The 142,095-nt window shown below is 41.4% G+C and overlaps 12 protein-coding genes, 1 non-coding gene and 1 pseudogene across 17 annotated transcripts in view; 5 read left to right on the forward strand and 9 right to left on the reverse strand.

The window, feature by feature from the left end:
* Positions 1-4,689: 4,689 nt before the first annotated feature.
* On the reverse strand, positions 4,690-6,671 carry LOC121321533 (gamma-crystallin M2-like). Its single transcript, XM_041260522.1, has 3 exons — positions 6,590-6,671; positions 5,718-5,960; positions 4,690-5,030 (listed from the first exon to the last, which is right to left on the reverse strand). The coding sequence occupies exons 1-3, from the start codon at positions 6,596-6,598 to the stop codon at positions 4,755-4,757; spliced, it is 528 nt and encodes a 175-aa protein (XP_041116456.1). The 5' UTR covers positions 6,599-6,671; the 3' UTR covers positions 4,690-4,754.
* A 3,530-nt stretch (positions 6,672-10,201) lies between these two features.
* LOC121321553 (gamma-crystallin M2-like) lies at positions 10,202-11,781 on the reverse strand. The gene is made up of 3 exons (XM_041260556.1): positions 11,753-11,781; positions 11,403-11,645; positions 10,202-10,524 (listed from the first exon to the last, which is right to left on the reverse strand). The coding sequence occupies exons 1-3, from the start codon at positions 11,759-11,761 to the stop codon at positions 10,252-10,254; spliced, it is 525 nt and encodes a 174-aa protein (XP_041116490.1). The 5' UTR covers positions 11,762-11,781; the 3' UTR covers positions 10,202-10,251.
* A 2,303-nt stretch (positions 11,782-14,084) lies between these two features.
* Positions 14,085-15,444, reverse strand: LOC121322413 (gamma-crystallin M2-like). Of its 2 annotated transcripts, XM_041262345.1 has the most exons (3): positions 15,412-15,444; positions 14,850-15,092; positions 14,085-14,406 (listed from the first exon to the last, which is right to left on the reverse strand). In XM_041262345.1, the coding sequence occupies exons 1-3, from the start codon at positions 15,418-15,420 to the stop codon at positions 14,131-14,133; spliced, it is 528 nt and encodes a 175-aa protein (XP_041118279.1). In that variant the 5' UTR covers positions 15,421-15,444; the 3' UTR covers positions 14,085-14,130. The 2 variants fall into 2 exon arrangements, with proteins under 2 accessions (XP_041118279.1, XP_041118278.1); XM_041262344.1 differs by lacking the exon at positions 15,412-15,444 and having other exon boundaries at positions 14,850-15,110.
* Positions 15,445-18,383: 2,939 nt separating this feature from the next.
* LOC121322415 (gamma-crystallin M2-like) lies at positions 18,384-19,514 on the reverse strand. The gene is made up of 3 exons (XM_041262346.1): positions 19,399-19,514; positions 19,015-19,257; positions 18,384-18,806 (listed from the first exon to the last, which is right to left on the reverse strand). The coding sequence occupies exons 1-3, from the start codon at positions 19,405-19,407 to the stop codon at positions 18,531-18,533; spliced, it is 528 nt and encodes a 175-aa protein (XP_041118280.1). The 5' UTR covers positions 19,408-19,514; the 3' UTR covers positions 18,384-18,530.
* Positions 19,515-21,869: 2,355 nt separating this feature from the next.
* Positions 21,870-23,145, reverse strand: LOC121322416 (gamma-crystallin M2-like). Its single transcript, XM_041262347.1, has 3 exons — positions 23,130-23,145; positions 22,601-22,843; positions 21,870-22,142 (listed from the first exon to the last, which is right to left on the reverse strand). The coding sequence occupies exons 1-3, from the start codon at positions 23,136-23,138 to the stop codon at positions 21,870-21,872; spliced, it is 525 nt and encodes a 174-aa protein (XP_041118281.1). The 5' UTR covers positions 23,139-23,145.
* A 3,986-nt stretch (positions 23,146-27,131) lies between these two features.
* LOC121321967 lies at positions 27,132-27,947 on the reverse strand (annotated as a pseudogene).
* Positions 27,948-29,152: 1,205 nt separating this feature from the next.
* On the reverse strand, positions 29,153-36,296 carry LOC121321968 (gamma-crystallin M2-like). The gene is made up of 5 exons (XM_041261354.1): positions 35,839-36,296; positions 32,573-32,815; positions 31,872-32,017; positions 29,695-29,788; positions 29,153-29,191 (listed from the first exon to the last, which is right to left on the reverse strand). Exons 1-5 carry the CDS (start codon positions 35,845-35,847, stop codon positions 29,153-29,155), a joined length of 531 nt encoding a protein of 176 aa, XP_041117288.1. The 5' UTR covers positions 35,848-36,296.
* An 875-nt stretch (positions 36,297-37,171) lies between these two features.
* Positions 37,172-43,568, reverse strand: LOC121321487 (uncharacterized protein C2orf80-like). Its single transcript, XM_041260461.1, has 9 exons — positions 43,489-43,568; positions 40,293-40,375; positions 40,084-40,165; positions 39,236-39,315; positions 38,753-38,840; positions 38,496-38,573; positions 38,072-38,159; positions 37,702-37,787; positions 37,172-37,378 (listed from the first exon to the last, which is right to left on the reverse strand). The coding sequence occupies exons 2-9, from the start codon at positions 40,331-40,333 to the stop codon at positions 37,340-37,342; spliced, it is 582 nt and encodes a 193-aa protein (XP_041116395.1). The 5' UTR covers positions 40,334-40,375; positions 43,489-43,568; the 3' UTR covers positions 37,172-37,339.
* Positions 43,569-43,742: 174 nt separating this feature from the next.
* Positions 43,743-55,821, reverse strand: LOC121321486. Its single transcript, XM_041260460.1, has 9 exons — positions 55,632-55,821; positions 54,988-55,135; positions 54,333-54,508; positions 54,080-54,157; positions 53,323-53,402; positions 52,645-52,805; positions 49,825-51,951; positions 49,148-49,268; positions 43,743-44,141 (listed from the first exon to the last, which is right to left on the reverse strand). Exons 2-9 carry the CDS (start codon positions 55,124-55,126, stop codon positions 44,036-44,038), a joined length of 2,988 nt encoding a protein of 995 aa, XP_041116394.1. The 5' UTR covers positions 55,127-55,135; positions 55,632-55,821; the 3' UTR covers positions 43,743-44,035.
* A 1,311-nt stretch (positions 55,822-57,132) lies between these two features.
* On the forward strand, positions 57,133-57,214 carry trnas-cga. Its single transcript has one exon. It is a non-coding gene; the product is annotated as a tRNA-Ser (tRNA).
* Positions 57,215-57,624: 410 nt separating this feature from the next.
* LOC121321395 (orexin-like) lies at positions 57,625-60,532 on the forward strand. The gene is made up of 2 exons (XM_041260312.1): positions 57,625-58,051; positions 59,708-60,532. The coding sequence occupies exons 1-2, from the start codon at positions 58,004-58,006 to the stop codon at positions 60,128-60,130; spliced, it is 471 nt and encodes a 156-aa protein (XP_041116246.1). The 5' UTR covers positions 57,625-58,003; the 3' UTR covers positions 60,131-60,532.
* A 4,484-nt stretch (positions 60,533-65,016) lies between these two features.
* Positions 65,017-68,600, forward strand: maip1 (matrix AAA peptidase interacting protein 1). The gene is made up of 5 exons (XM_041262351.1): positions 65,017-65,370; positions 65,922-65,993; positions 66,084-66,210; positions 66,568-66,721; positions 67,213-68,600. The coding sequence occupies exons 1-5, from the start codon at positions 65,044-65,046 to the stop codon at positions 67,289-67,291; spliced, it is 759 nt and encodes a 252-aa protein (XP_041118285.1). The 5' UTR covers positions 65,017-65,043; the 3' UTR covers positions 67,292-68,600.
* A 1,004-nt stretch (positions 68,601-69,604) lies between these two features.
* LOC121322421 (GPI inositol-deacylase-like) lies at positions 69,605-107,279 on the forward strand. Its single transcript, XM_041262352.1, has 27 exons — positions 69,605-69,829; positions 73,559-73,712; positions 74,854-75,029; positions 75,395-75,566; positions 76,816-76,976; positions 77,186-77,238; positions 77,809-77,875; positions 78,909-79,014; positions 79,326-79,384; positions 79,856-79,939; positions 81,150-81,199; positions 82,056-82,107; positions 82,444-82,527; positions 82,788-82,863; positions 83,008-83,081; positions 89,312-89,363; positions 89,494-89,569; positions 90,423-90,528; positions 93,149-93,187; positions 100,303-100,396; positions 100,647-100,737; positions 102,262-102,462; positions 102,961-103,096; positions 103,582-103,632; positions 104,292-104,551; positions 104,975-105,079; positions 105,992-107,279. Exons 1-27 carry the CDS (start codon positions 69,698-69,700, stop codon positions 106,128-106,130), a joined length of 2,850 nt encoding a protein of 949 aa, XP_041118286.1. The 5' UTR covers positions 69,605-69,697; the 3' UTR covers positions 106,131-107,279.
* Positions 107,280-126,077: 18,798 nt separating this feature from the next.
* Positions 126,078-142,095, forward strand: part of LOC121322422 (E3 ubiquitin-protein ligase HECW2-like) — a 52,161-nt gene continuing 36,143 nt past the window's right edge. For all 4 annotated transcript variants that reach the window (XM_041262353.1, XM_041262355.1, XM_041262356.1 and 1 more), the window contains exon 1: positions 126,078-126,777. The gene's annotated coding sequence lies outside the window, so the exon portion shown is untranslated. The remainder of the gene's footprint in view (positions 126,778-142,095) is intronic.

A 142,095-nucleotide genomic window follows, 5' to 3' on the forward strand; every position in this document is an offset into this window, starting at 1 on the left:
AAAGAACAGACAGTTAGATAACCATTCTTATGATGTAGCTAAACAAGATCCTCTAGCTGACCTATGCAGTGCTATCTTTAAATGAAGGCTCTTTTCTGTAACCACGAGGACGAGAGTGTAGTATTTTTCCAGGAGTTGCCAATGGCTAGGGAGAAGAAGAGTAGTTTCCATGACAATGCTTATTTTTACACTGCTGTCACGACAACCACTCCAGCTAATCCTTTGTGTGCTGGAGACACCTCTTTAAAAATAATGCACACAGGAGCCTATATTAGGAGGGAGGCAGTGACAGGGTTATTAGCAGAGTGTACACAATCAATGCCAAGAACTGTCAGCTGGAAACATAGATTGTTTGAGGGCCTGGTTCCAATCTATGTGCTCCAGCAGAGAACATGTTGAAGGAATAACAAAAACAAACAGGAAACTGCCAATTAGGAAATAAACATAGTGTTACTGTACAGTAACTTTCTAGTGCACCTTGACAGTGAAGTTAAATACTGAAAAACCTAAATACTGCACTACTTGTACTGTGTTCTCAACGCTGCAGTAGTATATTATACTGTATATCACAAGTAGGAACTGTATGTCAGTGGTCCCGCTGGTGAAATGTGGGAAGCCTGTGATTCTGCTCAGAAGTCTGTGAGCTGTGCTGACCTCTAGTGTTATCTGTGAATATAACCCCATTGGAATGATTTTAGATTTTTTAAATTGAACACGAGAGCATACATATAAATTGAAAAATGAATAATAATTGAAGGGAATTGCTTACTGCAGATGGGGGTGGTTAGTGCATAAGCAAGGTTTCTCTGTGAGAACGAAGTGGTTTGGGAGCTTATACCATCCTGTGAGGCAGACTCAATACCCCAGCATGGGTAGCTCTTGCAGCAGGAGGAAGCTCATTACTGTAACAGCGGGCTTACTGAACTCGGTGCTGGCAGACGAATTGCTGAAGAGGGAAATGCAGGATGGGCTCTCTGTCTCTTCTGGAACTGATTCCAGGATATAACGATGACCTCTAGCATCCTTTGTTGCCTGGTTCTCTGGTTCTGTAACTCCTGCCTGAGATAGGCAGGATGTGTACTTGTACCTAAGGATCCTATGAAACACTCTGCCTTAATCAGTTCTGCACTGTCAATGTAACAGGGTGGAGGATGGGCTTAAACCAACGACCCGCGCACTGCAAGCGAACGTCTTAACCACAATGCAAAAGAGCCTGGCTAGTCTGCACTCATGGTTTTAGCTCTTTTATCCTCATCTCATCTCAGTGACAGGGGAACAGGAGAGAACCTGTAATGGCAGTGCGTCACACAGCACTGTTCCAGGGGAACAGGACAGAACCCGTAACGGCAGGGCGTCACACAGCACTGTTCCAGGGGAACAGGACAGAACCCGTAATGGCAGGACGTCACACAGCACTGTTCCAGGGGAACAGGACAGAACCCGTAACAGCAGGACGTCCCACAGCACTGTTCCAGGGGAACAGGACAGAACCCGTAACGGCAGTGTGTCACACAGTATATATGCAGTACCACAAGTGTGCTCCATAACAAGAAAAGCTGTCTATCCCTCACCTTTAAAATTCAGCCAATTGGAAGTGCATTTTCTCCTAATCCGGGGCACTGCCATTTCTGCTGCCGCACTGTCGTACCAAGGCCGTAAAACACTCAGCCATGGATATTTCACTTGTTGTTGTTCCTTATCCCCGCTGGCCCTGGGAATGAGAAAGCGCAGGCTCTACTGAGTTAAATATGGGAAAACTTAATGCACTCCCCAGCACAACCTTAAAAGGTGACCAAATCCTTCTGCAAAGTTTATTTTTGCATTCTTGCCTGGGATTAGCTTAATTCCTCTCAGCTGTGGAACCCTATCTGTGACCCGTGGGATAATAATAGAGCAGCAGGAGAGAGAGAGAGGGTGAGAGAGAGAGAGAGATTTTTAAATCCCTTTATTCTATAAATTAGAATACAATACAAAACTTATAATGCCACTTTAAAAAACATTTAAAAAAAAATACACTGGTGCAAAATAACATAACAGATAAAATGTATGTCAGTCCAGTTTCAAAAGTTTCAGTTCAATGGGATCTCAGTCTTTCAGAGAGTGTTTCTCATATGAACAGAGCAAGCTGTCCCTCCTCACTCACAGCACACACCCCCTCCTCAATACACCAACGTCCCTCAAAACTGTCCCTCCTCACTCACAGCACACACCCCCTCCTCAATGCACCAACATCTCTCAAAACTGTCCCTCCTCACTCACAGCACACACCCCCTCCTCAATGCACCAACATCTCTCAAAACTGTCCCTCCTCACTCACAGCACACACCCCCTCCTCAATGCACCAACATCTCTCAAAACTGTCCCTCCTCACTCACAGCACACACTCCCTCCTCAATGCACCAACATCTCTCAAAACTGTCCCTCCTCACTCACAGCACACACCCCCTCCTCAATGCACCAACATCTCTCAAAACTGTTCCTCCTCACTCACAGCACACACTCCCTCCTCAATGCACCAACATCTCTCAAAACTGTCCCTCCTCACTCACAGCACACACCCCCTCCTCAATGCACCAACATCTCTCAAAACTGTCCCTCCTCACTCACAGCACACACACCCTCCTCAATGCACCAACATCTCTCAAAACTGTCCCTCCTCACTCACAGCACACACCCCCTCCTCAATGCACCAACGTCCCTCAAAACTGTCCCTCCTCACTCACAGCACACACCCCCTCCTCAATGCACCAACATCTCTCAAAACTGTCCCTCCTCACTCACAGCACACACCCCCTCCTCAATGCACCAACATCTCTCAAAACTGTCCCTCCTCACTCACAGCACACACCCCCTCCTCAATGCACCAACGTCTCTCAAAACTGTCCCTCCTCACTCACAGCACACACCCCCTCCTCAATGCACCAACATCTCTCAAAACTGTCCCTCCTCACTCACAGCACACACACCCTCCTCAATGCACCAACATCTCTCAAAACTGTCCCTCCTCACTCACAGCACACACCCCCTCCTCAATGCACCAACATCTCTCAAAACTGTCCCTCCTCACTCACAGCACACACCCCCTCCTCAATGCACCAACGTCTCTCAAAACTGTCCCTCCTCACTCACAGCACACACCCCCTCCTCAATGCACCAACATCTCTCAAAACTGTCCCTCCTCACTCACAGCACACACCCCCTCCTCAATGCACCAACATCTCTCAAAACTGTCCCTCCTCACTCACAGCACACACCCCCTCCTCAATGCACCAACGTCTCTCAAAACTGTCCCTCCTCACTCACAGCACACACCCCCTCCTCAATGCACCAATGTCTCTCAAAACTGTCCCTCCTCACTCACAGCACACACCCCCTCCTCAATGCACCAACATCTCTCAAAACTGTCCCTCCTCACTCACAGCACACACCCCCTCCTCAATGCACCAACGTCCCTCAAAACTGTCCCTCCTCACTCACAGCACACACCCCCTCCTCAATGCACCAACATCTCTCAAAACTGTCCCTCCTCACTCACAGCACACACCCCCTCCTCAATGCACCAACATCTCTCAAAACTGTCCCTCCTCACTCACAGCACACACCCCCTCCTCAATGCACCAACATCCCTCAAAACTGTCCCTCCTCACTCACAGCACACCCCCCCTCCTCAATGCACCAACGTCTCTCAAAACTGTCCCTCCTCACTCACAGCACACACACCCTCCTCAATGCACCAACATCTCTCAAAACTGTCCCTCCTCACTCACAGCACACACCCCCTCCTCAATGCACCAACGTCTCTCAAAACTGTCCCTCCTCACTCACAGCACACACCCCCTCCTCAATGCACCAACATCTCTCAAAACTGTCCCTCCTCACTCACAGCACACACCCCCTCCTCAATGCACCAACGTCCCTCAAAACTGTCCCTCCTCACTCACAGCACACACCCCCTCCTCAATGCACCAACGTCTCTCAAAACTGTCCCTCCTCACTCACAGCACACACCCCCTCCTCAATGCACCAACGTCTCTCAAAACTGTCCCTCCTCACTCACAGCACACACACCCTCCTCAATGCACCAACGTCTCGCAAAGCTGCCCAGGTCATGCAGCATTTTGAAATCAACAAACTCCATCTTGATCTTTGAGACCATCAGGACCCTAAAAATACTGATAGGATTTATAAAACCAGTGGTTAAAATTGTATTTTTTCCTGGATTTTAAAGTTAACCAATGAGCATCTATACAGACTGTACAGCTAGCATATAGCTACTTGTCGCGTTGGCATTGGAGAACGAGCCAAGTTAATGGAAACAGGTCTCTGCCAGTGCACTGGGTAAACACTACGCAGCCACTGACGTCAAACATCTGCCTTTGATTTCCTTTCAGCTGCATTCCTGCACTGAATGATGGGGGCGAAGGAATCACAGCGTTGTATTTTATATTTTATTCACCTTATTGAAACTCCAAAACTGGAAACTGAAGCCCTTTATGGTCAAATACAGAAAGGAGCCAGCGTCATACGGGCTGCAATCCCACAGTACCTTCAGGAGACCACATACTGCAATTGCAGAGGGGAACAGATTTTTATAATCAAATTATCCCACTCGCCTTTCCACTGTTCATATTACAAACATGTGCAAGCAAAACATTTACAAAGGGGGAAGCAAGACCAATTCATCAGTGCTCAGAGATCGTTTTATTTGACTTTTAGTTACAGAGGGAACAAGGGAACGAGGATTTTGCAGTGATTTAGAAGTCAGTGATTCTCCTAAAAGAGCCAACAGTGGCACAACTTGCCCCCCAGTCGCTGAATCTCCTGTACTCTCCGGGCCTCATGAAGTACTGTCTTCCCATGTAGCTGGGGTGCTCGTACATGGTCCAGTAGCCATCCATCACGTTGCAGGAGTGAATGTCACGGTTGTGGAAGCGATCGTGGACAGACTCGCAGTCATCACTGAACTCCATCGACTGGCCTCCGAAGTCGGGTCTCTCATAGATCTTCATTCTGTAGGAGCCACTGCTGTCCTGTTGTTAATACAGGCAGCTTTAGATCAGTCACCAAAAGTTAACTCTTAAGTAGACTGGGGCCTAGACTGAATGGACCCTTTCCTGTGTGCTTTGTAATAATATAGCATGAATTTGAATCGCTATGCTGTGGATACTGCAGTAGTAACACATGAGTAAATGGTATTGTCTTTATGCATTGGCACCTTTTCCATGTAGTAAGGTGTTTTCATTTCAATCACCCTAACTCTAGCTCTCAGAGCCTTACACAAGCCGGTGTTAACCCTTTAGGTGCCACACCATTGCTTAGTTTTCAAACCAATCGTGTGCTCAGCGGTGTGCTGTGATAGGATTGTTACCTTCGAGGCTTAAGGCATTACATTTGCAATAATACAATCCTCTCGTGTCGAGCAGGACTTCAGATTTTTAAACAATGACTTACTAACTGCAACTGTAGGCAACAGTATGTTTACTGATAAACTTTAGTGTAACAGCATCTGACTGAATACATTCTGGTTTCCTTTCTATAAACTTGTTGGACGTGAACATTTTTTTTGTTTATTGTTATCTCAAGGCTACAACATCTAAAGCATACTATCAAGCGTGCCTGTATTTTGTTTTTTTGTATTTTGGCTTGATAGAAGATTAGGTTTGCAATGAAGAACTCATCATCACAAGGGTGTTTTCACAGATAAGAACAGAACTTACCTGTGGGATCGTGCGGCAGGACCTGATGGAGTCACTGTATCCCATCCAGCGCTGGTAGTCGGGGTACTCTCCCCTGGTCAGCACGTACTGGTACCCCGTGTAATTGGGGCGCTCGTACAGGACCCAGCAGCCGCTCTCCACACGGACGGAGTTACAGCGGCTGAAGTAGGAGTGCAGGTCAGGGCAGTCAGAGCTGCACTCATAGTGGCGGCCCTGGAAGCTCCGGTCCTCAAAGAATATAATCTAAAGTTGAAAGATATATTTTCTGTTCAAGTGGAATTCTCTCTCTCTCTCTCTCTCTCTCTCTCTCTCTCTCTCTCTCTCTCTCTCTCTCTCTCTCTTTCTCTCTCACTCTTTTTAGCTAATTTTGGTATCAATACAGGAGATGAGCAATGAAGTGAATATTGTGGCTGAAAACTCTTTCTGTTCTGGTAGTTATTGTTTAACTATTGACTATTTTTTTACATTTTACTAAAGGACCTTCCAATTTGTATTTTCTGTGTATGTTCCTACATGCCTTTGAAATGTCAATACAACTCATTTAAACTTAATTAGAAGAGATGAGTACACGGTTGGATGAACAGACCGGTTAGTAAATATATAGCCAGGCAGGTAGACAGACATTTGAACATCTAAATCGTCTTGCACTTTAAAAGAAATTTCTCAAATAGCAGCACAATTACATCAGCTAATACTTTAAGATGAAATGATTTAGCTGTACATCAGTATTTCTTTTTCACATGTGAGATAGATAGATAGATAGATAAATAGATAGATAGTTAGATAGATAGTGTTGATAAAACTGTCACATAAGTGGTGCATGCAGGAGAATCCATGATCGATCTTCCAAACCCCATCAAGTATCCCCTTACCTTGCCCATTCTGAGTAGTGTGCCAAAGAGGGATGGATCAGTGAACTGCTGTTAGGAATCTGGCCATGAGTCTGTTTATATAGGCCCTTTATCATCAAGTACTGTGTTATTTTAATGACCCTCGGGTGCAGAAAACCCCCTGCTATGCAAAGCTGCGAATGTGCTCAACTCTTACTGGCAAATCCCCCTGACTCATCAGCACAGGCTCTGGCTCTTTGTTGGGTGGTTTAGTCGGCCCTATTCACTGCACCCTGGCCTGGCGGGTTAGAGTTCACACTTGCCACAGCTCTGAATTAATGTTTAGAATCATCAAGTTGCTTACAAAGCAAGAGACAAAGGTCCGGTTTCAATTTCAAATCTCTTTATTGTGTTTGTTCCGTTAAGCTCCTGTCACACTTCATGTGTTTGCAGGTTTGTGAACCTCACAGATTTCATATTAAAAATAAATACAGTGGTGGTCAAAAGTATTGACATCCTCACTCTTTCCAGTGCAAAATTCATGTTGATATTCTCTGCACTTAAGAAATACATCCGTCTCTAAGCCTGCATCTGTAAATATTTTTCTTACATACAATTGTCTGTTGTTTTTGTTTTGACCCCTTGGAAAATGTTTAAAATCTAAAAAGTATATGATTTCAATTAAACTAACTGTATAATCCCAAATTCTATTAGCAAGAAAAAGCAGAGCCAGGATTAGCAACATTAGAGGAGACAAACAAGGTCGATCCTTTCTGGCAAACCTCTAAGACTTCTTCGAAGAATTTACTCCAAGGATGGATACAAAGAGATTGCATGACATAATATTCTTGGACTTGTGAAATAACTTGTAAAATCTGCATATGACACAAAGCTTGGTGGAGAATCCTACTTGTTTTCAGCCACCTAGGAAATCAACAATTGGTTCACTGGTCAAAGACACAAAATAAAGGATCAAATGGGTAGTACAGAACTGGAACAGGCCCACTATTAGTATGATAAGCCAGAGCTATGGATAAGCATGTTTTGTACTGAGATCTGATAATATTGAAGACTAATGATAGGTCTGCTATATGATAGAGCTCAAGTGAACCGATGTATTGTAGATGAGAGCAGAACGTACATTTCTCATCTGATGACAGAATCTACATACAGTACTGCTTGTAACATCTAATCTAGGTGAATACAATGGTCTCACACACACCTTCCTCTTTCTGCTTGTACTCTGTGTATTATAAACCCCTGATATTTATACCCCCCAAAAAGTGCTTATCTGTTTTGTAAAGACAGACCTGTGTAATGCATTCATCAAACTGTGGTGCCGAGGTATGAAATAATGAAGTAGACCTGCTGTGATTTTGACAGCTCTGATTTTTATCACTGTGCAGAGTTATTTTTAGTAAATGAAGATTCATTGAATAGCAAGTACAGTAAATGTAAACCTTCAGGAGCAAAATAAATCTGCCATGTCCATTTGCTTTGATAAATGATCTCTGCATTGTAAATACCTGGTATATATTGACAAAGGCTGATTGAGTGGACCAGGGATACTTTAACGACATGAACTTTTCCGCATGTAAAGCTGCAGGACAACTGTACTATATAATGATTTATTTACAAGAGGCACTGTATGCAGCACATTGATCTGTTGTGGTGCACATGTGCTGTTTGACGCATAGTGTCTTTATTGATATACGCAAAGAGGTAAGGAAGACAGAAATGGAAAACGTGTGAAAGTGCAGGTGATGTGGTAGCCATGGTCCCTGACCAAAACTGTGCATACCTTATTCTGAGAAGCTATGTAAGAGAAAAGAGGACTCTACTCTACTTGAGAATGAACTAGAGTTGTATTTGGGTATGTACTTCTGACTTTACAGAAGTAAAGATTATTGAACATAGCATCTGTTTTTTTATTTTTTTATTCACACTGTATATGAATATGAATTAAACAAATCATTGCACCCTGCCAAACCCCAATTCCAGGCTTGGTGCAGGTTGATTATATTGATTTTGAAATCAAAAGTTTTCATTCAATCTGTTTTTGTACTTCATTAATAAGTGTTTGCTGATACTGGTACTTGAGCTCCTAATTGCCTTTGAAAAGTATTTATTAATTGGTAGGTATTCAATAAATATGTTCTTCCCTCACCTTTACAAAAAAGGTCTTCAAAACCATAGGTTTATTTAACTTCCAATACCCAGATAAACATAAGAAAATTCACAAACGAGAGGAGGCCATAAGGCCCATTTCTGCTTGTCCGGTTCCGAGTAGCTGATTAATCTCAGAACATTGTCAAGATGGTCTTAAAGAATGCAAGGGATTCAGCCTCAACAACATGACTAGGTAACCCATTCCATGCCCTCACTACTCTCAGTGTGAAGAAGTGCCTGCTTCCCTGTGTCCTGTCTATCTCCACCTAATTCCCAGATGTTCATTATGCAGCCTCATCTAGCCTCCTTGGTGTTTGTACTTTTGGCTACATACATTGTGTTTGCCGTTCTGATTGCTTCCCTGCACTGTGTGGTTGCTGACAGCGATGAGGCTGTTACAACACCAAGGTCTTTCTCTTGGTCAGCCTGTTCCAGTTCTATACCCCCCACTGAATTTCATTTGATCTAAGCTGTTGGTGTAGATAAGGGGTCCAAGCATAGAGCCCTGCTGCACCCCACTGAGTACATGACCCCAGCTAGAGGCTTCCCTCTTACAAGTACGCTCTGCTTCCTAAGTTTTGACCAGTTCTGTATCCAAATGCATTGACTTCCTTGTATTCCCACAGATTGTATCTTTAGGATTAGTCCTTGATGTGACACATTGTCAATGGCTTTTTGTAAGTTCAAGTATATCATGCTATAGGGTATAACAGATAGATAAAAAGCTACAATTTAAGCAAGCGCTCAATATTGTTATTTATAAAAATACCTCGCTGTTACACTGATCAGTCACACTGCTCTGCTCTCACAGTGTTGCATGAAAGCTGTATTGCTTATTGTGGGATTTGATTCTGATGTAATTGACTTCTTTGAAGAAGTAGGGTTTATTGCTAGTTTCTCTGCTAATGTAATAGAGGATTCTTTGTAATCCAGACTAATCAGAGATATTGGTCTGTAACTTATAGCATACATAATGTGTGCTGCCTCATGGTGGCTCAAATAATACCTTATTTACACTATTTAAATACTACACAGTCATCACATGTTAAGAAGTGATCAGTAGTCATATGGTTTTCATGCATGTTGTAGTGGATAGGGTAAAAGTGAACTTTCACGTCCATGTTTCCTTGAATGATATGCAGATGTTATATACTTACCAACAAAAGTAACACTATTTCTATCCTGCCTTTTTTTAACAAAAGCCTATATATATGTGTGTATGCATGTACAGTATGTGTATTCTGTAGTTCCAAATAACTAGTGTGTCTTAACTTTGTATTAATCCAGCTGGGGTTTCCCCCCAAAGCTGACCAAATTATTAACTATACTACATACATTAAAAACATATAATGAACCAAGGTCTGAGAAACGTTATGAAGCTCTGACACGGTTAAGATAAATAAAATAGACATCATTTAGCCAACTATGGTACCATTATAAAACTATCACCATAAAACAGATAATTTAAGAGGACACAGAGGGGTGTTTGATTAATGTATTTGCCTTTATTAGAAAGGGATGTTTATTTTATAATTTTAAAACTCGGTGATGCGTCTGAAGGAGCCGATGATGGGGTGCAGGGCACCCCAGTCGGTGTAGCAACGGTACTCCCCCTTCTCCAGCAGGTACTGTTGACCCCTGTAGTTGGGATGCTCGAAGAAGACCCAGGCGCCCTCCAACACGTTGCAGGAGTGGACCTCTTTGCCCTGGAAATGCTCCTGCATTGAGGGCATGTCATCAGAGAATTCCATCATCTGGCCTTCCAAGTTGGGCCTATCATAGATCTTCAGTCTATATGAGCCACTGGTCTGTAATAAAGCACAAGCAATAAAAATGATTTTTTAAAAAAACATACACATGAATACAAGTAACCTCATTTAATTTGTGTTCTGTAGTTAATCAATAATAATAATAGGTCAAATGATCTGATTTTTTAAGGGTTAGATCTACCAAAGTGCACAGAAGTGACAGGATTACCTCAAAAACAACTATTACAGTTTATGATATCCAGATTGAAATTATATGTTGTAGAGTATTTTCAGTTTTTGTGAATGCCTGTTGAAATATATTTGTGTTGCGTAGCATACTAATGTTTTGGGTGATGGAAATGGGCTGATGCAGCAGTCTAATTCAAAGTTGTCACTTCAGACCTCATTAGCTGAGAGAGGTTGGGGTTAAAAGAAAAATTAAGCACTCAAGAAAGGGGCTCAGTAGAGTCGAGTTTCCTCCCTGAGTCAGAGCTCAGCCAATGCTTCAGCATGGGGCTAGGTGCAGTCCTTCAGATGAGAAATTAAACCATGGTCCTGCCTACGCTGTGGACATTACTCTTCCTTTTTTAAGCAGCAGGGGTGTTAACATCCATTACAGTGGAAAGCAATTCTTCCCCAGCTAAACTTCCACCTGGCTAATTCTCAGATAGGGCTTGGATCGTCCATTCCCTGTAAAGACCAACATCCCGGGAATTGATATGTGTCTTCTTACTTGATCTACCCTGCCCAAGTCATATAAAAAGAATGCTGAATTTATTCTTTCCTATTCTAGTTACTGTCTTTAACACCCTCACTGAGATGATGCTATGAAAGACCAGGAAGCAGGTGGAAATCAGACATGTAACATGCATGAGCAGTTCAGTTGTCAGTAACTGGTTTAACGATTGCATGTATGAGGAGTGACTTCTTCTACTTACATTTCTGATCATTCGACAGGACGTGATGCTCTCATTGAATCCCATCCAGCGCTGGTAGTCGGGGTACTCTCCCCTGGTCAGCACGTACTGGTAGCCCGTGTAATTGGGGCGCTCGTACAGGACCCAGCAGCCGCTCTCCACACGGACTGAGTTACAGCGGCTGAAGTAGGAGTGCAGGTCAGGGCAGTCAGAGCTGCACTCATAGCAGCGACCCTGGAAGTTCCTGTCCTCATAGAATATTATCTAAAAAAAATATAATGCTGTAAAGTGCTTTTGAGAACCCTACACAGATATGGAAAAACACTATAGTGTAGATCCAAATGCACAGTATGTTTACTAACACAGCTTACCTTTCCCATTGTAAAAGATTAGGCTTCCACTATACCAAACACTTCAATGAAGCATAGCTTGCAGTGTTTCATTTTATACTCAGACAAGACAATACAATTAAATACGTGTTTGTTTGGTTTTTTTTTTGTATAAATTAATAAGCCTTTCAAACAGCAATTGAAAAAGTTATCCAGGCTCATCACATTGTTCTAAAGCACTGATTCACCAGTCTCACAACAAAGAGGCTGCTAAACATGAGGGGAACGTGACCCTGATCTAGTGGCAATGGAAATGTTACAGTGAATACTAGCAGGATTACAGACTATTTAAAAGGAGGCTTGGTGGTCCAGTGGCTAAAGAAAGGGGCTTGTTAACAGGAGGTTCTTGGTTCAGCCACTGGCTCACTGTGTGTGACCCTGAGCAAGTCACTTAACCTGCTTGTGCTCAGTCTTTCAGATGAGACATAAAACAAGGTCCTCTGTAAGCTCTGCAGCAGTTGCAATGCACAGTTCACCCCCTAGTCTGTAAATCGCTTTGGATAAAAGCATCTGCTAAATGACTAATGAATAAATCCAATGTTAGATTGAAGAGGTAAGAAAGCACAATGGGAAAGAATACATACATAAAGTACATTAAAAGATGGCTGTAACCTAAAAAAAAAAAGGTCTGCATACTGTTGAAAACAATTAGCATGCGTTTCCAAACCTTTTGTGCAGCATTGTTCCTAATAAATGTGTCACATTTGGATAAATGTGTAAGTCCTTCAGGGGTTTTCTCTAATTTATGAATCCCAGTCAATCCAAATATTTCACCAAAAAAAGGCAGCATAGAAATATATGTGTGTGTGTGTGTGTGTGTGTGTGTGTGTATACTATATATATATATATATATATATATATATATATATATATATATATATATATATATATATATATACACATACACACATATATATATATATATATATATATTATATATAGCAAGTGCAGGTAAGCAGAGAAGACGTTAAGGGCTAGCTGCACGTTTTGATTTGTTCACCTGTGTGCTGTTTTTTTAAGTCATTGCTTTGAGGATGCACGTTGGTTTATGTGCATGTTGTTGAGTTGTGGGAGGAATCTGGAATCATCACTGCCAAAAATGCCGCAGCGTTGAACCAAGCAAGGAACTTGGCAGTCACCTCCTGATCAGTCTATTTGATTGCAGGTGTAATCGAATATTGGGTCCCCTGAATATTTGTTCACCCAGGAGAACGAATATTTTTTCCCAACTACATGCATGTGTAAATGTCCTGTTTGTATGTACATGTTTGCAGGCTGTATGTATTAATGTAGGTGAAACTGGACCTGTCAGAGTGGACTGGATGGTACAAGTTTAGGGTGAGGGTTTGGGAAAATGTTCTTAAAATTAAGGTTTTAGTTGAAAATGCATGAATATATATAGACTTATATGCAGAGAAAGATCACTTTGTTACAAGGGGTACAGATATTCAGAAGGAGAACCAATATTCCTGAATGGCATTTAAAGTCTTTTTTTGTAATGAATCAATTAACCACTGATATATTTTGTAGTTTTCCCATACTTTCCCCATGGTTTATATTGTACGTTTACCATAGTTCACCATTTGTCATGCTATTTAATATGCTTTACCATACCTCTCTGGGCTTTACAGTGCTTACCTATGCATTGCCATTCTTTCAATCTGCTTTATGACAGTTTTCTTTGCTTTTGAAGTCTTCGAATAAGACTAACTAGGGTGCTTTGTTAAGGTACCTTGAAAGTAAAGCTGAGACGGCCCAAGTGATTTACGTTGTGGGAACGTAGTCCAGACATTTAAATCAGATGCGCCAGTCTCACTGGAATTTCGAGTCCTGTGTCAAGCTACTTAATATTGCATTTTATGACTGTAGATTATCTCTAAATAATCAGATTTTTGTATTTCTCTGTTGCTAGAGTAGCCTAAATTTAACAATGTTTTTCCAAAAACGGCATCAAAATACTTGAGTGAGGACATGTAAAAAATTATCAAACTAACAGCAAAATGCTCTTCAAACTTATTGTAGATTGCGACATGGATGAACAAGACAAGTTTATTTTATTAGAATAAAAAAAGATCTTAAATATTCATGTATAAACCTTTTTAGGCGAACCACAAGATTTTCATGACAATCCAATTTATGCCTGGGTATGTAACCTCAAATAACTGCTGAGGTTCTACTGATGCAGTGCGAGCCTCATATAAAGCTACAGTAAATGGTACTGGATGTGTAGCCTTCAATGTGCTGCATGCATGTCTGCTTATGATGCTTGTGGTGTTTATGACAGAGAGAATAAAAAGGCAGAACAAGCTTGGCTGCTTAAATCCCTTTATTGCATGTGATGCATTGGGACGGGCGTCAGTCTAGAACTCTGTGATCCTGCGGAGGGATCCGACAGTGGGGGAGGTTGCCCCCCAGTCGTTGTGGCGGCGGTATTCCCCTCGCTCCAGGAAGTACTGACGCCCCTTGTAGTTGGGCTGCTCATAGAACACCCAGGCGCCGTCCACCACAATGCAGGAGCTGATCTCCCGGAACTGGAAGTTATCAAAGACAGAGGGACAGTCCTCGGAAAGCTCCTTGCTCTGGCCTTCAAACTCTGGTCTCTCATATACCCTGATTTTGTAGGTGTTCCCATAAACCTAGAGGATGGAAATCAACGTAATATTAGAGTACTGCAAATGTGTATAAAATTACAATTATAATTCAAACAGAACCAATCCTAGTTTAGGATTCAAATGTTGTGCTCTCTGTTCTGTACTAGTTATTACATTGTCACAGTTTACCACTAGTAGCATAAAGGTTTATATTACGTTTGGTGTACATATATATATATATATATATATATATATATATATATATATATAAATCTCGAAAAACTACTCACTTCTAAATTTTGTAACCTCCTAATATTACATGCCATCACAAATGATGGTCTTAGTTCTGCAGTGCATTGCTTCATGCTCTTCAAAAACTGAAATATCCATAATTGATAAGACAAAACCAAATTATTTATTTACAACTAAATTACATTACATACTACATTTGGAACAGCAGATCATATCTTGCAACCCATGTGGCTTACATTTCTGATAATTCGACAGGACTTGATGCTCTCATTGAACCCCATCCAGCGCTGGTAGTCGGGGTACTCTCCCCTGGTCAGCACGTACTGGTACCCCGTGTAATTGGGGCGCTCGTACAGGACCCAGCAGCCGCTCTCCACACGGATGGAGTTACAGCGGCTGAAGAAGGAGTGCAGGTCAGGGCAGTCAGAGCTGCACTCATAGCAGCGGCCCTGGAAGCTCCTGTCCTCGTAGAAAATGATCTGTGAGCAAGAAACCATTGGAAAATAGTGAGAACCACAAACAGATGAGATGCACATTATTAATAATAATAATAATAATAATAATAATAATAATAATAATAATAATAATAATAATAAGAAGAAGAAGAAGAAGAAGAAGAAGAAGAAGAAGAAGAAGAAGAAGAAGAAGAAGAAGAAGAAGAATATTCCATAATTAATGTTTCATTTTCTTTGCCCAAATCTAAAAACTAATTTTATTTCATAATAGCAAAAAGACTATAGCTGCTGATAGCAAAATATCTCTGTAAATATCTCTCTGTATCAGAATGCTTTATCTTACCTTTCCCATTTCTGATTATTGTTCACAACCCACACCAACGCTGGACTGCATAAATTTATACCAATGACCAGAATGTGCAGAGTAGAGCAAGCTATTGTTATCTAAATTACCCTGATTTGCATATCAGCAGAATGTTTTATTTCCCTTTGATCCGGTTTGATGACACCAAATTAAAGAATTGCTAGAAGTCTGATATCACTGTTAGAAAGGAAACTGAGCAAACTGATCATGCCATGCAGTCTTTCTCACACTCTGGCTTTAGAGTATAAAGTATCTATATTTGACATTAATATTGTGTCTATATATGTGAAGTATTAATAGCACTGAACATTGTTTTGCTGTGTTAAGCTTTATAACTAATTAAACTGCATGCCCTATATGTAACATAAACTTTTCTGAATGTTTTAATATTATTTATATTAAAGTTAATACCTAAACAAATTTGACTACCAGTATTTGAAGTACAGCAATCCATCGCATATCAGCCCATTGCATATCCACCCATCATATGCCCTAACCTTTTATCCGCCATGATCAACCTCTTCAGCAACGTAGTTTATTATTGAACAGAGAAGATTAGTTCAGAGATTGTTGATCCTACCAAAGCATGTACCCCATGAGCTGCCATTGCTGGTAGTGTCATGTGAGCTGTTCAGTGTGTTGATATTTAAATAAATCCTGTTCGCCTGCGGGGTGTATCAACTTCACCCTCCGTCTCGATCACCTGCCTGTCACTCAGCAGCAAATGCATGCCCCCACACGGCAGACGGCTACGCTGCCTCCAACAATACTGCAGTAAGTAAAATCTCATCACATGTCTTATGTACAGTAAATTAATGTAAATGACAGAATAGTATGTCTATTGCCTTTCCATACCATAGGCTTTTTTTTTTTTTTTCAAATACATATTAAAATACTCTAATAACACTTTCCAAGGAAGCAAACATGGCTTTTTATTCATTTTAAAATGGCCGTACTTGTATTTCACTAAATTTGAACATGAAGGTGGTAACAGCAGGCTAAAAGACAGATCAATCCATCAGCATTAGATGTTGCCCAACAGTTTTGACAATAAATATAGAAAAACCCTGTTGAAATTAGCCTCAAAAAATCACTGCAGTGCTTTTAATGCGCTCCTCGAACTGGTGGTACCGGCTTTGTGACTTGAAATAACTGTCTATGAGAAAAAATGTGAAGGTAACGAATGTTGATAGTGTTCAGTGATATTTGTGAATATGAAAAAAAACTACACCCTAACTTTAACCTTTTATCATGTTGTGTAAGCCTACTAGGATTCACATACCGTATAGGTTAGGGACAAAGGAAGAGGTGATGCTTAGGAAACGGTGCAGCAGAGAAGCACAGCAGAAAGGGTGGTGGAGCAACTCATGTGAGCAGTCACCTTGAACATGGGTCATCGTCCTAGAGGATTCCAGCACAGCCAGAGATTAACAGGCACCTGGAAGTGCAGGTACCTGATTCAGATTGATTCCTACACTCCCTATAGCTTTCTATTCTTTTAATACAATGTGCAATTAGGATTTTGTTTTGCCATTTGGTAATATGAGAATAATAGGCCTGCCTGATCAGCAACCCTGTCTTGAACCATATAAAAGAATTCTCATGCACTGGTATACAAAGGGTATGTTTAATGTGGGGGGCACTTGGCAACCATTCCAGCTATAGCCAGCAACATTCATTGTTGCTTATCTCAATGAGAAAACTGGGACAACAGTTATTGCTTGTATTGTTGTAAATAGATGCAATATAAACAATGTCAATCCAGCAGAGTTATAGCACACTATAAATTCTCAGGTTCTAATATGGGACGTTTTTAGGATACACAATGTATAAAAAGATTAAAAGTCTTAACTCTACTGTGGTCCGTCTCTTCTGTTATTGCTACAACACTCGAAAATGTTTAGCGCTGCTTTTAAATTTAAGACGGGTACAGAAAAATCCAGCTCATTCCATTATTGCAATTAATTGTATTTTTCTACTTTGTTTTAATGACACTGATGAACATTTGTATTTAAATGCAAATGCATGATATGATATCCTCTATTCACGGGTGTCATTCACACACGCTGCTACCAGCTGAACGGTACAGGTGGAAACTGATCAGTGCACATTTTATTATGTGTCCAAAACTGCAAATTGAACTCTTAGCAGGACAGAAATGATTCAGTTGCAGATAAAAGCCAGGTGGTAGAAAAGAAAGCAAGGGATTCATATAATTACTGTGTCCTTTAAAAGCCATTAATTCCAATGTTATTTTGCATAGTTACAATGTACTTAACATGTCAATCATTGTGCATGATATATGTAAGTATACGATTGTATCATGAAAGGGTTAGGGTTAGGGTTATGTTTAGAGTTTGGATTGGGAGTTAGGATTAGGTTTAGAGTTAGGGTTAGGGCTAGGGCTATATCATGCAAAAAAAAAATTGCACATTAAGTACATTGTAACTATGCATAACAACATTGCAGTTGTGTGTAATTATCATATTTAGTGAGCTCTGCAGGTCTGCCATGGCGTGGGGGTTGACACCGAGCGGGGGAAAGGGCTGGCTGTTCAGCATTGTGGAATGCTCCCACTCAGCCTATGTCCAAGTAAGGTTAGGGTGGCTCATTTACTTTGAGCGCTAATAAAGCACTGAGATGCCTAAAACAGGACTAATGCTTCTAGTGTGTTTTATTTTGACAGAGCATGCTGTAATACAGTAACAGATAATGTAGCACCAACATAAGGAGACTGTTATTGAATACCTACAGCTATGAAATGTGTGTGTGTGTGTGTGTGTGTGTGTGTGTGTGTGTGTGTGTGTGTGTGTGTGTGTGTGTGTGTGTGTATATATATATATATATATATATATATATATATATATATATATATATATATAAATTTTGATCAGCATCTTTATACTAAACAAATCTAAGTTTATAAATTAATCAATCAAATAACCATGGAGCACTGTATCATCTGTTTATTTTTTAATTCAAGCTTTCTCATATTAGTCATACCACTTAATAACAGGAAAGAAACAGTTTTGGAGGAAAATTAAATTAATCTTTATTTTAGTTCACTCTTGTCACATTTTGTAAATAAAATTCCAAATTTAGTTGAAGTCAGTGATGCGTCTGAAGGACCCAATCCTGGAGCTCATGCCTCCCCAGTCGCTGTATCTCCTGTACTCTCCGGGCCTCATGAAGTACTGTCTTCCTCTGTAGTTGGGCTGCTCGTACATGATCCAGTAGCCATCCATCACGTTGCAGGAGTGAATGTCGTTGTAACGGAAACGATCGTAGACAGAGGAACAGTCATCCACAAACTCCATCATCTGGCCTCCAAATTCAGGTCTCTCATAAACCCTCATCCTGTAGGATCCTTGGTACTGTTTAAAAAGAATAATTAAAGAACTGATTGAAAACAGAGCAGTCGACACCTCCCAGGAGTCCAGACCAGAAGTATCACAGATGCACCTTGTGAAGACATTCTGCCTCTAGTCAAACATTCAAATGCTACATTTCTGACTCCTGCGTTGTGTTCCCAAGCATAGGAACTCCCCAGCACACTGGTCCTTTAAAAAGAATTAAACTTACTTGTGGGATCATGCGGCAAGACCTGACACAGTCATTGAACCCCATCCAGCGCTGGTAGTCGGGGTACTCTCCCCTTCTTATGAAGTACTGGTACCCCGTGTAATTGGGGCGCTCGTACATCATCCAGCAGCCGCTCTCCACACGGACGGAGTTACAGCGGCTGAAGTAGGAGTGCAGGTCAGCACAGTCGCTGCTGCACTCATAGTGGCGGCCCTGGAAGTTCCGGTCCTCGTAGAAAATTATCTAAAATAAACAAATTAATGGAATGCTATCAGAAAACAGGTTCAATTAAAAATAATGTTTTATATATAATATTATATATTTTAATATTTGTAATAAATATGCAGATGCACATAAGATGCACAATATTGTAGTGAGCCTTACCTTCCCCATTGTACTGGATACTGTGGTCACTCTGTACCACAGATAGCGATAGTTTCCCCTTTATACCCTGGACAGAAACTCAAGCATTGTTGTGTAAATCAATCACATTTACACATCAGCTTTTTAAAGAGAATGCGCTGCTGCCAAACAACAAAAGATCTGTGTGTTCCTTGTCAGCAAAGCATGCACCCTTTCTGTCACTGGCACAAAGGGTAGGAACAATGTCTCTGGGTTAGTGTTTGAGGAATTCCGTACAGTGTGTGTGTCATCAGTTCACATGATGCCATTCTGGAAAGGTACAGCTGCTTTCAAATTGTTTTGATGGGGTATATTTCACCAGTAGCTAGTTTTGTAATTTTATTAGGGTATTTTGCAGAAGTATTTGCCTAATTAAAGACAGCACTCTCCAGCTTTGATATTTGTGTGAAATCACATATCTTATGCACAATTCAATTCATGAAAAATGCACATCATTATCTTCAGATTCAAGCAAGGAACATGTTTCATGATTTCCCTGTGTTTTTTATTTTAATTTTATTATATTCAAATTGCATGTTTGTGTATTATAATTTTGTTAACACTTTACATTAAATGTCTAACAACTCTATATTTACACTGCAGTTAGACTTAACGACGTGTTTAATTAGAAAATGAAACATGCTGCCAGTTGCTAGCACTTTTTTAAATTACACTGTATTTACCCATGCTGCTGTCTATTTACAATATTGTTACAATACATGCATGCAACTACAGTGTATTACAGTATATTCAGAGACATCTAATGTAAAGTGTGACTTAATAGACTACCTCACTTAAGTGATTATCGTTTAAGTGTATAGCCCACCTCTAAGTGTATTAAATTCTTAACACAGACCATTACCGATGCTGCATCACTAAATTGACCCTGTTTAAGTGTAATATTGTAAGTTAACTGAGCATGTGTGATGTGCCTTGTGAACTGAGGTAAACAGGCAAGGGTCCAGTGTCAGGAAGGTGAATGCTTTCAATATATCCAGCACTAAAATGGTTGCAATAAAGGAAACTGAAAAACTTTTCGTTAAGAGACTGCAAAGGACTATGAAGTGCTAGGCGCGTTGATAGTGGTCAATATTGGTCAATTATTGGCAGGTAATTGGTCCATTATTGGTAGTTAATGACCACTTTGTCAGTTTTAGACAGAAAAGACAGAAGGTATTCTGCTATGACTGCTACTTTTATAAAGAAGAAAATCAGGCAGAATGTAACCAACAAACAACAATCTACCTTTCACAATTAGGACATCACATTAATGTAACACAAAACAATCTCTATGTTTTGTTTTAGACAGGTGGTTGGCTGGTGCTGAAATCAGGGTTGGGTTCAAGTTATCATATAACTCCATGTACGCAATGGCAGTTCAGGACAGATCAGGCTTTTCAACTCAAGTGTAGTTCTTCTATGAAAGCTACCTGAGACAGGTAAAATGAGTTGAAAAGTCTGAACTATCCTAAACTGCCCTAGTGTATAATTGCATCTAAGTGCATTTAAGAAATATACATTGCATTAACATTTGCATTTGAATCAGTTTGCAAAGTATTTGCATTTGATAAAATGTATTTCATCGATTTCAAACACCTTTGACAAATGCATTTGAATAATCTATCAAATGCATTTAGCAAATATTACTGTTTAATCAATTCCAAGTTAAATTAATGGTACTGCTGTTAGGGATCCATTGTTCAACTAATGGCAGGGCTAAGGGATGTTTGAAGTCATTTCAGAACACAACTAATTACAACCTGAGCGTGATTAAAGGTGTTTGTTATAATAGGGGGCAGTTTGAATTGATAGAGAAAAGTTTCTATGTTTTGATGAAGTGTTCCTTTTTCAATTATTGGTGAGGAGTTTCAATATATATTTTGACAACTGCATTTGAATAATCATTTGTGAAGTCTCAGTTGAATTTGCATTTGTATTTAAATGCAATGGAGCTGCACTCATTTGTAATTGCATTTGCAATTGTAAGAGTTAAGGTATTTGCAATTGCATTTGAATGTAATTGTATTAAACGAAATCACCCCATTACTGGCAGTAAATGGCTTCCTCTCAGACACTCAGAGACAAGCTTCTATTCCTTATGTCTATAACCCATCATACCCTCTCATGAGATACATATATTCATATATGTTCCACATTTCAATCAAACAAACACTTTATTTATTCAGAGGAATCAATTGAGAACAGATTCTCATTTACAATGACGACCTGAAAATATAACCTCTGTTGTGGAGGGATAAATGCTTTGTTGTTATGAAGTTCCAACCCACAATGCATTGTACCTCAGTATTCACCTTCTCATCAACAGGTAAAGGATAATGGATCTCTTTTTGTATAGGGCTTACTAATCAAATTATAAATGGAAAACGAGACTGTTTTAGCAAGGAAAGCTCATTTTTATTTCAGAAACAAACTAATTTACATATTTCAAATGATCAGTAGTCAGTGATGCGTCTGAAGGACCCAATCCTGGAGCTCATGCCTCCCCAGTCGCTGTATCTCCTGTACTCTCCGGGCCTCATGAAGTACTGTCTTCCTCTGTAGTTGGGCTGCTCGTACATGATCCAGTAGCCGTCCATCACGTTGCAGGAGTGAATGTCGTTGTAACGGAAACGATCGTAGACAGAGGGACAGTCATCCATGAACTCCATCATCTGGCCTTCGAATTCAGGTCTCTCATAAACCCTCATCCTGTAGGATCCTTGGCGCTATGAACGGTTACACAAACATAAATGCAGGTAGTAGAACTAATAATGGTATGAGTCCTTTTTTAATATAATGCGCAAAACAGCCTCAGGGTTTTCTTTCAATAATTTGTGACACTGTGAAATTGCAAAGTGTTTGTAAATCACTTGCTCTTCCATTTCTAATATGCAATATTTGGAGAAAGAAGTACATTATTTTAGAATTTTTTTAAAAGAAAATGTGAATTTCTGGTGTAGGTATTTATAGATTCTTTAAATGCTGTAAAAATTCCAAGGAATTTACTTGTGTGATCAATACAATCAGGGATTGAAATAGATTTTGTCATAATTGAAAGCAAGACGTTCCATCTCATTGGAATTATCCTCTAAAATTTCTAAACTTACTAATAGTAAGCCCTGATAAACACAAGCCCACTAGTTCTACAAACACAGTTTTAACCTTTTTACTCAAGTGAACTTACATGAGGGATCATGCGGCAGGACCTGACGGAGTCATTGAACCCCATCCAGCGCTGGTAGTCGGGATACTCTCCCCTTCTCATGAAGTACTGGTACCCCGTGTAATTGGGGCGCTCGTACATCATCCAGCAGCCGCTTTCCACACGGACGGAGTTACAGCGGCTGAAGTAGGAGTGCAGGTCAGCACAGTCACTGCTGCACTCATAGTGGCGGCCCTGGAAGTTCCTGTCCTCGTAAAAGATGATCTATGAAACAAACATGTTAACATTTTACTTACAATCTGCAGCTTCACAATTAATTTCTGAAAAACCAGGTGCCAATGCTGTGCCGTCCTGTTTTCTTTATCAACACTGATGTCAAGATGCTCACTAAAATCCTTGCACATCGCATTGAATCTCTGGATTAAGATTCATTTCAGGATAGGCAGTCGTTTTTTAACCTCTGATGTCTAATTACATCACCCCTTCCTTAACGTTGTGAATCAGCATTTGTATACACACCTGTAAAATCTAATAGAAAGACAGAAGTTACCTTTCCCATACTGCCGTTTCAGTGCACAGGATGCTATATGAAAAGCAGTGAGCTGGCTTCTTTTATACCCTACATGCTAAAATATGCAGTTTCCAGATGTATTATGTCAGCAGTACTATATTGTTGCTGTCCTGAAATGTTTCCCTTTTTTTAGCCTTTACTTTGTAAAACCACATTGTATATGTCAAAAGGTAACACAATCGTAAATCCCTAAATTGCTTGTTGAACGTTTTTAGCCAGCTCCTTTTGAATTCTAAGATGAAAATGTTGGCCATGGAAACCACTGGAAAAGCTGACCTATGCTGTTTGACAGTGGAGTGGAGGCTATTTTACTGATGACAGAGAGCACTATGTTTACACTATAAAACTCAAAGCACCTCCACTGTTTTTCTTTTGTTTTTATTATCAGATATGCATAAATGAGGTACTGTATCATTTTAATACTGTCAATTAGACATATAAATGATAATATAATAAAGGAATACATAGCAATACATAAGAATTGGTCCCATGACCAATCGTGTTGAAAGTTAACGCAAAATGCTTCATACAGCTGCAGAATTATGCGGTTTGAATTTGGTACTGGTGCGAATTAGTTAGTGAAGAAAAAGTGAGAGGCAAAGTCAGGAGCAACTGACATTCCCTTTAGGAAAACTGAAAAAAAAACTGTAGTGCTAGCAATTGTCTTTGCTGTGATCTTGAAGGAAAGGTTATAGTTTATCGCCATAGAACCACTGCAGTATTTAGGTAAATGTTGCTTATGGAACTGCAGTATTTCATTATATTTATAAACATAAATGATTTATCTTATACATCCCACCATCCTTTTTGTATTTGGGAACTGTGTTGCAGAACTTCATTAACTGTAGTGCTGCTCTGAGAAATCTATTCCCCTGAATGAGTGGAAATGATCCCAATGCCATTTATTAACCATGTTAAGCCATGTTCAGGTTAGTCTGGTTTGAACCCACACCAGTGTATATTATTAGTAGAAGATAAGCAATCTTCATCACTGGGAGAGCTTCCAGGTCTGGTTATTTATAGTGAAGTGGCGATGCACGTGCACTTTTGGGAGATCAGCTGGAGAGGATCAGGTTTGTGGCCGAAAATAATGGCCACAGATGGATAGGGTAAATCTGATTTTCTCGTTAACATGAGGTAAAACATAAGAAATCCACACCCATTTTCAATTGAAAACGTCCACTGCTCCCAATCCAGACAGCCTTGGGAGCATATGTGGAAGGTGTCCTCCACAGATTTCTATAATCCCACGTCTCAGCCAGTTTTCAGCCATGGTGATCTGCAATAGCTCAGTTGGACGGTTTCATTATGTAGCTCCGGGGTAATTATTTTCTTTTTTCTTTGATTAGTAAGTAGTGTGATGAGTTAGCTCAAATATTATTCACTACTAACGATATGCCACCCCGTCAATGGACATCTGAAAAACAATTTGGACAAGAGCAGTAAAATAAAACACATTATTAAACATCCAGGCATGAAACATTTACAAATCATATTGCATGAGCTTAACACTGTGCTTTAAACAGTTTCACTCAAACAAGATGTCACCTGACAATCATGCATTTCCAGGTGAGATTCTCTCGTGTACCTGTTCTCTGTGCTCTGAAACCACATTTTCCCAAGCTGTCTGCAAAAACAGCACGAGAACTGTAAGCATGGCTAATTTGCATGTGGACCTCAGTTAGAAACTCTCTAGCCAGTTAATGGGTGTGCCTCTGTGGAGCACTTGGCTTAAAAGAGGGTTGCTGGCATGCCCTTTATTCAAGAATTTCTACTGAAAAATATACATTGGCTGAAATCCTGTATTTTAAAAAAAAAATGTATTGCATGCTATGGCTCCCCTGAAAGCATCTCACAGTCCACCAGGTGTCCCTGGCCCCCAGTTTGGGAATCCCTGGACATACAGCTCTGTGTGCAGATAATGGAGCTAAACTAAACTAAGGTAAAACCTTTAGCTTCCAGGATTTCAGTCCCAATGTAACTATACAGTGAAGGTGTCAGTGTAGTTTCCTGGAGTGGGATTTCAGTTAGAATTTGAACAGTGCTCAGCTGCATAATATTTTGTGCCTCTTTTGTAGTACTTTTTTGCATTATGCTCTGTATTGTGTAACTCAGCATGTTAACCAACCTCATCATCAGTGCTATTGATGGGCCACGCTAGTCCTTCCACTCTCAGTCATATTATATTCTAGCAATCTTATTCCAAACTTCTCATTTCATGTACAGCAGGTCTTTTATTATATGTTATATAAGCTTTTCAATTTTAACATTTTGGTACAATCCCTAATAAAAATGAAAGTGATACCTTAGGTAAAAAAAAATGTAAAACTGCAATGCCTTGCATAACTTAATATTGCTAATTGAATACATTCTTTTTTTTAACTTTCTCTATAATCCGATTGAAGAACTACCTTTTGCTGTTTACTGCTGTTATACCTGGTATTTCATTCAAAGCGCTTTTCTTTTCTTTTGTAAATATTCTTCTTTCGTTTTGATTTCGTTCTGAACGGTCCTATTCAGAGGAAGTGGTAAACCAGTAGATGGCACCATTGGGTTGTGCACATCGATTTACTGCACTATTATGTTGCAAGCTAAATAAGCATTTTCTTCTCTATACAGAAAATGACAACCTATACAAAATATAATTTATATAATGAAATGAATACTGATTCACATGAAGCTCAGGGACAGCAAGTACAATTGGAAAACGTTGAACATCTGATTATCTGCAAATTAGATCAAATGAGACATAGAGTAGGGGTCTCCAACCCTGGTCCTGCAGAGTCCCAAATCCTCAGGTTTCATAGGTGGCTATGTCATCAATGGCTAAAGATCTGGGACACCTGTTAATCTTGACTAACAAAGCGTAATTGGTGCAATGAAGTAAGTGAGAGCTCAATTGCAATGAAAACCAGAAGACCCAGTAGGTCTCCAGGACCAGGGTTGGAGGCCCCTGACATAGAGCATGGAATTCAAATTGAATTAGGGTTGAAGACTGGGTTGGTGGCAAATATGTTGGTGAGATGCAAAGACAGTACCTTTTATATCTTGAGTCTTTCTTGGTTTGTGGTTGAGGGCTGGGAGTTGTTAAACCTTAGAAAACACGACTCAGAACTTTGTATTCTTTATTTATAGCATGACGAGTTGTCAGTAGGTTCTAAACCATAAAGCACCTGTGTTAAAGCCAGCTAGGACTCTACTCACGGGAACAGCTTTCAAACAGTTCTAACTTTACTTCCCTTTTTGTCTTATTTCGATACAGCTTATAAGTCACCTTAGAAATGAAGAAGACATGTTCTTTTTAGCAGGGAAAGCTCATTTGGCCTGGCTGCTGGGAACATGTGAGGCATCCACACCCAGAGCCCCCAGGGGAATAGAAACAACAGTACAGGAAAAGGGGAGAAACGGAACTGAAACTGTGCTAAAACAAGAATGATACACCACCCAGAGATATGGGAACTCGAGGTATGGGATCAATCTATTATGAGGTGTCCACTCACATTTAATATACTCTAGGGACAGCTCGACTGAACTCTATGACGCATATGCATAGTTAATCAGAGATGGCAAAGCCTGTATCTGACAAGGGCAGAATTAGCTGCACACCTTCCTAAGGGTCATTGCACATGAATTACAGATCTTTTTACATGTCGACCCATTTTGTTTGCACCTTGGTGGAGGTGGATGTTCTTTTGGTACCTTGAGGTTCCAGGTTTGCAATGAATGGGTGTTAAATCTTAAACCATTTAGAACTGTGTTTAAAATTCCCAGAAGTGTTCCTTATTTAGAGCAAAAAGGTTTGTTATTACGTTCTAAACCAAAAAGCATCGTTCTTTAAAGCCAGCTAGTGCTCCACATGGGAACAGCTTTGAAACAAACAATTCTACACTTGCTTGTCCCAAACTCTTCTGACCTATTTGTATAGGGCTCCACAAATTATATAATAAAAGAGACAAGTGTTTTAGAAAGGAAAGCTTATTTTTTATTTTCAGTAACAGATAAGACTATATCACATATTTCAAATGATCAGTAGTCAGTGATGCGTCTGAAGGACCCAATCCTGGAGCTCATGCCTCCCCAGTCGCTGTATCTCCTGTACTCTCCGGGCCTCATGAAGTACTGTCTTCCTCTGTAGTTGGGCTGCTCATACATGATCCAGTAGCCGTCCATCACGTTGCAGGAGTGAATGTCGTTGTAACGGAAACGATCGTAGACAGAGGAACAGTCATCCATGAACTCCATCATCTGGCCTCCGAATTCAGGTCTCTCATAAACCCTCATTCTGTAAGATCCCCTGTGCTGTTAAAAAATACAGACGACAACTTCACTAACACAGTTATTGTCAGTAATAACTACTGTGCCCCATCTACTGTATTGAGTTACTGTTAAACATGGTTCTCAAAATACATTCTGTTGGCAACACCTGATGATGCTACTGAAGACACCATTCTAAATAAAATATACCTGAGGGATCGTGCGGCAGGACCTGACAGAGCCATTGAACCCCATCCAGCGCTGGTAGTCGGGGTACTCTCCCCTTCTAACGAAGTACTGGTACCCCGTGTAATTGGGGCGCTCGTACATCATCCAGCAGCCGCTCTCCACACGGACGGAGTTACAGTGGCTGAAGTAGGTCAGCACAGTCGCTGCTGCACTCATAGTGGCGGCCCTGGAAGTTCCTGTCCTCGTAAAAGATGATCTGCAGGAATAAGAAAGCAATGTTTATTATCTGTGCTGTGCATTTATAGTCCGGACTGAAATATTCAAAAAGCTCTCTGAAACCCTCACCTTTGCCATGTTGGTTTCAGTGCTGAGATTCACTCTGACAAGCATGGTGCTGCTGGTGCTTTTTATACTCTAAAGCAAAGCTGACTTTGTTGTTATTCAGATGACTCAACCTGATGAATTGGCACCACATGGTTTGCTGTACAGTGTCACATAATAATGCACAACTGTAGTGTTACAATATAAGCATACCTTTTGTTGTGCTTAAAAAAAGAATGTTCTCTGGGTAGCACTGAAATAGTATAGTTAAAAAGGATTCCATAGCATTGCATTCATTTCAAGAGGGGGGTACTTGTTAATCACATAAAATACCAGACATAGCATAAGCCTTATTAGCCAACGCATGGTTACCAGCTAAATGCTGTTAATTAAAAAAAAACAAAAAAAACATGGGAAGAAGCAATCCATTCAAAACTGTCAAAAAATACCATCAAGACACTTTCAAAATACTTCTAAATCCCAAATGGTTTCTTCATTTAAGCCTGATATCTGCAGTAGTTCTGAGTAGTTGTTGTTCAAATATTGAGTTTTATTGAGCAAGCTGATGGAAGTTGCACTTGTCAATCTAAAAATCCTAAGCAATTAGTTTCTGATGAATGATGAATGTGCTGATTACTAATGCCTATGCATTTCATTTAGAACAGATTTTATCATCTAATGCAGACTATCTTTTGTTTGTTTTCAATAAGGCCCTTGTGTTTTACAGCACAAACTTCTTTTGAAATAGAATCAGCTTAACAAAGGATTACCTTTATCTAGAAAGACTGGAAATGTGAACAGTCAATGTGCTTTATTGTAAAACTCTATAATAGGCCTGCACTTAACCCTAAAATAACACAGGACTGAATCTTATTACCTTTGTTGTCATAGTTTTATTTCAGTGTATTATTGAGTGCATTTAACATTTAAATATGTATTATAAATAAAGCTGTATTTCTTTTGACGGTTATCACAGATTTCAAGATTTCTGTGAAATTTACCCATTGCAGTGTAATGTGTACCACATGCAAATTCCCATTTCTGAAAGAATACTGTAAATATACATATTTTTTTTATCATTTAACAATAAATATAGCAAATGTTTGCCTTATTGACACATCCTGTTACTCTGCATTTAGGAACCTGGCAGTCCATTTAGTTTGCTCTGGTAAATGACTGAACACACTGCATAGAGCTGCACGATTTCTTAAAAATGTCTTCAACAAAAAAGACAGCAGCTACACTAAAGATCGGAAATGTTCCTGCCGAAGATCGCTCTGTCCAGCACAAGAAGAGGACATTTCACGTGTCTGTTGTTATTTTTACATTTATTCATGTTTTTATTTTGTTTAATAATTCACTGATGGTGAAATATTCTACAATTTATCAATTGCTGTTTTTCAGGTAAGCATTTACATATTTAGGAACATTTGTGGTATAATAACTAGAGAGAATGATAAATGTCTAATCGTGAAGTATCTTGAAATACCGATATTTCTGTGAAATGCCATGAAATAAGCCTTTTCTTTCTGTGAAAAAGTCCTAATTATAAATAATTTGAAGCAATTTCTCAACCCCAAATAAAATTAAGTGTAAAACTACTGCAAAACTATATTGGTTATTAAAGTTTTATTTACTCTGACCGTAAATCAGGGTGAAGTCATTTCTTTTTGTAAAGGAATTGTTGACAAAAAAAAAAAAATCTGTTTTTTCAATACTCTTTAATTACAATATATGCATCAGATTTTAATAACTCTGTTACACGTCTGACAGAACCAACAGTTGCACTAGTGGCACACCAGTCCTGATATCGTCTGTACTCTCCAGACCTCGTAAGGTACTGCTTCCCTCTGTAGTTGGAATACTCATAGAAGACCCAGGAGCCGTTCATCACGTTGCAGGAATAGATATACCGGTGGTGGAAGCGTCATCCATGAACTCCATCGTATGGCCACTGAAGTCTGGTTTCTCGTAAATGTTCATTCTGTAAGATCCCCTATACTGTTTTAAAAAATAAACTACTTTAATGACATGGACGGCATTTCTCAGGTTTGCATTGACACGTAACGCTCCATAGCAGATTTCCACATTCCTCATTAACTGCCGTATTGAATTAGGTTTTCACTAATTTATGTACGAACTATAATTTTAAAAAATCATTGGAATTGGAGTCTGGAATATCAAAATACTTTACAAATCAGCATAGCATAGAAACATAGTGAACACATTTTCAATATTCAGTTATGAACAAGTGAAATATTTATGGCAATGGTATTTGAATGCCCACTGCAATGGCTGTTCTTGGAAGGTGGACTAACACAGTCCACTATAAATATTAGTATTAGTATTAGTATCAGGTCCGTTGCAGACGCAGTATCCAGTGTGGTTGCAGAGTTCTGTGGGCCTGACCTCCGGGCTGTGGGATCCTGTCAAACACAGGAGGAGCTTGTTTCCATTCCCATGTCAATCAGATTCAGCACAGGCAATCTGGATGAGGAGATCACATACCCAATAATAGGGATCCAGGCTAGAATGCAGCAACCCAGAGGATTATAGGAATATTTCCATAAAGACAGAAATCTGATTCTACTGGCTTCTAAATACTTGTTTGGGATCTTTAAATCATAGTAACAGCTAAAAGAGTACCTTGCTTTTTCATTTGTTGGAAAGTCTTAATGTTTGTTGATTTCTGCGTTTCAGATTGTTGGGTTTTGAATATATTTCAAGTTTAGGTTTTTAAATAAGAAATGTCTTATTGAAACATATACACACTCTAACCATTGAACAAATGTGGGATCTACTCAAATAAGCACCCAAAATGGCCAGTCTGACATCAGCCACATCTGTTAAAGTCAATCATGCGATCATATATATATATAATTACTGTCATTTTTGTTCAAAATTTTTTTTACAACAAAAAAGTAAAAATTATGTTTTTTTTCTTTTTTTTTTTTTTTTACTGTAAAGGGGGAGGGCTATGATCACAGCCTGAGAGAGCTCTTAAATACATGAAAGAAGGCCATGTTATAAGCCACGTTGTTGGGGCTGCTATCCATGGAAGAATGGTAGCTTAGAGGGCTAGAAGTTAGTCCTTTGGTAAAATTAGGAAATGAGGGATCTCAGAGCAGGGCTGTCTGGTGGCAGAAGAGGATACTGCAGTCCGGTTATTGACCCTTTAAGCTTCAAGGAATAATCGAAGTTCCTGACCACACAAAGGGTTTTTTTTACAAGGATTACACTGTGTTGCTTTTCTTTTAGGAAGCAGGAGCCAGTGGATGTAATGAGTGGCGATAGTCATAAAGAGGTTGGTCAGCTAAATGTTCCTAATTCCTAAATGTACAAGATGAGGGAAATGCATGACATGAACTAGATTGTGTAAGCTTAGCTTGCCTCTAGTTGTTGGCAGCTGAACTGCTGTTCTGACTCTCCCTCCAGTTATGCTAATTGTGTTTAAGCTTCCAGGGACAATATCCTGAGCGAAGTCACTCTTTGTGAATCTCTTGACTCCCCCTTGTGGTGCAGCAGGTCAACTGGAGCCCCTGGGCAAAATTGTGGTGCGATCCCATCCCTTTCAGAGCATCAATGACACCTCAATGCCTGCAAGGACTACATTGACTTAAACTGTTACGTTTTTGTATATTGGTTGGCTCTGCTGATTGAAAACTTTCAATGGCGAGCAAAACTGTTTATTACACTATCAGAAAAAATAAGAATACATGACATAGGATAGATTAGATATGTCTATATGTCACAGCCTCCCACTGTTCACATAAGTGAATATAGCAACAACATGGCGTGTCTTTTGAAATTTCTCATAGACGGAACAGGAGACAGTTAGAGTTTATTCACTTTATTAAGAATTTTAATACAATTAAATCACATGTTAATAAAAGTCGACAATACGTCTGAAGGACCCAATCCTGGAGCTTATCTCCTGTACTCTCCGGGCCTCATGAAGTCCAGTAGCCGTCCATCACATTGCAGGAGTGAATATCTTGATAGCGGAAACGATCGTAGACAGACTCGCAGTCATCCATGAACTCCATCGACTGGCCTCCAAAGTTTTCTCTCTCGTATATCTTCATCCTGTAGGATCCTCGGTACTGAAAACAAAGAAAACTGGTTAGCTTTTGAACTATCGGTCACCTTGTCAGTTACAGGTGCAGACGTGCATTTATAGAAAACATGCCTGTTACTGCTGATATAATGAACACTGAACGTGTCTCGAGTCCAAAAACAGAAGGCACTGGATTGCACACTGCAGTTTGTGTTTGATTAACCCACATATTTATGTTCGATTGATCAGCACAGTTTTTTTCCCCTGCCAGTAATATGTAAAACCAAGTGTTGACTCACTCCAGCCACATTTTTCTCAGCCTTTTTTCAAGCAGAAACTATGTAGCACTATCAGAATTGCTCAGTATTGGTCCATAACATTGTCTTGTACAATGCTTTGAGATGCTTTTTGTATGAAAGGCGCTACAGTATATAAATACAATTTGATTTGATTAAATGTTATACTCTATAAATACATCATTGTCAAAGGCACCATACTTTTTTTTTGTTCAGTATAGCATATGTATACACAAATATACACACCCACACACTTACAAAGCTCCACATCTATAGCATGAGCCTATTAATTGTTGAATACATACTTGAGGGATCATGTGGCAGGACCTGACTGAGTCATTGAACCCCATCCAGCGCTGGTAGTTGGGATACTCTCCCCTTCTCATGAAGTACTGGTACCCCGTGTAATTGGGGCGCTCGTACAGGACCCAGCAGCCGCTCTCCACACGGACGGAGTTACAGCGGCTGAAGTAGGAGTGCAGGTCAGCACAGTCACTGCTGCACTCGTAGTGGCGGCCCTGGAAGTTCCTGTCCTCGTAGAAAATTATCTAAAATGAAATTAACCTTTTAAAGGGTATATAAGGACCTTTTTATTTTATTGTGTTACATGTTCCAATGTGTTGCTACAACTGTTTACATAAGGTTTGTGTATTGTTTTTCTTTTTTCTTTTTTTTACATTTTGGCCACTTTTTTAACTTTTAAATTGCATTTCCTGCCTCAAGATGGCTTCACATGTACCCGCCTGGACCTCTCAGAACTACATTACCCATCATCCTCCTGCTCACATATGTAACTGAGATGGATTTACCAGTGAGATGGAGGATGGTAGGAAACGTAGTTCTGAGAGGTCCATGCAGGTACATGTAAAGCCATCTTGAGGCAGGGAATGCAATTACATTCTTTTAAAAAGTGGCCAAAATGTAAAAAAATAAATAAAAATGTAACACATGGGAACATGTAAGACAATAAAACAAAAACTACTGGTATTTTGTTTCCATGCATTCAATAAAATAGCAAAAGCCAGCAGTGTTCAAAGGGTTTTTGAAGAACCAGCACATTGTATTATTGGAACTAAAGAAACTTTAGGAGTGGAACAAATAAGCTGTGATAGAAAACTCTCAGATGCACAATGCACCCAACACTCAGTGAAATCCTTTCTGATCATGTGCAACACTGTGGCAAGCAAGTTGGAAAAATCTGGAAACAATTGCCATGGAAACCCTAAATATATGGCAGACTGATAAAACTTAATGTCAGGTATTAGGTTTAATCAGTGTATTGACAGTATTCTGGATAAAACTAAAATAAATGACTAATGACATTTAAAATCTTAACAAAGCTTGCTCTCCTTTATAAAAATATCATACAGTATTTTTGCATTTTTCCACTGCTTTTCACATGAGCTTTTACTGTGCTGTATTACACTTATTTTTACTTATGTTTTTACTGTGGGAAACCTTTCTGCTGGCCTGGAGGATGCATTAGTGCAGAGGAAAAGTGCAACAATACTGTACTAAACTTTTAGAAAGGAGATCAAGCATTATTAAGATTTTAAATGTCATTAGTCATTTATTTTTGTCAAACAATTACTTAAAAACTGTTATGAATGTAGAAATAATCTTGAATACTACTAACTAGGGTTGTGTTAGAACCTGTCTAATTAAAATCCAGCCTTCCTGGTGATACGGATTCAAACGAGTCGACGCTTTGCATTCCAATTTAAATATTCTTTATTAGAAAGCCATGCCAAAAATCCATTTGGATTTATTAAAACAAGTTTAAAATTCTGTGATTCTCCTGAAAGAGCTAGTGGTGGCATAGCTTGCCCCCCAGTCGCTGAATCTCCTGTACTCTCCGGGCCTCATGAAGTACTGTCTTCCCTTGTAGCTGGGTCATACATTGTCCAGTAGCCATCCATCACGTTGCAGGAGTGAATGTCACGGTTACAAAAGCACTCTTGAACAGACTCACAGGTATCGTTTAATTCCTTCACCTGGCCTTTGGCTCATTCGTAAATCCTCATTCGATAGGGCTCGTTGCTGGTCTAAATAAATACTAGGAAGTACAGAGCACCATTAGAATGATTTGTCAAAAATCTAGATTGATCTGTGCAAGCAGTATCTAGCAAGGCAGCATAGATTTCAACATCATAATCACACACAGTGATACTAGCTTTACCCCAAGGACAATCATACATGCACTCCCAGTGACACTAGCCTTACCATAAACTCAATCACACACAGTTACACGACCTTTACCACAAACACCCAACAATCTCATGGATTTGATTGAACATCCCGTTTAACCACTGATTAAAGTTACTGTGCATTTGCCCATTCAAAAAGCTTTAAAAGTGGCTAGATTCGTGCTTTGCTTAAAATTGAAGTAACAATGAAATATATGATTATGTAGGAAAATATGCGACAGGATGTGATGCTCTCATTGAACCCCATCCAGCACTGGTAGTCGGGGTACTCTCCCCTTCTCATGAAGTACTGGTACCGTGTGTAATTGGGGCGCTCGTACATCATCCAGCAGCCGCTCTCCACACGGATGGAGTTACAGTGGCTGAAGTAGGAGTGCAGGTCAGCACAGTCGCTGCTGCACTCATAATGGCGGCCCTGGAAGTTCCTGTCCTCATAAAATATGATCTGCAGTCATAAGAAAATGTAAAGAACATTTTGGTTTTTTAAGAGAGCTGGGGAAAAAACTTGAATAAAGCAACTCAGATATTTAATATTATTACATTACAGTCTAGTAACTTTTAATACATTATGTATCCTGTTTTTAACTTTAAGTTAACTTTTTAGAGTTTAGAAATCAAAGTTTGCAATCTTGATGTTTTTCTTTCAGTTAAGCTGCTTTTATATTGTTGGAATGTTCAAGACGTCAAAAGTCAATGACGTTTCCAGGGCAAGACGTCACAATCAGCAATAGTACAAGTGCAGTTGCAACAAATGGGTTCTAATGAAGACATAACTTATACAGATAAGTAAAAAGATACACTTATTCATGGCCTGGAACCGATTCTGGCATACAAAAACCAGTGTTAGCAGATAGATATTGTGCTAAATAAACAAACTTGTGTCAACTGTTTCAGACTGTTTATAGTGTAAAGCAAGTTTATGGGATTTACTCGTAGTGAGCAATATTAGTATTCTGTGACGATGCTGGACAAATTTGACAAAAAACACATTTTTAAAGGCATCCAAAAAAACTAATTCTACTAGTTATGTTTTCTTCTCTGCCCCAGCGGATTCAGCTTGCACATACACAAGGCTTTTTGCTGCTGCTGTCCAATCAATGCAAACATATACGCTGTTTTGGGTATTTTGTAGGAAGCATGAACACAAAATAACGTTTTAATGTAAGTTTACATCTCAGCTAAGAAACTTTAAGCAAAACAGATTCTAGGTCTGTCCCTTAAACTGTATATCTGCACAGAACAGCAGCTTGAGCACAAATGACTGAAGGGTCGACAAACTGAATATAATATAACCAAACAAAAATGTAGAAACTAGCAGCAATCAAACTAATAATTTGAGAAAGAGTTTTGTGCCCCAACCTGACTTTGCCCATTTTTCCTGAGTCGATAGGGTTCGGTTCTCAGTACGATACCCATTGCCTCAGCCTAGGGTTTTTTTTATATACCTCAATTAATATGCATTGGATCAAAGTGTTTTATTATTTTAATGACCGGAATTGTGACATCAGCAATGCTGCCAACATTCTGAGTCTTCCTATACAGACAAAGCTCTGACTCAGCATTGGAAAGAGTCTCCCTGACTCAGCATTGGAAAGAGTCTCCCTGACTCAGCATTGGAAAGAGTCTTCCTGACTCAGCATTGGAAAGAGTCTCCCTGACTCAGCATTGGAAAGAGTCTCCCTGACTCAGCATTGGAAAGAGTCTCCCTGACTCAGCATTGGAAAGAGTCTCCCTGACTCAGCATTGGAAAGAGTCTCCCTGACTCAGCATTGGAAAGAGTCTCCCTGACTCAGCATTGGAAAGAGTCTCCCTGACTCAGCATTGGAAAGAGTCTCCCTGACTCAACATTGGAAAGAGTCTCCCTGACTCAGCATTGGAAAGAGTCTTCCTGACTCAGCATTGGAGCAAAAACCCTAATTAAATGAAAATAAATAATAAAAACTTGTTTATGCTTGTAAAGTTTAACTGTGTCTACACCTTGAATAAGACCAAAGTGTTTTATTATTTTAATGACCGGAATTGTGACATCAGCAATGCTGCCAACATTCTTCTCCCTGACTCAGCATTGGAAAGAGTCTCCCTGACTCAGCATTGGAAAGAGTCTTCCTGACTCAGCATTGGAAAGAGTCTGCCTGACTCAGCATTGGAAAGAGTCTGCCTGACTCAGCATTGGAAAGAGTCTCCCTGACTCAGCATTGGAAAGAGTCTCCCTGACTCAGCATTGGAAAGAGTCTCCCTGACTCAGCATTGGAAAGAGTCTCCCTGACTCAGCATTGGAAAGAGTCTCCCTGACTCAGCATTGGAAAGAGTCTGCCTGACTCAGCATTGGAAAGAGTCTTCCTGACTCAGCATTGGAAAGAGTCTCCCTGACTCAGCATTGGAAAGAGTCTCCCTGACTCAGCATTGGAAAGAGTCTTCCTGACTCAGCATTGGAAAGAGTCTCCCTGACTCAGCATTGGAAAGAGTCTTCCTGACTCAGCATTGGAAAGAGTCTTCCTGACTCAGCATTGGAGCAAAAACCCAAATTAAATGAAAATAAATAATAAAAACTTGTTTATGCTTGTAAAGTTTAACTGTGTCTACACCTTGAATAAGACCCTTTTTTTTTACTTTGGAAAACCACGAACATGCAAGAATCAAGGTCAGTCTACTTGGAATCATCAATCACAAGCCATTTATTTGATCTCACATCCAAATGTCTTTTCGAAATTGCAACAAGTTGAATAGTTCCCAGTAACATGCTTAAAAACAAATAACAACCAACTATTAACATGTAATATAATTTTTAATTTAGTGTAACGGTAAAGCAAGCCAAACTATTTACAAAGGTCAGCATAACACAAATTAAATAAGCCCAGGTAATCTTCAGGGTAGTTCATAGTGGTAATCGCATTCTTCAGCATTCTGCGGAAAAGGTAAAAGGACAGTGTGCTGTAGCATGTAACTGTGGCAATATCCAATTAGAACATATGGCTGCTGAAAGTTGCAATGTCTGCTTAGGTTAGGGTATTGATGTTCAGGCATAAGGTCTATAACTTCTATAACCTGAACAGCCCTGTATTTCAAAATCTGGGTAATGTGGAATATTTTATAGAAAATAAGCATAGTTGCCTCAAAAACACATCCCATTTTTGAAGTACACATTGTTGCCTATACTACCTCATTGCAAAATGTCATAAGCTGTTGTCTAGTATTTACTGCAAAAAAAAAAATTGCATCTTACTTACAGTGGGTGCAGCTGTATTATCTGCAGCATTATCAGCAGTACTTTCACACTTGTTTTTTGCTAATTTCCAGGAATTCAGCTTCATACCTTAAAACAATAATAATTGCACATTGTATCTCAGTAAAATGATATTCAGCTCTACACTGAGACGTTTACAAAGCTGTACTCGGGTTGGTGGGGTCCTGGGCAATGTTGCTGTACCATCCTTGTCCTGGCTATTCCAAAGAAATACAAAAGAGCAACCTGATCTCATCCTTTGACAGTTTTAATTATATGCAGTCATTTATGATGTTTTAACATTCACTGCTCAGTTGTGCAGTTAAACAATGTCCTAAATACTACAAACAGATTTTAATAGATAGGGGACTTACTGTGCTTCCTGGCAAGTTCCACAGCCTTGATGGCAGTGAGCATTGCAAATGGGTGGCAGGAAAGGGTGAAAGGGTGCACTATTGGACTCTGTGAAAAAAACAACAGCAATACCACATTTTATAAATACAGAGAATGCAATAAAGACTTTTTAGCTTTAGTCAGATGATAGTTAGCAGATAACATTTAGCAGAAGAGTACAGGGGAGAGGCAAACGCTGCAGAAAAATGTTTGACAATGGCCGCCATTTGTGGAATGTGATTCCTGCTACAGAAATCCTTCACAGATTATTCAACCAAACGTCACAATCCTTCCAGTATTCTGTTTAGGGTATGGGCAACCCTTACATTGCAGGCCAACACAACACCCAAATGTTTTAGTTAACCCCCAGAATTCCAGGTACACAGGAATTGCTCTGTGATGTACCTTAGCATGCTGCCCAGAGTGTGCTGTTGAGGGTTTATACTTGTAGAGGGAAATGACCTCGTCCACAGGCAAGGTATTCTGAAAAAGAACAAATCATAGGTGCTCAAACAATTCTGATTCAGTACAATTACAATACTACTTATAATACATGGACGGGCATTTGCAGTAACCTGAAGGCCAGTTGTTTCTCCTTGTAATTCAAGTTGCCCGATTTTTATCAGGCCCCTCAGAATACAACACAACATATTGTGGCTCACCATGAGAATCCCAGCAAAGGAGGAGAGGATCATCGCCTCTCGCTCCATCCTATTGGGGTGTCTGCACTCCCTGGAGCTGCTCACTTGTCTGGAAAACATCAAGAAAGAATGCACTGCTTTCCTTAACTTGCATGATTGTCAACATAGAATAGTCTGTACATCACGAATTACAGGAGAAAAAAGTCACATCTCGTTATGTTCTGTGTTAATAAAGTGATTTTGCAATTTTTTTAAAAACTACATAAAAACAACAGAATTTATCACTTTGTATCATCACATTTAAACATTAGCTGAGAAAGATAGAATAATGTATCATGTTTGTAAACTTGATTTCATTAGTTTTACCACAGAAGTCATATCAGAGTTATTAGAAGCAAGCTTCAAACATAAAATTACTTCAATAGACCATAATTGGCATGACTGTTAAAAAGAAATACAACGCTTCTCATGCACGTGCAACTGTGTGAAACTGGGTGTACTTACATTTCATTGTCAGTAAACTCCTTTTCTTCAGCTTTGTTCAACCAAAGTAAAGCAACATTGATGGCCAAGTCATAATGTGCCTAAAGATGCAAACATACCAGTTACAATATACAAATCACATGCTTAAACTTTGTCCACAGAACAGTAGAACATATTAATATTAATATTAACAATGAAGTGCTTATTTACTGATTGATTTGTTTGTTGATTATGTATAGTTTCTAATTTCAGAAGGCAGGAAGTTATATACATACATATGCAAATATGACCATGCCATTGCCAGGAATATCATGGCAACCAACCCCCACATTCTTTTATAATTATTTATTACGTATAACCAAATGCTTTTTTATATACAGTACAGATATATTAAATCTGGTATAAACACAATTCATGTACACAAATGTTCTGCGATACAAAATACTCTTGTATCTGCCGATGTAGTTGTAAAACACATCCAACTGTAATAAATAAAATGATGAATAGTGAATAAAGTGTATATTTATTATGAAGACGATAACATTGTATCCGTTATGACAAGTCCATATGCAGTCCATTCTGAATGTGGATTTCTCAAAGCTGATATTTCCAATATTGTGAATACTGCCACATCTGTGTCACCCTTCAACCAACCTGTGTTCTGAGAGGCATCCATCACAATATCAAGGCAGCACTGAGTGCACTGAAAGACCGCGCTCCCAAACCAAGCAAGTACAAAGCAACTGTCTTTAACTGATTTATTATATCGTATTTTTTTAGGCAATGCATCTGAAGCTTCTTCTGCTGTCTTTGATATCCACTGCAAGGATTTTTTTTTCTTTAGATGGGAAATATCAAACTGTGTTTACCAAGTCATCAAGTAAAGTTGAATCCTTTTTACCCTTCGGATCAAATCTGTTTTCTCTGAGTCTGACACCAATGTATTCCCCCCTGTGTACAGAAAACAGTGGTTGAACATTGAGACATGCAGCAATAAAGGTGAATCGAAGCAATCGATGCAAAGGTGAATCGAAGCAAACAAAGCAACAACCATAACAAAATGAAATTAAAAACTCACAATAAATGTTCAATCTCTTTCCTCAAGCGTCTTTTTTCCATAATTAACAAGATGAAGGTTTTCTATCTTAGCTCCACAAAAACCTAAAACACAACATTTAGTTACTGGAGAAAATTGAATTATGCAAATTGTCTTAGAGGACTCTCGGCTGGTTTCAGATCCCAATTAGCACTATTCTAAGACTATGTTAAGGTAACATTTGATAGTACAAGATGTGTTGGGTTCAGGGTCTATGAAACCAGATCATCATTCATAGCTTCTTGTAGTTTTACCTGTATGCAGTAAAACTACAAGAAACTATATAAAGTCAAGAACATTTGAGTTTCTTCAGAATTGACAACATATTTTGTATGAGGATCTATTTTCTATTATTTTCAGCTTGTCCCATTGTTTTTTTCTTTTTTAAATATTTTTTTAGAAAACATTCCTGCCAGGAGGTGCTGCTTTCACATTACAGCTCTTTATTTAAAAACAGAAAAAAAAAAAACTAAAAAACTAAAACAAAACAAACAAAAAAATGAAAACACCTAGGCATGCACAAAAGTAGAAGTTGTGGCAGAGATCCATGGCTCTCCAGGGCCATTGTAAGAGCCTGGCTTGTTGAACAATAACCTGTTGATCCCTTACAGAAACTGAACCCAATAGGTGAGTGTTGAGTTACTGTTGTAACAATTACATGCACAGGGAGCTCTCCTGGCTTGCATAGTATGAGGCTACATAAAACAACTAGGCTTCCACCATGCAGTGTGTTCAGCTTAGCATCCACAACACCAAATCTTAGGGTAGAGAGACAACTAGAGAAATGTGCTGTCCTCAGGGGTCAGTAATATAATCTGTTCAGGGTTGTTTTTTTGTTTGTTTGTTTTGTTTTGTTTTATCTGCCATAATGCTGAACTGGTAATACACTATCAGTATCTTTGAACTTTTCAATACCTGTTACAGCATTCTGTCCTGGATAACATTTAATGGGACACTTACTTACCCAATGTGAAATAGTCTGCATCAGACCCGTTTATACCATCTCTGAAATAAATTGTACATCCTACCGTGCATCTATTTACATTTATTATGAATATTTGTAACTTTAATGTCAAATACTGAAAATGTATGCATTAATCTAGTATTTGAAATAAATACACTTTTACTTTTGTCATGCTGTAGCATTGGCTACATTGACGCATCAGTAATTTGTTGTCTGCTGCTCTTAATTGTGTATCAGAATACCTGGCCAGGTTAAAGTATTTCGCTATTGAATTGCTGAAAAGCAATTGTGTCCTAATTGATAATGTGGGCTTTTTAGATTCATAAGATAAGATTAGGTGAAGCTGTATCAGTGTAGTATCAATACATCGTTCTGTTTGTTTAATGGGTCATCTCTGTGCAGGTTTCTCTCTGTTTATCAGAGCGATCCTTTCCTTAACTGAGGGGGAAAGTTTGCTGGTCAGCTAAGAAGAGACAGAGAAATCCTACTTGTTTGGGTTGTTAGAAAGAGAACTGTTATTCTAATCTACCATTTGTCCAGTCTGAAAGTACCCAGTTATCTAAAAACCTGATTAAATTAAATTCACATAATACAAGTATTATTTTTACACTGAGGGCAGCGTCAGCGTCTAAGCTAATTATTTTCACAAAATCTCCCTTTAGTCTTCATTTTCTGAGTGGCGCTCCAAGCGCGACAGAACCGAGGAAGAGCTGGGAGAAGGATACTGCTGTTTTTGCTGCTGGACTGACTGTGCTGTTTCCGACTGTTTGGGATTTTTACAATCATTCATTTATTTAGTTGCTTATTTATTTTACTGTATCGGGGTTAAACGAACACCTCGTACAGGAGCCTCATTTTGCTTTTGTGTTTTTTGGTGTTTCACCTGTTCTGGCGCCGGTTTGCTGGTATCAAAACGGACCTCGGTCGACAGTTCGGACACTGGCGAGTTATTTGTTTTTGTTTTATTTTCTGGACATCTTTTTTTCTTTAAGGAGGACGTTTTCCTTCATAGTACGTGATTTGTTGAACTTTTGAATCGCTACAATATCATGTCAAAGTTATTCCTAGGATAAATCTTTAATCCGTAACATTGGGTGATTTAAACACGTCTTGGCAATTTACTTTGGTCTGTGCTGTAATGTACGAAGTTATCCATTAAGTTTTTATCTAAGCAAATACTGTTCGGTATAAAATGTTTCTTAATCAATGCTTGATACTGTATTTGTAATTGGTATGGCTTGTCTCCTCTCCTCTATGTAAACATTCCTCCCTTGCCCAGTATTTTTCTTGCTTCTGTCGCGCAATCCTACTGCTTTTGAGATTTCTATGTTTTTCAGAATAGATTGTTTCTATCTCTGTTTACTAGATACTGGTTACTCGACGTTGCCAGGGTTGTGCTTGTTATAATACGTCATGGAGCAAATAGCGTTACAATGTAAACAAGATTTTCTTTAGGTTTTTTTTTTTTTTTTCTTTACAAATCAGAATACAAAGATTTTACACACAATAAACCATCTACAGAAACAAGACAAATAAACACACACGCATCTGTAACATGTTAAAAGGGCTCATCCGGGGAATTTCATGAATGAAGTATCGGCTCCAAACTGACCCTAACGGACTAAAGGTGCTTTTCTAAAGTTGAAACAAATATGATCGAATTGCCTGCGACCTTGAATTGAAATGATGCGCTACTTTCTGCTTTCAATGCTCTTTAAGCCTGCTATCTGTTATTAGCTGTTGTCTAAATTGCTATTTCAGGCTTTTCAATCCATTTTATTTGTGTGATTCTGTATGAGGCACGCACCCACGAGGTTTAGAATCCACATCCTTGGCCTGTTTTTAATGTACTTGCGTTGGGTTTTCACACTGTTTTGTATTTAATGTAATACGCAATGTGTTTAATGTATTATGCGTTGTTCCTCACTATTTTGTAAAGCGCTCTGTGATGGTGGTCCAATATGAAAGGCGCTATATAAAAAAGATTGATTGATTGATTTTAAAATGATCATAAGCAGTGTGTTTGCATGGTTGCTTATTTTGGTGAATGTTTATGTAACCTGTGTGGAAGAAGTCAGGCTACAAGACTCAAAACGACCAGAATATGCACTTAAAAACATGCATGGTAGGATATTGGAAAAGCTGTCAACAAAACCTTTGCAAATTAAATTAAAGCAGCAGCATAAGAAAACCATATAGATGCCAAGAACATACCTGCTTGCAGTTTGGGAAAAGACAAGAGATCTGATCTGCTCTGCACCTGGACACAGTCAAGCTTGGTATACATGTCTTTACAGAACACACTCAGGAGGCGTTCCTTGAGACCACAGTGGTGCTCTGTTGCTAAGAAACCCTTTGGCTTATCTAGGGAAGCATGACAGACTCCAATTTCTCAAGTAAACAGGCAGCAATGAAATATTTATTACTAGCAATACCTACTTTATTTATTGATGTTTAACAGGGAAAAATAAACAAAAAAAAAATTAAAATAGATATTTTCAAACAGCCTTATTTCCGCATAACGGCAAAAAACGGGACAAATAAGCGATACCGAAATATTTACTAAACAAGGAATGTTAACAGTCAAAGTCCCACCATATATGTATTTTCAGTAAAACTCAGAGTGGACCAGCATGTAGTACACTCTGCACATACAGGTACGGTTCCCTTCAACATCAGTAAAAATAAAACCAACTTAGTTATATACAACATTGTATTTGATCAAATAGAAAATATATAATTTAAAAAACACAAAAAGGGATTACACAGGCCCATCTGATTCCAGTTTAATTTGCATCTCATTTTGTTTTTTGTCCTCCTTGTACACAGAGGGCTGCAGTTTCTCTTGATCTTCACGTCGTAACTTGCTGTACGGGGGGGAAAAGAAATGTTAAAAACCCTGAAATCAAAATACTATTGCATAAATCTGCAACACTGGCAACTGGAGTAATGCTGAAGATTGTTAGCTTAATGCCAGCTGTTAAACAGTAATTAGCAGGGTTCAGAAACATACTGTTGCATGTCCTCACATGTTGCTACAACATATCACTATAACATACCTGTCACTTCTTTTCATTGTGAACATCCGGACCACTTTATACAACCTTATAGTCTTTTCAAAATGTCTGCTTTAGTGCACTGATAATGCCCACATTGTTAAACAGGTAATACAGCAATAAAGATCCATGATGTGCTACGGCACAGAAACGCCAGAGCATTTTGTGTTTTTTTTTCCAAAATCACTCTTTCTGCATCGATTTCGAGGATAGATCTCTGTGCTATATTTGTTTTAAATGTCGCTCTTTCTGCAGTGATTTACAGAGCAAATCTCTACACTATATTTGTTTTAAATGTCGCTCTTCCTGCAGCGATTTAGAGGACAGATCTCTATGCTATATTTGTTTTAAATGTCGCTCTTCCTGCAGCAATTTAGAGGACAGATCTCTATGCTATATTTGTTTTAAATGTCGCTCTTCCTGCAGCGATTTAGAGGACAGATCTCTATGCTATATTTGTTTTAAATGTCGCTCTTCCTGCAGCGATTTAGAGGACAGATCTCTATGCTATATTTGTTTTAAATGTCGCTCTTCCTGCAGCGATTTAGAGGACAGATCTCTATGCTATATTTGTTTTAAATGTCGCTCTTCCTGCAGCGATTTAGAGGACAGATCTCTATGCTATATTTGTTTTAAATGTCGCTCTTCCTGCAGTGATATATATTTTTCAGAACCTGCTACGTACTGTTTAAGCTACATCTGCAGTGCATGCCACACCTACCCCAGTATAGAGCAGTCAGGATGGCTAGTCCCAGCAGTGCTTCCTTTGGGAAAGGTGGGTAAAGCAGGCATGCCCCGACAGGATGTTTGTTATTCATCCGTAGGTAGGGTTGTGTGTTGGGGATGCATGTGTGCAGTTCTCTATATATGGACCAATCAGGTATTTTTACCACTCCAGAGAATATCAATCTTGCTAAAACATTTAATACATTTTGGTAAAAGGTTCACTTTTGTAATTTATTTTGAGTACAGCTGTGCACAAAAAAAATATTACTAATTTAACTGCAACACTGTTGCAGCATCTCACACCAATTTATAAACAGTGTAAAAATAATAATAATTTTTTTAAGCAACTAGCAGTTTTCACCACATAGTGTTAAAGCAACAATGTTAAGACTATTTCGATTTTTGCTTAAATGTCACAATCAAACAGTTACCTCAGGAGTGGCCAGAAGTTGTCTGATGAACTTTATCAGCGTGATATATTGCTATTAGGTTCTTTATGTGTTTTACTTAAGGTGGTTCAATTGGATTTAACTAGGGCTGCAATGAAGATTACACTTTGATCTTCGAAGGTTCAGAATTCATTACCAAAGGAAGGTTCGAACCGTCGATGGAACTCATTTTCTGAGGACGTCACCTTAGCTACTTGTTTATATTTGATTGAAAATCCTATTTTACAGGTAAGCCATATAAATGTAATAAAACATTTACATGTAGTTTAAAAATGTTATATAGAACAGTAATCATGTTTTTGTTGTTTACGTACAGTAATTGATGCTGCTTACAAGTAAGCTTGCGCTGCAGCAGCCTTAGGCAAAACAACGCTTTACTTAACAGTCAAAGTCACATTTTACTAGGACTACTAACAACAACAGGAACTTATGCTTGTCAAGTGACCCCAGAGATTGGTTGTGCCTCCATGATACGTCAACAGTCGCTTGTACAGTTTGCATTCAACTTATTTAACAAAAAAATCCCAAACGGCAGCGGGGTTTAGCGACATGTCTTTCAATACAGCTACAACGCTTTGCTGTCGCAAATCAAGATATTAAAGGTCTGCCTCGGATAACACGAGCTGGAAGGGGGAGGAGTGGGCGGTGCTCCGCTTTAGTGCATTTACTGTACTGGTATCACAGGGTATACAGGTGCGCCACTGCTAACGGACTCCAAGGGGCAATGGAAACGAAGTTTGTAGTAAACAATTCAAAATGCTTCTGTAACTGTAAACAGAAATACAAACAATACAAGAAAGCTTAACTAACAAAGAACAGGAGTTTATTATTTGTACAAAACACGCCAATGTGGGCCGTACAATTTTATGAATTCATATTTTCGCTAAATGTAATTAAAATTGTATACGTTTCAACTGTACAATGGCTGTACTGACAAAAACAGAAGAATTAAAGTAAACAGCAACTGTTTTTCCTGCCTGGAGTCACAAATGCCACTGTGACTCATTTACGGTCCTGGATGTACCTTATTTGTGCAAAATATCTACCTGTGGAACAGGAAAACAGAATGTAATAAAACGCTGCTGTACGTATTAAACGGTGCTGTACGTATTAAACGGTGCTGTACGTATTAAACTGTACGTATTAAACGCTGCTGTACGTATTAAACGCTGCTGTACGTATTAAACGCTGCTGTACGTAGTAAACTGTACGTATTAAACGCTGCTGTACGTATTAAACGCTGCTGTACGTATTAAACGCTGCTGTACGTAGTAAACGCTGCTGTACGTATTAAACTGTACGTATTAAACGCTGCTGTACGTATTAAACGCTGCTGTACGTATTAAACGCTGCTGTACGTATTAAACGCTGCTGTACGTAGTAAACTGTACGTAGTAAACGCTGCTGTACGTATTAAACGCTGCTGTACGTATTAAACGCTGCTGTACGTAGTAAACGCTGCTGTACGTAGTAAACGCTACTGTACGTATTAAACTGTACGTATTAAACGCTGCTGTACGTATTAAACGCTGCTGTACGTATTAAACGCTGCTGTACGTATTAAACGCTGCTGTACGTATTAAACGCTCCTGTACGTATTAAACGCTCCTGTACGTATTAAGCGCTGCTGTACGTATTAAACGCTGCTGTACGTATTAAATGGTCCTGTACGTATTAAACACAAAGACCTGCCTGTGGAACAGGAAGACTACGTATTACACAGTAATTACGTTATAAACAAGTAATTTTAACCAGAGTTAAAACCGTGTTGTTTGGAGGACATGCCTCCTCAATACTTTGTAAACGGAACTCTGGAGTGCAGCTGTATTTTGTGCAATTCAAACATATTCTACCACAGCACTTCTCTTACACTATCCTGTACACTAGGTATTGCATAAGTATTCACCCCCCTTGCTATGACACACCTAAATAAGCTCTGGTGCAACCAATTGTCTTTAGAAGTCACATAATTAGTTGAATGGAGTCCACTTGTGTGCAATTAAAGTGTTTCACATGATTTCAGGTTAAACACACCTGCCTCTGGGAGGCCCACTGTTGGTTAGTATATTACCACAAAAACTACATCATGAAGGCGAAGGAACATTCAAAGCAAATCCAGGATCAAGGGTAGGATATAAGAACATTTCCAAGGCAATGAATATCCCCAGAGCACAGTAAAGTCCATTATTAAGTAATGGAGAGAATATGGCACAACTGTGAATCTGTCTAGAACAGGCCGTCCTCAAAAACTGAGTATCCGAGCGAGAAGGGCACTAGTCAGGCAGGCCAACAAGAGGCCTATGGCAACTCTAAAGGAGTTACAGTCTTCCATGGCTGAGCTGGGAGACACTGCATACGGCAACAATAGCCCGGATGCTTCACAAAACGGGCCTTTATGGGAGAGTGGCAAAAAGAAAGCCATTGTTTGAAAAAAAAAAAAAAAAAAAAAAAAAACTCACATAAAATCTTGGCTAGAGTTTGCCAGAAGGCATGTGGGAGACTCTGAGACCAAGTGGAAGATTCTATGGTCACATGAGACCAAAATAGAGCTTTCTGGCCTCAACGCTAAGCACTATGTTTGGCGCAAGCCTAACAATGCACATCATCCTGAGAACACCGTCCCTACTGTGAAGCATGGTGGTGGCACCATCATGCTAAGAGGATGCTTCTCTGCATCAGGGCCTGGAAAGCTCGTGAAGATAGAGGACAAAATGAATGCAGCAAAGTACAGAGAAATCATGGACGAAAACCTGCTTAAGTCTGCAAGAGACCTGGGACTTGGGAGAAGTTTCATCTTCCAGCAGGACAACGACCCCAAACATACAGCCAAAGCCACATACAAAAGTGGCTTAAAAACAAAAAGGTCAATGTCCTGGAGTGGCCCAGTCAAAGCCCAGACCTCAATCCAATTGAGAATATGTGGAAAGAGTTGAAAATTGCTGTTCACCAAAGGTCCCCCATCCAACTTGATGGAGCTTGAGCAATTTTGCAAAGAATGGGCAAAAATTGCAGTGTCCAGATGTGCAAAGCTGGTAGAGACTTATCCAAACAGACTCATGGCTGTATTTGCTGCCAAAGGTACCTCTACCAAATATTGACTGAAAGGGGTGAATACTTATGCAATCAATTATTTTCTGTTTTGTATTTGTAATTAATTAAATTTTATTTTTCACTTTGACATTATGGACTTTTTTTGTGTTGATCAGTGGCAAAAACTCCTAATTAAATCCATTCTGATTCCATGTTGTAACACAATGATGTGGAAAATTCCAAGGGGGACGAATACTTTTGAGTCACTTTATAATTATTTGGTAGTGGATTTCAATACAACAACTTTTAAGTAATATGCATTATACAAATTAAAAGATCGAATTTTGCATGCAAGTGACATTTAATGTGCGAGTTATAGTATTCACAAACCTTCGAAAGTTTAAAGCTACCTTTGGATTTCTGGCTAGTAAACAAACCTCTGAATACAGCCCTCTATGTAACACACTGGTGACTGCACCTATAGGGTTCTTCCTGGATAGGTTCAGTATTTTGGAAAAATACAAACAAAAACACACCACTGCACAGTGTAGTGAATGGTATCCCTGCCATTCTACACCTTTTAGGGATGGATGGCAAGAATGCTTGACGTACCTATTAAGCCGTGGCTCCTTGTAGTTAGCTACAGTTGCAGCTCGCCTGCGTTTCTTGGATATTCCAGCTTCTTCACAAGTACTCAAACTGGTGTTGGTTACAGTCTGCAGTATTCTTCCATCTAAACACAAAGTAAATACAAACAAAGAGGTAAAAATAGCCACTGGCAAAATCAACTGGGCAGTCAAACCTTCCTTAGGCCAGTAAACAGCAGCTCAGTATTCATTTGCCTCAAGGACTGTCTTTACATACACTGAAATATCACTTTTAAAATAGTTAAGGGACCAAGAACACCCCTGCCTTAATTTAGGAGGTGGCAAATTTAATTGGTTAACAACTTTGTTTTGTCTTTGTCTTAGAAGTAATTTAACAGAGGACTGATGCAACCGGGATTGCAGATAGTGATCTTAACACCAGACAAGAGGAAGCGGGGAGCTCAGAGTGGCTACAGATGAAATGACCATTTTCCTTGCGGGGCAGGGAGCAGAGCAGACTTTTTTTTTTTTTTTGTTTTTTTTTTTTTTTAAGCATTATGTATTGCATGCTACTGTACAGTGTTTCTACAGTATGGTGTATTTTGTTTATTTAATAATTCAATGTTTTGCTCAAGACGGCCCTTCCATTGTTTAAAAAGGTTTACAAAAAGGGTGAATTATGCATTTGACAGCTGCACATACCAGGGGTTTTGTCTTGACTTCTCTTCACAGTATGTGCAATCTTCTCACTTTCTTTAACAGTATTCACAGAAGAATGAAGATTGTGAAATAGGCCACACTGCTGAGTTTCAGGTCCATAACACTGGAATCCACCAAGAGAACTGTCCTCCTGAACCAACTTCTGAAGGCTTTCCAGGACGGCAGAGTGTTCTTTAGCTCTCTGTGCTGCAGCCCTGGGTAAGGCGACAGTCACTGGGGTTTGTGCTGAAGCGCCCGTGTCCTGCACTCTACAAACTCCCACACCACCTCCTCCACCTGCTGATGCCTTCTGAACACAAGGTGGCTTTAAAATCACACCTCCGGCACCGTCAGAGTTTACAGCCGCCAGTGAAGAGGACTCTTTTTTCCGAGGAGTACAGCTGTCTTCCAAATGATTTTCCTGTGAAGTGGTTTTGCTACCTCTTACACACTCACTTTCCTTATGAGTGAACACAAAACAGGGATTTGGGACAACAGGTTCTTTAAATGCAAATTTTGCACAGTGGCTTTCAGATTTCACTTCCTTTGTTTGATTTTCAGGGCTGCTTTTAGAACTTTTCACCTTGTTTGCAGGATGAATTACATATGTTTTCCTGTTTGGATTAGCACTGAACTCTCCTTGTGTTGTGTGAGAGCATGATTTCTGAGAAATACGGCTTCTTTTTGAAGAGTGTTGCACAACAGGATCATTTAGACCACTCTCAGGTTGGCTGTGCATTGCAGTATTGTTAGAATTTTTGCCTTTTTCTGCACAGATTTCATCAACCACATATCTTCTCTTTCTGCTGCTGTTCTTTTTGTGTTTACTGACCTTCGTTGTACTGTTGCTTTCACAAACCTTTGTTTCACAGGCCTCTACTACAGAACCACCATCTGCCTTATATAAAGGGAGGGTGATTATGAGGTTTTCCCTTTTGGCAACATATCTGTCTGACATAACAAAAGCTCTATCAAATAATTTGCTACCGTGTGCATTTTCTTCAGATTTATCTTTGAGAGCAAGGTTCTGTAAATTCTGTTCTTGCCCAGGCTCTATGTGCGATAGTCCGCTAGCTGTGGGTTCAGCCTTCTGAAAATTTGAGATTACAAATGTTCTTCTGTTATCGTTACATTCAGTGTTCCAATCAGTTACTCTTGGAGGGCCTGAGACTAAGTACGTTCTTCTGCTCTCTTTAGTCTCAACATTTAAAAAGTCCTGTGCTTTTGTTTCTACAGTTTGAAAATCAGCAAGTGTATTTTCTTCCAACAGATCTTTTGGTTGATCCAATGGTTCTTCCACTTGCCCAAATATTGCTCTGCTTTGTTCACATTTATTTGTGTATTTCAAAGCTTCCGATGAGATTATGCCAGCCTTTCTGCTAGCTGTATATTCAGCATTCTGAAAAACTGAGATTTTATACGTGTTTCTGCAGTCTTTACATTCATTGTTCAGAGAGGCATCTGTTATTCCGCAACTGTCTTCCCCTTGGTACAGCTGCTTATTGACTGCTACACTCACCTCGGCTGCAGAGGCTGAACTTGCTGTTTGCAAGTCACTACCAACAGCATCTGAGATTGCCTTGTCTTTATCTAAAGGTCTGATACTTACACATTTTTCAGAGACAGGGCGAGTCAAATTTACATGTTGAATAGCTTTGCTAGGATCTCTTTTCTTTTTCTTAATGTTTCTCAGAGTTTCAGGATCACCCTTTTTGCTCCGCGGCTTTGCTGTTCTGTTCTCCTCAATATTTTTCCTGCTGGAGTTTGATTCAACAGTTACAATTTTAGTCTCCTCATTGACAGTCAGTTCCATTTCAGCATCAAAGACTGTGGTTTCTTGTTTAGGAATCTGGAATTCAAGACTCTCTTTAGAGCCATTGGGCTCAGCAAGAGAAACACCTGGACTCCCCACTCCAGATTGTTTTTTGCGAGTTTTAACGACTGTAGAGCCATCAGTCCCAGGGCACCCTTTTGAATAACTTTCAAAAAGTCCTCCAGTAATCAGGCATGATCTCCTCCCTTTTTTTATGACTCTGTCAGGCGAGACTCTGGGATAGGAGGGCTCTTTCACTACAGGTGATGGGGAACGAAAGATTCCTGCATCTTCTTGGTCGATATGCTGCATATTTTCTAAAGAACAAACACACAAATGTTAAAGGTCATTGCAATAGTATTAAATCATTCAGTATACATTCCAACAGCACATTTCCTGGTTTCAAGCACTATTTTCTTTCTTCATTGCAGTTATTAAAAATCAGCTTAATTGCTCTTGTATAATAAAGAAAGTGTTGAATTGAGTCAAACCACAGAACAAAACTGAGGGAGATCAGATGCTTCTCGCTTTCCTTAAAGCAGAGATGGAAATAAGACTCCCATTGCATAAAAGTTTAATCATTCCTAATTTTACTGTGGAGTTTAATAAGACACCCCTGAGGTTGCTACCTATACACTGTAGCTAATAAAGCTTGTATTAAAACCTGGAATGGGTGAAACTGCTATGCAATAGTTGTCTTATTTCCATCCTTGTTTACAGTAACTGTAGAAAACTAAATAATTTCATAAATCTTACCCATTTTGCACTTCCATTAACTACATAGGTCTTACATGTGCAGTTCTGAAATGAACACAAATTACAGCAAACATGTATTTTCACAACATCTACTACTACTTTAGGTTAGAGAACGTTTACATTTCCTGCCTTTTTCACAAGAAATGTGTTATGCTTGCTCTTTCTGGCATAACAGGTTCGATTTATGGAATACATTTGCTGGCTACAATCACTTTAAGGACATCTGGCAAGAATACTGATCATGGCATTATTACCTAGGAAATGCCCAGGTTCAGACTGCCTGTTAACAGCTGTCTCCTCCAGGGGTGATTGCACGAAGCATTTCTCTTGCACGGGTCTCCGTGGCTGTGGCTGCAACACATGTTTCTCCAGTGACACCACAGGTGACTTCTGGTCTGCACAAAGGGCTTCATTACTAGGCAAAAAATATCCACAATTACAACATGTAGGTTGGTTTAGTTCAAATAACTCCCAGCAAACATTTTAGCTACAATGTTAATGCACAAGACAATAACCACATGTTGAAGTATTGCTGTAATTAATTTTAGGATTAAAAATAGTGTGCATCACTTTAATGTATTGCACATGATACACACAGTGCAAAATACACTCTAAAATATAAAGTAGTTTAAAAGGTGGAGTTCACAGTAAAAAATAACACTGAAAAGGTGGGACGTTACGTTCACTTTTGCCAACACTGAAAAATCTAACAAATGTACACCTTTAAAAACATGTAACATTTTAAATATTGAATATTTCAAATGTACAGACATGATTTTATTTTGCCCTTTTCCTACAGATAATTTCTCTGTCATCTTATATCCCTTGTTCTTCACTGTTGCGTTTTTAAGGCAGGTCAAATATTGCCTTGTAAACGTCTTCCCATCTTCAAGGACAGCACTTTTTCTAACCCAGACATTTGTCACACCCACCCAACATTCTGTAAACTGGCCCCTGCTCTGTTTGGGAGAGGCGGTTTGCTGCTTCTCTTGGAGACAGTTGGACTTGGGCACTGTTAGAGGAGACAGAGATAGCATTATTAGTATCTTAGAGACAATATTTCCAATTGATAATATAAAGCCAGATACTTTGAGATGAGTTAGATACAGGCAGTAAATGGTCCCCATCTGACCTCTGGTTTAAATTAAACTAATTTCAGTGATATTGACATGTATATTGGTACATTGTCCACATTTTAGCTTCATATCTTATTTTAAATAGAAACTTTAACAACCACAAATTTGGAATAAAGTTTAGGCATTGAGATTTGTAACTACTGTATTTGGCTACAAGTAGTTACCTATTGTTAGAAAGTTTAACAACTTTGACCAACCAAACCTTCAAATTTGTGAACCTGAAGTGACCCGTAAAAACATGTAGAGGTAATAACCATGCTAAAAAAATCTTATTTTCAGGTAGTTCTGAAGCCGTTTACTAGGGAAAATGCACAACCCTTTGTAGCTGTTCTTTTCTATACACAATATATTTGCCTAAAAATAGTATACATGCTAAGTTTCTAGAACCATGTAATCTATGCATCTAGCTCAGTGATTGCACTAGTGACAATGCATCCAAAAGGTACTTTTCATTATACAGCACAAACCAGAGTCTTTAGCAGAATTAACTATAATAACCAGTCCAATTCTGGTTCAGTAAGAATTAACATTTTCAAATGTCAGCCAGACTTACATCTTCAACTGAACACATCTTGACAGCAGCATCTAATCTGTCATGTGTGCTCTGTTGCAGTTCTTTAAGTAGTGAAAGCTGTGAACAGGGGAACACAGGTTAGTCATAGAAAAGTGAAACCTCACACAGTACTGGGATCACTACTCTGCCCAGGAACGAAGAGACGTGGGCCCAGTACCGACAGGAAGAGACAAATGGTTAGACTTTGAATTATAAAACAAGATTATAGAATAGATTTGCACCAACAACTTACCAAGTGCTTCTGTCTGTGACTATATGAGGCATTCTGAACATATAGCATCACGGCTTCCTTTTGCAGTGTAATCATTTCCTTCTCTAAAAATTTGCATTTCTCCTTTTGGGCACTCAGAGCTAATGCCAATGCTTTGTTGTTAATTTTCATAGAAGTGTGAACAATGGAGGAGTTATCTGAAATAAGAGAGTGTTGTACAGTAATAATACATTATGGTTTTGTGCTGTGTTTTCAGTTTGAATTGAATTTGACAGATGGTTCTACCCAATTACTGCATTTTATAAATGTTCTTGTTCAAAACTAAATTTTAAAAAATGAGAACGCCTTAAAAGGCCAATTAACAAGGGTCAAGGGTTTAAAATCAACAGATGAGAAATGTCTCCATTACACAAGTCGTGGTATTTGGAAACTGAGCCATAACTGAGTCAGTGTTCTCCTGCAACCTTACGTTTCTGAGATATGAGGCAGCAAGACAAATACAGAAACTGCTTTTCATTGCATTGTAATTCGAAACGAAATAAAGCAAGAATTCGTTTTAAATTCCATTGTAACTGACGTAACCTTTCACTTCTAAAGCACATCTGAAAACAGATTACAGATGCTATACAGCTGTATGGATTTGTCTGATAAACCAAACAGCCTTCAAAGTGCTTACTTAGGATCTTGGTTTTGATCTTCAGTGCAAGCGAGGTGTTCAGTTTCGCTGCTTTTAAGGAGCCCTGCTTCTTTTCAATCATTCTCTCTCTGAGCACGTCCATGGTGGAAGGTCCGCCACCAGTCGCTGGAGCAAACATCGCTCGATACTGGGAAAAAAAAACGAAGCATCTTCTGAATCAGTTCAATGGCTGCTTCTGAAAAGAACAACAAACTACTAAGACAGCCAAAAGACATGCTTGTGACAGTCCAAACAAAGCCAACTTTCCGTCTTCTTGTACAGCACCTTGTTTTCATGTAATGTTTCCATAATACAGGAAGGCGATGTTCCACTTGCAATTCACTACATTGAATTGTTTGCATTTAAATTTGTCTAGGACATAAATACGGTGTGCTCCATGGTGTGGGGATTTAATCAAAAATTCTTTAGCGTTTCCCTTTCTCTAAACATGACCAATCGTGTTCTCTCTCTCTCTCTCTCTCTCTCTCTCTCTCTCTCTCTCTCCATCCAACATGCTGTTACCTCTTTTAAAACTTAAGGTAAACTCAAAATTTGACTTAAACGGATTCCGTCGAATCCTGCTCCGTTCTGTGTTGCAGTTCATAAGCACCAGCTGATAATTATAATAAACACAGTATACCAACCTTGCCAGAACTGAACCCGGGTATTACTTACTCCAGCTTCGTCTGTTTACAAAACACGTATTATTGAAATAGTTACTGGAACCCGCAACGACGTTTGTGTTTAAAATCACGACATTCCCGTGCTGGTCGCTCATTTATAACGACTTTTCCTTTATAAAACACATATAAACCGAATAACATGAAATTCTAAACGTCAGCCACTCATGTTTCTTCTCTGTCCAAATTCTATGACACGCTTTGTTCAAATACTAAGCCCCGCCCGGCCTCCTCTCTCGGCCAATCTAAATCTAGGTAAAATAGATGAGGTCAGCATAAATCTTTTTTCAAAGCTGTGCTGAGCTGACCTGAGCTGTGCAAGAAAATATCACTGCAGAACGAAGGCTCCCATAGCGTAGCTCACACGGGGTAGTGCTGTTTACGTAGTGCTTCATTCATCTCAACACCCCTTCCAAGTGACCATAATACCCCACGAACCTTTGGGTTAGGCTTAGGCTATTGCTATATAATAAACTTCGTTTTAGTAGCTACATGTTCCCCCTTATCATGTGATCGGTCTGTAGCACAATGATGTCTATTCCCGGTTTTACACAATGTTGAGAGTCTCACAGTGGTGCAATGGAATCTCATGTTTGTGCATAAGCTTGTTATTGATTGCGAGGCTGCGAAACCCTTTATACACGAGAGAGAGGTAAATACAATACAACTGTCCAAGCGTACTATTATTTCATTTTTTGGGAGGGGTTACCATGAAGAGGTGTAAATTACCATTCTATTTTCCTGTAGCAGTTACGCAAACCCCCCCTTACTGCAAAGATTGAATTGCCTTGTTGTCTCAAACTTGGTCTGCGCAAGCCTTCTATGTTTCTGTACACATGCCATTGCTCAGAAATAACATGTCATTATATCTAAATGTACACATTTTAAAAATATGTATTCATTTATTTTCACAACATTTATAAATCTGGGGAAAAAATACATGTTAAAATATTAACGCTTTTTTTTTACACATGGCACCAGATATCACACACCCTCGTCTCGTATCTTGTAAAGCGCTTTGTGACCACTATGAAACGCTAGAAAGATAAAAGATTATTATTATTTACAGTAACAGCAACGCTTATTCCCTGCCAAATATGAACTACTTTCGATGTGTAATGACTGCAGTATAAGATACTGACCTTAGGTTTAGGTGTAGGGTGAGGATTATTCATTATTTTATTAGCAATAATAGCCAATCAGAGTGCAGTGTCCTGACAGGAACATTTCGTGGTACCTGTTTAAGCACTGCGCGCATATTTCTGAGGATAAAGTTGAGTGACATCACGCAGCAGCCATCGAAGAACGCGCACCTCCGCGATTCTGTGCAGAACTGCAGAAATCTGCGCTACAAGGACGCCAGCAAAGATCTGTGCGGCGATGCTGATATGCTACAGGGGGGATGTTATTTCTATAACGATACATTAAATAAGTAATGAAAACATGAAATGTCATATAATCCCGAGTCACGGTGGCCGAGAGGTTAAGGCGTTGGACTCGAAATCCAATGGGGTCTCCCCGCACAGGTTCGAATCCTGTTCGTGACGGACATTTATTTAACATTTAAATAAGAAAACGAAACAAACACTTCAAATACATGGTACCCCTATACATAGGGCGGTCTCTTCGTATTTGCATTCTCTACTTTATTAAGTGGAAAAGGACCACAGTAAACACAGGTGCTTTGTTAAAACATACATTTAGGTAGTGGGTATTTTGATCAAATTACTCCGGAATTCTTAAACGAGAAGGGAAGGTCGTTCCTACAAAATGGGTGTCACATACATTATACATTTACATTCATTAATTTAACACATCAGATTATTTATTTTGACTCGCTATTTTTGCAACAACAACACCGATAAAGCATGACTACGGTGCATATAAGTATTTTATAAAAATAACTCATTGGGTTGTGGAAGTCCTTTCAGTCCCTGTTCCATTTCAGTTTCAATATTACATTCTAGAGCCTGACTGCCAGTCTCCCTTTCTGCCACAATGAAATCAAACCGCTTTTCTGTATGACTGCAACCTGAAGCACACGCTCGTCTCATCAAAGCAGCCGGGCAGAGGAATCGCTGGACCCTATTATTGATCTACCACTTGATGCGCAAAGTTGAAAGTGTTGTTGGTTCGAGTTCTGTTTGGACCCCCCTCCGCCAATGATGAGAGGCATGACGCTGTTTCTGATCTGCGTTTTATGAACGGGCGGAAATATACGCCCTCTCGAGCTATTAAATGAAGTTGTCTGTTCCTGAAAGAAGGTTTGGGGATTCAACACTGGAGCCTGCTCGGAGACTGCATAGCGGCGTGCCAGGGTACCTACCACTGAAAAAATGAGTGCTGTCATCTGGAACCCGGAGCTACTGAAAACAAGGACGAGGGTAAGCGATGCTTTCTACTGTTAAATAAGATAGATACATACATACATACATACATATATATATATATATATATATATATATATGTATGTGTGTGTGTGTGTGTGTGGCAACGGAAGGAATCGAAACTGTGCAGATGATAAACCCCGTTGCAATTTAACGCGTTTCGCACTCAGAACTTTAAGTAACATAATTCCAAGATGCGACTTGTGCTTTATGACAATATAAACAGTAAACAAAGTGCATCAGCACCAATCTTTTTGGATCGTCACACATATCTATCTTTTTCAAGTCTGTATCATTACCTTTTAAATAGTGCTGCATGAGGAATGCTGGAAATAAGATTCCTACTGCGGAGCAGTTTCACTCATTCCAGGCTTCACTTCAAGCTTAATTAACACCAGAGTTTAAGTAAAAAGCTCAGGTGTGTCTTATTAAACTCAATGGTAAAAGCAGGAATGGATCAAACTACTCTGCAATGGGAGTCTCATTTCCATCCCTACTGATCAGCACTAATAGATGATAGTGATTGTAACTGCTGCAGCTCCCAGTGCCCACACAGAACCAAGCTGCAGCACACCATGGTAAAACTGAGTGAAGCACAGGGGCAGAACCAAGCTGCAGCACACCATGGTAAAACTGAGTGAAGCACAGGGGCAGAACCAAGCTGCAGCACACCATGGTAAAACTGAGTGAAGCACAGGGGCAGAACCAAGCTGCAGCACACCATGGTAAAACTGAGTGAAGCACAGGGGCAGAACCAAGCTGCAGCACACCATGGTAAAACTGAGTGAAGCACAGGGGCAGAACCAAGCTGCAGCACACCATGGTAAAACTGAGTGAAGCACAGGGGCAGAACCAAGCTGCAGCACACCATGGTAAAACTGAGTGAAGCACAGGGGCAGAACCAAGCTGCAGCACACCATGGTAAAACTGAGTGAAGCACAGGGGCAGAACACCATGGTAAAACTGAGTGAAGCACAGGGGCAGAACCAAGCTGCAGCACACCATGGTAAAACTGAGTGAAGCACAGGGGCAGAAGGCAAGGTGAAGCACACCGTGGTATAGGAAATGCATGGTGTTATCACAGGGACAAGATGAATGGCTGGTTTCAGACCCTGATTAGCAGTATTCTTAGACTACCTAATGTTAAATTGAGTAATAAAAAAAAAAAAAAACTTATAGCACTGTCCATAATTTGAATATTGTATCTTCTTCACATGTTTGTCATTCTAAGATACATTGTAAAAGAAATACATCTTTTTGGCTTTAACCTTTATTCTATGGGAAAAAGCGAATACGTTTGAGCTGAGATTTGAGGATGTTCTCTGCCTATAAAACATATTATATATAAAAAAATACATATTATCCACAGAAGACATCTTCAAATCTCAGTTCAACATTCTGCAGTCCAAAGTTAAACCCAACTTGCCCTTGACAACTGCAGGCATCAAAACATCAAATTACTTATTTTATTTATTTCTTTTACATGTGAGCCATCCTTTTCCACTCTTCCATGGTCCTTATTAACTTTGATATTATTTGTCAAGTTCTTTAAAATTTGCTTGACACTTCCTCTCTGGGCTTTACCATGCTCACAATGCTTCCTGACTCTGCTATGCTTTTACTTTGGGAATCTAATCCTGTCCCTGTTTGCAGCCTCTGTCCAGGCTGCTCCTGGTGTGTGCCCTCCTCTCCTTGTCCCTCGCCCTGCCTCGCACCCATGCCTTCCCCAGCTGCTGCCATCTCCGCCGCTGCCACTGCCGCCTGCTGGAGCTGTTGTACGGGCCGGGGAACCACGCCATCGGCATCCTTACCATGGGTAGGCGCAGCTCCAGCTCGGGGCTGCAGGGGGCACTCCGGAGCTCAGGAAGAGAGGCCCAGACTGTGGAGATGGAACCCCAGAGGACAGGGGGAAACAGCAGCGGGACCCTGCCTCATATCGGGACTCTCGTGACCCGGCAAGAGTTCTGTGACATGCTGCTCCGCCAGCACATGCAGCGGTGCCTCTGGGGGTCCCAAAGGGGGGAGTGTGAGACCTTCCTGATCAGGCTGTGTGTTGCAGTCAGCAGGGGGGTGTAGTGGCTGGGTTTTCAATTTCATTCACAATAACTTCCACTGTCCACCAGATCAGTGCAAATTGACAGATTGTTTGTTTTTCCTTTGGCAATTAAAATATACATATAGACTATGTAAATTCTTAGCCCCTGGAGCATGAATTCGGAGGCTGACCAGGGGATTGAACACCTGCGACAGCTCTGGTCTTAGTGATGCTTCAATGATGTACCTGCGCAGAGAGGCAGTGTGGAGCAGCATTCTGCACACAGCTTCCATCAACAGGGTATCTATAATGATGATGACTTGCAATATCCAGAACTCTCTCTCTGCCTTCCTGTGCTCTCATTGAACCATCTCAGAGCCCGTCCACACGGCCTCTCGAGTAGGGAGATGCACCTGTATCAGTCTTTAAATGATGAATGCATAAATAACCACATGTATTGTTCAACTTTTAATCTTCTTATTTCATTAAAATGTGTAACAGAATTATTCTTTGTTTTGACTGTTTTTATCTCTTTCCGTGTCATACAAAGTAGCCCACCTTCACAAACAGACTCTGATTTTGCAATGCTAACGTCCTGTTTGTTGAAGTGCTTGCCCTGGTACTGTGTTGTATGTATGTGGGTCCCCTTGTCTTGGGCTCCCTAACACTTTGTTTAACTGAGGTCTTTCCATCTTGACAAGGTATCTCCACATCACTCACAGGTGCAGGTCTCTGACTGTACTTGTGAAGCTTACATTCAAATGTGTTCTGTACTTGTCTTGTAGTCGAGAAGTCTTTGCAGGTCAATATCAGGCTGTTCGGGGTGTCTCCCATGCAGTCACTCGCCTATTGCATGCAGAACTCACATTTAGAAGGGAGAGTCTTATTGATTTGCAGTGATGGAAAAAACCTTCCATTTCATATCAATTTGATCCTTTCCAGGCTTATCCACAGCATATAGAAAATTCAGATCTTGCTGTTCAAGCTTATTCATTTTGGAGTGGCTCAAACTGCTCTTGATCTTACGCCATTGCTTATTGTAATGTCTAATGATTTTCCAGTAATCCATAAAAGGATGTCTCCCTTCTCTGTCTCCTCCAGTCTCTTTCTCTCCCCCTTCAGTCTCCTCCAGTCTATGTTTCCCTTAGTCTCCTCCAGTCTTTCTCCCCTCTCAGTTTCCTCCAGTCTCTCTCTCTCCCCCTCAGTCTCCCCAGTCTCCCCAGCCTTCCCCTAGTCTCCCTCAGCCTTAGTCTTACACCTTAGTCTCCTCCAGTATGTTTTCCCCAGCCACCCCTCTCTCCCCCCTCAGTCTCCCCAGCCTCACCCTCTTCCCTCAGTCTCCTCCAGTCCCTCTCTCCCCTCAGTCTCCTCCAGTCTCTCTCTCTCCCCCCTCAGTCTCCCCAGCCTCCCCTCTCTCCCCTCAGTCTCCCCAGCCTCCCCCCTGTCTCTGTCCTCTAGCGGGGTGCTGTAGGCTTTGCTCTGTATCTTCAGCACCATCCTCTTGGCGTAGAAGTCTGTGCACTCTTCGGGCAGCTCCTCCAGGCTCCTCAGCGCTCACTCCTGTACAGCACAACACGCTTCCTCCCAGTCACCTGAACCAGCAGGTTATCCATCACTTGCACAGACAGGCAGGCTGTCAATACTCAACAAGCCTTGAAATCAGAAATACAAAAAGAAACCTAATAAAAGGTATCAGGTTTTTTTTTTTCTAAATGCAGCACAATGGAGTGTTTTGTAGTTATGAATGAAGTCTTGTCTTAAGCTAACATACAAGTGGCTGTACCGTCCCTTTGCTACAGCGTGGCTAGATCATTTCTTTTATAATAAGCTGATATAGTGGGGGCTATCCCGTCACTATCGGGTAACAATAAAAAAGGAAAACACACCATTGCCATCTAGGAAGCATCCGCCCATCCTACTCCCCCTGTATTCTTACATCATAGTGATGACCACCCCCTGTACTCTTTCATCACAGTGATGACCCCTCCCCCTGTACTCTTTCATCACAGTGATGACCCCTCCCCCTGTACTCTTTCATCACAGTGACAGCCCCTCCCTCTGCGCTCTTTCATTATAATGAGTCCAGAGCTGGAGGCCGCGGAGAGCTGATTTGGAACACGCTGGAGAAGAACAGCTCCTTCAAGAAGAATTCTGGCAAAAAAAAGTCACCCGCCAGGCTCGGAACTGCTTTCTGACATCAGCGATGTCCTATGGGACACAGACACAGGGACTGGTTATTGCAAAATACTGACAGGAGACTGTAGCAGCATTGCACTGGCAGAGATACAAAGGCAAAAAATATCTTGACTAGTGGAGTTACAACTGCAACAATGTAGACAGTGTGGGATCCAATCACCTGCAACTGGAACAAAATATGCTTTTAAATACTAATGAATTCAGTGCAATTACTGAACCTTAAAGGTGGTGGTGGAGGTGATATATTTCTCCAGTTAGACCCCCTACTTTGCAATATCTGTGCATGAATATTAATTGAATGAATAACTGACACATTTTAAAATAGCACCGGGACCCACAGTCAGGTATTTGATCTGTGTTCTTCCCCCATAATCTTTTAATTAACAGTAATTAAATGTGACATTTACAGACTAATGAACTGCAGTGAAGTGGCTCAGTGCTCCTGTCTCCTGGTGAGGCTCACCAACAGCTACACAGACTGGCTCACTGTCTCCAAGTCAATCTGCAACCAAATTCAGTGCGTCTCAATGCTTTTCAGAGGTTAAACCTGCCGAAGACGGCTGCTTTCTGGTGCACACATCTTGTTTAAAGGGATCCCCTTGTTATTATAGAGATGATGGGAATGAACACTTCAATTCATCTTGCCAGGGCAGAACTGTTAACCTGATGCTACCTTACAGAGGAAAGTACTGCAGGACCAAAACACTGGTTAAATAAAGGAAATGAAACACTGCACTGCTTGTGTAGTCCTTGCCACGTATTCACGTGTTGCATGCTGTTTCTGAAAGTTTTACAAGTAGAGCTGCACAAACAGATTATTCAATTATTGTACGGAACTCTCCACAGGTCAGGGTCATTGGTATTGATCGGGCTAATTTACCATTCCAAGTAAATCAAGTGAAGAAGCAGCTGCATGGATTTGTGTGAATTGCTGTTCTCCACAGAGTGTATTCAAAGCAGCTGTTTCATTACTTGATTCACTTGCAATGGTAAATTAGCCTGATCAACACCAATGACTCTGACCTGTGGAGAGCTTGAATCAAATATTCTTTTCGTGCAGCACTATTCGCGAGCGCTTTGTTGGAGCAAGGGGGATTGGGGTTAACAGCCCTGCTCTTTTTCAAATGAGCCCCACAGATCTTCATAGAGCTGAGTGGAGGTGTTTATTCAACACAGCACGGTTGCATCAGCACTCCCTTTCGAGTGCACTGGAGGGCAATGCGGGGCCAGTTTCAGCTGAAGTCCGTATTAAATCAAAAGTGAAAGAAAAAAAAGCCTCTCTGCAATTTAAATTACGCAGCACATCCACACACTGCAATCACACATCACAGTCACTGCGCACATGAGGACACCAGGGAAGGTAGAGGACCTGTATTTGGGTTTCCATTACTTACTGTTCTGTATTATAACCAGCCACTCCCCAAAGACTCACCTTCCTGGGGTCCTCTCCCAGCGAGCGCAGGTAATAGCTCTCCTTCTGCACAGACACAAACAGACAGACTGACACCTGAGAGACAACGTTACGCAGCAGCCGCATGGGGCACACCACACTAATTAGCTTTCAACCTTTCAGGCTTCAAATGCGCATTGACAGTCCAAAGGCAGGCTGGGGTAGGGGGCTTGACCTTTCCTGCTGTGGCTGCCCGCTGGCTGCTTTAGTGCATAAAAATGTTCGAATCGTTTAATCAGGGCTGCCTTTAGAACGTGTGTTTACCAGGTGATTCACTCTAGATGAGTTACACAAGTCTCAATCTGTGTGATGGGTGACTGGATGAAATTGCCACCTGCATTCGTAGAACTGAAACACCCTTTTAGGTAGATGTGCCCTGAAGTGAAAGATGCACACGGCCTGGTTACGATCAGAAAGAGATGGAAGAGCAATGCTTAACCAAGCCTTGCTTATCATTCTACTGTATTTTGGTTAGCCAGGTCTATCACTAAATGCCTTTAGTGAAAGTATATCATATTGTGCAACAGTATGGGTACAACATCTCAACCTATATACTCTACACAGTATGCCTGACTGAAAACAAACATTTCACTGCCTTTCAACAGTGAATATAGAACCTGTGCCATACTTACTTCAGAGAGCTGAGTGATACAGCGCTTTCAAGTCAACGTTTTGTTACTGTTGCCTTCATGCTAATTCCAAAGGTGGCCTCTTGTAAATTCCTTCCCCCATGCAGCACCACCATGTGCCAGCAGGGGTCTCTAGTCTAGAGGCAACAGTTTTTATAGCTCCATCTAGTGGAACTCAAGAGGAATTACTAAAGAAAGATTAAATTAATTACTGTGGGAAACAATTCAAATTCACCCCAGAAATAGAGTGTCCTGCAAAAACAATTCTTTATCATCATCCGTGTATACGTACACTGTCCTTTTCTTCTGACAGGTCATTGGAATACTGTAGATAGCTTCAGAAATGTGCTTGTGATATCATTACCCTTCCACACTCTGTCTCTCCACACGTTTTCATGCGGTGTCCCTTACAGTACGGTCCTCGCTGAAACAAAGTAACACCGATACTACATTACAATTCTTGATCGAGGGAAGTTTGCAATTCTCTCATACAAGTAAAATTAACAGAAACAAAAGCGTATATTTTATTCAAACTGATAAAATGAAGTTTTGTCTGTGCCGGCTACATCAAACTGTCAGCTATTAATACAGTCCAGGCATTTACTCATCGGTCTAGGAAACGAAATCTTGTTTTCAGACGGATTGCATAAATGACCGGACTAGAAGGTGTAGGGAGAAAATGGCTCTGCCCGTAAGGAGTTGCTGTGTTAGGGCTCACGGGGTTCTGTCCCGTTTTCTCAGGCACGGTAGCGGCTCTTCGTCGTTGATCCCGGTGGTTATCAAGAGGCTGCCCTCCGCCTCAGCGGCCTGTGGGCTGGGCCGAGCCCCGGCCTTCTCCACCGCCAGACTGTACAGCTCGGAGCCGCAGAGGACGAACCAGAAAATGGTGGTAGTTGGGATACCAAACCCGTTCATCTGGTTCCGAACCCGCGTCTACTACTTCTTAATCCGGGCATATTTCGATCAGGAGTTTAATATCGACGACTTCACCGAGGGGGCAAAACACGTGTGTTTTTTTAATGTATTTATTTAATTACACCTTCCAGTTGTAATAATAGCGTCAGTGGGGTACTGAAGGTACATGACCGTTTTGTATTGCTCTCGGGGCGTTGATCGAGGCCAGTTGTAAACAACATCCACAGTTAGGGTCATGGACCACCACGTAAACTAAAAACGTGTGAATCGTTGTTTTTCTTAATTTTATAACTTGATAATACTTAAAAAAAAAAAAACAAAAAAAAAAAAAAAAAAAAAAAACACAACAGTTTGACCCTGACACAAATAAGGCCAGACGGGGGGGTGGGGGGTGACTACAAGCTGCAAGGTGTGTACATTGTTGTGGGGAGGTAACCATGCCACAGTGGTAACCTGACCGGACTGTGAGACAGCCCTGGAGAAAAGGCGATTCTCCAGAATGGCCCATTCTATAAAGTCGCCGCTGTTGAGACATTATGAAGTTAGTAGTTTTACAGTTAAATATGTTGCTGAGTTCCCCAACACTGGGACCCTCACTGATGTGTATTGCTACCCAATGTGATTAATCTGTTTTATCACCAGGCATTTGCTCGGGTGTCAAAGCTGCTATCCCAGTGTAAATTTGAAGCTCTGGAGGGACTCGTAGCGAAGGATGTAAGTACAGAGCCTCCAGTCTAAGGTAATGTTAAGATGGAATAAGCTTTAATTGACACTCGCTGACTGTTTCTCTCTACCCTCTCCCAGGTGCTGGAGCGGCTGCAGCAGCAGTGCCCCCTCCTCCCCCAGACTCACCAGCAGGCCCTGGCAGCTGACATGAGTGACATCATGTACACCACTCCGGGGGATGTGGGCATTTACTACGATGACAACGGTGTGTGCTGCCCCCTCCTCCTGCCCGGACGTCAGTGAGAGTGATACACAGAGCAGGGAGCGTTCCCCTGTTAGGCAGTTGCTGTATATCTGAAGAGGTTTCTAGTCTGTTTAGTATGCCACTGTGCTGCCTGCAAATGTACTGTATATGTGTTTCTAATCCTTCATTGTCCTGTGTAAGGGCCCTTTCACTAATTCACTGTTTTCAGTATTTTCAGTTTGAATAGGTCTGTTACAAAGGTAGAGCAGATGTAAGGATTGATGAGTGGTGGTGTATCAGACTGTATTGAGCGTGAAGGGAGTTGCAGTGTGTGTGTGTGTGAATCTCCGTTCCTGACTCTGTGTGTCCTCCCCACAGGGCGCAAGTTTGTCAGTATCCTCATGCGATTCTGGTACCTGACCAGCGCCCGGCTTCCAGAGGAGACCCCCGAGGGCACCAAGGTGTTCCAGGTGGCGTTCGGAGAGGAGGAGAGGGGCGAGGAGACCAAGAGGCTACTCACAGCCAATTACGAGTGAGTCTGACCAGAGAGGGTGGGGTCCAAAGGCTTCTCGCAGCCAATTACGAGCGAGTCTGACCAGAAAGGGTGGGGTCAAGAGTCTCCTTGCAGCGAATGGAATGAAGGGGAAGGGTTGTCGTTGTACTATATTTTAATGGTCTACATGGTGGCTGGGTTAGGTGATTGAAAACAAGTTCAAATTCAAGTGTTCGAAGTCAAACAGCTTGCAGCACACATGCAAGCCTCTCTATATTTACACTTGTAAAAGTGTTTTAACTTGCCAGGAAAGACTGCCTAATGATCTTAACTGCAGCAGTGCTTCTCTCCGTCACTGTTTATAAATAAATAAATAAATAAATGGTAAATAAATTGTATCATTAAAATAGGCCCCATCGTGTCGAACCTGGTGGTCTGTATGGATCAGACTGCTGGTTCGTGAATCACTGTGTTGTGAAGCTTTGATGACATTAAAATGAAGATCTTGTCTGTTGTGTTTTCCCTACCAGGTTTCAAAGGGAGTTCACTAAGGGTGTGTTGCCAGACTGGACAATCACACGTGTCGAGCACTCCAAGCTGCTGGACTGACAAGGACAGGAGCCTGTCCCCTCTGCCTGGGACAACTCGCTGACCCCAGAGCAGCTCGTGACTGCCTAGAGATCCACTCTTGGTTTGCCATGACTCGTGGATACACACACAGCAACTCTGGGGCTTTGGAGAGGGTCTCCAGCTGATTGAAGTCCTTTATCTAGGGAAAGGGGAGCCTGCTGGCCATCTGTATTGTATTCAACACACTGAGAGGGACTGTAAAGGAAAATAAATAGTTCTATTTTATGCACTATTTTTGTGAAATGAGAAAAACAGAATGTCTGCTCCAAAATGTATGTTTACTCATGAGTTAAAAAACATGCAGGAGCACTGGTACTCCCCTGTGGATCTCTTGGTCCTTTCCAGCCCAGGGATCCAGTTGATTTAAAACAGTCCAGAGCCGTGTCCCTACCGGGCCTTTAACGGTTAAATTGAACCGAGGTGTTCAGTTGAGTCATTGAGGTCCGGGTTTGGAATGGACTGAAAGTGCCACAGGTAAGTTCCACTGCTTTGCGTTTCCATCACATTGGTGCTGGTTCACTCTTCGGCTTTGTATTGAACTGGAGTTTGTTACAGTGTGATCAGGTTTGGATTGGACGATGTCTGTGAGAGTTTAAAGCCGCGGAAAGGAGCAAGTCAAAACTGGTCAGTATCCACCAGGGATGTGCAAATTAAATAAAATACAACCTTACCTTTAACCCTACTGTATTTCTATACTTTCTGCTGGTGCATACTGCCCCCAGCTGGCTTAATGTTGTAAGTGCAAGAGCAGGGGTAGGCAGTCTTGGCAATTTCACTGTGGTCCAATGCAGGACTTTGTTCCAACCAGGTCCTTAATTCTGCTGTTGGCCTTGCTGCTGCTGATTATTAATGAAAGTTAAATTGTTATTAACTCCACCTGCCTAGAACAGTATAAACAGTCTATTTTGTTGTTGCATAATACATTGCAAGTAAAACCTTTTGTCCTGCGCAACGAGCATTCCTATTGCAAGAACCCAAGGACCAGTGTCAAAAGCTATACTAGCACACATTTGTAATGATAAATGCAAACATGACTGGATATATGGAAATATATACATTAATGTGAACCAGTGCCAGGTATTAAGGTACTAATTCAATACATTGGACCAGGGTTGGGATTAGAGATGTGCTGATTTGAGAAACAGTGTATTTCTATATAATGTTATGCCTCCTGATATTTTGGTTCAGGCAGCGAGTAACACCTCAAAGAGGAGTACGTTTAGCAGCAATGTCATGAACATCTCTGGGTGCAGCCAGCAAAAAAAAAAAAAAAAAAAAAAAAAAAAAAAAAAAAAAAAAAAAAAAAAAACCTGCAGTATAAATATTTTAAAAAGTAAACATTTTGTCTTTGTAATTTCATAATGTTTGATTAAATAAATTAGTCTGTATTGAAGAAAATAACAATGTTTGGTTTATTTTTATATATGCAATCAGTGTTTAGTTTGTATTTTCCTAAGTTTTTTCAAATGCCCATACCCAATGAGTGAGCCAGTGGATGTCACTATGTCATCTGGTACTGCAACTTCAGTAAACTTTCACAGATCAAAGTGAAACTTCGCAGAAAAGCAAATGAAAACAAGGTCCATGAACTTAGTGAAAATCATTGTGGAGATTTGAAGTGGGTCAAATTGCCATAAAAAATGACCATCTCTTCATACTGGCTAACTAGTCAAGGTAACCCCAGTTCTTACTGGTGACGTTTTCAGTTTCTGATTTAAAACAGATGCCTTGAAATATTTCAATTACTATGTTCAACATCAAAGTAATACAGATAACTGTAACAATATGAAAAGAAAGCGCTGTATGGTTATACGCTTACAAATACACATTACGCCTAATACTGTACAACAGGGGTTGGTTATAACGTAAACAAGTGAAATACAATTATAAATAACAATATTAATAATACTACATTTTACCTGGCTTTTTGGCATTCAGGGGTAATTAGATTTTGTTTCTTAAGTGAATTAGGCCTATGTGTTTTAATGTCTAAACGGACAGTGTTATTTTTGTAACTACAGTACAGTAGTTGCATGAGCGATCTCTCAGTTTTCAACTCATACACTTTTCGAGTTACAGTAGTATTTTGCAATTGACCTTACAAACATGGCAGTGAAGCTATTCCACCAAATCAGGGCTCTTCATTATATAACACCCGGAGTGGGCGCATTTCTAAGGACCCACAATCTCACAGCTCTCTCCTGATTGGCTCGCTGATGGAACGCTGGTGTGCTATTGGTGTTTGAGCACGTCAATCGCTTGCCTGTCACAGAGTTTTGCGGTGACTTGCAGACCGGCACGCTTGCTTGCTGTCATTGCATCCGAGTAGGGTTTGCAGACAGAAGCTTTATTAGAGAATTGGAAAAAAAAAAAAAAAAAAAAAAAATGAAATTGTCCGCGGCGACCTTCTATGCCTTGCTGGCCGGTTTGTTTGCAGTAGCGATTCGCGACGTGCTTTTTGGATACGAGGAGAACGGCTGTAGCATGACCTACATGTTCGAGTATCCCGAATACCAGGTGAGTAGCAGCACTGGCAACAACAGAACGAGCGATGCCTGCACAGTTTCTATAGTGACTGAGCGAGCCTGTTGCTAAGTGAGTGAGATGCGCTTGATACAGGCGTGCTGGTTAGCACGGGGAGCGGAGTAAGAAGTCTGTGGTTAATGATATTAAACGGGTAGTGTGGCAGCATCACAGATACAGTACATGTCGTTTTCTTTCGTTTTTACTTCCCTGCATATTTGGTGAAGGACACCCAATACACCGACCGCACCCCTTACATTTCAGCATTCCACACGAGCGGCGTTCCTCGTTTTTAATAAATACAGAAATTACACAATGTTGTCGCTGCGAGCGAGTTATAATGAATTGACCCGATGATATTCAAGTGAGTGACTGATTAGCAACCGAGTCTCGGCACGGCTGTATAAAAGGATGATTGCTTCAGGCACACAGGGTTGAGTGTACAGCGAGGAGGCACGGCAGAGGAGAGAAATTACAAAGTATAAATAGCAGTTGCGAGCGTGCTGGCTTTTAAACCAGCAGGGTACTTGTTATTGCTTGTTGTCTGTTTGTTTTGGCCACAGCGCCGTTTTGTTTTGTGTGCAAAGTTTTGTTTTCTGTTTTAACCCTTTCCTCACTCACCAGTCCTGTCTGTGTGCTCTGTTTCATTTCCCATTGCATTATACAGTAGATCCAGACAGACCCAAACACAAAACAAAAAGAAACAAATGATATTCAACAGTTGTTATGCTAGGGATAGACACAAACACATGCCCATGCCTGCCTAACAAAAACCACATACTCTCTAATTAAGCCATTTATATTTTATTACATTACACAAACAACATACATAAAACATATTTACACAAAGAAAAGGGGTGGAGGCTTACAAGAAGTATAACCTCTGGGATAGCTGTGGCAATCACAAACCAATTTAAAGTATCAGTAATGTAACAACAGGACTGCTGTAGAGCACAGGCATTTCTGGAGACATTTCTGTACAAAGGGGCAAGCAGGTTGCCATGGGGATAGAGTTCCTGCTGCAGTTAAAACTGGCTTTGTGGAGCGTGTAATCAGTCAGACACTATTATTATTATTGTTATTATTATTATTACGTTGTTGTTGTTGTTGTTGTTGTTGTTATTTATTCCATCATGCAACCTTGGGCTTGTGATTCACTGTTTGGGTGATGGCAGGATAGACAAGGCTGTGGCATCCTTGCTCGTGCACAGTTTGTAGTATTTCAGAAGTTACAGAGGAAGTAGGAGGAATAGTCGTATATTTTTTATAAGAAAAATGACCCCAACAGAATTTTCTATTACATGTTCTGTGATGCAAGAAAGTTGGATTATTAACCCCTTTTCTTCCAGGTCAGAATCATAAGCATTAATCAGACCCATATGTGAGATGGGGGACGGGGGGGGTATACCCTCTGGGGCAGGGTTTAAATCCCCCTTGCCCTCCGAAACTGGCTTCCCTGCTTTCTGTTTCAAGCTTATGTATTTAGAACTGCACTGGGGGATAACTGTCTGTACCTACTGTGTAATAAAAATACAAGAGTAAAGCATGGGCTGTTTACTGTATCCTTATTCTACTGATCGGTGGCCAATCTTTACGTTCAACAGCGTTTTGCACAAGCAGATCATCACCTACACATTACTTATCTACCGTTTCCTAATAGAAAACGCCCTGCCTGGTTAACACCCTGTTATGTGTGTTCTGTATTCTCTTTTGCTGTTTTTCCTGAGCTCGTCATTTGCTTACTAACCATCTGTCACAAAGACGGCTGCAGTGGGTGACATCAGACCAGAACCAGGAACCAACACAGAATAGACAGAGAGACATGGGGTTTGGTGAAGCTGAGCGCTTGCTTGCGCTCAACATTTAATAATTAAACAATTAAACAAAAAAACAGCACACGGCACTTGAGGCCAAAATAAACAAACAAACAAAACGGATTAACACTACACAAAACGGACACTAACAAACAGCGGACGAACAGACAAACACGATGAGCTGCTATTATTTACTTTGATTATTATTACCTCCATCTCCAATCCTGTTCTCCACTCACCGAACACACAACACGCAACATACAACACCGAAATACACGCAGGGGCGGGGCAACATTGCCACACCATCCCAGTAGAAATTGCTGTGGAATAGACTTCTCAGTAAAAGGCTGATTGAGTGTGTGGGTTGGGGAAAGCCTAACAGCATTGCGCTGTGCACTGAAGCCCACAGCTTAGGCATTGTGTACTGAAACCTGTGCAACCCTAATATGCTTCCCTGTCTATCTTCAGAAAAAAAAAATCTGTGAAGTCTTTTCAGAAGCATGTTTGCTGGAAAGTTAGTAAACCTGCCCAATAATTCACACAGGATGTTCAACAGGCAGTAAACTGTTTGGAAAGGGGAGGTGCTATGGCATGATACAAGTATATAATTAAAGGAAAACCAGTCAAGTGTTCTTAAGCCATACAGCTGACTGGTTTTGTTGTATCTGCTGTATGTGAGCTGACTGGTCTATTTCAGGAAGTGTTTCAAATCTTATATAATATTTTACAGTAACTCAGTTGCAGTGATTTGTCCATACATTAGAAATAATAAAAATAACTTAATAAATTCAATAGCCAAGGTTTTTTTGTTTCACCCCCAGTGCATTCAAGACTACATTTTGTAAGCTGAATTCACCATTTGTGGTCTCAATATATTAGTGTCGGGAGCTATCGTCAGGCAGCAGCCTTTTGTCTCTCTGGAAGGATTAAATGTACATAAATCATCTAAGATTATTCTACAATTAACAAACAGTGAGCTCATTAGTGTTGTTTCTGGCTTTTCACTTCTGAGCAGGGTGTGCTTTGCAATGTGTAAGCTGCTTTCTGATGAATGCCATTGCCAAGTTTATTTTGAGTACTGCTACTGTGTATGTCATTGTGATTGAGGGTTTTAACACGATTGATTACTTATGATAAGTTGTGTTTAGGTGTGGACTCTCCTCCACCTATCTGGTCTGTCTGTGGCACACATGGTGAACACTGCCTTGAATCTTCTCCAAATTTTTATCATAGTCTCTCATAGGCCCCATGCTTGTGATAGACCTTTTGGGTATAACTGTTGATTTTACACAAATTTAACCAACAAAGTCCAAGATTATCAGGACTCTCCCTGCGTGTGATTATCAGGACTCTCCCTGCGTGTGATTATCAGGACTCTCCCTGCGTGTGATTATCAGGACTCTCCCTGCGTGTGATTATCAGGACTCTCCCTGCGTGTGATTATCAGGACTCTCCCTGCGTGTGATTATCAGGGCTCTCCCTGCGTGTGATTATCAGGGCTCTCCCTGCGTGTGATTATCAGGGCTCTCCCTGCGTGTGATTATCAGGACTCTCCCTGCGTGTGATTATCAGGACTCTCCCTGCGTGTGATTATCAGGACTCTCCCTGCGTGTGATTATCAGGGCTCTCCCTGCGTGTGATTATCAGGGCTCTCCCTGCGTGTGATTATCAGGACTCTCCCTGCGTGTGATTATCAGGACTCTCCCTGCGTGTGATTATCAGGACTCTCCCTGCGTGTGATTATCAGGACTCTCCCTGCGTGTGATTATCAGGACTCTCCCTGCGTGTGATTATCAGGGCTCTCCCTGCATGTGATTATCAGGGCTCTCCCTGCGTGTGCTTATCAGACTCTCACTGTTTTAGACACCAGCATGGTTGTGGTGATGTTGTGATCCTCCCTCCTCTGCAGAGAATCAGACTTCCGAAGAGGCTGCAGCGACAGTACCCGAGCTACGGGCTCTACCTCTATGGAGAAGGGAGCTATGCTGAGGAGAACAAGAAGCTGAAGCTGACTGGGATCCCCGTCCTCTTTCTGCCTGGGAACGCTGGCAGCTACAAGCAGGGTAAGGGCTGTCTGGTGGCTTTGTACTGGGTGTTTCAACGCATGTGTTTTTCATCTTTCAATAGCCAGCTTGTAGGTGATGTCACAATAATATCTTCACCAAACTTTAAACCCAGGGCTCTCCACAGCTATGGCTAATGTTTCAACAGTCTAAAACAAGAATAAATTGATAATTTGGTGTGGCACCAACAGAAAACGCTCTCAAAAATAATAATTTCAACTTGTATTCAGGTAGACTGCTCAACAGTGGAATTTCCAGGTGATATTTCCAGTTGGTGAGATCTGTGATCACTGCTCTGAGAATGCTTTCCTGACTATACAGTACTGAGGCCTGCATGATGCGGCTTGCAGAGAGAGAGGAAGGCAGTCCTCGAATCAGCACAGGCAATGCTCATGGTGAATCTGCCTACAACAGGGTTAGGGAGATTTCAGGTTCACGGTTCAGACTGAACCAGCATAGAGCATTGCTCACAAGGGGAGGAGACAACATCACAGACAGTGGGTACTGTGTGTGTGTGTGTGTGTGTGTGTGTGTGTGTGTGTGTGTGTGTGCACGTGTGTGTATAATGACCTCCCTTCCCACCAACACATGCATACATGGCACTCCCTAGGTGATGCAACAGCTTTAGGGTTAAGAGGACAAGTTTAAGTACATACCTTATCAGAGGAAAAGTCTTGAAAGCTGAGTGTGTAGTAATCCATCAGCGGTTGCAAGCTTGTACTTACTCTGTTTTACTTCTGTTAATCTGTAACAGTGTCATGGGATTTTAATCAAGCCACACGACCCATATAGCTATTTGCAGGGTAATTAGCAGTCTTTTGAAACTCATTTAAAATGACTATAAACTGGGACAGTACAGTACACCCGAATATACCAGTTTAATTGAGTAAGGAGCAGCAGCACAGTCATTTATTTTATTAACCCCTTAACCCCTTTTATTAAATTCAATGTATCAGACTCCCCCCCCCATCCCAAACAGTGTTTTAATTAAATAAATACAAAATTAGTGACTGATAATCCTGCTCAAAACACTAAAACTATCATCTAGTATCGTTATAGGGCTATCTTTTTAAAAATGTTTCTTGAAGGTAAAATCATTCGACAATAAAGCACTGCCAGTGTTCTCTTCCCTGTGCTGCAGCCCGATCCATTGGTTCTGTAGCCCTCCGGAAAGCAGAGAATATCGACAACCGCTTTCACCTGAATGTCTTCACCGTGGACTTCAACGAGGAGCTGGTGGCCTTGTACGGGGGCAGCCTGCAGAGACAGACCAAGTTCGTCCATGAGTGCATCAGAGCCATCCTCAAGCTGTACAAGGTGAGGCACGCCAGCACACTGCAGGGAAGCGCTCATGGCAAGGATAGTCCTCCTGTTATGTGAATTTCACTTTAATCCTATGTTTGTTGGTTGTTTTTAATTTCCAGTTGCCACATAGCCATTGTATAATCCCAGTGTGGCAGTGGAGGCTGTGTGTGTCCTTGTGGGAAATCAGCAGTTTTCTTGCTGTTGTCTCATAGACAGTATCCCACAATGACACACACCCTGTCCCGCTGTAAAACTTAATTAACAGCCCTGGTATAGTCGGACCCAGCGCTCTTGGTATCTACAGCCTGGCCGGTGGCTGCTGGCTGTGTGTAACCCTTGTGTGTAACCCTTTGGTGTTGCGTGTCGTTTGCTGGCAGGATCAGACTGCGCCCCCTAGCAGCGTGGCGGTGGTAGGACACTCCATGGGCGGGATCGTGGCGAGGGCCCTTTTCACGCTGCCCAAGTTCAACCATAGACTCATCAGCCTCATTATCACCCAGGCCACACCTCACCAGGGACCTGTGCTGCCCCTGGACAGCGACCTCCTCGGTAAGAGGGAGAGCCGGGACAGGACCTAGGTCAGGAGCGAGGCCGGGACTTTTAGTGCTATGAGAGAGCAGCCCTTACACCAGTGTCTCATGTTGTCCATTCCAAACCAGAACCATGTTCCAGTTTAAACAGCTCGGTTCAATGAAGCATGGAAAGACCTGGCTGGAGCAAGGCTCTGGGCTGCTCAGTGCAATAATTAAAGCATGTGGTTAGAACACAGCTCTTGACTGTGATGGATTAAAGGAGACCACTGTATTTTATACGACATGCAGACAGACACACCTTGCTGATAATACCTAACTTCTCCTTGTTAAGCTGTAGTAATGCTTTTTGCAATCTTAAAGCTTTAGTAGGCATTTCCAATTAGAAGGAGATCTTCAGAATGGATTGAAAGAGACACAAGTTAATACCACTTCTCTATACACTGGAAGCTGCGTTAAGTGAGCAAGCTAGGGTGTTTATAAAAATGACCTGCATCTTTCACTTTACAGGAACTGTTTCATCCATACCTTGAGACACAGTCATAAGATACGCAGTAGGCATTATTACAAAAAATAACTTTTAACAAGAATTCTTACTGTATATTCCTATAACTCGGGTTTAGATCACTTTTTAATTGAGGTTAATTAAAAAGAAAGAGAGATCATCTGACTTGGGAACAAGGATATCAAAACTGGGGGATTACAATTTCTCAGGCAGGGGTTCTTATTTAAGCACCAGAATGAATTATTTTTTAATTAGTTTTCCAAATTTAATAGCATGCATGTTACTGCCTGTTTTGCGATCAAAAGTTTGAATTTTTGAAAAAAAATAACTTCAGTCATAAGAGCACTAATACTTTATTATGCAGTTGAAAGAATATCAAATTGCTTCAATAGAAGGAGGACAAGTAAAGTATGTGCATGCATGTAGGAATCTTTGGATTATAAGTGCAGATCTGATAGTGTACACACAGCTGCTGTGCATTAGCAGTTTGAATACAGCTGTTTCACTTTTTCCACTGTGATCCAATGATACGGCATGACATCTAATTTAGTAATGTCAACATATGCTTTTTCAATCACACTTTCAGGAATTACACGTTACATATTTTGCTTTTACTCTTTACAGTGTGTGTCCCTTAATCAGGGAGCATTTATCTTAAATAAAGGGGCATGTAAATTACCTTCTTAAGATGAAGTGGTAAATTCCAGCCCGTTGGAATGTCAGCCAGAATCGGATGTCAGAAGGTGTGTCCTGTATGTTTCAGATTTCTATGTGACGGTGAACCAGCGCTGGTCTGAGCGCGCTCAGGAGCTGCGCAATGTGACGGTGCTGTCGGTGGGAGGGGGGTTCCGTGACTATCAGGTGCGCTCCGGACTCACCGCCCTGCCCTGCCCCTCGGACGACCCCAACAAGCTCTCCCTCGTGGTACGATGCGCTCTGAGTACTGCTGGGGCATTGTTATTGTACTATAGTTTAAAAAGTACTTGATATAGTGGATTTTTATATGCCAATTTACATGGGCTTTTATTTGTGGATTTCCTCAGCATACAAAAATCACTTCATGATAAGAGGGCATGTAAAGCAGGAGGCACCAGTCTGTTTATTTGATGTGAACCAATTCTTTCTGTTAACAGAGTACAGCTGTGCCAAGGACCTGGGTCTCCACTGATCACCTCTCCATTGTTTGGTATGTAAAATACATGCATACGTTCATACACACATGTATAAATACACATACAAGGAGTACACATACGTCTTTCTGCATTTTATACATGCAAACATATACACCCTTCCATGTAATACCTTAAGCTTTAGCATGCATTTCCACCTGGTTCTCGGTCCTTGGACACTCTTCTTATGAATATGAGAATTGGATACAACTCATTCCGAATGGGTGTTAAACTATAAATACAATACACTAAATGAATGTTTAATGTTCTCATATCTGCTTAATACCGGTTTGGTGCTGGTCTTATACCATTGCAATTACTTCATTCCTCTCCTCAGAGTTTGCACTTTTGCTTGATTCAGATCGGGCCCAGGTACTGTATGTTACAGTGCTTGTCTCTGGTGCAGGATTTCAGGATTTCCACTAGATGGCGCTGCCCAATGCACTATTATTTGGAAAAAGTAGAAAGAGTGCAACTTGCGGCTGCAGCTTAATAGATTGCATGCTCAGCCTCGGTATTGAGCATGTGATGAGTACAGTGGCAGTGTAAGTTGTTTAGCGCACTGTCCTCGCTCCTCTGCGTTGCAGGTGTAAGGAGCTGGTGCTGGCTACTGTCCGAACCTTCTTCGACCTCGTGGACCCTGACACCAAGCAGGTCTGTACGAAAGAGGGGGCTGATTTAGTGTGCAGTTATCTTAACTTGTATTGAACTGCAGCAGTAATAGTGTAGCAGTTTGGTGTTTGAATCATAATAAACCTGTAGTTTCAATTTTAGGCTTTCTGGATGAGGTGAGACTGGGTTAGCAGGTAGCAATGAATTTAGCTGAAGACTAGTTAAACAGCTGTAGGCTGAAATTCATCTGAATAAAAAAAGAATTACACTGGAGAAAGAGCTCCTAACTGCTCTATGTGGTTAATCCATAACAATATAAACATTCAATCCTAAGATAGATATAGATATATACACACACCTAATGTTTGCCCTGTGGTAAATTTGGATTTAAAATAAAATCGGAAAAGTGCATTTTTTTACATAAAGGGAAAGACAAGAGGGATAAAATCATTAGAAATAAAACCAGAAATCTGTCTCTAATCATGTCTGTATATAGGACAAGACATGAACACATGGTCTCTGCTAAATACATGTATTGTTATTATTATTATTATTATTATTATTATTATTATTTAATAATGATCATAAGAATATTGCAAGAAGGGATGCAGTGAAGTTTAAAAAGATTAATCAGATCATAAAAAAGGGTTTTCTTAAAAGAGTTTAAGAAAAATAAATAATAAATTTAGTTAATTTACCCAAGTACGTAACAGATCTTACAGAATTTTTTTTTGGTTTTGTTTTTATTGTCATTAAGCACCCTGACATTACTTTATTTCTGAATCCACCTCAAATGCTGTGGCATTAACAACCATCCCCTTAGTTATTTTATAGATTGACCGCAGAGCTGGTAAATCAGCACAATTACCAGTTAATCTATAGATTTACTGATTTTACACATGAACTTTAATTATAACTTGACTGAACTTTAATTGAATGAACTTTATATATATAAATATTTATACAGATACACACACACACACACACACACACACACTCACTGCTGTGCAAAAGTCTTAAGCAGTGCAGTGTTTCTCTTCAGCAAACACACACAGGGGTGTTCATGTCTTTGCAGATAGCACAGGACCCAGAGAAGAGAATGGCTGTGATCCGGCATCATTTTGTCAGACACCCTGTGAAAATCTACGATGACACAGAGGACGATGTCATCACATTCTCAGGTTTGTGTGGTTGTAATGAGGCCACTAGAGGGCAGGCTAACCTGGGTGAAATGCTGCATTGTGGATTGAGGAACCAATGAGGGTGCTTCCTCAGATGATCTGTATCATGATAGACGTGTGCAGCATGATACAGAACTAAAAGCCCTACATACGCAGCTGCTTGTAGTACACCAGTAGTGATGAGGTAGGGGGACCCCCCCCCCCCCTTCCCCCAACACACACACAGACACACACACACACACACACAGTTTAAGAACCAGTACCTTGGTGTAATGCTACTAGAAACCATTCTGAATGTTTGTTTTTTTCAGTGCCATCAGAGGTATGGACTAAGGTCCTGGCTCCCACGCTGTCTTACACAAGCCCTACGGTAACTGTGATCTCTTCTCTCTAAATGTGTTCCTCCAGTTCATCAGTGCAAGTAGCAAGTTCAACAGAGAACTGTTGTTCAATAAAAAGTAATTGTCACTGTTTTTATATGTAGGGAGAGCTCATAAACAGCACAGTATGACAAAACAAAAACAATGTATTAATTATTCCAGAACTTGATTTTTGAATTGACCTCCCCCACTGGTCTGGCACATGAGAAGTTGCAGAAATTCTGCACACCTGCACTGGTACAGTCTTGCTCTGTGTGTCCAGCGTCTGTAAGAAAGTAAACACAGTACAGGGTTAGCAGTGCTGTGTGAATATGTAGTCTGATAACACCCTTTTAAAGAGGCATCCCAGTACCTTGTCATTGTAGTTCTGATATTATGTTTTTTTTGTATTTGTTTTGTATTTGTTTTATTTTCTGATTTACTGTTACAGTAAGATCACTTACATTTTCCATTCTGTGCAGGAACCCAGAACAAAATATTGTATTTTTCCTCTTTCAAGTCACAGAAAATCCTACAGCCATTTCCACTGTCGGAGCAGCAATCTGGTAAGAGGACTGAGCTGTGTGTGTCTCGAGCTGTGGGGGGGAGTACTGGTTTCTGTACTGTAGCGGTCCAGACCCTGTGAGTGTGGACGCATGCCCATCAGATGTCTTTCTAGCTGACCAGCGTTCAGTCTGACCACCCGCTCTGTGTTCCTTTCCATCAAGACTGCCCTCCATTTCAACCCAAAGGGTCATCTCTCAGATACACAGTTGCAAGTTAAGCATTCCTAAATACAGGGGCAGTGGCTGCAGTGTAGTGGGTTAAAAGTTAAGTTGTCTAACCAATTGGCACTGAAATTAAACTGAGCATTATTAGCTCAATATTAGTATATTTTATGGTTAGAAATTAGCAGAAGCCCGGTGGCCACTGCTTTGGTAGTTTCCCTATGTTAGTTAAAATAGAGAATGGAGATTTTTTAAAGTGCCGAAAGAGTACCCCAACCTGCAGTGTCGGGATGCCAAGCTCACTGGACTGCAACACCCTTAGAAGAGTTATTAAAAACAGGGGCTTGTCTGCATGCTTGTACACTCTATATCTCAATACTGAGTTATGCCTTGATTGCCTGGCCAGCCCTTTTTTCTTTCCATTGGCTGATTTAAAAGCACTGCAGCCAAAGGAAGGGCATGGAATGAAGCATGAGCTGCACTCTGGCCAGCAGGTGATAACTTGGTCAGAGGTTACAGTGTTGTTCCCTCACTGTTAGCGACCTGCCAAGGTGATCTCAGAGGTGTTCTCCTTGCATCCCAGGGCAGCCTCTAAACACCCTTCCTTATGGTTTGACATGAGTCTAGTTTTGGCTGCATATAAGACATAGTGCCTTATCTTATTGGAATACAAAGAGCCACAGTAATGTGGATGGATGCACCAGATTCCTCAAAATGAACACTTCCAGGAGGTTTGTAGCAGACCTGTCTGAGTCTCTGCTTTCTCTCCACTTAACACACATTGTGACTCCCTGCCTTTTTACCTGTAAGGGGCTGATGCAGAGTTCAGTCTGTCCTGCACAGAAAACATTGGGGTGACGCTCCTGCACCAGCGCAGAAGAGAGGGCTCCTCAGTGCTGTGTAGAAGTGAAATGTTGAATTTAACAATAAGAGTGTGCGTGTGTGTGTGTCCGTGTCTGTGTGCATGCGTGTGTGTGTGTGTGTGTGTGTGAGTGAGAGAACTCCAATACTAACCTCCCCTGGCTTCCTTTGTGTTTTTCACTGACAGGAGATGAGCAGCTGGCTGTTTGGCTGCACACAGAGTAACGGGCTGGCATGGTGAGTGTGCTGCATGTTCTCCCCACAGTTTAGCAGGAACAGGCTAAACGTCCCCCTTCAGCTTTTCTTGCTTCTAGTCTCTTTGTTGATCTCTAAAGCAGTGCCCGGTTGCCTCTTCCCTTTTTCATTTGCTGTGTGAGTTCACTCCCTGCCAGCCTGTTGTTTGTCCCCCTGAGCAGGGTTTCATTATAAGGAGATTAGGAATTTGGCTCCTCTCAAATTGTTTTTGTGTGAGAGGAAGTCAGGGCAGTGTCCCTCCTGGCGCTCCATCTATTAGTATTATTGCTGTCCTAGCTGATTGTGTATTTGAAGCAGGGGTCACTTGGCTTGCTGATTTATTTCACATCACTATTGTAAGGATATATTGAAAGGGCTGGTTTACATTTTTATAGGTACGCAGAACAGATTTGAACTTACCGAGAAACAAATGCAGGTTGTTGTAGCAGCATGTGGGTTTGTGATATTCTCAATCTGCCGTTTCTATGGGTTCATTCACCCATTGATGAAGAGCAGAGTCAGTGCAGTTTATATACTTGTACTTTTTGAATACATGTAAATGTATTGATGGGAATTGTATATGCGGGATAGCAGCCTGCAAACATTAAAAAACAAAACAAATAACAAGCTGGCTAAACACGAGTTCAAACCAGGATTTGCTATTAAAGGAGTCCTGGACTTGCTCGTTGGGAGAGGCTTTGATAAATAATGTAAGAAGAGCTCTGATTGTGATGTGCTGTGAGAGCTGCCCTGGGGAGTGGAAGGGGAGGGAGGAGAGGGTTTATGTAAAGGAGCCTTGATTTCTAATGATTTCTTGATTTCTCACTTTCTCACACACATGCTGTTGTGATACCCACAGCCTGCAGGCGGTAGATCTGTCTTGGGAGACTGAATTACTCCCAGCCTTTAAGGTGAGTTTCATTGATTTTATTGCATGTTTGCCTGTGAGCAAACAGATGGTGTTTGAATAGAAATAGGCACTGTTCCATGTAGAGTGTCTGTGCAGAGAAAATATATAAATATATAACACAGTCCATATAGCACATAATACTGAGGACCAATATCCAAGACCAGCGTGTGCGTGTACGGATATAATTCCACAAAGGGCCGGAATTGAAAATCACTGGCTTTACAATGTGTTCTTATCCTGGCTTGATAAACACAGTCAAATTGAAGTAGGAGCTTCTTCCATAGTGCAGGTACCTCAATCCACTCTCAGCCCTGCTCCCTGCTCTGCTCTCTTCCAGGTTTTGACTCTGAAACTGGATGATTATCCTTCCTTCTCCCACATTGTTGTCAGCGCCTCAAACATCAGCATGAACGTACAGTTTGTCTGGGTTAGTTGATTGATAAGGGGGCCCCCCAATGTCCGCCCCCCCCCCCCCCCCCCACAACACACACACACACACACACACACATTGCAGACGGTGTGTGTTTTTAATAATGCAGTTTGGTGGAGAGGTCTTTGCTTTCCAGTCCTCTTGTTCACCCAAAGTTTTCATAACAAGATGCTCTTATACCATCAGATTCAGGGTCAACTGTACATACTAGCTTATAGTGGCTGTTTGTTTCCTCCCTGTCTCCCCTGCAGTTCAGTGTAGACTGTGAGTTTTTCAATGAAGTCTCTCGGATCGTCTCCACTCCTGTGACTCACGTCTTGTCTTTCGGTGGGTACCTTCATCACCCTTCTAAAAGTTAATCACAGCTAGATTGCTATTCCATATTAGGGTTACGAAGGTCCTGGTGTCCTACTGTCTCATGGTGTTGCCACTTTAACGTGTTACTCATCCCCTTGGCGTTTGGTTTTGCAGGTGTGACTGTGAGTGAGGTGGTTTTGCACCCAACAGGCCTTATCCACAATATTCAGCTACAGGACTTTCACCAGGTAGGGGGGCACAGACCACACTGCAAACCATCCATACCTTCACATCACAAAGATATAGAGCTGTACACAACAGAAAACTGGTAATAAAACCATCCATACCTTCACATCACAAAGATATAGAGCCGTACGCAACAGAAACCTGGTAAAAAAAACCATCCATACCTTCACATCACGAAGATATAGAGCCGTACGCAACAGAAACCTGGTAATAAAACCATCCATACCTTCACATCACGAAGATATAGAGCCGTACGCAACAGAAACCTGGTAATAAAACCATCCATACCTTCACATCACGAAGATATAGAGCCGTACGCAACAGAAACCTGGTAAAAAAAACCACCCATACCTTCACATCACAAAGATACAGAAGAGCTGTACGCAACAGAAACCTGGTAATAAAACCATCCATACCTTCACATCACGAAGATATAGAGCCGTACGCAACAGAAACCTGGTAATAAAACCATCCATACCTTCACATCACGAAGATATAGAGCCGTACGCAACAGAAACCTGGTAAAAAAAACCATCCATACCTTCACATCACGAAGATATAGAGCCGTACGCAACAGAAACCTGGTAAAAAAAAACCATCCATACCTTCACATCACGAAGATATAGAGCCGTACGCAACAGAAACCTGGTAAAAAAAACCATCCATACCTTCACATCACGAAGATATAGAGCCGTACGCAACAGAAACCTGGTAAAAAAAAACCATCCATACCTTCACATCACGAAGATATAGAGCCGTACGCAACAGAAACCTGGTAATAAAACCATCCATACCTTCACATCACGAAGATATAGAGCCGTACGCAACAGAAACCTGGTAATAAAACCATCCATACCTTCACATCACGAAGATATAGAGCCACACGCAACAGAAACCTGGTAAAAAAACCATCCATACCTTCACATCACGAAGATATAGAGCCGTACGCAACAGAAACCTGGTAATAAAACCATCCATACCTTCACATCACGAAGATATAGAGCCGTACGCAACAGAAACCTGGTAATAAAACCATCCATACCTTCACATCACGAAGATATAGAGCCGTACGCAACAGAAACCTGGTAATAAAACCATCCATACCTTCACATCACGAAGATATAGAGCCGTACGCAACAGAAACCTGGTAAAAAAAACCATCCATACCTTCACATCACGAAGATATAGAGCCGTACGCAACAGAAACCTGGTAAAAAAACCATCCATACCTTCACATCACGAAGATATAGAGCCGTACGCAACAGAAACCTGGTAATAAAACCATCCATACCTTCACATCACGAAGATATAGAGCCGTACGCAACAGAAACCTGGTAAAAAAACCATCCATACCTTCACATCACGAAGATATAGAGCCGTACGCAACAGAAACCTGGTAAAAAAAAAACCATCCATACCTTCACATCACGAAGATATAGGGCCACACGCAACAGAAACCTGGTAAAAAAAAACCATCCATACCTTCACATCACGAAGATATAGAGCCGTACGCAACAGAAACCTGGTAAAAAAACCATCCATACCTTCACATCACGAAGATATAGAGCCGTACGCAACAGAAACCTGGTAATAAAACCATCCATACCTTCACATCACGAAGATATAGAGCCGTACGCAACAGAAACCTGGTAATAAAACCATCCATACCTTCACATCACGAAGATATAGAGCCGTACGCAACAGAAACCTGGTAATAAAACCATCCATACCTTCACATCACGAAGATATAGAGCCGTACGCAACAGAAACCTGGTAATAAAACCATCCATACCTTCACATCACGAAGATATAGAGCCACACGCAACAGAAACCTGGTAATAAAACCATCCATACCTTCACATCACGAAGATACAGAGCCGTACGCAACAGAAACCTGGTAATAAAACCATCCATACCTTCACATCACGAAGATATAGAGCCGTACGCAACAGAAACCTGGTAATAAAACCATCCATACCTTCACATCACGAAGATATAGAGCCGTACGCAACAGAAACCTGGTAATAAAACCATCCATACCTTCACATCACGAAGATATAGAGCCGTACGCAACAGAAACCTGGTAAAAAAAACATCCATACCTTCACATCACGAAGATATAGAGCCGTACACAACAGAAACCTGGTAAAAAAAACCATCCATACCTTCACATCACGAAGATATAGAGCCGTACGCAACAGAAACCTGGTAATGAAGATATAGAGCCGTACGCAACAGAAACCTGGTAATAAAACCATCCATACCTTCACATCACGAAGATATAGAGCCGTACGCAACAGAAACCTGGTAAAAAAACCATCCATACCTTCACATCACGAAGATATAGAGCCGTACGCAACAGAAACCTGGTAAAAAAACCATCCATACCTTCACATCACGAAGATATAGAGCCGTACGCAACAGAAACCTGGTAATAAAACCATCCATACCTTCACATCACAAGATATAGAGCCGTACGCAACAGAAACCTGGTAATAAAACCATCCATACCTTCACATCACGAAGATATAGAGCCGTACGCAACAGAAACCTGGTAAAAAAACCATCCATACCTTCACATCACGAAGATATAGAGCCGTATGCAACAGAAACCTGGTAATAAAACCATCCATACCTTCACATCACGAAGATATAGAGCCACACGCAACAGAAACCTGGTAAAAAAAAACCATCCATACCTTCACATCACGAAGATATAGAGCCGTACGCAACAGAAACCTGGTAAAAAAAAACCATCCATACCTTCACATCACGAAGATATAGAGCCGTACGCAACAGAAACCTGGTAAAAAAACCATCCATACCTTCACATCACGAAGATATAGAGCCGTACGCAACAGAAACCTGGTAATAAAACCATCCATACCTTCACATCACGAAGATATAGAGCCGTACGCAACAGAAACCTGGTAAAAAAACCATCCATACCTTCACATCACGAAGATATAGAGCCGTACGCAACAGAAACCTGGTAATAAAACCATCCATACCTTCACATCACGAAGATATAGAGCCGTACGCAACAGAAACCTGGTAATAAAACCATCCATACCTTCACATCACGAAGATATAGAGCCGTACGCAACAGAAACCTGGTAATAAAACCATCCATACCTTCACATCACGAAGATATAGAGCCGTACGCAACAGAAACCTGGTAATAAAACCATCCATACCTTCACATCACGAAGATATAGAGCCGTACGCAACAGAAACCTGGTAAAAAAACCATCCATACCTTCACATCACGAAGATATAGAGCCGTACGCAACAGAAACCTGGTAATAAAACCATCCATACCTTCACATCACGAAGATATAGAGCCGTACGCAACAGAAACCTGGTAAAAAAACCATCCATACCTTCACATCACGAAGATATAGAGCCGTACGCAACAGAAACCTGGTAAAAAAAAGACAAAGGTTAAACGAGAAGTCTTTTTCAATGTTATTAATTGTGGGTAATTTTGTACCAGTTAGACTGTCATAACATTTAAAGCCATGCCTGTTTTAATGTCTGTATGTTTTCTATACTGTACTTCACTATTGTTATTCCTGCTTTTATCATTATTTACCACGTACTGCTGTCCCTTTCTAACCACAGAGGGTTGTTCTTTCACAGAGCACTGCATTCAGCATGTAATAGGAGAATGAAGCTAGCAGAATCACTGTAATCACAGAGCACTGCATTCAGCATGTAATAGGAGAATGAAGCTAGCAGAATCACTGTAATCACAGAGCACTGCATTCAGCATGTAATAGGAGAATGAAGCTAGCAGAATCACTGTAATCACACAGCACTGCATTCAGCATGTAATAGGAGAATGAAGCTAGCAGAATCACTGTAATCACAGAGCACTGCATTCAGCATGTAATAGGAGAATGAAGCTAGCAGAATCACTGTAATCACAGAGCACTGCATTCAGCATGTAATAGGAGAATGAAGCTAGCAGAATCACTGTAATCACACAGCACTGCATTCAGCATGTAATAGGAGAATGAAGCTAGCAGAATCACTGTAATCACAGAGCACTGCATTCAGTATGTAATAGAGAATGAAGCTAGCAGAATCACTGTAATCACACAGCACTGCATTCAGCATGTAATAAGAGAATGAAGCTAGCAGAATCACTGTAATCACACAGCACTGCATTCAGCATGTAATAAGAGAATGAAGCTAGCAGAATCACTGTAATCACACAGCACTGCATTCAGCATGTAATAGAGAATGAAGCTAGCAGAATCACTGTAATCACACAGCACTGCATTCAGTATGTAATAGAGAATGAAGCTAGCAGAATCACTGTAATCACAGAGCACTGCATTCAGCATGTAATAAGAGAATGAAGCTAGCAGAATCACTGTAATCACACAGCACTGCATTCAGCATGTAATAAGAGAATGAAGCTAGCAGAATCACTGTAATCACACAGCACTGCATTCAGCATGTAATAGGAGAATGAAGCTAGCAGAATCACTGTAATCACACAGCACTGCATTCAGCATGTAATAGAGAATGAAGCTAGCAGAATCACTGTAATCACAGAGCACTGCATTCAGCATGTAATAGGAGAATGAAGCTAGCAGAATCACTGTAATCACAGAGCACTGCATTCAGCATGTAATAGGAGAATGAAGCTAGCAGAATCACTGTAATCACAGAGCACTGCATTCAGTATGTAATAGGAGAATGAAGCTAGCAGAATCACTGTAATCACACAGCACTGCATTCAGTATGTAATAGGAGAATGAAGCTAGCAGAATCACTGTAATCACAGAGCACTGCATTCAGCATGTAATAGGAGAATGAAGCTAGCAGAATCACTGTAATCACAGAGCACTGCATTCAGCATGTAATAGGAGAATGAAGCTAGCAGAATCACTGTAATCACACAGCACTGCATTCAGCATGTAATAGGAGAATGAAGCTAGCAGAATCACTGTAATCACAGAGCACTGCATTCAGCATGTAATAGGAGAATGAAGCTAGCAGAATCACTGTAATCACAGAGCACTGCATTCAGTATGTAATAGGAGAATGAAGCTAGCAGAATCACTGTAATCACAGAGCACTGCATTCAGCATGTAATAGAATGAAGCTAGCAGAATCACTGTAATCACAGAGCACTGCATTCAGTATGTAATAGGAGAATGAAGCTAGCAGAATCACTGTAATCACAGAGCACTGCATTCAGCATGTAATAGGAGAATGAAGCTAGCAGAATCACTGTAATCACACAGCACTGCATTCAGTATGTAATAGGAGAATGAAGATAGCAGAATCACTGTAATCACAGAGCACTGCATTCAGCATGTAATAGGAGAATGAAGCTAGCAGAATCACTGTAATCACAGAGCACTGCATTCAGTATGTAATAGGAGAATGAAGCTAGCAGAATCACTGTAATCACAGAGCACTGCATTCAGCATGTAATAGGAGAATGAAGCTAGCAGAATCACTGTAATCACAGAGCACTGCATTCAGCATGTAATAATGAAGCTAGCAGAATGAAGTCATAGCAGATGCATCAGGCTTTTACAATCCGAATCACTGTAATCACAGAGCACTGCATTCAGCATGTAATAGGAGAATGAAGCTAGCAGAATCACTGTAATCACAGAGCACTGCATTCAGCATGTAATAGGAGAATGAAGCTAGCAGAATCACTGTAATCACAGAGCACTGCATTCAGTATGTAATAGGAGAATGAAGCTAGCAGAATCACTGTAATCACACAGCACTGCATTCAGTATGTAATAGGAGAATGAAGCTAGCAGAATCACTGTAATCACAGCACTGCATTCAGCATGTAATAGGAGAATGAAGCTAGCAGAATCACTGTAATCACAGAGCACTGCATTCAGTATGTAATAGAATGAAGATAGCAGAATCACTGTAATCACACAGCACTGCATTCAGCATGTAATAGGAGAATGAAGTTAGCAGAATCACTGTAATCACAGAGCACTGCATTCAGTATGTAATAGGAGAATGAAGCTAGCAGAATCACTGTAATCACAGAGCACTGCATTCAGTATGTAATAGAATGAAGCTAGCAGAATCACTGTAATCACAGAGCACTGCATTCAGTATGTAATAGGAGAATGAAGCTAGCAGAATCACTGTAATCACAGAGCACTGCATTCAGCATGTAATTGAATGAAGCTAGCAGAATCACTGTAGTCATAGCCCCCCCTCCTGTTTGTTTCAGATGCATCAGGCTTTTACAATCCGAATTGAGAGCCGCTGCCAGACACCGCAAGGTAAGCTGACAGTTCATGCTTTAATGGCAATGAAAGCGGTTGTTTTTCTTGCAGAATCTGAGATGCATTGACCGAATGTAATACAAAACATATTGATACCCACTATATGTTCTATATTTCTTTTGTACAGAAGGAAAGCACAGCGTTTACAGACTCAGAGTGCCGTGGTTTCGTGAGGATTCATTCACAACAGCAAGGTACAGCAGGTCAGATCCTTTTTATTGTTATAAGGCATTTGACCTCGGCGCTCTCTTTCCTTATGTAATCCACGCCATTAGTAACTTGACCTTTTGTTTCCTAGTGAATGTGGGTGGGGATTTGTCCTAAGAGGCGTGGTGTTGTGTGATAAGCCACATCATTCTCTGTGTGTTCTTGGTCATTGCAGTTTACAGGAAAGTAACTAGGCAGGTATTCTAGAGACAGCATTGGATAGATTATCTATACAAAACACTGACCTGAAATTCTTCATAGAGGGATGTAAAGCCCCCTTTCCCATAGCACAGTATAACCTCCACCTGTAATGAACTGAATATCACAGAACAATCACAAGCTTCAAAAGCTGTCATCTTGGCTGCTCACACAGCAGGAAACGATGATACTGGAGTGTCACATTCTGGCATTGTACGGAGACATTGTAATACTGCCCAAAATAAAGATATAAAAACTGATAGTCTTTTCTTTGGTCTCCCATTTTACAGACATCTAGATTACACCCTGAACACTGTAGTCCTGCTAACATTGTCAGAGCTCCTCATGCAACTGTAATTAATATCAGCCCTTGTAGACCACTGGTTCAACATGTTGTTCTTATGTAGTTAAGACCCCATTGATATGCATACAGTATAAAACATTTACAATTGCAAAGAGAGAATAATAATGATTGTATCATGCACTGTATCGTTTCTTTGCACGCACCTCCCTGATAGATTCTGCACTGTAACCTGTGTGTTCTGCCCTGTCTCCAGTGCTTTGCATTCTGCACTGTAACCTGCATGTTCTGCCCTGTCTCCAGTGCTTTGCATTCCTCACTGTAACCTGCATGTTCTGCCCTGTCTCCAGTGGTTCGTCTGTGGCTCAGATCTCTGCCAGGCTGCACTCCCCCCGGCCAGACAACACCTCCACAGCCAGCCTGCAGCTCCACACCAGCCCCGAGTGCCAGTACACGGTAAGGCTCCACCCCCTAGTGCCAAAGGCACCTTACTTTCTCCGGACCACGGCTAGCAAACCTCAATGCAGTGTAGCTCTGCCAGGTTAAAGGCTAAGTTTCCCTTTGAGTGTGAAGCTGTTGCAGTGTGCCCGGCTTACACATGTCTGATTCTACAGTGTTGTTTCATCTCCATCTAGTAATGCATGACGATTCAAGTATGGCAGGAAATATGGAACATAGATTCTGCATTGCCTCAACACGCAGCCTCCCTCAAATCACATTTTTTATAGAACTCCACAAAAAGGCAAGATGTAGATCTATTTGCGGATTGCAGGACGTGGTCTAGTTATGAGAGGTATTGGCATCTTACTTAATACAAATACATGCACAACCCTAACCCTAAGCCTAACCCTAACCCAGTGGCCCACTAGAGAGGCAGCAGACAGTTTAGCTGTAATCAAGGGTTAACCACATTGTCAAACCATTAAACTACTTGCATCAGCAAGTTAACCTCCACATCTCCACCTCTTTGAGCTACTGTAAGGACTGCATGCTATAGTCCTCGTTCTCTTTTACTTTTACTTATCTTTTGCACACACAATTTCCTGAACGAGCTGGTAGAATGCATTGGACTGTTGTGTGAGGGTAGAGGGTTTTCCCTTATAAAAGTTTTCGGAAGTAAAAGCATAGCAAAGCGTAATACAGCATATCTATGGTACCATGGTAACACGTAGGCATAGTAACAGTGTAAAGCCCAGAGGCATAGCGAGTTGGCTCCCTTACAGTAGCAGTATTAACAGAGGATCAAAACTTGTTGATGCTTTATAAATACTAAAGGGACTGCATAAGACAGCAAAGGCAAGCATGTGGTAATTGTAATAAAACCTCCAGTGTTCATTTATGCTGCCACGGGCCAGAGTGAATCACTGCGGTCCTTTTGTATCTGTTTGTTTCAGTAATTGAATGCATTATCCTTGATGAAAAATGCCCATTTCCATTTTCTTCATGGTTTCGTACCGTCAATGTCATCAAATTATACCAAATGTCAGTTATATTTTGTCTGTCAGCTCTGCCTGTCAGTGTTTTCCTGTGCGCACTTGGAACATTTACCCTTTAAGCCAAATTGCAGGCTCGACTTAGTTTTGTGATTCCACTGACAAATGTCAAGAGGACCCTTTGATCCATTCTCATTAGCCATGAGTGCAAATGGGTCATTGGTATATACACACACATATCAAGAGCAGTGTGATTGTATAATAGCTGAATTGTGTAATATAGAAACTGCATTCTGAAAACCCTTTCTCTAAATGCAGTTTTCTTTTGTAGAAACATAGTCTCTTACTGTTTTTAAGAAAACGTACAAGACCGCTCTGACTTTAACAACTGTAACGGCGGTAAGCCTTGCCACACTAAAGAATGTAAGAACTTTCCAGGTTGAAGTGATTCAACCTCAACAACATGACAAGATAGCCCATTCCATACCTTCACCACTCTCTGTGTGTCTCCTTCCCTCAATCTCTACTTCATTGCAACTGTGTGTCCTCCAGTTTCAGTACTGCGCTTAAAGTATTGCTTAGGGTTAACTATGCCCCACCCCTCCCCCATTCTGCTTTGTTTCTGGCTCATTAGATTAAGTTATTTCAGCCTATCTATGTTGGTCTGTCCACAAGTAAAGATCTGTCTGTAATTAAAAATATAACCCAGATTCTAACTTTAAAAAAAGTGAAGGTGTGTTCAAGTGCTGCGTTCCAAACTGGATGGTAAGCAAGGACAGCAGCCCATGTTGCTTACAAGCACTCAGCGTTAATGCTGTGGAATGAGCTTCATGGTATCCAGGCAGCTAATTGTGATAAACCACCTTTTAAAGCAGGCAGTGTCCCTGTGACTATAGACAGCGTGTCTCTTCACATAGCTGATTGAAGACGTATGGCTTTAATAGCGCTCTGACATTTGAATAGACAGCGGAGCATTACTCCAGCCTCCTGTGTGCAGTGCTAATGCAGCATAATTGGTTTAAAGCTCATTGTTAACCGTGAATAGAGACATTTCCTATCACCTAATGGGGAGCAAATCCACTACAAAGAGCCAATGCCTTGGCAGTATGCGCCAGCGGTAGATCATCATTGAGATGAACATGAAATTGAGATGTCTATTCTTAAAACCATAATTCACTGCCTTTGTTGTAAATGCCTGTTTTTAAAGTTTACAAAACATACTGAAAAGTCACATTTAGCTAAGCAAATGTAGAAGAAATAAAAAGACAATTTAAGAGAGTTCTATGTTTGGTCCTTACTTAAGTGGCAAATATTTACTGTCTGATACGTGCAAAATCAACACACGTACACACATTTCTCTTAATTGGGACCATGAAGAGACCCTTCATCCTTTACATACTCCGGGGTTGAAGACAGGCCACATCATCCAGTTATACAGGTATATGAAGATGTTGAGGAAGGCCTTTAGTGGAATCTGTACTGTACTGTTAGAAATGGACAGTGGTTAAAGGGTTCAACAATATCTGGACTGTTTGCTGTTTTTTTTTTTTTGCTGCACAAACGTTATTCGTAGTTTGTTATTTATGTATCTTCCTAAACCATATTCATGTTAACTGTTTTGCACAACTATTTTTTCTTGCTAGGTTACCATACGGACATCTGTTTTTCAAGTGCTTGGACAGGTAAGAGAGATTATTATTATTATTATTATTATTATTATTATTATTATTATTATGCATGCATAAATCATGTATTTTTGGAGTTTCAAGTTAAGATATAAATACTAATTTCACAGGGCTTTATGATTGTGTCATTGAATTCAGCTCATTAAATGATATTAGTTTGTAAAGATCACATTTCAGTAGCTGTCACTTAAACTCGGTATGAGGGAACAGGCAGTACTAGGGCACCGAGTCTTGTCTTGTGAGCCGAGCTGCATCATTCTGGAGGAGCGTCACCCGGTCCAATTGAACGCTGTCACCCCTCCCCTCCCCTCCCTGATGCTGCTTGTCTGCAGAGGGAATGGTTGTCGTAATGATGATGATGATGATGAGGATGATGGCGGAGAGCTGGAGGAGGGGTTATTTGGTTTCATTTGGAGTTCCAGGATGCTCGATGTGAACTGTCTTTCTGCTCACATTTAAAGACTTTGCTGCAGCCTTCATTCTGCTCAAGCAGATCCTTCCTGTGCCCCACCCAGGGCCGGCGTAACAGACAGCCGCATAGGGCGGCAAATTGGAGGGGCGGCATAAATGGTACATAATTACATTTTATACTTCACATGTCTTTAACTGTAAAATGTTCAACATCTTACATCACTGTTTCTTGTTCTGCAAAATGTATTGCTGATGTTCCGGAACCATATCATGAGCAGTGGTGTAGTCCTAAATCTGGAAGTACAGGAACGCTGGGGGGGTGATCATGCTGGTGCGAAATCTGGTCTCCCCTGGGCCAGGCTCTTGGCTGTTGAGCCCGAAGTTCCTTGCTTATTCAAATGGGGAGGAGCATTATTGGGTTTCATTTGTCATTTAAGCATTTTCATAACACATAGGTAAAGATTCTTTAATTCTTGAAAGTTCATTAAGTCAGGGACCTGTCTATAGAAAAAGTACCAGAGGATTTGCTGTGCACGATTATATGATCACTACCCTACCAGTTTTATAGTAGTTAAGGAACGCAATGCGGTACTGTACAGATAAGGTATAATGAAAATGTGATGTGTTTGAAGTAACCTGCTTATCCTGTCTCAGTTGTAACCAGTGATGATTGTAGATAGTTGTATATTATTTTGTGACGCTGTAAAAAAAGAAAACATAATCTTGTGTACAATAATTTGTTAATACATTGAGATATATATATATATATATATATTAGTAACGTCTTGTGTTTGTCTTGTTTGTTGTGTCTTGTTTAATGTTCTGTGTATTGTAAGGATATGGGGCATGCTGTTAGTATATGTGTGTGTGTGTGTGTGTGTGTGTGTGTGTGTATGTATGTGTGTGCGTGCCTTAGTGTGTGTGTGTGCGTGTGTAGTTCAACGTTATGGGGCCTGATTGCAGCAACAGCTTTTATAATCCTGCTGATAGTGCTGTTGGCTCAAACAAGTTCAGACGGGCAGGTTGGCAAACAGCTGCGATTCCTGTAAGGAGCTGGCTAGGTGACTGACTGACATCTCTGTGTGGGGAGAGGGGACTGATTCAGGACAAGATGACATTAAATATATTTAAGAGAATTCTTAAACTGGTGCCCGTTCTCAAGTGTGTATCCTAGTGTGAACAAATAAATGCGTGTCTAACATGTCCAATTCAATCATTTACTCCCAACATCAGAGTGTTAGAACTATGTTTATAAAAGTTTTCCACAGTAAAAGCATAGCACAGTGTAATAAGCACAGTTAAAGCATAGGAAAGCTTTGTAAAACACAGAGAGATGTGGTAAAGCATATTAAAAAACATGGCAAGCCAGGGTAACCTATGCTAAATGCATACTGTAACCACAGGAAAAGTGCAATACCATTCCAAACTTTTCTAAGGGTAACATAGTCACACACATACCTGCCCCTGTGCTGAGGTTATCCATGCACTGAATAGCTCAGCTTCTAACAAGCACAGCTCATGGAGACCGGGAGCATTGGTTGGTTAATTTGTTTGTCTGATAAGGTGAATTGGAGGAGCAGGACTGGGCTGGTCCCTGCTTAAGCCAGGTATTTCATCCAGCCTCCACTAGTACTGACAGATTGCTTGTGTGTTTCCAGGGCTGTGTGATTGGGGCTCTGGAACGGGGTGTGCTTTGCAGTGCTTAGAAACCCCAATCACATGTACACAGCCCTCCAGCAGGTATTTGGACAGGTGTCTTAAATTACCCTTCATATAAAAGAGTAGCGATTTTATGTTTTTGAGGATGTGAGGAAAAGTATCCAAGTGTGCAGAACTTCTGCTTCCAACAAGCACTGGGACGTAACTGAACAAATACTGTAAAACATCAAATGTTTGCTGGCAAGAAGTGTTCAATTTTGTTTTTATTAAAAATCTGCAAAATATACATGCCTCAAAATTAACATAGTTACTCACTTCATTTTCTTACGGATGTGGCAGGGCTGAGCTGTGCTTCGAAGTGATGTTTGTGAGCCAGTGGTGATGGTTGGCAGGAATGGGGTTAATTCCTATCCCTGCCAAATACACGTGAGAATGTGGCTGTTCCCAAATTGTATAATTGGTGCTAATTGGGAACAGTCACATGACATATAAAGGGAGCTAGAAGCTCCATGTGGGGGGGTCTTGCTGGATGCTGTGAAGGTGAATGCCCAGCCGGACAGAAGTTTTTGTTTTGTTTTTATTTTGCCCTGAGCAGTTTTTTTTTTTTTAATTTAATTTTGTTTAATAAGTGCGTGTCCCTGAGCTTCAATGCAGAGCTACTGCCTCTGAGTCTGAGTCTCTCTAACTGTTTGCCATCCTGTCACAGCGGTATATGTATAGCCCACATGCACAAATATTTGTTGCTGTAAATATAGTGACATCTGCAAAATGAAGCTGCTGCAGATATTTCCTGTTTTACAGAATATCGGAACAACTGGAGTGGGATCTGTTTCCGCTATGATGATTTTTAAGACTGGTACAATTCAGTTAATTCAGTGTGATAGCAGTATTCTCAGTCAAGATTGAAGTCCCATTTTTGTAGGGTAAAATCAAGAGCAAATCTCCCATCCTGTCATTCTGATGACTTGATTTATTTTATTTTTTTTAAATGTTTGTATATGTTCGTACGTAATGAAATTCAGTGATCAGAAGTTTTACATATTTATGAGACCTGCCATCCTGTGAATAGATATCATAAACCATGTATAATCAGATAGCGACTCATAAACCAGGTCAAGATAACCGTCACATTCTCTAATCCTATTGCACTACTTACAAGCTACTGTTTACTCACTACTTGTTATGCACATGTTTTTCACTTTGTGAGTCCAGATTAAATAAATGCATTTCTGCTGTCTTTAGCAAATTGTAACAGAAATGGAAACTTCAACACCAGACTGATCACTGGGGTATAAACCAAGAAAACAATCTCTAGCTGTTTTCCTGCTAGTGGAACAGTTACACTGCTGCTTAACAGCTTCAGACTTCCAGGTACTGTATAGATTGGAGGCTCTTAAACACCAGGCAAGCCTTTGTGAACAGGCCTCTACTCTCTGTTTACTGTGCATTTCTTAGCGAGACTTCAGAACAGCTTCCTTCCTTTCTTTCCTTTCGTTCCTTTCTAGCTCTCTCCCTCTCTCTCTCTCTCTGTCTCTTCACAACCGTTGTTTACGAGGAGGCAATAAAACAGCCTGTTCGCAGATCCAGGAGTCTGATTTGTCCCTCCGGCTGTGCAAACTCCCTCCTCCCTCCTGCTTCTGTGATTTTATAGGTTTTCTGCTCAACAATGGCCCCCAGAGCCAGTGATAGTGGAGGGCAGTCCAGTCACTGCACTCTCCACACTGAAGCACAAAAAACAAGAGGCTTAACAACTTCTCAAAGCTGGAGAAGATCAGGCAGGGCGGTTTCTTGGTTCTAGGATTTTTCTTGTTTGTTTTTTATTTCTTTACATATGACAGGGGTGTTGTTTGGAAACCAGGGGAAAGAGTGGACATGGCAACAACAATCTTGATTTTATGGAGGGCCATTTATGTCATGGTCTCTACCAAGCTCTTACTCCTACCGCACTTAAAACACTGAAAGGAGAGGCTGTGGAAGTTCAAAGCAGCCAGACATGGAGTGCAGTGAGGACTGCAACTCTGACCACAGGTACCTGCTCACTGAAGCTAACCTGCTGAAGCATGAGCACTTGCTGGAGGTGGCCAGCCCGAGGCTGAATAAGGGAGTCTGCCGCTATGTCAAGGATGGGGGAAAGGGATTTCTGGAAGCCAGGAAGTTTGCCCAAGTGGATCGCTGGCTAACGCAGGTGGAGGCAGAGAGGCGGGCAGGACAGGGTCAAGCAAAGGCACCCCGCTTCCGTTCTGCTAGCCAGCTGGTGCCCAAAGAGGCCTCCGTCTTCCAGGTGCTTCCGCTGCACTCCTGGTCCGGCAGCGAGGGAGTGAAGGTTCTGGAGCCAGTGAGAAAGGCAGAGATGTTGACAATCAAGTCCCTCAGCACCTCAAGCACGCGCCACAAGAGGGCACTGGCCTCCTACAGCCAGGTCAGTCTGGAAGATCGATTTTACAAAGTGGGCACCCAAAACCAGGGTGTCAGCAAAGCCATGCCCCAATCTGGTGCCAGTCGCTGGGTCCTCCCTTCACCTGGGCTGCGCCCCAAGATCAGGCCCTGCTTGGAAGTAGAGTCACTCTGGAAAACCAACCTCCCAGAGCTCTCCAAGGGCACCTCCATGGCAGCAGTCCCATCAAAGTACTCAATCACAGGGAAGAAGCTGAAGAGAGCCGTCCCTCCCAAAGCATCCTTCAGGGAGCTTTCCATCCTGATGTAGGGAGCTCCACACCACATAACTGCAGGGTTAGAGACTCTGTGTAGTTCTGCACGAGTCCTTCATTTCAAAACTACTCTGATACCAGCAATCATGTCCCTGCTGAATCTACTGAAGTAGTACCACCTCAGCCTGCAAGTTTCATATTTAGAGTTGTTAATGCAGCTATAGGTGGGGTAACTTACTTTTTTAACACTGGTCTGATTGCACAGACTCCTTAATTGGGGGTAGTCCAGGACTAGTGAGTTTCTAACTCGGCCTCCAAGCATCTCGGTCACATTGCTCACTGTACCGAAGGAAGCAATGCTGATTTTCTTTTTAAATGCTATCAGTCTGGAAAACCTCTTTTATAAACTGCATCTGAAGGTGTTTGCAGATTCATGCTTGTGCAGAATTGTTGGAATGGATTAATTTTTCCTGATGGGGGAACAGTGCACAATGAGGGAATTGATTCCAGAGCTGTAACAGTGAGGGCTGAGGAGGTGGAGAAGGAAGGTGGATGGGTGGGATGCACATGAGCAGCACTGAACTGGAATAATAAGGACCTGGACTAACATATACTTTTAAACTAACTTGGGAACTGTAAATGAGCCCATGTACAGAGGTTGTAATCAATGGCAATAAACCATGCAGCATTCATATACAAACACAAATACTATGTTTGATTTTCATACATGAAAAAGCATTTTTCAAATGAAAGGAAATCAGGGGTACTTTACTGTGAATGGTATGCATTATATTTATACTGTGTGTGCGTGTTTGTGTGTGTGTGCGTGTGCGTGTGCGTTGGTGTGTGTGTGTGTGTATCATTTTAGGTTTGTGTTTAGTGCACATTTAAAAGGCATTGGAACCAATTAAAATGACTAATTTCCCTCATTGTTTATATATTTATCACGTTGCAGATCAAATAATGCTGTAGTGTATTGAGTAGTTTAGTTTGCTTGTAAACATCATTCATTCCTAAACAAACAGAGGTGTGTGTGTGTGTGTGTGTGTGTGTGCGTGTGCGTGTGCGTGAGCATGTTTAAATCCTGCTGCACTGTCTGCATTGCCTGTTTGACTAAAAGAAACCTTTTAAAAAATGCCTGGGAATGTCCTGCGACAGTCTGTGCTCTTAAAAGTAAAAAACAATGAAAGAAAGAAAGAAATAGTGTTATATACACAGTGCTGCCTCAAAATGCTGTTGCATGAATGAACACTTTTTATCACATCGTACAATTTAACTGATGTTTCAGAAGCGGAACTGAGACTTTACCAGCCTCGTTTTCAGCAGTCAACTTCTGATTTTAAAGGAAGGAATTTAGTCCATTTGTCACTTGAAGTAGGTGGTAGTTGTTTTCTTCATTGTTTCTGGGTCAGTGCACGCTGCATAGCCTTGAGGCTAAGTTGCCCATCTGACAGCAGGAGGTGTGTCTGGGAATATGTATCTCCAGAGGATATTTCTAAATGTGGAGCCATAGGGATGGAGGAGTGTTTTTCGTTACAAGATGCCAGTGTGTGTGGGCACAGCACAAGTTTGTGTTTCATGTGGTTCTGTGCCATGCCTGTGTAGGGTCTGCTTTGAAGGCAGTGACTGTATGTTAGGTATAGATGCGTGTAACAGCACTGCAAGTGAACATCTTAATCACAGTGCAAAAGAGCCGGGCTCGTCTGCATTCATGGTTTTAGATCTTTCACTCTCATCTCCCCGACAGGATACACACAACACTGCCCGTTACACATGCATTTCTGTTTCATCAGGGCTGAGGTCTGAGTCAAGGTGCAAACTAACAAACAGGCTGGAACCTGTTTGAGGTGTTCAGATGCAAGTTCACCTCCTTGTGTTTTCTCAAAAGGCCCTATCGCAGCCCTGCCCCATTATTATCTGTATCCTCAGCTCACCGCTCTCATCCCCCCTGCCGACTCGGGGAATGGAGACTGGAGCACGCAGCCGCCGAAACGTGCTCCTGCCAGTCTGTCATTTTTCGCACTGCAGATCCACAGCGAGGCCACCAGACCTGTAGTGCCGGATGACAAAACAGATCTGGTGGCTCGACTACAGAACCACAGGCGCCCTATCGGCCACAGGGGTCGCTGAGGATTCCCCTGCCGACCTAAGCCCTCCCTACCCGGGCAGTGCTCGGCCAGTTGTGCGCCACTCCCTAGGAACTCCCGGTAATAGCTGTCCCTAAAATCAAAGATATGATTGAGTTTTTGAAAGTCTGCAAAAATAGTACAGCAATTGAAAAGTATTTAAAAGTTTAAACCTTCACTTCAAAATAATCCACAGCAGTGTGCTCTAGCATGTCCGGTTGTTATGTGAAGGCACAACTTTTTTAAAATGTGCTTTTCATTTTTCCAGATACTTCGGTTCCACGGCTCTTGCCTGCCTGTCTACATCGCTGTCTGTATCCTCCTGGCGTATGAGGGCCAGCTCTACTCCCTGCTCACCACAGGTAAGCCACAGGGCTGCAGCTGCCTTCCCTCAGCTCCAACCCCCTGGACTGCATGTGGAGCTTCAAAGTCGCTTCTGCACAAACAAGTGCATTTATTTCAAAACTATTTTAGATTACAAAATGACCTTAAAACTACTGTTTAATATAGATATAGATAGATGTGTGTGTGTAAATATATATATATTATTTATTTATTTATTTATTTTTATATAAATACACGCCCAGTCCTGATTGTTTCCTCTGTGTTCAGGTCACACTGTGGAGCTAGGGAAGGCTCTGAGTGCCTCTGCTAAACCATACAGAGTAGTGCCAGTCATCAACATCCTCCTGTATCTCCTGAGGTGAGCTCCCTTTACACTGTGCAGTCATTCTGAGCTCCCTTTACACTGTGCAGTCATTCTGAGCTCCCTTTACACTGTGCAGTCATTCTTTAAACATCAGAGATAACAAACCTAGTATCACACAGTACTGGAGCTGGCCTGCTTATTGATGCGTCTTTCAAAACAAAACACATGTTTTAAAACAGAGCTACTCAGATAATTAGATTATTTCCTACATTTTGTTTGCTTAAAAACACCCTGCCTAGGACATGATAGCAAAAGTGTCCTGTAGTAAAAGCATAGCAAACAGTAGTAAAGCACAGTGAAAGTGTAGTAAAGCAGAAATAATCACTGGAAAAAATGGTACGGTAAAGAATCTTAAAAACATGGTTAACTATGGTAAATGCATAATAAAAAGCATTGCAAATTTACTACGATAAAGTTTTACAAGAGCTATCCTGCACTGTTTTCAGGGAGAGAAAAAAAAGACTGAATACCTCATAACTGCAGGCTGCCTGATTTGTTGTTGTAACATTAGTAAAATGTTTGGGTTTCTCGCTAACCAGAGTCACACAGAACCATGTTACACGATGCTAGTTCACAGGAGATGTCTCTTGTGTTTTCTATAATAAAAATATTCAAATTACATTTCCTCATTACCGGTTGCTGACATGTCAGAAATATAAATCCCCAGCCCCCTGTATGCTGCGTCTTGTCCCTTGCTGTGAGTCTGGCCTGTCGCGTTGCCTCTCTTGTCTGCTTGTCTGCCTCTCTGCCTGGGGCATGCCTTGAGGGACTGTCCCTGCAGCTCGTTCAGACCGCTGCCTTCCCTGGAACAAACCGCACAGGGACGTCCAAGGAGTTTACATGTGAAACTGCCTTCCTGGAGGAGTGCAGCTTTGTTAAAGATTCAGGGGAAGCTTTCGGACAGGGACGCTGCAGATGGAAGTGTTAGCACTGCGTTAGCATTGTCTGGCATCTAAAACTATCCAGGTGCAGCCTCTCTAATGAGTGAAACACACTGGAAGTGACACCAGTGCTTTTATTAGTACTGAGTGTAAAGGATACACATACCCAGGGTTAAGATCCAAGGGGAAGTGAAGGTTTTTATACAAGGGAGAGAGACAGATCCAAAGTACACTGGATGTGTCTTATAGATTAAGTCTTTCATCCTTCCTTTTTTAAAACTGGATTTTAAGTCATTTTACTCTGTAATAGTCTGCTTTGTGCACTTATGCTTATTAATACAAGTTTTCTTTTATACTGACAAGTTTAAATTGGTCAATGAAGGTTATTTTTAAAGGATACCCAGGGGTAGTGGGCTCAAAACGAAGCTGTTCAGTACAGGCGGTAATGTCACGAAACTGAAGTTGTTTCTCACTCATTCGGTAACATTGCCTGTATTAACTGGAATTAAACAGAGTGATTTAAATAGGAGCCAGAAGAATATTAAAGGAAAAAAGATTGAAGACATGATTTGAGTAGGGCTCAAACTCCTGGGAATGCATGTGCTGTTAGTACATCCTGGTGTCTGTCTTCCTGCAGTGTGGGCTGGCTCCAGGCAGGCTGGTCTGCCCTGTCCCTGCCTCCGCTGGACGTGCCCCCCCTGAGTGAGGACAGGGGCGACTGGTCCCCTCTGGTGTCTCTACTGCTCTTCATGTTCGGCTCTGCCATCGCCTACTGGGGCAGCGCTCTGCTGGGCCTGGCACTGAGCCTGCTGTCCGTCCCACTGTCAGCCATCCACAGGTAAGAGGCTCAGAGGCTTGCTCAGGTCATTGTGTACCATGGCTTCTTGACAGTGTTTGTAATTGAGGAGGCATTGATGTTTCTACATGTACATACTGTTGATTTAGGTCTTGAGGATCTGTTGTTTTTCCATGATACTGACTGGGATGTACAGTGCGCGTGCCCCTGATGTACTCGTTAGATTAATCTGTTTTTTTTCGGTATTTCTAGGAATCCTAAATTGTTGGCTGTTTGTTTCTAAGCTTTGCTGTGTTCAAGTTGGTGTTAGTAGTTAGGTGAAAAGCAGAAAGACAGCCTTCCAAACTTCAGATTAGTTGTGAGCGTGTACATGTTGAACTGTATAAGCACTCTATTGTCCTGTATTGTCACAAATTCACTTTTCAGTATTGCATGGTTTTTTTTGTGTATATTGGCTAATGAAATAAAAAGGGAGCATTGTATTTGAATCCCACACCCCATCCTGTCCCTTCCCGTCCTGTCCCCTCTCCCATAATACAGACCGTCCACTTCTCCGAGCAGCAGCAGGCTGGGCTCACGCGGCCAGATTAGTCTGATGGTCTTCCTGGTGGTCATCTGCTGGACAACCTGTGGAGCCCTGGCCATGATAATCACCTACCTCATCTACCTGTACAAGGTGAGTTCCGAATATATCTGGAACAGGTGAGGCAGGGCTTCAAACTCTACCTGTACAAAGTGAGTTCACAATATACCTGGACCAGGTGAGGCAGGACTTCCCTGTGTCTGTATTTTCCGTATTGGGCTGGTATTCAACAAGGACACCCTTGACCAACAAATGTACAGATACAGTAGCAGAAGCTGGGCTGCTTCCCCTTCAAGTTCCTGTTCTCAGTTAGTACCCTCCTGAGGTGATTTATTTTTCTTTACACACTGAAAAGAAAAATCTGCACATAAAGAAGGTGTATGAGGGTGCCACGAAAGTAGCCTTTACCTCTCCTGTGTAATTTGTAGACATCTGTCACAATTATAGCCCACGGACGTTGTTTATTTTTAGCCAGTTCAATTTCCTCAAAAAGTAACTTGCTCCTTTTCATCAAGGTGAGGCTGCCTCCTCAGCTCTGCTGTTAATTTGTTTTTTTGTTTATTTTTTTCCTCCTGTAGGTTTTGAGGCTGCAGATGTCCGAGAGAACACTGAAACATGTGCTCAACCTGGTGAGTGATGTGTGACTGTGTGTGTATGTGACTGTGAGCATGACACAGGACACATGCACACTGCTCTACCCATGGGCAAAACATTTCTAAGAAATGAGAAGCCGCTGCCATATCACTGTCAGCAGGGTGTAGGGCAATGGTGGGCAGCCTGACCTCACAAGTCTGGAAGGTATTTGAGTTGTTCTGGAGGGTCCCATGTGTGATTACCTCGCTTGTGGTTTATCATGTCTCCAGAACCCCTTGAAGCACATACTAACCTTAAGACTCACTGCAGCCCCTCCGATATTCTCAGAACTCCCTAGGATGAAAGCAGGGTTGCTGAATCTCTGTGGAAACATTCAGCCCTGGTCTAGGTCCTTTATTATTGTTATACATATTACATCGCTCCTCCTGGTAACAGATATGAGTCCCACGTCAGGCTTTGAGAAGCTTAATTAGGTGTACTGAGCATATAGGAACTAGCTGCACGTGCTGTAGGTGTAACTCATTAAGTTCGTAGTTAAGCCTGCCAATTGCAGTATCTAGTCAGATTCTCACGTAGTTAATCACGGAATTGTAGCTATTCAACCTGTGCTGGAGAAGAGCCCTTAATGAAAGGATTTCCTGCAGTAATTGACGAATTCCTAATTCTAATTGGTCCTGAATGAATGAATGATTAGTTCTCTCCACAGGCCCCGACGCAGTCTCCGGGCAGAGCCGCAGGTCCGGGGGTCTGTGTGAAGGAGGGAGGTGGGGGGGCAGTGGAGACCCCAGGGCCCCAGGGGCCACCAGTCAGCTGTAACGGCAGTGGTCTGGTCTCTGTCTCCGTGTTGGAGGACACCCGCGAGGACCTGTACCTGCACCTGACTCTGCTCACCCTGCTCACCCTGCCTGTGCTGCTGAGTGCACCCTCCTTCATCTACTGGACGAAGAACCTCAGGTAAAAGAGGTCCTGTTCACAAAACCTCAACGACTGTGCAAAGGAATGTTTTCTAAATGACTGTTTCATTTACTTTTTAAAGCCCAGCTTTTATTCAGTGAAACTTGCAGTTCATTAAACCACCTTCAGATGTTTTTAGAGGGAGGGTTAATTGCAATTTTCATAGCGTTGCTTAATCTGTGTTTATAAACACGGTCCCATTAAAGTTTAATGAACAGGAGGCCATAGCCTTTCATCAAGAACAATGAAATATGATACAGTGATCAGGTTGGTGTGACCTGGTATTGGGTGCTCTTCTCTGCCCAGGACTTTTGTGGACCTCTTTGTTGTAATGTCTCCTGTTCTTGCACCACTGTGACCTGCCCCTCTTGACTGACACCTCCTCTTCTGTGCATTGACCAGTGGCTCTGTTGTCTCCCACAGGTACAGCCTGCGCCTCGACCCTGACCCCTGCTGGCCAGTGGGCATCATCCTGGTCATCTCTGCAGTGCTGCTTATGAGCTCCAGCACAGCTTCAATACAAAGGAGGTCTGCCTGTCCGCTTGTCCATTCTCTGGTCCTTATGCATGTTTAGGGATGTGTGAAAGAACTTGACCGCTGTGGCTGATATTGTTTTTTTTTCTTTTAATAGACAGTGCAAAAGGAGCAATCCAAACTGTAATTCAAGACTCCCATTGTATTGCAGTTTGAACCATTCATTTTAATTCAGATTAAGCCATTCAGATTAATTAGGCACCCCGCACACATTTTGCACAGGTCACTTAAATCTCACAAGAACCGGGACTGGCACAAGCTGCTACACTACTGTTATTCTCTGCCGTGAACATGTTCTGCCGATCTTTGCTACAGTGCTCCCCCTTTATAGCGTTGTAGGCAATTTGTATACTAGTGGAATGGAATTAGGACTTTATAATCTGTTACATGGTATAAAGGGCCACCTTATAACAAGGGAGCACTGTACTTATAGTTCCTTATCTTTTATCGACTATAACAAGGGAGCACTGTACTTATAGTTCCTTATCTGTTTGTTTTTAGTTACTCTTATGCACATTAACTCTCTCAGTCTCTCTCTCACCCACACACACCCACACACACACACACACACACACACACACACACACACACACACACACACACACACACCCCCACACACACACCCACACACACCCACACATCCACACACACACAGGCAATCGATAATATAATGTCAGCTGTAGTGTTTATACAGTAGAATATGTGCAGTGCAATGGTTGTCTATTTCTAAGTCTTTTCCACAAACACATAAATGTTGTACATGTCATCTCTCTCACATTAATGTTGCTTCATAAAACAGCAACAGCACTGTCATGGAGGCTTTCTCATTATGGCTTTGTTAGATTGGTTCCAAACATTCCTAAACATTTATCCCGAGTCCTCACGCTGCCCTTCTCTCTCTTGCAGTAAACTGTTGAAGGCCAGCGCCAAGCTGCAGCTTCCTGTGACTATCGCCATGGTGGCATTCGCTCTGCTGCACCTCTACAGAGTGTCTCACTTCATTGCCCTCACCCTGAGTCTGCACGCACTCAGCTGCTTGATATAGCTCCTTAAAAAAACAAACAGTCCGTCATTACGTGTGCAGCCCTCTCGGAGGAGCCTGTGCAGGTCCACAGGGCAAATGCTCCAGCACTACCCCTTTCACATTTACTCTGATGTGCAGAGTTACACAGAGTAATGTATCTGCTCATGCCTTTATCAGTGGAATGTTTGAGTGTGTTTTAGAAGTTAGGAACTAACTACAAAAGCGAGAAGAAACAGAATATTTCTCACTCATGGCTGGCTTAACCATCTGCAAGGAACTACATAACAGTGATGAAGGCGTTAGCCAAAACGTTTGTCTGATTGAGTTCTTATTGCTTTGCTTACGTTTCCATCTACCCAACATGCACTTGTCTGCCTATAGTTCGGTTCACCTGGGGAAGATGGTGTTCAGTGTCTCAGAAGGTGCTTGAACACTGCAGCCCAGTGCTCTATCCACTGAGCTACCTTCCACACAGCAGCCCAGTGCTGTAACAACCCGATCAAGCTGCAGTACCTTCCACGCTCCGGTCCAGCACTCTAACCACTGAGCTATTTGATGAAGCTACCTACAAAATCCCCGCCCCCCAAAAAAAAAAAAAAAACCCTGTATAAAATGAAGTGTACTTTGTTTGACTGTGTGGTGCTTCACTCGGTCCACTTGCAGCCTTGTGTTAGAATTGTTGAGTGAGACTGAACGCCATCGAGAGCACTTAGTGAGATCATTATTTTTGCAAGCCATAACTAGAATAAAAAAACTGTGATTCTCTGGATGTAAAAATAAAACCTCTAGATACAATTCATTCGACACTCTGCAGTGTTTGAAATTCTGACAGGAGGAGAAGGCATTACACAAAGAAACAAGGGTGTTGCGCAGACTTTTACATTTCCTAACGTTACAGTTCTGCTCTTTGGACAATACGGTTGTGAGAGGATTATTTTGTATGTTGTACCTCCTCAAATGTGTGAAGAATCGTTGAATGTCTTTGTGAAACAGAAGGATTGTGTACAGTGCATTGTGATCCTCATTTTGCCTTACATTGTGTGTCAAACGCAACAAACATTTTTAGCCCTAGAAAAAGGTCTTAACCCTTTAGGGTACAAGGGACATACATGTCCCACAAATAAAACGATGCAAACGTTCTTATTTTTGCAATGAGGTGCACAAAACTGTTTAAAATGTACTGACAGGTTCGATCAGTCAGTTTCCTTGTGATAGTTTAGTCATTCTCAAATGCATTTTAAGAAGAAACTGCTTGAACAAAGGCTCAATTCCTTGTGTACCTTAAGGGGTTAATAAATTAGATTCTTATATTGAGCCTAGTACCAAATATGCCATGTTAAAAAAGGGTTGTCTTGGGAATTACCCCCCCACTAATGTTTTGTGATATTCCACCATCGCATTATAAGTACGTTTTTAATTCACTAGATCTAGGATTAGAATTATTTTTGTAGTCCTGTTTTTGTATTTTATATATATAACTTTATTAAGACTGTATTGGGGGTGCAGACTGTGAACAGAGTCAGGCAAAGCACTGGAAGATGTTACAAAAGTGAGCAATTCACTAGAATTTTACCAGTTTTTTTAAAACAAACTTTTTTTTATTTACTGTCACTAAAAGACAATTTTGCAAATACCTGGAACTGCAAAATCCTCCAAAAACAAAATGATTTGCAGTACTTCCTCCCAGCCACTAGACTCCACTCCACTCGTATTGAGCAGGGGGATTGCTTGTGAGGGAGTCCTCACAAATAATCAACACCCCATCACAGCCCCAGGTGTGCAGTCTGTTGTTTTGTTCTTGGTACACAGTTACTGTAGCTCGCTAGTGTAAATGTGACGTGTTTGCGGCACAATCTAGTAATAGGACAATCTAATTGACTGTGGCGTGTGTGCAAACTTTAAAGGGCTGAGAATTCACAGCCAATTTTGTGCTCCATCATAGATTATACACAGTGCTCCATCGCTGTAATGCAACTTGCTGTAGTGCAGGCACTTGCACATGCAGCTAAGTGTAACAGCTGTGGCTCCCAATGGCTGCATTATAATAAGGAAGCACTGTAAAACGTTTTGAATGAACCCTGAGACTGCTGACAGTTGTGTTGGATTATCCACTGCTGTGTGTAATCCAATCCACCTCACCCCACCCCCCAATATGCTCTGCTGTTTAAAGGGTGGGGTATCGGACCCAGAGATTGTCTTACTCTGCAGCTCGACCCTGATTTTACACGTCATCTACTTACTGCATCTGTAGAAGCCTAGTGGGTCTTCACTGTGATTCAGACTAACATCAACAACGTTTTATAAAGAAACAAGAAGATAAAGTCGGTGCCTTTTGCAGAAATGCCACGTCTTCCTTTCCTAAAGAATTCCTCCTCTGGTAGCTGTGTGTGCATTGTAACACAGAGCTAATGACAGCGCTGGAGAGCTGAGAGTGTAGTGTTTAGACTAGAGCTCATTATTATTAAGGTGCTGGTAATGACACCGCTGGAGAGCTGAGAGTGGAGTGTTTAGACTAGAGCTCATTATTATGAAGGTGCTGGTAATGACAGCGCTGGAGAGCTGAGAGTGGAGTGTTTAGACTAGAGCTCATTATTATTAAGGTGCTGGTAATGACAGCGCTGGAGAGCTGAGAGTGGAGTGTTTAGACTAGAGCTCATTATTATTAAGGTGCTGGTAATGACAGCGCTGGAGAGCTGAGAGTGGAGTGTTTAGACTAGAGCTCATTATTATTAAGGTGCTGGTAATGACAGCGCTGGAGAGCTGAGAGTGGAGTGTTTAGACTAGAGCTCATTATTATTAAGGTGCTGGTAATGACAGCGCTGGAGAGCTGAGAGTGGAGTGTGTTAGACTAGTGCTCATTATTATTAAGGTGCTGGTAATGACAGCGCTGGAGAGCTGAGAGTGGAGTGTTTAGACTAGACTAGCTCATTATTATTAAGGTGCTGGTAATGACAGCGCTGGAGAGCTGAGAGTGGAGTGTTTAGACTAGAGCTCATTATTATTAAGGTGCTGGTAATGACAGCGCTGGAGAGCTGAGAGTGGAGTGTTTAGACTAGAGCTCATTATTATTAAGGTGCTGGTAATGACAGCGCTGGAGAGCTGAGAGTGGAGTGTTTAGAGTAGAGCTCATTATTATTAAGGTGCTGGTAATGACTGCGCTGGAATGCTGAGAGTGGAGTGTTTAGAGTAGAGCTCATTATTATTAAGGTACAGGGTATTATTCTTTAATGTTATCAGAACTGGAGGTGTTTTTTTTTTCTCTCAATCAAAAGACTGGCATTTCTGCTTTCTACTCTGCCACTAGGCTTCTACTAGCACCCTGTTGTAATTGACATGTACTGTGTGTGTCTGTGAACAGTGTGAGCTGGTATTGGAATGCAATTATATGTACTTAACTGAAGATTGGTTATTTCATTGTTTTTTGACAGAGCTGTCAATGGATCATGTCCTGTAATAGTGTGTAGTACAGTGTGTATGCTTTAACTCATCCATTTAGTACTTACTAGAAAGACAGTGACGTCTGTAATGTAGATCTGTATTTTACTTGGTGGTGCACTATGTAACGTATTGAGTATAAAGTGAACATCATCTGATGTACTTCAGTGTTTTTTGGGGGGTTAAAGTGTGTGTGATACTCGGGTGCAGCACTAGGAGGATGCTGCAGATTGGTGTTTTTTCTTGTTTTCTTTTTCATTCCCGCTGTGCAATTTCAGTGCAGTGACTTGTTGATCATTTGAATAATTAAAACAATTTACCTGGAATACAAAAACAAGGTTTTTTGTTCTCTCTCTCCCACTGGTAACACTTAACTCACTCTTTGCTGTATAATCGGCTACATAACATGCCCATTCCTCTACCCTTCCAGTGCATGACCACTGAGCCTACATTATTGGTTTCCAACATAGAAAGAAATACAGACAGACTGCTGGGATTCCAGGATGCTCAAAGCTACAGTCTGCCACATGAGACCCGGCAGCAGGAAGCGAACAGGATACAACATTCCAACTGAGATTAAATTAGCCATCCATAGAAGCACATTATGGCTTCAGATGCCAAGGTTTGTACACTGTTGCTGTGCTGTGTTAATATTGCGTTTATGAAACTTACCTGAACTTCCATGGAATCAACAGATATTAGTTCCTGACAGGTTTCAAAGCAACAGCTTTGAGATTTGGCAGTGTTGGATATTGAGCTGCCTGTCAACCAAGCAATTACGATAACACTGACTCTTCCAACACGCATGTGCATTTCATTTTTTTTTTTGTCCAACCCCAAACCTATCTTTGCAAACAGAAATAAACTCTCCAGTAGCAGCCTGCATTCCCAAACTCGGTCCCCACCTCTTCATTAGTGCTGACCTGGCCAGGCTTGCCCTGGTTTTATGTCAGCCATCCTTTCTTGTTGATTGCTTTGTGTTTCTCTGAGGCTAAGCTGATGTTTATGAGACTGTGCCCCTTCCCTCCCCCTCTTATCCACCGATATTAGCAGAGAATCCCTTTATCCCTTTTAAAATGGAATCGTTGTGTAGCACAGCATATTAAACTGGCAGAAGCTAGGCAGCCACTGTGTAACCCTGGCTTTCTGGCTGTAGCTGCACAGTGTGTTTCAGACTGCCGATCTCTCTCTAACATTCTGTAGTGCTCATCACTACATAACTTTCCATCTCAGGATAACTCATTTGAATAGTTTTGATTGATGGTATCCTCCCTGGCTCTGTGTAGAGCTTGGCAATGCTGAAAGGGTTGGTATAATATATTTAAAAAAGAAGTGCAGTACATATGGGACCTCTTATAGCTTAGAAAAAGACATATAATATAATTACAGTGAAACCCATTCTAAATTTAGCACTGCAGAATCTCTACCTGTGCAGCAGGTATTAGGATCCCACTTAATCCATATGTACAGCGAATAGCGTTTCTTGTTTTTGTGGAGGTCCTAATGCCAGTTGCACCGGAGGTTAATCCACAGTGTTAAGGTGTCTATTATATATATATATTATATATATATATATATAATATATAATATATATATATATATATATATATATATATATATATATACATGGCATATGTACAGTATAAATTAATCAAATTAACAACTTCTTCATTGGTATTTGATATTTTGCCAAACTTTTAATTAAATTGGAACCTATCAGTTATTTATATCAGGTGTTATTTCCTTGTATACAAGAAAAAATAATATAAAAAAGGAAGTAATAATGGCATCATCTTAAGCTTGCATCCAGGGTTATTATTTTAATTCTGAAGAAGTTATGAAAATGATGTTATCAGGGCATTTTCTAAAGATATCTTTTGCGAAATACCACCAAAGGTGTGAACCTGCTCTGCTCTAATGGAGATTAAAATGACAAAGAAATGTGAAGGGAGAGAGATTGCGAAAGAATCTCATCAAGAGATGTCTCTCAGCTGTAATATGTGATCAGAGTCCTGGGGTTCACGAAAGCACAGTCTAATAAATCCTGGCCCTCATTTGAATGGATCAGATAAGCAAGCTTTCACTGCACAGTGACACTGAGTCCAAACTTTTTAATCAGCTCATTTCCAGCTCATCAAGATCCTTTATTCTGAGAATGCATTGACTCAATAAAGCAAGGTGACTCACTGATGTATGTGTTCCTGTGTGAAGGAGTGCGCACAACAAAGATTTAAACAGATTTTAAGCAGATTATAACAGGTTTTCTTTATTGATTCCAATAATCAATAGTCACACTTTTACAGCATGGTCATTATCATAAGACACAATAATGAGGTCACTAGTTATTCAATAATCAAGCAGTACTGTTATTAATTCTTTAATCTCGGGGGGGGGGGGGTCATCGGATGCAGCACTGGTGTGTGTTCAGGGAGGATCTTGAATGCTTCTCAAATGTACTCTCAAGTACATCTTGCCTAAACGTATGTGTGAAGCTAACCTACTGTTCGAACTAAGGTTAATTCCCACACCCCACTCAATTCTGTTCCTTATCTTGAGTAGCAAACATCTTCCCTCCAATGCTAGCCTTGCAGCTATGCAGAGCCACATCTTCCCAAGGGTGCTCACAGTATTTGTTTAACCTTCATTAACACTGCATAGTCCTCCATCACTGGCATTGTCTCAAACAGCTTTGTCTCATGAGACTTGTCCTGTGAGACAAAGTCGTACTCCTTGAAAGACACTATTGCTTGTTAAACAACATGGCATACGATTACACAGTCCTATGGATAGGAATTAGGGTTCTAGAAAAAGCGTAAAGTACCCATATTGTGCTTTATTGAATGCCCAGACACACTCCTTCAAGAGCATAGTATCCTCCAGTGAACTGCTCATAAGATTGGGTTATTTAACAGAATGGTGATCGGGAATCAGCCTGCATTTTAATGCTGTTATAAACTAGCCTGACATTTCCCAACACATATGCTCAGTTTTATTCTCTAACTGGATTATGGTCTGGATTAAGACATTCCTTCTTGGTTGGACCGCCTGAAGCCCCTGTTTTTTATTAATGTGCTTTGTGATTCTATTAGAAATCAATGAGGTATTTAAACCATTCCCAGTGAGGAATAGAAACGGTGGCCTGTGGTTAGCCTGTCTGTCAGTCAGACCGGATGAGTCACAGTCTGGAGCTATCCGTGGTCCTGAAGTGCTAATCTCATCTGCTATCTTCAGTCCTTTGTGTGTATTTTTGGCCCATGGATAAAAGTGGCTTATCCTTTTATTGCTGCTTTACATTTGCCGCTGCAATTATTTTTAAAACCTGTTTTTTCTTTTTTTTTACAAAGTTCAAAACTTTTGTAAGAAAGAACAGTGGAAAAAACAAAACCATTGAATCGATCCAGTTTTGCTAGAGGTTTGTAGCTATAGCAGAACATTTGCACACAGAAGATCGCTGCAGACTAACTTCTCACGAGGGTGCCTGTGTGAACGTGCACAGCGGTGCCTGCCCTACTGGCACTTCAATTTTCAAAAGTAAATGAAAGACCAGCTTATTAGTGAGCATGTGAATCCATGTGTGTGGAAACCACTTTCTTTAGTGGTCACTATCCACCTCCCTGGCCTAGTCTGATAAAACAGGTTAGGAGTACAGCCTGATTATCACATGTACAGGTCTACTGCTCTTAATACCCTGAAACTCTGTGAATGTGTAGCAGAGAGAGAACAAAGGGTTTCATAAACTGCTCAAGATGCTGAACTAATCCCCAGTTCTTACTGAGGCAGGAGATTATTACACAGATTTAGCACTCCTCGTTGTGTAGTCTTTTGTAATATAATGCTATCTACAGTGTCGGGTTGGTTATTTCTGATGTGTAGTAATCATTTTAATAATAAGTGACATTGTCAGGCCTCCCACCACATTGACCACATTCTGATTCATGCCGTGGCTCTGGGGACATTGACAAGAGCAGACCTACAGTCTTGTGCATAGCCCTACATCTAACCACTGGTTTCCTGTACTGCACTTGCATCGTTGTTCTCCTCACTTCCTATAAAGATTATTGTCACAAAACAAAGCAGCAGCTCCTCTCCAGCATGGCTCCAATTACCCGATTCAATGAGGGGAGAGAGAGAGAGAGAGCACTCGCACAGCATGGACATTTATTTAAAGGGTTCTACACCCTCATCTCAGTGGGAAAAAATAAAAACTCCTTCTGCTATAAATGAGTAAGTGCAAAGTCTTGTGGCTGCCTTAACCTGACCTTTTCAGATAAAAGACCAAGTACAAGCAATTCTCTCCAGTCTTTGCCGTGATGTGGGATTCTAGTCCTGCAAAGACTAGGATTCCTTTTTTTCTGAGGCTTGCTTTCTTTGCATTTGTTGTGTTGCTCTGCTGACAATGTTTACGGAGGGATTTTAAAAGTCCCCTGTCCAATGAAACTGTGCCATAGCCATTTCAAAGAGAACTAGTGTGTACTTGGAAGTCACAGATATTTCAAAATAAGAATTCCAGGTACAAAATCCTTTCCCATGCTGCAGCTTAGTGTCACTCCAATGGTCGTGCAGGAATCGGGCCATGTGACCTACCAAGAATTTATTTGATACGAGGAAGAAAGGCTCCAATTTATTTATTTATTTATTATCTACGGTACAGTGTTGTCAGTATATCCCAGATTAAAGAATAAAAAAAGACAGGACGGGGAGCCAATGATGCTAATATAATAAAACTTTAGCCCGGTCTGGTTCTGTGTAGTGACACGGTACGCTCTTACCAGAGCTCTGTGCTGTGCGCCTAAGGGCTAATGCTGCTGGACTACTCTACAGGTCCTCTGGGAGTACTACAGTGAGAGCTCCTTTCAGAAATAAATCTGCTGCCGCTACTGCTGTCCATGTCAAGCAAGCCCCCACCCCCACCCCCACCCCCTGCTGCTATAAAGAGGGGAGGAGGACAGGAGGCAAACTGAGCTTCAACTCTGAGTCAAGAGAGAGGCACATGGTGACACACAGCTGGAGAAGCACACAAGCCTGGCCAGTGAGTATTCCAACCAGGCACTGTGCAGAGTTCAGTGCTGCAGTCTATCGATGCAGTGCTACTGCATTTTAATAAAAGATAGTACTCTGTTATGCTACATGGTGTTTTATCTGCAGGTATTGTACAGAAAGTTAGCAGCTATAGTAAGTACCTCCGGTGTCTAGCTTTCTCTGTTATCAGCTTTTTGACTATGGAGTTGCGTTGGTAGAATGCTACACTTCACTGTAGAGCATAAGGGATGTTGGCAAGCTGGGATTTCTTGTACTACAAAAAGGTGTGCATATTTAGCCCCAAGCCTATAGGAAGTGCATTGCATGATTGCTGCTGTAACTTGTTATTCTGTCTAAGAGGAGGTTTCTCATGAAATTTAAATAACCACAGAGGTTCCTTTAGCTGCTCAGAAGCCTGTCTCCTAACTGTTAGTTATTGTATCATTTTGTAACCTTAGGAAGGAGTGTGCTTTTCTTTCACAAGAAAGTGGCCAGCATTGATTAATAACTGTCTTCTGGGCCCATGGTGTTTGCGCTTGTTTCCTTCCAATATCCCTCTTGTATTTGGATTGTATTTGAGAGGGTTCTGAGTGTGAACCGCACTACATGCAGGGATTGGACACTTCCACTGTCCATAGGCACTTATCTGATGTGATGGGGAGCCTTCACGGTTTAAATAGTTCTGGAGTGCTGCGCGTCCATTCCATCAGGGATGCTGTATTGGGGGAGGAAAGCTGCAGTCAAGTATGAGATCGTTCCTGGGGAAACATCATGCACTGTGCTGTCTGGGATACTGAAGCATCTACCAACCAAGCTCTGCCTATCTGCACTCTGTCAGATCTTCTTCATTGAGAGTGGTGCAGCTTTTAAGAATGACAGCCCAGCAATACCGAAGGGTGTGTTTGTGTGAGAGTGTGTGATATACGCTGTGTTTGTGAGTGTGCGTGTAGTATACGCTGTGTTTGTGTCAGTGTGTGTGTATGGTATACACTGTATTTGTGAGAGTGTGTGTATGGTATACACAGTGTTTGTGCGAGGGTGTGGGTATGGTATACAGCTCTCTTTGCATGTCTTTTTGCAGGTAGTCTCGAGTATTTCAGTGGAGATGCATTCTCAGCAGGTCCTCATGCTCTGTGTCGCAGTGTCTTTGATGGTCCTGGTCCAGGCAGGTCCACTGAGCTCTAAGGAGAAGTGGAAGTCCCTGGAGATCCCCCGTAACAAAGACTTGGTAAGAGAGAGCAATACCTGCACAGCTGCCAGGGACTGCAGACACCAGGGCTGCTGTAGTATGAGTCACTGAACTGCCATTCCAGTGCAACAGGCTGCATTGCTGTTCAGTTATATTTATGTAGATATATAGATATAAAGTGAAAGAATACTTGTTGGGCTTTGCTTTGAAAGCATGAAAGGCACTTTTTAGTCAAAAGCTTTTGTCTAATTGTATTCCTGCTATGAAAAGTCAAATGTTTCAGATGTTACAGGTTTTACTTTTTATGACTGAATGCAGTGGTGTAGCTAGGGGGTGGTTTTAGGGGGGTTTGAACCCCCCATCCCCCTGAAATGAATTATCCAACTATGTGGGACAATAAAAAATATCAGCAATGTACAAAAATCTCGATCCATCACCAGCACCCATCGCCCGCCCCTCAATTAAAATGTTTTAATTGAAGAGTTTGAGGTTGTCTGTAGTTGGTGTTTCCCTGACCTCCTTCCCCCTGTCTCCAGTTTTACCAAACGCTGCAGGCCTACTTCAATAGGAGAGGTGTGAACATGGCTAAGGTCTCGCAGCCCCTCCCCATTGACAACCTGCAGCCCCTGGACACCTCATCTCCCCTGGTGGACCCACTCTCCTCTGCCTTCTCCGAATACGAGAGACAGAAGAACTCCTTCGCTGCCTTCCTCAGGGGCTGACTCTGCGCAGACCCCCACTCACAGGTACAGTACTGCAGAACAAACTAGTTTGAATATTGATGCTTTACAAGTGGGTGCTATTTGAGTGTTGGTACTGCCAGGCACCTGAACTTCCTATTACAGCTCTACACCTCAATCCTGATCTAAACATCCTCTACCAGCTATTCAGTCCTGGGCAAAACCCACTGAATTGTGGCACATGTTTTAGAAGTCAATCAATCAATCATCGACCTTTATTTAATGTAGCACCTTTCACAAAAGCAAAGCCTCAAAGAGCTTTAGATGGCTAAAACAGAAGATACAAGCAGAAAATATAGCAATCACAGCAAATGAAAATACATGAGCAGGAGAGTAAATGCATAAAATAAATAAATAAAACAGAAGGAAATAAAAAGATCAATCAAACAAGAAGAATTCAATTGAATTAAACACATAAATAAGCAGATAAAACAAATAAAAACAAGATCACCAAAACAATAAAACCATAGGCGATAAAAGAAAACAATCATTTTAAGATTAAACAGATAGATTATAAAAATGTGTCTTCAGCCTTATTTAAAAGCTGCAACTGTGGGTGCTTCCCTTAAATCCAAGCTGCCTCAGAAAAAAAAGTTATTTTTGGCTTTTAAACTATAAAAACTACACATTAGAAAATACAGCTACAGGCAGCAATGTGGTATTACATTTCTCAGAATTGATCAGTGGGTTTTTTTGGAGGGGGTTTAGTGTATCGACGTAATAGCTGCATTTACCTGGATTATGGTTTAGCAATTGATTTGTTTTGGCAGTATTATATGTTTCAAATTCTAGTAAAATGTCAGAGAAGAGCATGAAGCTTGTTATGAAATATGTATGTGCTTGAGGGGTTCTATCACAAGTAAGCATAGTTACTCTCAGCCTACTCAGGGTAGAGTGGATTTCAAAATTCGGTCCACACTCTCAGGTTATGAGGATCCAGCACCAAAGTTAGACAGCTGGCATTTTACCAGCCAGATCGGTACAGTGGAAGGGTATAAAATTGTACAGGTACTATGTTTTACAGTATAAGAGTACTTCACTATTCAGTTTGCAATGTTTCAATATGTTTGCATGTGAGAAATAAAGAGAAAGCACTGTATTGTAATATCTCTTTGTTGAAAGGTGTGGCCTCAGTGTTAATATTATCTCTTTGTTGAAAGGTGTGGCCTCAGTGTTAATATTATCTCTTTGTTGAAAGGTGTGGCCTCAGTGTTAATAGCACATCTCTTTCCTGTCTTGCAGGACTCACACACTCTGATGGGACGAAGCAATGGGATTTTATACATATTTATTTTATTTTATTTTATTTTATTTTATTTTATTTTATTTGTTTAGACAGTTTTTCCTCTACCAGTGATTTCTTCAATAAACACCAGGGCCACACTGCGGACACTGTGAACTTCAGTGTGACACCTACCGGGACTCCGGACCGTCAGAACACCAGAACGCTACCCACAGAGGCTTCTCAATGACAGGACTCCACACCAACACAACAATGGGGCTCTGACCAGGGAGCACAGCTTTCTTGAAGGTGTTTGAATATAGAGCAAAGGGAAACTCTGGCAGAAATACTCCCACCCCAGAAAAATCGAATCAAATATTTGAATTGCCAGTCATTATACTGTATTCAGACTGTAATTACACATGGTTACCATTTAATAGTTTACACTGTAGTTAGCCATATAAATGTTTAGTATGGTGTATTTGCACTGGACAGTAACTTTATTTATTGGGCAGTTTCTACTTTATATGCTTTCCATTTAAAGTAGTTACCTCAGTTTAAAATACTTTACCATACATGAACATTCCTTTTTGTGCTTAGCCATTCTTACCTGTGCTCTAACATACTACGAAAGCAATAACACAAGATAGGGGGTTTGTGCTTACACAGTGGCTTCCCCACCACTGCCAGAGTGAACTGGTTGTCAGCGAATCAGGCAGAATGGTTCTAGAAGTTCCAATCTGTGCTGGTAAGGTGACATATCTGCACAATTCTGAACACACGTTAGCCAATGAATTTCTTCCCTTCTATTCTTGCCATTTTTTAAGCTATACTATACTATACCAGGATAGATTTTTTAAGGGTCCCAATGTGCTTGTGTGGTTGTAGACCAGTTGGTTGGTTTATGGTTTACAGAACCCCACAGCGTGCCAAATTCATCTAATGATATTGTCATGTGGGGAGATTTTTATTGATGTAAATGTGATGTTTCAGAGAAGCCGTGTTGGCTGTTTTTTCCTTTGTGTCTCTGAGCTGAATAACTGAACATGCTTTTGTCAGTAACTATAAATAAATTGATATTCTGTTCTCTATTCATCGTCTTTTTCTAAAGAATGACTGAAATGAATCTGTTTGTATTTATTGTCTAAATAATTGAAAGGGATAAGAGATACACATAGGTAGAGCGTTTTTTTGTGTTTTAATGAAAACGTGTATTATGAATGAACAACTCCTCCTATTAAAAACCATAACCCTCACCTCATAGGTGTGACTTATGATTCATGCTGTGTTGAGATATGAGATCCGTTCAGTAGATTTAGATCCTGTTCAGCCTCATCGCCGCCCATCTCAACCCCAGCAACCAAGAGGAGTGGGTCAAGCTGGCAGAAATGTCCCTGGAGCAGGACAACATCAAGCAGGCCATCTTCTGCTACTCTAAAGGTAGGGCACTGTCCCAGGGGAGGGTCCTAACTACTGCTGCAAAAGCATGTGGCCTTCTGTTCCTTCAAAATCAATAATTTTATTAATTTCTATTTACTTAATCGTAGTCTCTAAATGTGTGCATTAATGAATGTTTAGCTAGATATTTTGAATAACAGGAATTAAGCAGTTTTAGATACTGTGATCTTTAGTTGCTTTTGTGCATTTTCATTTGCAAGTGAACTGTAACATTAGGGCCTTGTCGAGCACTATGTTCTGCAATTTTGAACACTGACTTTGGATACTGTTTTAATTCTGGAAACTGGTGTTGTTTTTTTTAATCTTTTGCTAAATTGCATTGCCTTTTACATTTTAAGCAGTTCTGTGCATGGGTAACATTCTGATTTCATTTTGCTCTTGTGTCGTTACTGGGGAATTTTACATACTGCTGCAATACGTGTCCAGTCATCTCTTTGGCAAGTGATATTTTCAGAATCATATTGTTCTGAATTAAATACTTCTGTTGAAAATGTAGTACTGTACTAACAAAACCAATTAAAGTGTATCTAAACAGAAGCCTGCTTATTTTAAAACACAGGCCTTTCAGCTATGTGTTTGTTTTATTTAGTAGTCTCCAACTGATTTTACCCCGTTTTTTCTACCAATTTGAAAGTATTTAGACTGACTCAAGAGCAGTGAAGACAAACACACGCTGTCCTCCGAACCGTGTGCCGTCAGCTGACCGCTTCTTTTACACGCTGCAGGCCCACTTCGCAGCCAACCCAGAGCTACAGCATCCGAGGACAATACAGCTCCGGGCAGCTTACAGGCAAGCCCGCTGGTGCCCGGCCAGTCTATAGGGGTCGCTGGTGCGCGGTGAGCCGAGGACACCCTGGCAGACCTAAGCTTTAATAAATGAACAAATAAAACACATGTACAGACAAAACACTTTGACAAAACAAACAGGTTCAACAAAAGCTGACTAACCCTAAACAAATGAGGATGAACACTCCACAAACAAGTACTGTGCTATTATTATTATTATTATTATTATTATTATTATTATTATTATTATTTAATCTTCTCATTCGATCCTGTTCTTTCGCCCTGAACACACAACCCCGAGTGACTGCTTCATGCCTCTATATACGCACAGTTGTGTCGAGGTTCAATTACTAATTAATCATTCACTTGAATCTTGGCACGTGAACTAATTTGTGCAATACATATACCAACAATAACACACTACATACAACAGGTAAACATAAAATACACTCAGGGTAGGGGCACATTGCCACACCAAGTCATGTTTTTCTTTCTATATGAAATGTGTGTGTGCAGGGCAGGGGGTTGTTTGGGTGGTAGAGGGCATTGGTCACCTACATACACGTCAAATCAGATGAAATAATTAGATATGCATCACACTCGTTTAACCGTCACTGAAGTCAAAATTTTATAGGGTCGTATTTGTGAGTGCATGTTCAGTGTATGCCATCCAGTGTCCAAAAACTGGAATTGCAGTTTTAATTTTTCCACGCTGTCAATGTGAAGTGAAATGTCAGCTTTTCTCTTCCAGGAGCTACTACGAGACGAACAACCTGCTGTCTGCAATCGGAGTGTTGGAGGAGGCGCTTGCGAAGCACCCCGGTCTAGTCACTGTGGAGGGGGTCAGCATGGTGGCCGAGCTCTACATCTCCATCAAGGAGTACCCCAAGCCCCTGGAGGTGAGGCAGACAGGGAGGGAGAGGATAGGCTGTGTGTGTGGGTGGGTGCGTTTAGTAACTAAGCTGCTCGGCGCAGATCAGTGAAAAAAATACACACCATGTTTTCATTAGTTCAACTCTTTCTGTGCAACGCAGAGCTCTGCAGGGCATTTAAAAGGCATTTAAATAGTGCACAGCATTTATAGTGCATCAAGGGACAATAGCATTATGAGGACTAGATCTTTTCCCTGTAATCTTTTAAGCATGTAGTTTGGATTTCTGTAATGGGCACTTTGTGCCAGGTAAGCACGTGCCCTGTCTCTGCAGGTGATGCTGCAGTTCTGTAGGATTTCTCTGGAGAGGATCTCTTGTGAAGAGCAATGTGCAGAGAGAGCAGTGAGGCAGCAGCTTGTTCTGGGAACCCTTTTCTCTATCAGCAGAATCTGCTTGGGTTCTTTTCTGTTCTTCTGAAATATGTTAGCGTGTAATCCAATACAGAAATACAACAAAAAACTACAATTAAAAAATCTAGAAGACACTGAAAAAGACTTCTAGTTAGAAGGTTTGTTATTGAGTTCTAGTTTCTTTTAGTATTCCTAAATTCAACACTATTGAGTGTTTTAATAGTTATGAATCCACCTTGTAATTTTTAAAACTTAAAACTTGATGGTCAATTCAATCTAGAAATTTGAGGGTGGACTTTTTCTTGTGATCACCAGCAGATGGGAAATTACTACATTGTGTGTATTTGAAAAACATTGTATGTATTTGAAAAATGTTTATATAAAATACATGAAATAGCACCTACAATATCATGTTGAAAACATTCTCAAGTTTGTTTTAGGACACCAGAAGAAGTACTTGTTTGCTGCCTGCATCTTTCTCTATGCTGGTGTTGAAATGTTGTTTGAAAAGAAGTCCAGCCTTCTCTTACCCCTGTGATATGGGAGACATGCTTGTTTTCCTACAGAGGAGGTGTGCAGTGTGGAGATTCTGGAGGATGTGGATATCTGGGTCAAGCTCATGGTGTGTCTCATCCACATGCAGATGTTAAGTGTCTGATTCACTGCTCCTAGGCTGCACTTCAGACTTGTTGCCATCAGGTGGCGCCCTGTTTATATGATGTTTTACTCTTGATGCTGTACAAAAACTACACCGGTTCAGAAAAATCTCTAAACTCAAAACAGCTCGCCTCCAAATATCTATCATTACTGTTTAAGTGTTGGTTTGCTGGCTAACGCTTCCACCTTGGCGTCCTTACATAGAAAGGGTTGGCAGTGTCTAACTGGAGTGCTGGCTTAATGACACCACAGCAGACAAGTGTATAAAGTTGTAATAGTCCTGTCCTTGCTGAAGTGACCTGTGCGTGTGTCTTTGTTCGAGCTGTGTCAGTGTTTTTAACCAGGTAACGATTCAGTCCCAGGACGTGCGGCACCACTGCTTCTGCCTGCGCCTCATGCTGAAGCACCCTGAGAACCTTGTGCTCTGCTTGCTCAACGGGCACAGTGCCTTCGACTCGGGCAGCTTCAAGCACGCCCTGGATAAGGTGTAGCACAGGGTTAGAAACCCACTGGAGTCCTGCACCCAGTCCTGGCTTTCAGAACCACCCTCAGTTAAGTTAAATGATCTGGGGTTTGAGCAGTCAGACAGATCCCTGTTAAACAGCTGCATGAAGCACTCCTATTAGTAGACCTGCAGACTCGGGTGAGATTTCATGCTGTGATGAGAAGTGCGATTCGTTCAGAGCAGCTTTACCAGGGGTCTGCTTGTCCAAATTCCTTACAACAGGTTATTTCAATACTATACCTAGACAAGGTGAATGACTGAAGTCCAAAACTGGGTGCAGGGCTGGAGTCAGAGCGTGTTATATCCAGGATGCCTCCCCCTTCCCAGTCGGAGCCCTGCCTCTCCCTTCCAATTCTGGGCCCAGCTGTGACTGGTCTGTTCAACGTGGCCTCTACCCATCAGCAGTAAGGGCATGAGACACTTGTACAGAGCTGTGGAGGCTGTCTCAGTACAGATTCACAACATGCCATAATCATGAAGCATGCTTCCGATTTGATGGAAAACGTAGGATTGCATCGATATGAGCCACGAATATGTCATCCACATCCTGTGGAAATTCTGTGGTTTATAACAAAAGGACCGCAGAAATGCTGAAACGGCTTCCTGTTTTAAGGTATTGTTATTTGTCTTTCAATTTGTGTATTTTTTAGACACATCTGGTAATTTAAATATTGTAAATATTTCTAATAAGACTTCCAGTTGTGTCTCTAAAGGGAAGATCCAGTGTGCAGCCCTCACCTGCTTTTGTGTGCCAAGCAGAGCCATCACGGTATCACTGGGTGGGCTTCTGAAATGTGAATATTGGAGAATTTTTTTTTTGCAGGTGTAAAAAGATACATATTATTTCTCATTTTATTATTGCATGGACATTTATATTTTTTCTAAAACCATTTGTTTCATCCCCTGCCAAAAGTTATTTGAATTGGCATTTTTTTGGTTGCGGAAAATGGACCTCTTGATTCATAGACTGACACTGGAAATATCGTTCAGCTGATCGTATGAAAACTGACTGGTCTGTCAGACTGCGAATGATGGGCTGATGGTAAGATGCTTGCTTTCTGTTGCCAGTCCCTGCAAACTGCCTGTCTGAGGAATACAAATGAGTCTTGTCTTTGCGCCCTGTTTTTTTTACAGGCTGCTTCTTCTTTACTGTGTCAGCTCTTGACTAGGATGCTCGCCTTCCTATTGCTATTTTAAGCTCTGGCTGTCTAAAAGTGGAATGCTTGGTTCTATTTTAAAAGCAATTGCTGACAGCTCTGTTTACTGTGCCAGTTAGGCAAAAAAAAAAAAAAAGCTTCAAATTGAAGACTTTTGCCCGATTTGTATTGCTGTTCCAAATGCAATCTTTTTCCAGTGTTACTGTATACAGTAGATCTCTTTGCCTCCTTGCATACCCTAGCATGCACACTGCTCTTCGATCCCCCATACTACACCCCCCAGCATGGAGACAGGACCTCTCTGTAAACGAGCGTGCACATTGATCAAAATGGGGACAGGCCCTCTCTGTTCACATGTCCATGAGTGAATGAATGAATGAATACCTCTGCCAGCCTGTATGGTATCCCTGTTCTGGCTGGATGGAGCCTGCAGCTCTCCTTTTCAATGCTCAGTCTAGGTTTCTCCGGCTGCTGCACGGCTGTCCTGTGACTGACTCATTCCCCTGAGCGCCTCAGACACCTGCAGTCAGGCCTGCCTGATCCTATCAGCGATGGGATGGCGCACTGTGACATGAACGCCTTTGACAGCTAATGTTGGTCTCTAAACGGCAAAGCCATCTGGTCATGCAGTTTCTGGGTTTGAATTGCATGGGTGTGCATGAGGGCTGATCACGATGAAGAGGGAAAAAGAAACAACAGCTTCTTCCTGAGCCTAAGGATGGCGTCCATCAAGTCGTTCTGTGTCCATGTGAAAATACTGTCCTCTTCTGTTAATGTGTTTAATAGAGCCTCTGCTTGGGACTAAGCATGCCATATGAAACAGTTAATGCATGTTATTGGCCCCTGCTGAAAATTCCAGAAACCGCTTGTGACTTGGTGACCAATAATGAAGGAATAGCATTACTAATATTTGCATACCAGGGGGCTACCCTGAAGAAACCATATCAGAACCTTTAGCAGCATTACCAGCAATGACAACACAATGGATCTGGAACAAAGTCCTCTTGTCCAGAAACATTAGCCCACTGCTACAAACAGAGGAGCATGGTATTGCAATGGATTGCTGGTTTGTTAGTTATACAGCCCATAGATGAACTGGTGTTACCAGTGAGTAGTGGTATCATATTTACCTTTTAATGTAATTTTCACTGAAATGGATGACTGAATCCTTTGGGTTTGTTTAAGTTGCTATTGGTAGTGGCCTCAGTATTGTATTGCCTACAGCAGCTTTTCTAGTTGAGACAATGTTGGTTACTGGCGTCGGCATGGGGATGGGGGGCCTCTGTGTTGTTTGGAGGGTAACCTGGACCTGCTCCGTCTAGTAGCATCCTAGCATGATGTCCGTGCTGAATGTCTAAGAAAAACTGAGAGACAATGACGCCCACACATTCACAGAAATGGCTCCCACCGTTCGCACTGCCAGGTTGTTTTTGAAAGCTGGTCCTCATGCAGCATGTTGATTGGGCTGAGTGCACACATGCTCATTCAATCGACAAACACAGGAAATATGAGTCAGATAAACCAACATTGTGTGGCTGCCTGGACTGGCTTCCTAAATACACTGGCGCCAAGCTGAATAATAATAAGAATTTAAAAACAAAACTAAGAATAATTATGACAATAATAAAGGGACAATAATAAAAATCTACTCCCTTGTTCTGGTGGTATGCTGTCGTAAAACACACTCAAACCCAGGGCAGTGCAGTGCAGTGCAGTATCACAGGGGCTCCAGTCCCACTTCTCCCTACTGGCTACACAGTGTGTTGCAACTAATGGGTAGTGGAGACCGGGGACAGTTGTAACACAGGACGGTTATAACTCCTTGAATTTCTCCAGAAGCAAGCTAGAGTGCCATCACTCACCTGGCACATGCTGAGTTCAGGTCTCTTGTCTGCCTGTGGAAGAGGAGCTGTCTGTGCAAAGCCTTGAGATTTTGTCTACAAAAATCGATTTTTGACCTAGTAGAGTACATTGTTTCACCAATATTTGTGATTTATCCCTTTTTTTTTTGTTTCTTGCTGAAACATAAGGTTTAGTAATGGCTCCCTGAGTTGGGGCCAATTGTAACACGTGTTACAACTGACCCCATACACCATTAGTTGAACAATATTTGGGCACATGAATCTTGTACTGAAAGAAACAAAATGTTCATATATCACAATTGTGACTCAGAGTGACATTCTTGCTTGATAACTTCTATAATTTTAGGGATGTTAAAAAGTTTTAAAAGTAGGACAAAAATGAAAAATTGCCTTATGTGAATATTTTTTTCAATAAAGATATTCATTTTTTGAGTTAAATAAAAATAAACATATTTGCTTCATGTGAAAAATGATCTTATACAATAAAACGTCCAGTTCTTGAGTTAAATTAAACGTGTTGTTGTCTATTTAATTATTCTTCATATAATGTTAGATCTGATCGACTTGACTAGGCTTTGCGCTGGGCAGTGGATGTATTATTGGTAATGTTCAGTTAGCACTAGCGTCTCCTGCGCAGCACACAGCGGGGTACACTGACGCAGAGGAAACACGTTTTAATCCAGTTGAAACACGACCCTGAATCCTGCTCCTCTCCTAGCCAGGACTTTCGCGTTATTTATAACCACCAGCAGCGCAATAACCCTAAACAAAATAGAGAGAAAAGAAAACATTATTGCTACCGCCGCTATTTAAATTGAAAGAACTGACGTTGTCCCGGGCAAAATAATTAAATGAGCGCTTGGGTTGCATCGTATAATAATAAAGGACTGAAGCGAGCAATGTGGAAGAGAAAGGAGAAATATTAAACCAAAAACATTGCTGCTCGCATTGCACCTCGGATTATGAGCGTGATGTTGGTACTGCAGCGGAAACCAGGAGAAGCGGATGCAAGGATTTAAATAAATAAGAAATGCCGAGTTGTAAAGGATATCTCGCACCTAAAAGGAGGTTGGTTAAAATCACAAACCCCAAAAAGAGGAGAATCCCTGGGATACCTCGGAATTGCTTCGTAAACCCAACCTAAACTGCGTGTCTGGACTAAAGGGAGTGTTGCACACCACAGTGCAGCAAGACAACAGACGTGATTCCAAAACAGCGGATGGATGGATCCTGAGATACCAGACCTGGGGTTCAAAACTGGCACTGCTGGGTTTACACAAAAGAAGAAGAAAAAAAGACGTTTTTATTGGGACGATTTCTTAAGTGTTGCGTTGAGCATTCTCGTTATTCGTTTGGGTAAGTAGATCGATTCACATTGGGAGTACCTACAGTACCAGTTAATCGTGAGGTTACGCAGTTCCAATTTGTTCCATTTTAATTTGCATTTTAATGTATTTATTTATTGCATTTTGGGGTGAAGCTGAGCAACAATGTGCCATTTTGTTTAAACAATAATGATAATCATATTTTTGCTAGTGTTCTGTTCAAATGGAATAGTCTTTTTAATAATTGCCTTTGTGTGGGCGATATTTTTAACAGTCTAGTGTGCTGTATTTAGGCTCGAAGGCTTTTTTTTCTTTTAAAAAAACGGTGTACATTTTTTTAAATGTGGTAACTTTTGTATTCAACCATACATACAAGTGGCTGTTATAAATATGAATATATTAATTTATAGAAACAGCAGCCTCGCATCTGTCTGTTCTCTGTTGCTCAGAATAAGAAAGCACCCTGGTACATCCATTTCTCTCAAGTTTTCTGAGCACGGTACAGTATGATGATGATGATTAAGGCCTGGACAGTCACGGTTGTGTATACTGGCTCTGTAATTCTTTCGTTCAGACAGAATGTCACACTGCAGTGTTGCAGCGGTGGTTTCACTGCTATGCTTTACTAGGACGAGTGAGTCTCGCCTTCAGATATGACAGTCCTGGCTTGTTATTACTGTAAATAATACAGCAGTCTGGAGGCCCCGGCAAATAAACTTCATCAGTACACCGTGTGGTAAGAAGTGCAGTCGCCACTGAGTTCCCCCTCGTGTCACCACGTCACCAGTGTGCAGGTTTACCTATAAAATAAAGGAGTGCAGGAGAAAAGCGTGCTGGTGTACGCCACTATTAAATGATTATGCAACATATAGGGATCCATCTATATTTAATAGCAGTCAGTGGATGGGAGGCTTGCTTTGCAAAACAAGTATCTGTTTGTCTATCTATCTATCTATCTATCTATCTATCTATCTATCTATCTATCTATCTCTATCTATCTTCTATTTATCTATCTTCTATCTGTCTATCTATCTCTAACCAGCAAGATGGTGTCAGTCTATATATCTTGCTATCTTGTTATCTGTTATATATATGTGTATATATCTAGCAGGTATCTGGCTATACTGTCTGTCTGTCTGTCTATCTATCTGTCTGTCTGTCTGTCTGTCTTTTATCCACATTTACATTCTCACTGTTCCGATAGTTGTATTTTAATAGTCATGGTTTTCCAAGTATATTCCAGTTGGGTCCAGTTGAGGTAGCTGTGTGCTGTGCAGTATTCACAGTGGTCTAGAGCCAGACACACCCCAGGAACTTGCCTTAGAAATACTGTAGAGTAGTAATGTTGGATTGACACTAATTAGATGAAATAGCACAGTGTGTCTCCAGTTGATTCCCAAACTTGGATTAGCACTAATCAGGGACTAGCCAATGTTACTTTAGGTGTTTAGAGGTCAGTTCTACTCAGGGTCGGTGCTACTCAGGGTCAGAGCTACTCAGGGTCATTGTTACTCAGGGTCACTGTTACTCAGGGTCAGCGCTACTCAGGGTTAGTTTTACTCAGGGTCAATGCTACTCTGGGCCAGTGTTACTCAGGGCCAGTGCTACTCAGGGTCAGTGTTACTGAGGGTCAATGCACTCAGGGTCAGTGTTACTCTGTGTAAATGCTAATCGTGGTCAGTGTTACACAGGGTCAGAGCTACTCAGGATCAGTGCTACTCAGGGTCAGTGTTACTCAGGGTCAGTGCTACTCTGGGTCAGTGCTACTCAGGGTCAGTGCTACTCAGGGTCAGTGCTACTCAGGATCAGTGCTACTCAGGGTCAGTGTTACCTGGGGTCAGTGCTACTCAGGATCAGTGCTACTCAGGGTCAGTGTTACCTGGGGTCAGTGCTACTCAGGATCAGTGCTACTCAGGGTCAGTTTTACCTGGGGTCAGTGTTACCTGGTGTCAGTGCTACTCAGGGTCAGTGTTACTCAGGGTCAGTGCTACTCGGGGTCAGTGCTACTCAGGGTCAGTGCTACTCAGGGTCAGAGCTACTCAGGGTCAGTGCTACTCAGGGTCAGTGCTACTCAGGGTCTGTGAAACCAGCTGCTTCAATAGTTTCATAGGGTTAGCTTTTGTCCAAGCCATGTGTAAATTGTAATTCATTTAATTTATTTATCCTCTTCAATTTTGGTACTTAGCTCAAATAATTGTGATTCATGTCAATTAACAGAGAGATGGTTTTGGGAGGTATTCATATTAAAGTCACAGTTACACTGGCTGCCTGTCAATTTCTGTCAATACCAAAGAGTCTTTATATTAAAATGACCATTGTTTTAATTGAAATCTCTGCAGTTCTCAAGAAACCATTAATATTAACTAAGAGTATTCAATTTTGTTTGATCACTTTTGAGTTGATATATAAATTGTTCCGATAGAAACAACATCTGAGCTGTCCAACCTGCAAAGTATCTTTAGCCTTGCTTTAGTAAGTTGATTATTCAGGGAAGTGCTCCCCCCTTGCCCCCTTCTGTGCACACTATTGACTATAGTGTTATAGTGATGCATTGAAATTTGGAAACAAAATCGCTGATTGATGCTGCAGAAGGTTTGAGATCTTTGAGCCCCCTCTAGTCCCAAGTCCCACAGTCTTTTCCTGTTTTGATCTGCTGTGAGATTGCTTGACGAAGTATTCCTCACACTGACACCTGAATGAACCTGCAATCATTAGAACGGCACAGTGCTCATGGAGTGCGGTGTGCAGAACAGGATTCAGGCAAACAATCATGTATCTTCAAACATTTCATCACATAATCTTCAGTACTACTAACTGCATCCCTGGGTGTTTCCGTATGACGTGCACGGGGCGTGGCTGGGTGGGCTTAAGCACCTGCCTTCCTGCCCCAAAAGTGCAGTTCTTCTCAGTCATGGATGCTTGAAAAGTGCCTTTTTTCTCAATGAGCCCCTGCCCTTTTAATGTCCGCTGCACGCTACTGGTCCCTGGTATCAGGTTGCTTCATGTCTTTAAATACAAGACAGTGTTTTAGAGTGAAGAATCACATTAGAAATAAATAAATGTTTCGTGAATAGGTAAAGCTACAGTAGTTGACCCAATTAACTGCCAGGAAATTTGCAGTGTTCACGCGATGGTTCTGCAAGTACGCTGCTGTGTCAGCGCCTAATCCTTAACTACAGGGGCGAAATGATTGCATGTAACAACAACACAAACAAACCAAAAGTCACTTTCAGAGTGCCTGTGATGCTCAGATAACACAAAGCACTTAATAGCAAACGAGGCGCTGTGACCTGCAGGGCAGCTCCACAGTCCAATGCAAGCTGCACTGCAAACAACTGGCATAAGACTGGCTGAAAAACTGATCAATGAAAGGGAGTTGAATGTTTGGGTGTTTGTTTTCTCTTGATCCAGCCTGACCAGCTCCCAGTTCAGATCAGCTGCAGGAGCAGAGCTGCCCGCAGAGTAGCACAGGCAGGTGAAGAGGCTGGCCACAAGTCAACCAGCACTTTGTTTAATAGATGTATGATACAGCACCAGGCAGCTACTGTATAGGAAAGACATGCAGCGATTTTGGATAAGGATGTGATTTTATATTCATAAGGTGATGCAGAATTTTTAGGATTCTATTAATCCTTTTGTGCATAAAATATTGAAAATAGCAGGAAAAAAGTAGTTTTGGACACATAATAAATGTATTGATAAAATTAGTGGAAAATGGCATCCTCATATGAGGTCATTATGCATTTGTGTCTTCCATATGACTAGAATAAAGACTAGAAGAACGTTTTTTTTTAATCCGTCCCCAGAGGGTTAATAATGACATTCAGATGTTTATTTTTGCATTTCCCATCCTAACATTGCTGTAAAGTGGTGTCTGTTCTACTGACCAGAAAAGCATGTGTTTGTTAATAGAGTGGTCTGCTGGAGTTTAAGCAGCTCTGTTGTGGCTCTCAGCCTGTTGGTTTACTGTAGACTTCATTAACAGGATTGAGGGGACTGGCAGACTGAGGCTGTGAGAGGAGTCTTTGTTACGCAGACAGCTCGGCGTTTGTCCTGAGATTGTAGGCATGCAATTAATAGAACATGCCTCACATAACAGGTTCATGTTGACTGTCAACCAGGGCTATTTCAATACCCTTGACGTGACTGCAGTTACACTAATTCATAGGCGAAACGTTGTCTTCTTGACTGCTTGTTTCATACCTTGGCGCACTCCATAAGCATTACTTTGGTTAGCCTCCACAAGAATGAATTTGATTAGACTCCACAAGCATTCATTTGGTTAGACTCCACAAGCATTCATTCAAGGTTTCACTTTTATTTTTGTATTCAAACTGGATTTTAAAAAAAGGATGTTAAAATGATTCTTTTGACATTCGAAATGCTTTCCGATGTTAGCAGGAAAGCCAATGTGCTTTCTAGACGACGTGACCCCCCCCCCCCCCCCCCCCCCATCTATAGGCAGACGCTCATTCCAATGGAAAGCATGGTATTCACAGTGTAGACGCTCATTCCTGAGCATGGTATTCACAGTGTAGACGCTCATTCCTGAGCATGGTTTTCACAATGTTATTGGTCCTCAGCTTCCCCCTGATCTGCTGATTGCTGCTCTGGGACTCTGAAGAATGGGTTTAATTTCCATGGCTGGCATTCCCCATTCTGAATGCTTTGTGTCTGGAATAGATGCAAACTGGAGCAGCCAGTTCTTAAGCAGGCCTCTGGCTGTACTCTTCCACATATTGCACTGGATTCTAAAAGCCCAGATTATTCTGATGAGCCTCTCACTTTGAAAAGTCTCTGAACGGGCAGAGTACTTTCCCTTGAAATAATATCAATTGAATAACATGTAAACATAAGAAAATTTCCTAGTGAGAGGAGGCCCAGTCGTGCTTGTCTGGTTCCTAGCAGGTGATAGTTCTCAAAACATTGTCAAGGTCTTCTAGGATCCTAGTGATACAGAATCAACAACATGACGAGGTAGCCCATTCCGCACCCTCTCCACTCTCTGTGTGAACAAATGTTTCCTACCCTCTGTCTTAAGCCTATTCCCACTTCTGCTGTACAGTGTTTGTACCTTTACAGGGCAATGCCATCAACAGGAATTGTAAAGAAATCCCCCGCAGAGTCGATAGTGTGTTCAGCATGGGCTTTTAGGATGTCAGTCTTCCACTGCCCTTTAGAAGCACAGCGTAGCTGCAGTAGATGGTTTAGTGTGTCATTGCAGAGAGACAGTCAGGGTTGCACTGTCTGTATCTGCAGGCACTCCCTGCTCAGTGTGTGCAGTGGTGTGATTATCCTGCATGCCTGTGAATTATTCAGTGCTCCGTGTGTGTTGTACTGAGACAGAGGACAAGGCAGGGAAGGGACCGGGCACGGGGCATACTTCTTTGTGCTAACAGGCAGACCTCTGCTTTTTATTATAGGTCTATCACTTGTATGTATGTGTTTATATATTGATAACTGAATAAGAAGTTATCCAATCGCTGCAGCATATTTGGCATGGTAAACCAAGGTTTCCTTTCACTTTCCACCTGGACAAGTTTAGCCAACACCACAGAAAATAGTTAGTTGCAGAGAAGTCCAGATTTGGAATATGAAAACATTACAGTGCTAATTTTCTAACACAAGTTATAGGATCAGTGAGTATTCTGAGATATCATTTATTTGATTTTTTTTTTTTTTTTTTTTTCTATGCTTATGTTTTGCTGTGCATTTCCCATAGCACAACGGCAAGTTTTCTGATGGGTCCTCAAACAATCTAAAAATATGATGTTGAGTGCTCACTGTTACAATTTTGTTTCACTATACAACTTCTTATGCTAATATTCAAAATAATTTGCATATGAATCATTTGCAGTAATTATGTAAACAGTGTATTGTTTTATCACCAGTCTTCTGCTTTAAATATGAACCAAAAAATAAAGTATATGAGGACATTTTATGTGCGGTTACTTGGGATTTTGAAAACAGTTATTAAATTGGATGCAAAATGAAAAAAATGTCTAATCCTACGTGCAGTTCAAAGAAAGAAAAGAAAAGAAACCTTGCTATTACTGTCTTATATTAACTTCAGTGTTTCTTACATTGTTGACAAGGATGATCCATGTCCTCATGTGTCATTTATTGTGAAGTACTGGCTCCCAAAGCTAAGGCGTCACATCTTGAGACACGGCATCCAGATTGCGTTGGGAAACGACACAGGTTTTTCCAGAAGAAAGCTGATTAGTTAGCTAAACAGCAACAATTTCTTAAATAAATGAGTCACTGTCTCAGAGGAGGAGATAAATGTATCCTACCTGGTTACAATGCATATTGCAAAAAAACAAAAAACTGCACAATTGACTGTTGTCAGTATGTTTGCAATGCTTGATGTTGAAATGAAAATTAAAACTGGCATTCAGTATTCTGCAACACAATTTTAAATTGATACTGTAACATGGAGGTAAAGGAAGCAATCCAGGCAAGTATTCTGGTCTCAAATGCACGGCTTATTTTACAAGAACAAGTAGTCCAGAAATAAATGCAACAGTGGCAGCTCCTCAGCTGAGGCAAGTGGAGCATGGCCTTGCCAGTAATTCACAAAGGCTAGTTTTTTTTTTGCATATTCGTATTATTTAATTGAGAAATATAAACACATTTAAGCATTTTAAATAAATTTAAGTCCATAGAAGCATTAGTGACATTATTTAAAAGTCTAAACCCGCTTTCAACAGCTGAGAAAGTGCAACGCCAGAAACCTGGAGCAATGTAGGGCTGCTGCAGTACTCACAAACCTTGAGTGCCTCACAAAGCTGCTTGTTACTATGGCAACTCACCATGCTGGGGAGTCCCTGTCTGAAGGTGTTGCTATGGTAACCATAGCTTGATGAGACACCTACTGGATTTGGAGCGGTAAGAACGTGTGCGATTTTAATTTGTTCAGTAATGGTTTTAGTTGTCGCTGATATTATATGCGACCTGAGGAATTTGTTTGTTAAGGATGGCAGAATAGCACCAGCACTGGAGATTGTAAAGAAAGACGGTAAACGAACACGGCAAGGAGTTCATAAAGGCAGCGCTGTGCACAAACTATTGTTGGCCATGTTCCTTTCTTTCAACCAAGTAAGACAAGGTTACATCTCTTTTAATGGAGTAAAACTGTCAATTTCTTGCCACGACATGACAAGCTGCCTTGTTCATTTTGAATGAATGATTTTGTGAGATTGTATTTGTGACTTTATAGCGAATGCTGCACGCTGGTGTTACATAATGACTGTAGAATTACAGGGTATTAAGTTTCTGATTTGCCAACTGATTATAAAAACTTGTATCTGCAATGCTGTGAATTGTGTTTTGTTTACAGTGCTAATGTTTTTTAATTGATAGTGATATATTTTACACAGCGACTGCACCAATCTGTTATTTAAATGCATTAAAGTGCTCTCAGCAGAGGCATATATGCAATCAGCTGAACAAAGTAAATTTACTTTTAGTACATTAGCCATTGAGTGGTGGTGGTAATAACTGTTTTGTGCCTCACCTCTCAAAAAAATCACAAGCCGCCACTGAAATGCAATAAACAATAACGAACACAGGATAAATAAAAGGGTTTAATAAACAGTCAAGTAATACATAGATAACAGTCCGCGTGTCTGACTCCCACAGCTCCGAAACCCTCCCTCTGCCAGGCTTACATTTCACTCCATCGTGCACACTCCCTGTGGCAATGTGCCCACCCCTGTGTGTATTTTGCGTTGTGTGTTAATGTTGGTGTGTAGTCATTGGTACACGGGATATAAATGGGTCTGTGTAACACAAGTGTTTAAAATGTATATTTGTATTTAGGCATGAGGATTGCACAGCACTTCACTTGTCTAAATACAAATATACGTTTTCACCGCGACTCCAATTGAATGATTGATTAGCAATCGAGTCTCGGTACAGCTGCATAAAAGCTGCATGTTTTCACTCACTCGGGGTTGTGTGTTCGGTGAGAGGAGAATGGGATTGGAGATGGAGGTAATAATAAAATAATAACGTAAAGTTAAAAAGAAGCTCACCATGTTTTGTGTAGTGTTAGTCTGTTTTGTTTGTTTGTCTGTTTGTTTTGGTGAATGTGCCGTGTCCTGTGTTTTTGTTTGTTACAACCTTTTTATTTTCTGTTCTGTTAATTCATTAAATGCTGAGCACAAGCAAGTGCTCAGGTCCACCCAACTCCACCTCTCTGTCGTTTATTTCCTGGTTCCTGTTTCTGGTGTGACGTCCCCTACTCCGGCCGTCTTTGTGACACTCCCCCAATCACAGACAGGCATTCCCGTCCCACCACCCTTTATTTCAATGAACCCACATAGTACATTAATCCCCATGGGCTCTCCTGCAAATGCATGTCTGTGATTGGACACTGCCATAGCAGACTTTGGGTTGATTTAATCTCAACAAGGGAAATTGAGCCTGTTCCAGTGGCTTCATTGTTTCTTCCCTTTGCTCTCTTCTTTCTCTCTTAGCCCCTCTCTTACACACGCAGAAGACAAGCAGAGCACAGACACATTGGCAGCCTGCTAGAGCCAGATTAAGAGGGACGTCACGTCCTGTCCACGAAATCAAGCAGCATTTCTCAGTCCCCCTCTCCACTCTGTCCCACAAGGAAGGTGGTGGCTGCAGGACTGCCCTCCCCCTCCCCTCCCTTCCTCCTCAATGTCGCTGTACACTGATAATCTGGAAGACGGAGTGGCAGGTTTGAGGAGAACCTGTACTGTACATACACTCTCATTCCGGTTTCTGGGAAGCTGCCAGAACCAGGATTAGAGTGAATTGCAGCACAGCGCAGCGGGCTAGGGAAGCTCATGTTAAATGGGATTTATTTGCAGACATGTGGAGCATAGAAAATTCTAGGTGACAGAAAATTGTGAGAGCGTAACTTTTGGTTCAGGATGTGGAGAGAGAGAGCGAGAGAGAGAGCGAGAGAGAGAGCGAGAGAGAGAGAGAGAGAGAGAGAGAGAGAGAGAGAGAGAGAGAGAGAGAGAGAGAATATGTTTGAAACTCGGCATTAGCCTTAACCTTATCGGAAACAATTTATTTAACACCAAACTCCTGGCTCCTGACCATTTCAATAAATACTCTTAATTGAAGGTAGTTTTGAAACTATTGTAGTTTTGGTAGGTTTTCAGGTACTTCATTCTGTCCTTCTTTTGTAATACTGCAACTTCTGCTTACTGTCATTAACCTGTGCAAAAAAACCTGGTAGATAGTGCAGGCTTTGCATCTTGATCACGTTACTCTCGTGGCTTGGTTCCAGACAGCCCTCGTGTCACTGTAGTTGGAGGTGAATGGGTTCCTTCAGATGTAACCAGGGTACATCCACGTTATTCCACGGCTGGTCTACAGGTCACAATTCAATACAAGTCATATCATTATAAAGGCAACAGTGCTGAAGGACTGAACGGCCTCCCTCAATTGTAACTTTTCTTATGCTGTTGTAAGAACTAGCTGGGTAGGGAGGGGACGTAGCCAGGCCAGAAAGAGTGCCGTGGAATTGTTAATAAACAGGTATAATGTGTTCCAAAGGATGTGTCTTTCATCTTTGATTAACGATTTCATCATTTCAATATTTGTTTTCTGTGTAGCATTAGAGGTTTGAAGGGGTTTGGAAAATGTCAACTCTGTCCAATTCTTAATACAGTATATACTTATCTCTCCAGGAGATAATGTGATGTGACAGACTCTGAGATGCGTCTCAGCATTTAAAGATTGGATCTATTCAATGGATTTGAATGATGCAGTGATTTCAATAATTCAATTCAAACTCTTCCTGGCTTTTACAAACATTTGCTGTTTAATTTTAATTGATACAGAAAGAGCCCTACTTTAGCAATCTAAATAAGTGCTGTCTTTAGGTCTGCGGCTGTGTGATAGTGAAGCCAGTAGTCAAAGCTGGATAATAACAAGAGTAACAAAGGCAGGAGGCAGGAGCTGCAGTTAAACACGTTTATTAACAAACATATTTGGTCAGGCTGAATTGGCAATCACTGATCCAGTCTAGCCTGGCCACATTGTCACCCGCTTTCTATTTTGTAAGTGCCCTGCAATCAGTTCAGTCTGCCTGTTGGAGGGGAACCAGACCCAATGCAGGGATTCAGATTGAAAATACCTGCCTGATGCAAATATATACCATATCTGCAAACTGATGTCAACCCCACACCAAATATATACCATATCTACAAACCCTGTCAACCTCACACCAAATATATACCATGTCAACCCCACACCAAATATATACCATATCTGCAAACCCTGTCAACCCCACACCAAATATATACCATATCTACAAACCCTGTCAACCTCACACCAAATATATACCATATCTACAAACCCTGTCAACCCCACACCAAATATATACCATATCTACAAACCCTGTCAACCTCACACCAAATATATACCATATCTACAAACCCTGTCAACCCCACACCAAATATATACCATATCTACAAACCCTGTCAACCCCACACCAAATATATACCATATCTACAAACCCTGTCAACCTCACACCAAATATATACCATATCTACAAACCCTGTCAACCCCACACCAAATATATACCATATCTGTAAACCCTGTCAACCTCACACCAAATATATACCCTATCTGAAAACCATACCAACCCCACACCAAATATATACACTTTCATGTGCAGTTTATCTGCCCTGCACAGGCTGTTAAGATGAGGTAAGTAAACTCCGTACTGTAGTTCAGTCTGCATGTCTGCACAATTCTTGACCTCTCTGAGAGAAGGACTGCCTGTTAAGCAGCCCTGAATCATCCTGTCCACTAAAACACTTTAGCCCTATGTACAGATGTGGCCAAAAGTTTTTCATCACCCTATAAAATTAACTAATTTTGCTTCTTAAAGTCAAATGAAACCTGCAAAATAATTACATAATTACATACTGGATTGTAGTTTTCCTTATACCTTACAAAAAACTGACAAATCGAAAAATGTGACATTTCATAATTGATTAAACACTGTACTACCATTCTGGTTTGTGGTAGACTTTTGCAATATAATTTTGTAGTTTCTTTGATTACATGATGTTGAATAAAATATCTACATTTTGTTCATATTTTTTATTTTGTTTTTAATTATGTCTTAATTCTGAAATTCTAGGGGATGATAAACTTTTGGCCAGGGCTGTAGTTGTGCCGGTGTTGGTGTTGGTGCTGTTGTTGGTGCTGATGTTGGTGTTGGGGCCGGTGCTGGTGCCGGTGTTGGTGCTGATGCTGATGCTGATGCTGATGCTGATGCTGGTGTTGGTGTTGGGGCCGGTGCCGGTGCTGGTGCCAGTCTTGGTGCCGGTGCCGGTGCTGGTGTTGATGCTGGTGTCGGTGCTGGTGCCGGTGCTGTTGTTGGTGCCGGTGCTGGTGTGTTGGTGCCGGTGCTGTTGTTGGTGCCGGTGCTGGTGTTGGTGCCGGTGCTGGTGTTGGTGCCGGTGCTGTTGTTGGTGCCGGTGCTGTTGTTGGTGCCGGTGCTGGTGTTGGTGCCGGTGCTGTTGTTGGTGCCGGTGCTGGTGTTGGTGCTGGTGCTGGTGCTGGTGCCGGTGCTGGTGCTGGTGCTGGTGCCGGTGCTGGTGTTGGTGCCGGTGCTGTTGTTGGTGCCGGTGCTGTTGTTGGTGCCGGTGCTGTTGTTGGTGTCGGTGCTGGTGCTGGTGCCGGTGCTGCTGGTGTTGGTGCCGGTGCTATTGTTGGTGCCGGTGCTGGTGCTGGTGCCGGAGCCGGTACTGGTGCTGGTGTTGGTGTTGGTGCCGGTGCTGTTGTTGGTGCCGGTGCTGTTGTTGGTGTCGGTGCTGGTGCTGGTGCCGGAGCCGGTGCTGGTGTTGGTGTCGGTGCTGGTGCCGGTGCTATTGTTGGTGTCGGTGCTGGTGTTGGTGTCGGTGCTGGTGTTGGTGCTGGTGCTGTTGTTGGTGTCGGTGTTGGTGTTGGTGCCGGTGCTGTTGTTGGTGTCGGTGCTGGTGCTGGTGCCGGAGCCGGTGCTGGTGTTGGTGTCGGTGCTGGTGCCGGTGCTATTGTTGGTGTCGGTGCTGGTGTTGGTGTCGGTGCTGGTGCTGGTGCTGGTGCTGGTGCTGGTGTTGGTGTTGGTGTTGGTGCCGGTGCTGTTGTTGGTGTTGGGGCTGGTGCCGGTGCCGGTGCTGGTGTTGGTGCCGGTGCTGGTGTTGGTGCCGGTGCTGTTGTTGGTGTTGGGGGCTGGTGCCGGAGCCGGTGCCGGTGTTAGTGTTGGTGTTGGTGTTGGTGCCGGTGCTGTTGTTGGTGTTGGGGGCTGGTGCCGGAGCCGGTGCCGGTGTTAGTGTTGGTGTTGGTGCCGGTGCTGTTGTTGGTGTTGGGGGCTGGTGCCGGAGCCGGTGCCGGTGTTAGTGTTGGTGTTGGTGCCGGTGCTGTTGTTGGTGTTGGGGGCTGTGCTGGTGCCGGAGCCGGTGCCGGTGTTAGTGTTGGTGCCGGAGCCGGTGCCGGTGTTAGTGTTGGTGCCGGAGCCGGTGGTGGTGTTGGTGTTGGTGTTGGTGTTGGTGTTGGTGTTGGTGCTGGTGTCGGTGCTGGTGCTGGTGTTGGTGTTGGTGTTGGTGCTGGTGTTGGCGCTCTAAAGAAAGCTGCTCTGGGCCCAAGTATTTGGGTGTTTCTGAATGGCTGTTAACTTATTCTTCTCTGCTCAGCAACTACTGCACTGGGATCCTTTTGGAGCCCCAAGAGGCTGAAAATTGTTTTAACTTCTCGGAGATGGCAAGACCGTTTCTTTTCCCTGTGTCCTTCCTTTACTGTTTGCAGCCACAGCCCCCTCTCTTGGTGACTGCTTTCCCTTTGCCATTGCTGATCCACTCTAATGACGGATGTCATGGAGTTGCCTAACCAGTATGACTGCTCTTGCTGCCATGGCACCTGCTCAAGATGCAGCTACAGGGGTGCAAATGTGGAGCTAGATTCTAACACCAGGGTACCTCATATAATGCCAGCAACATTCAATTCAGGCACCAGTAGACATGTTTAATTTAATTTTATTCATTTTATTCCTTTGCAACCATAAATGATGGTAGATTCTGATTGGGTCTGGACTACTCGCATGGCCCAACCATTTGTCGTGTGGGAAGTTGTGAGGGGTGCTTGATTAGGGCAGGGTTTGATAATTTAGACTGTTTGCAATTGTGCTGCCCCCACGGCTTTATAGCCACATGACATGACCACACTCTCACAGTTTGTTTAAGTTCAGAACAGAAACCTCTGTCTGGAAGCTTATTGTGTGTCATGGTATTGGTATTAAACCCACAAATGTCTTCCAGTTAGTCTCTCTAACTTTGGAGCCAGTCCAGCAGTCAGTCACTGTAACAGCTAGCCAGTTAAACGTTGTTAAAGCAGTTTTTAAAAGCACTCAGTTTGACGAAGGCCATTGATATCTTCAAATTAACTTTGTACAGCAGCTAGCCAATATTCTCTTGGAAGCCTGTTGCCTTGTGAGAATGGGAAATCCCTGACGTAGTGTCTTTGGATTGGTGGAGTGCACACTTGGTGGATGACAGCTGTTGCATTAGGTGGGAGCTATTAAACAGACAGCTGTTTAGCTGCATTGAATGCAATTGAAGATCCCATACTGTACAGTATATCTTAACTGTACAGTATCTCTTAACTGCAGTATGACTTGATGTGGGTTGAAGTATGTGGGAAGGCAACTAGATGATTTTTTGTGTGAAATATTCAGCAAGAAGTATGCAAAGATGAAAGACACAAGGTGCATCCTTTGGAATAGGTCCTAACTCCCCTGTCTTTGAGGTATGAGTTATGCAGAATGCTATTAAGGTTGCTGTGAAGTCAGTCTGCAATGGCAATGCTGTCATTCTCACAAGAAGAGTGCATCTTGATAATGAGGAGAGAGAGTGACAATGTCAGGAGTGCGTCCTTTCTCTTATAATGCAGCCTGTCTGTCCCTGTTAAAGACACTGCCATGCCAATAACATTGTCTGAACTCCTTGATAAAATGTAACTGTCCTTATAATTCAATTGAAGTGCTCTGTCTGTCTGTCTGTCTGTCTGTCTCTCTTAAAACGCATCAGATTCGTGGTAAAGATTGAAAATATGCCCCATCTTCCCTAATCAGACATGAGGTCTGCATTTCAGTCCTGATCATGTGAATGCTCTCTCTCTGCCATGCTATCTGGAGCCTTCTTGAGGTGCACTATTGTAGCTTCATCTAAAAGCTGATCTGCTTAGTAAAATGATACAGTAGGCTGTACATGGGCTTGCATAGGGTCAGGGCTGGGTCTTTTCAATCTAAATGTAGTTGCTTGGTTAACACGTGGAAAGTTTCGCAGAATTAAAGGTTGCCGGTTGTTGACTCTGAGTAACTCAGGATGGATTGTTGATAATTAGGAGTGACCACAACCAGTGGGTTAGGGTTAGGGTTAGTTTAAGTAACAGTGAAATGAGCTTACTGTATTTGGATAGGTCTCCCATTAGAATGAACAGATCTGTGGAAAGAATCTTCCTCAAGTTGTAGTTTCTTGAGGTTAGGGTTAGGGTTAGAGTAATGGCTGGCGTAAGGGTTAGGTTTAGGGTTATGGTAATATGAGTTAAGATTATGGTAATATGAGTTAAGTAAGTGTTAGCGTTACTGTAATGGTGAAAGGGTCTTTGCCATTAGAATGTGGAAGTGAATGACATAAGAGTAGAAGCCATCCTTGAGTCATGCTTCATTTTTGATTTGTCAGTCCCATCCAAAAAAAGTCCTGTGAACGACTGAACCACCCTGCCTGTTTGTCTGTCCTTCCTTTTGACATCCACTTTCATTCTGACTGTCCTGTTGGTCTATTTCTTCATGTTTCAGGACTGATTATCATTGTGCAGCAAGTATTTTTAACTGCAATACTTTGGGGTTTGTCTTTGTTAGTAGCTTTGTCATATTGCTAAAAATATCACAACACAGACAGCTGTTTTTCCAACATGGGTAACGCTACCTTCCAAAGATTATTTAACTTAAATGAACATATTTTCCCATTGCATAAACAAGGGTAGCAGTTTCTGACACCACTATACAACCTGTCAGACTGTATTACCATCTTTTTCCCCCATTGTAAAAAAAACGGATATCTGGTTGTGTAATATTGAGATTGCTGAGGAGCGGGTGACAGCCGAGCTGAGCTCTCTTTAACGCAGCTAGGCCTGGCTTGGCTCCAGCATTGCAGCTCTGACCTCGCAGCAGAGAGAGTGTGCAATTCAGCATCTCTCCTCTCTTTCTGCACAGCCCAGACCTCTGACCCCAGACCAGCAAGGGGCCACTTGGATTGGAATTGTGCTTTACTGCTAATTCAAGGTGCCGGTGAATATTAATAATAAAAAGCTC

This window comes from Polyodon spathula, chromosome 10 (assembly GCF_017654505.1).
Source record: "Polyodon spathula isolate WHYD16114869_AA chromosome 10, ASM1765450v1, whole genome shotgun sequence".
Classification (NCBI taxonomy): domain Eukaryota; kingdom Metazoa; phylum Chordata; class Actinopteri; order Acipenseriformes; family Polyodontidae; genus Polyodon; species Polyodon spathula.

What these genes read in the sequence shown, in the direction of transcription:
- LOC121321533 (XM_041260522.1), bottom strand. An exon ending in CCTGCCGCACGATCCCACAG is followed by an intron (nt 5,031 to 5,717) that starts GTAAGTTCTGTT and finishes TATTAACAACAG; the next exon opens with GACAGCAGTGGCTCCTACAG.
- LOC121321553 (XM_041260556.1), bottom strand. An exon ending in CCTGTCGAATGATCAGAAAT is followed by an intron (nt 10,525 to 11,402) that starts GTAAGTAGAAGA and finishes GCTTTATTACAG; the next exon opens with ACCAGTGGCTCATATAGACT.
- LOC121322413 (XM_041262344.1), bottom strand. Translation starts at nt 15,110, where the DNA reads ATGGTTTCTTGCTCACAGATCATTTTCTACGAGGACAGGAGCTTCCAG. An exon ending in CCTGTCGAATTATCAGAAAT is followed by an intron (nt 14,407 to 14,849) that starts GTAAGCCACATG and finishes TCCATCCTCTAG; the next exon opens with GTTTATGGGAACACCTACAA.
- LOC121322415 (XM_041262346.1), bottom strand. An exon ending in CTTGCCGCATGATCCCACAA is followed by an intron (nt 18,807 to 19,014) that starts GTAAGTTTAATT and finishes CTTTTTAAACAG; the next exon opens with TACCAAGGATCCTACAGGAT.
- LOC121322416 (XM_041262347.1), bottom strand. An exon ending in CCTGCCGCATGATCCCTCAT is followed by an intron (nt 22,143 to 22,600) that starts GTAAGTTCACTT and finishes AACCGTTCATAG; the next exon opens with CGCCAAGGATCCTACAGGAT.
- LOC121321968 (XM_041261354.1), bottom strand. An exon ending in CCTGCCACATGATCCCTCAA is followed by an intron (nt 32,018 to 32,572) that starts GTATGTATTCAA and finishes CTTTGTTTTCAG; the next exon opens with TACCGAGGATCCTACAGGAT. An exon ending in GTGATGGACGGCTACTGGAC is followed by an intron (nt 29,789 to 31,871) that starts TTCATGAGGCCC and finishes CGGCTCCTGGGT; the next exon opens with CTTCTATGAGTATTCCAACT.
- LOC121321487 (XM_041260461.1), bottom strand. Translation starts at nt 40,333, where the DNA reads ATGGAAAAAAGACGCTTGAGGAAAGAGATTGAACATTTATT. An exon ending in CCTTTGCTGGGATTCTCATG is followed by an intron (nt 38,574 to 38,752) that starts GTGAGCCACAAT and finishes GTTCTTTTTCAG; the next exon opens with AATACCTTGCCTGTGGACGA. An exon ending in ATAATACAGCTGCACCCACT is followed by an intron (nt 37,379 to 37,701) that starts GTAAGTAAGATG and finishes CCTTTTCCGCAG; the next exon opens with AATGCTGAAGAATGCGATTA.
- LOC121321486 (XM_041260460.1), bottom strand. Translation starts at nt 55,126, where the DNA reads ATGTTTGCTCCAGCGACTGGTGGCGGACCTTCCACCATGGACGTGCTC. An exon ending in GATCAAAACCAAGATCCTAA is followed by an intron (nt 54,509 to 54,987) that starts GTAAGCACTTTG and finishes CTCTTATTTCAG; the next exon opens with ATAACTCCTCCATTGTTCAC. An exon ending in AGATGTGTTCAGTTGAAGAT is followed by an intron (nt 53,403 to 54,079) that starts GTAAGTCTGGCT and finishes CTCCTCTAACAG; the next exon opens with TGCCCAAGTCCAACTGTCTC.
- LOC121321395 (XM_041260312.1), top strand. Translation starts at nt 58,004, where the DNA reads ATGAGTGCTGTCATCTGGAACCCGGAGCTACTGAAAACAAGGACGAGG. An exon ending in TACTGAAAACAAGGACGAGG is followed by an intron (nt 58,052 to 59,707) that starts GTAAGCGATGCT and finishes CCCTGTTTGCAG; the next exon opens with CCTCTGTCCAGGCTGCTCCT.
- maip1 (XM_041262351.1), top strand. Translation starts at nt 65,044, where the DNA reads ATGGCTCTGCCCGTAAGGAGTTGCTGTGTTAGGGCTCACGGGGTTCTG. An exon ending in TCACCGAGGGGGCAAAACAC is followed by an intron (nt 65,371 to 65,921) that starts GTGTGTTTTTTT and finishes TTTTATCACCAG; the next exon opens with GCATTTGCTCGGGTGTCAAA. An exon ending in CATTTACTACGATGACAACG is followed by an intron (nt 66,211 to 66,567) that starts GTGTGTGCTGCC and finishes TCCTCCCCACAG; the next exon opens with GGCGCAAGTTTGTCAGTATC.
- LOC121322421 (XM_041262352.1), top strand. Translation starts at nt 69,698, where the DNA reads ATGAAATTGTCCGCGGCGACCTTCTATGCCTTGCTGGCCGGTTTGTTT. An exon ending in GCCCCGAGTGCCAGTACACG is followed by an intron (nt 90,529 to 93,148) that starts GTAAGGCTCCAC and finishes TTTTCTTGCTAG; the next exon opens with GTTACCATACGGACATCTGT. An exon ending in ACCTCATCTACCTGTACAAG is followed by an intron (nt 103,097 to 103,581) that starts GTGAGTTCCGAA and finishes TTCCTCCTGTAG; the next exon opens with GTTTTGAGGCTGCAGATGTC.